This window comes from Tasmannia lanceolata, unplaced genomic scaffold (genome assembly GCF_043159265.1).
Source record: "Tasmannia lanceolata isolate RefF3 unplaced genomic scaffold, GAP_Taslan_0.1 ptg000019l, whole genome shotgun sequence".
Classification (NCBI taxonomy): Eukaryota; Viridiplantae; Streptophyta; class Magnoliopsida; order Canellales; family Winteraceae; genus Tasmannia; species Tasmannia lanceolata.
The window spans coordinates 18,818,282-18,934,552 of NW_027518696.1; the positions used below are offsets into that span (position 1 = coordinate 18,818,282).

The window sequence follows — 116,271 nt, forward strand, 5'->3', positions numbered from 1 at the left end:
GGAGAAAATGAAGCTCGGATCGGCCGGTGGGAATGATCTCGCCGGAGCAGATTCCGGTAAGCTTTCACCGGAGAAGATGATCGGAGAAATGAAAAATGGAAAAAATCTAAAGTTTCCTAGTTGAAAGAGATGAAGAACAAAAGTAGAGAAGGAAAGATAATCGGATTTCGACTGCAGATTGGCCGGAGAATGGCCGGAGACGATGAAAAGAGGGTTTGAAGAAACCAGATTTACTTTCTCTCTCCCTTTCTCTCTCTCTCTCTCTCTCTCTCTTTCTTCAAACGAAATTTTCTTCTTTTTTTTTTTTAAAAAAAAAACAAAGAGAAAATCAGCATTTATAGTTTTTTTTTTGGGAATTGATATCGGCAATCCAAATTTGATGGGTGCGCGGAAAATTGATTTGCGCGCGGAAATTTGATGATCGTGCGGTTTCGTTTGTCTTTTCCAGATTCAGATAGACACCGCTTAGGATAAATGCACCCCCCCCCCCTTTTCTGGTTTATACTATGGCCCTCTCTCGGCTTGTTTGCTAGGCAAACGCGCTCGGATTTTGACGAAATTTTGCAGGGACCTAGCTGGGACCCTAACCTTGCTCAGGGTGAATTTTGGGACCCTAGCTGATTGATTTGGTGGGGTTTTGCTCAAACTTGGAAGGTTTAGGGTTCGGTCAAAATGGGGTGTCTACAGAGAGTAAAAACTGTTTTAAGTAAAAAGTAAAAAAAAAAACAGAGAGAGAGAGAGAGAGTAAAAACTGTCTTTTACACTGAGGGCATTTTTGTCCCATTCCAATCCAAACCAGTCAACATCACTTTTTGTAATTTACAAAACACCCCTCTTCAAATGTCATAGTCAGTAGAAACCCCTTCTATTTGGTCATTTTCCCTATTTAAAAAGTAATGTATGGAGTATGGGCGGTATGGACACATTATAGGATGATCCAGACCGTCCATGTGATGCCACAAAGAAAATCGGCTAGCTGATTACACCTAAATTCTAGGTACATGTTTGGTCTAATTGGTTTTATGTGAATTTTTATTTTTAGGGAAAAATACACTTAGACCCCCCTGTGGTTTTTGACACAATCAACTTAACCCCTAATGTTTAAAAAGTTACAAGTAGACCCCCTGTGGCCCTGTGGTTTCAATTTGTATAAGGTAGGCCCCCTCTTTTGAAACAATATCAATGCTAATGATGACCCCCTCCAAACCCCATACCCGAATCCAAACACTACCAAAAACACAATGAGCCCACATTAGTTGGATGATCCAAAGCTTTCATTTGATGGGCCTTGACATAGATAGGGTGTGCCCAAAAAATCAGCTCCATAGGATCATCCTAATCCTTCAATCTGTGGGCGAACCGTTAACTGAGGGGGTCTATCTTACACAAATTGAAACCACAGGGGGTCTAAGTGTAACTTTTTAAACATTAGGGGTTAAGTTGAATGTGTCAGAAACCACAAGGGGTCTAAGTGTATTTTTCCCTTATTTTTATACATGTAAACATAACTACATTGTGTTACATGTATTACGTATACAAAAATATTTCTATAGGATGATCCTAGCCCGCCGATCTATAAGATCATCCTATGGAGATGATTTTTGGGGAACATCCTATTTACGTTGTGTCCCATCACACGGACGGTTTGGATCATCCTATGATGTGGTCCGTACAGTACTTACAGAAAAATATGGGACTATCTTACAGTCTTACACCATATAACACTAGCCGGAGGAACACGATCTTCCAATATTTTACGGGACTCTAAGGGCTCACTCTATTATGGAAACCTCCATAGATCAAAGGGCTAGCATCATCCTTTGGAAGAAATTTTTGGGGAACAACCTATCTATGTTGTGTTCCATCACATGTAAGGTTTGGATCATCCTGTGATGTGGTTCGTACAGTACTTTTTGAAAAATACGGGCTTACACCATATAAAATCTCATTTTATATTTTCTTTATACGCTTTTCCACAAAGTTACACTTACAAGTTTACAACAATCCAAATAGGGCCAAGCTAGTTAACTTTAAGATAGAAATGAATTAAATAATTAGCCCTCTAAGGCTCCAAGTAACCATATTGGCATATTCATTTAATTTCCCTCTAGAATGTGAAGAGAAAATAAATTTCACAAAAATTGTTTCTATTGTAGTTATTTTGGATTTATTTCTAGGAAAATTATTTCTATCAGAATTACTTTAAAGAAAATTGCTTCTATCTAAAGTTAACTTCGTGTTTGGATTGTTAAAAACTTGTAATTTTGTAGAAGAATTTGGAAAGGAAAAACATTTGTAACATTTTAAAAAAACTGGACTCTTGGTATTACGTGATTCTTAAGGACTATTTACCAATTATTTTGCAAATTAGGGATTTATATTACACAAATATTAAAATGTAAATATATATATATATATATATATATATATATATATATCGATGGCAGAAATGTAAATCTGATTATATTTGAGGTGTTCCTCCAGCAAAAATGTAAATTTTATATGATGATATTATTAATAATAAATATTAATAAAAATAAAATGATTCCGGATACGGATTCGGATATATGGATACGGATATACGGATTCGGATATACGGATATGGATACGGATTCGGATATCCGGATTTGGATTCGGATATACGGATACGGATATTCAGGATATTCGGATACGGATGCGGATACGGATTCGGATATCCAGATCCGGATATTCGGGCTAAACGGATGTACTTCTCGGATTCAGATGTTAAACAGATCGGATGTACCATTTACCAGATTCGTATCCGCTAAGAGCCGGATATCTTATAAACGGATTCGGATAATATCCGCTTGAAACAGATTCGGATAATATTCGCTTTAAACGGATTCGGATGCGGACGGTAATCGGATTTTCGAATGTCCATTTACAGGCCTAGTTGACATCGGGTATATGTCGCTAACAAATAATTCACTTCTGTCCACACCTTCTTTTACCAAAGAGTCTGCCTCCGAGTTTGTGGATCTCCATCTATGCAGGAATTGCACCTTGACAAGTCTAAGTTCTAAATGCTAAAATACAATAAAAAAATCTAACTATAAATGCTAAAACACAATAAGTTGAGAACTTAATAATATCTTTCATGTTATCTCTGGAGAGGCAAACAAATCCTTAAACCCAACATTTGAGCATAGGGGAAGCTCTTGGAGAGGCAAGCAACTCTTAATTCACTTCTAATAACAATTTATTTGTTACCTTTCTCGAAATCCCTTTCACGTCCGTTCTGATTACCATCTCCTTTAGGGTCGCTGCATATTTCAGCAGAAAATTTGTTGGGATATCATTATAAATTGAAGGTCTGAAATTAAATTGGAGTTGTGGTGGTTTAAATTAGTTTTTTCATCTCTAAGGTACCGCCCACACCATAGAATGATCCAAATCGTCCATTTGATGGGCCGAAACCTAATTAGGTTGTGGCCCAAAAATAATTTCCATAGGATGATCCCAACCCTTTGATCTATAGAGGTTTCCATAATGGGCAGTCCCTCTATAGATCTCTATAGATTAGAGGGTTAGGATAATCCTATGGAAATGATTTTTAAGGAACACCTACTTACACTTTGGTGATCCAAATGGATGGTTTGGATCATCCTATGGGATAACTATACAGTATATTTGGGGGAGATGCCATAGGTGAGCTCCCTATGCAAACTCTTAGATTCTCTTTTCCCATAATGGAAAGGGAAAAGGGAATCTAAGAGTTTGCATAGGGAGCTTACCTATGCAAACTCCCAAAAAATACGGTACGGCCAAGACCATAGGATGATCCAAACCGTTCATTTGGATCGCCACAACGTAATTATGTTGTGCTCCAAAAATCATTTCCATAGATGATCCTAACCCTCTGATCTATCTATTTTTTATGACTACTCGTTTTTAGATTTTATATGATGTGTGGCCGTGTAAATCCCTATTTTTCACAAGGAAAGGTACCGCCCACACCATAGGATGATCCAAACCGTCCATTTGATGGGTCACAATGTAATTAGGTTGTGCCCCAAAAATCATTTCCATAGGATGATCCCAACGCTTTGATCTAGAGAAGTTTCTATAATGTGTAGTCCATCTATAGAACTCTATAGACCAGAGGGTTAGGATCATCCTATGGAAATGATTTTTGGGGCACCACCTACTTACAATGTGGTGATCCAAATCTATGGTTTGGCTATACCGTATTTTTTGTGGAGTTTGCGTAGGTAAGCTCCCTATGCAAACTCTTACATTCTCTTTTCCCATAATGGAAATGGAAAAGGGAATCTAAGAGTCTGCATATGGAGCTTACCTATGCAAACTCCCAAAAAATACGGTATGGCCAACTCCATAGGATGATCCAAACCGTTCATTTGGATCTCCACAACGTAATTAGGTTGTGCTCCAAAAATCTTTCAATAGGATGATCCTAACCATCTGATCTATCAATTTTTTTTTATGACTACTAATTTTTAGATTTTATATGATGTGTGGCCGTGTAAATCCGTATTTTTCGCAATGGTACTGCCCACACCATAGGATGATCCAAACTGTCCATTTGATGGGCCACAACTTAATTTGGTTGTGCATAAAAAATCATTTCCATAGGATGATCCCAACCCTTTGATCTATAGAAGTTTCCATAATGAGCAGTCCCTCTATAGATCTCTATAGATCAAAGGCTTAGGATCATCCTATGGAAATGATTTTTGGGGAACCACCTACTTACACTGTGGCGATCCAAATGGATGATTTGTCCTATCGGCTGGCTATACCATATTTTTTTGGGAGTTTACATAGGTAAGCTCCCTATGCAAACTCTTAGATTCTCTATTCCCTAAGGCTCTGTTCACTTGCCTACTTAAGAAAGGAAAGGAGAAGAAAGTAAGCCAAATTTTCCCGTGATTAGACATGAGTTGACATTTTCCGCCGTTCACTTGTTTTCTCGGGAAAGCATAATTACACAAGTGGAAAATATAAATAATGACGTGGAAAACAAACTTTCTTGCACTTTCCCTCTAAATTTTTTCACCAAAAGGGTGAGAAAATCACTTTCCTGAGAAAACCACTTTGCCTGCATACTTTCTTTTCCTTTCTCGGCCAAGTGAACAACGGAATTTTCTCACAGTTTCTTTTCCTTTCTTTTCCAGTTTTCCACGTCAGATTCTTTTCCTTTCTATTCTTTTCTTGCTGCTAGAAAACAAGTGACCAGAGCATAATGGAAAAGCATGAAATCTAGTAAAAGTTTTTCTTTTCCAATCATTTTAGAAAAAAATTCTTGCAAGAGCATTTGGTTACCTCGCAAGCGAGGTTTCCAAGTGATGCAAAATTCGACCACCCTGAAAACATGCAAAATGATGAAACTGGTATTGACCGGATTCCCACTCTTTTCGAAGCTCTCTTTGTTATGAAGCAAAGAAAGAAAGCCCACCGACAAACGACGACTATCATTGTTACTGGTAACAGTCGCATCATTTCCTCCTTCTTGCTACATATTTTGGGCTTTGCCAAAGAGAGAGCGAGGAAGACATTGTTGTAAAGAGACAGAGAGCATTTGAAAGCATTACCCTTATTGCGTGATATGAACCTGCTGCTCTTGTTATTTTATAGAAGAATCAATCCCAAAGTGCCCTTCAATCTTACCTAAATTACGTGCGTGCCATTTTTTCTTTGTAAAAGGTTGGAATTGTTTGAATATTTAATTCTCCAAAATAGGCTCGTTAGACGTATCAATTCTCTTTTTTGGCTAACTAGGACCTAATAAATTATATACCTTAGTTCATATATATTTGCACTCCTTGTTTAATGGACTACATCCCATTATCAAAACATGGTCCTGTGAAAAGGGAGGAATGGACAATTTAGTGCATGCTCTTTAGGTCTCGATGGCCCGATGATTGTTTCAGAAAATTCATTCATGGCTCCGCATTTCCCACCATAGATGGGCTATCTATCGGATCTAGCATGTTCAAATCTTTTCCCTTCCTCCTACCATCCTCTTTAGATGAGAGTGAAATTTAATATTCCATAGCTATACGATTTACATTTTAGTAAAGAGCAAATTAAGGAAATTTGTCAACAAAATGATTATTTTTAAATCTTTCGGGGGATTTTAGCGTGGCAAGGGCATTTAGGTAGTTCATTTGAACTTGCTAAAAGCCGAGTGTGAGCTTCACCCACCGTATCCTATGCCACAATCTGTTTAAGATAAGCGCGAATCTTATCGCCCATGGTTACCTGGCACATTAAATAATTTGTGCAACGTGTTGTTTCATATCATAAATGTTGAAGATTACAATGCCACGTATGCTATTTCCGAGAAATTTCCAAAATTGCGTCTAATAGGTAGCCACTTGATTAACAACAGAAACAAGTTGTAAATTTCAAATTAAGTGTTTTTTACATTAATAAACTTATGTTCTCAACTTTACATAGTAGGCCATTTTTCATTGGATATGAATCATCTATCAAGGTTGTCAATAGGGTTGAATGGTCCAATGGATCCAAATGATTTGGGTCAACTGGAGACATAGGGTTTGTGTTTGTGTTTGTGTCTCTTAGAATATATATATATATATATATATATATATATATATATATATATATATATATATATATATATATAATGAGAAAAATGTTCCTACGTAGCTGTGTAGGGAGTTATCTGCGCATTAGTGGCTTAAAAAGCCACCGATCAGTCGCTTTTTGTGGACCCCGCAAAGGTGGACCCGCCATACGAACCAATCGGTGGCTTTTTAAGCCACTAATGCGCAGGTAAATGTTGCCTACGCAGCTGCGCAGGAACACCTCTCTCTCTCTCTCTCTCTCTCTCTCTCTCTCTCTATTGTAGACACCTCATTTTGCTTCACTTTAACTTACAATATTCCACAAATGATCCGCGAAATTTCGCTAATTTTCACACTCCCAAAGTCCAAAATGTTCGAAACAGGCGGCAGGATTTAACCAGCAAGATGCTATGACCCAAAAATTGAAAAAAAAATGCGTTGTTTGGTGGCTTGAGTGTACTAAATGTTTTGAGAGACCTACTCTCATAATTTATGTACTTAAAGTCGTCGAAACCCTAATCTAACCCTACAGATCATCAATCAGGGTAAAATTAGGTAGGATTACTACTGGAGTCCTAGTTCTATACTGAGATCCAATTTTTCTTAAATCATCAAATCACTGGTTGAGATTAGTTTACGTGCCTTTTCCAATAATTTAAGGTCATTTGGTCAAAATTGAATCAATCGAGTTTTGTCCCAATCCTAATTAAACGTTGGATCCTTTTATTGAGCGTAAAACCTGCAAAAAGCAGCGGATTAGTACAGATAAATGAGGGCCGTTGAAATTATTCATTGATTAACAACAAGTTTTAACTCATCAATTGGTTGTTTGACGGTTTGGATCATTGATCCAAAGTTGATCAAGTTGGTTGGTCCAATCAGATTACCAATTTGATCAACGGTTAGAAAAACGATCCGCCGTTAAAAATCGACGGCTCTCATTGGACGAAAATAATTAAATTCGGAATTTATATGAAAATATTGGGCTCAAATTAACAAGAAAAAATTAGGGGTTAGTAATTGGAATGAATTATTTAAAACAAGTTATGAAATCTAGCAAGAAACTCCTAAAATGGTGATTTTCCCGTTTCTCTTTCCACTCTTTCTCTCTCCTCCCATGGCACGTTTTTCCATGCTGTTAACTCTAATATTTTGTTGGAAGTGGAGATATTTTAAGGGATTTTCTGGCTAATTTAAATAATTAAAGTTGGAAATGGACAAACTAAGCTAGAAAATTGCCATTTTTGCATCAAGAGAAGATATTGCTAATTGAAAAACTATTCGTGCTTTCCAATTTCCAGCTTGCACGCCTATCTTGGGCGTGAATTCTTGTCCCTAAGGATTGCCTATTATAGAAAAAGATTATTCTCGTCTTTCTCATCTCTCTAAAGTGGAATTAGCTAGAATGTTGCCAAGGTGAGATTATTTCCGATGTTTGAACAAAGTAACTTTCTAACCTCATTCCCACGTGGATGGATTGCTATCCAAGGAGTTTCCCAACTTGTAAAAAAGAATATTTTAGTCTTTCTCATCCCAACTATTATATTTGTTTCCAATTTTCAATGCCTTGATCTCCACCCTTGCTTCCTTCACTCTTTAGTAACCCAAACATTCCCAACTCTTAGTTTCCCACTACCATGGCCGAAAAGCATCTCCATCCTACCTTATCCCTTGCTATCCGAAATTGTTTTTGGTCTGTCACTTTATTTTGGCCGAACTCTCTTGGCAAAAAATACTCTCTTGGTTAGTTGTGTCCCTATCCTTGGTTTGGGATCAATGAGCAGCTGGTTCGTCATCAAAGGCATGAGAAAGGGTCGCCTTCGCACTTCAAAAAGGTAGGCCATTCAAGTTCAGTTTATGTCTAGAGTTAAAAGAAACATGCAAACTTCTTAATTATTTCAGATTCTTTGAATTTTTGAGATTTCTGACTTTGATCTACAAATTCGGAAAGCCTCGTGAAATTCGAGCATCCTAAGATGAAGGGACTTTGATCAAATTTTGGAGAGATTCCAATAGAGTGAGATTATCCAAAGGACTCGTATGTGCTATTCCTAACAAATGCTTGGCCAGGTTTCCTAAGTCCCAAAATCTCCTCTGTTTGAATCCCATTGAGGGCAACCCAAATCCTTTTTAATACATGTTGTACGTGTATGAGAATGATCCAAGACCCACTTGGTCAAAACCTAACAGCCCACGCTCATGCCTTATAACCTGTACTCTCAACCCCTTTGCATCCAATGCCCATAAAATTCCGAACCATGTAATCCTAGCACATGTGCTGTACACATGTAATCTAAACCCATAATCCCATAACATTGTGTTGCAACCGGACCATACCCATATTCCGAACACCCCATACTCCATTAATCTCATATCCATTCCATCCTTCAAACTCCAGTAGATCAAATAATAGTACATATTCATTAGCCACCCATTCATGTTCATACACTACATGCCCATGGCCACATGTCCATATCCGTCATAGCTAATCTCATGTCATTCATATCTACCACATATGTATAACTAATTCAACTCCTAGCAGACCTTATCCCTCACCCCATGGACCACATGCCCATAGCTCCCCATAGAATTAATAGTATGCCCATATTTCATACCCAACAGAACCTCAACCTTGATCCCATTATCACTCTGAACCTTTGAAATAACTGTTCTGAACTCTGAACCTTTGAGATAACTGTTCTGAACTCTGAACATTTGAAATAACTGTTTTGAACTCTGAACCTTTGAAACTATTAGTTTGAATTTTGAATCTTTGGAACTATTTGAATATGAATCTCTGAACCTATTTCTGGACACTTCCGTGGAGGCTTGGGAATTTCTCAAAACCTTGCCATATGGGGGTAATACAATTGGCATTTCTGAAACCCACTGTGGGGGTAACACTGGAACTTCTAGTCCGTTAGTGGGATAAAGCACTGGCCTTGTCGACTTGTATCTGAACTCTGAGGAACTAGTTCCAACACCGTGGGTTGTCGGTGTATAAGCAATAATATGTTCTTTGGACCATGCCGATGACTCTGAAGTGTATTTGAATTCTGGAAACCTTTGACTTTGAACATAACTCAGACATTGAATTGCCTTAACGCACTTTTGATTTAGAACCTTATTTGACATGCACTATATCCACTTTGTGCTTACTGTTCAATTGAGACTTTAGTATTCAGTTTTGACTTTGCTATCTGATCCTATTGAGCCTTAGTATGCTTAGACTGTACTTAGAGTAGTGCTTTATTATGTATTGAGCTTTTCAGCTGACTGTGGTTATATAACATTTCCAGGTTTTGACCATCGTGAGGTTAACGAGGAACATGACACTTAGCTTTGGATTTGGACTTTGGCTCAGAGATTAGTTTAATTATTTTCAGTTCATTAGGAAGTGAGTACTTTGAATAAGATGTAAAGACCAAATTATTTATTTTTTCTTTGACTCTTGGGGAGAGATGAGATTTGATTTGACTCTAATGGGTTCGCATAAATTGAACTTTGATATTTTAGTTATGAAATGCCAGGTTATTTCTGTTATTGCTATGTAGCCTTGTACATTTGTGGGATTCATCTTGCAGGTGTACGACACTGTCATGTCCTACACCTAGGGTGGGGTTTGGGGTGTAACAGAAAAGTGGTATCAGAGCCTAGGGCTTTAGGTCCTAGGTAGAATCATGTAAACAAAAGACTTTGATTGTGAGAATTGGGGATTTAGATAAGAAGCAATTAGGAAGCGCTTGATGGGTTTGTGTGTGTTCGGGGACGCCTGATAACACATAAATCAGTCACGCGATCAGGGCCCAATTATAAATTCAAATGCACCTGGGGACGCTTGGGAGGCATGCAAGTTTGCAATTGGGTAAAAATCACAAGAAATATGAGGGATATATATTGGCTTCAAATGGGAATGTTTTGTATTACTATATGAATACAATAGATGTACGTAACTATGCTTTAGACAGATTTCTGATTAAGCGTTTTATTGAATTTAGGAATATGGCTAACAGAATTAGTGAGATGCGCCCTATTAGAATTAAAAATAGAGATATGTTAGCAAATCTTATCTTGCTGGAGTTGTCTGACTTTGATGTGATTTTGGGAATGGACTGGTTGTCAATCCATTATGCCTTAGTAGATTGTAATAATAAGGTAGTGAATTTTGAGATCCCTGGAGAGGAGAAATTTTGTTTTGAAGGGAGTGGAGCTCACTCGACTCCTATGGTTTTGTCTGCAATGCAAACTTGTCGACTAAGAAGATTGAGAATATCCCTGTAGTTAAGAAATTTACAGATGTATTTCTTGAAGACCTTCCAGGTCTACCTCAAAGCAGAGAAGTTGAGTTTACTGTGGATTTAGCTCCTGGAACGATGCCTATCTCTAAGGTCCCGTATCGTATGGCACCTTTGGAAATGAAAGAATTGAAAAGTCAGTTGAAGAAACTGTTAGATAAGGGTTTTGTGCGACCCAGTGTTTCACCTTGGAGAACACAAGTTTTTTTCGTTAAGAAGAAAGACGGAAGTATGGGGTTATGTATAGATTACAGAGAATTAAACAAAGTCACTATAAAGAACAAATATCCGCTTCCGCGAATAGATAACTTGTTTGATCAATTGCAGGGGGCATGTGTGTTTTCAAAGACCGACCTTCGATCGGGTTATCATCAATTAAGAATCAAATAAGAAGATGTTCCAAAGACGGCCTTCCGAACTCGATATGGCCATTGAGTTTCTTGTTATGCCATTTGGATTAACAAATGCACCAGCAGCTTTTATGGATCTGATTAACATGATATTTAGACCATTGTTAGATCAATTTGTGGTTGTATTCATTGATGATTTTCTGGTATATTCTAAAAGTCGGTCTGACCACGAACGTCATTTGAGAGTTGTCTTAGAAACTTTAAGAAAAGAGAAGCTATATGGGAAACTTAAGAAGTGTGAATTCTGGCTTGACTCAATCTCCTTTTTGGGTCATGTGGTCTCTAAAGACGGAGTATCCGTAAACCCAAAGAAGATGGAGGCAGTAATGTTGTGGGATAGACAGAATAATGTTCCTGAAATTCGTAGTTTCCTGGGTTTGGCGGGTTACCACCGTTGTTTTCTTCAGGACTTTTCGCGTATAGCTGCCCCTTTGACCCGTTTGACACAGAAGGGGACAAAATTTGTTTGGGCTGAGAATTACGAAAAGTGCTTTCAAGAATTGAAGCAATGGCTAGTTTCACCTCCCATCCTGACTTTGCCTATTAGCGGAATGAGATTTACAATTTACAGTGATGCCTCGAAGAAAGGCTTAGGCTGTGTTTTAATGCAGAATGGCAAAGTGATTGTGTATGCATCACGCCAGTTGAGACCTTATGAAGAAAACTATCCGACCCATGATTTGGAATTGGCGGCTGTCGTGTTTGCTTTGAAAATTTGGAGGCATTATCTGTATAGAGAACCATGTGAAATCTTTACTGATCATAAGAGTCTGAAGTATATATTTACTCAGAAAGAACTTAACATGAGACAGAGGCGTTGATTAGAACTATTGAAGGAATACGACTTAACCATAAGCTATCACCTCGGAAAGGCTAACGTGGTAGCTGATGCTCTAAGTCGGAAGTCGTCTGCAAATCTGACAACTTTGATTACTTCTCAAAAGTATATTTTGGAAGACCTCCGAAAATCAGAAATAGAAATTCGTGGTCCAAACTTTGAGGTACTAATGGCAGCACTCCAAGTTCGGCCCACATTGCAGGAAAGAATTAGAATAGCTCAAGAATAAGACCCAAAACATTGTAAAATTAGGAATAAGTTAGAAGAAGGATCTAAATCTGAATTCTGAATTCACAATGATGGTACCTTGATGTTTGGTAACCGTATTTGTATTCCGAATGACTGTTTTGAAAAAAATGAAATTTTGAAGGAAGCGCACAGTTCGCGCTATTCTGTACACCTTGGAGGTACAAAAATGTATATGGACTTGAAAGGAAATTTCTGGTGGAATAATATGAAGAAGGAGGTAGCTCAATATGTATCTCAATGCCTAGCTTATCAGGTGATTAAGGCAGAACATCAGAGACCACCCGGAACACTACAACCACTTCCTATTCCAGAATGAAAGTGGGAGGAGATTACGATGGACTTTATGTCGGCTTTACCTCGTACTCCCTCAGGCAATGATTCCGCGTGGGTAATTGTGGACAGATTGACAAAGACAACTCATTTCATACCTATTAGAACCAGTCTGACACTGGAAAGGTTGGCCAGATTGTATGTTGATCAAATAGTTAAGTACCATGGCGTGCCTAAAGTTATTGTATCTGATAGAGACACCATCTTTGTATCTCAGTTCTGAAATAGTTTGCATTCAGCAATGGGATCTTCCCTTAATTTCAGTACAATGTTTCATCCCCAAACAGATGGACAATCTGAAAGAACCATCCAGATTTTAGAAGATATGCTTAAAGCTTGTGTAATGGATTGAAAGGATCTTGGGATGATCGTCTTCCCTTGATTGAATTCTCTTACAATAACAGTTATCAAGCCAGTACTCAGATGGCACCTTTTGAGGCACTCTACGGGAGGAGATGTAGATCACCTATATGTTGGATGATGTAGGTGAAAGAAGACTCTTAGACCCGGATTTGGTTCAACAAGCCGTGGATAAAATTCGGTTGATTAGAGAGCATCTTCGCGCGGCACAAAGCCGACTAAAGAGCTATGCAGATGTCAGACGAAGAGAATTGTTTTTCAGACTGGAGATAAGGTACTTTTGAAAGTATCATCCACAAAGGGAGTGATGCGCTTTGGGGTTAGAGGAAAACTCAGCTCGAGAATTGTGGTACCTTATGAAATAATAGAAAAGATTGGAAAAGTAGCCTATCGACTGGCCTTACCTCCATCGTTATCTGAAGTGCACAATGTGTTTCATGTGTCTATGTTATGAAAGTACGTAGCAGATCTGAACCATTTGATTGAATTGGAACCTCTAATTCTGAGAGAAGATCTATCATTTGAAGAGCAACCTATCCGTATTGTGGATCGTGAGGAGCAGGTCCTCAGGCGAAGGACTATTCTATATGTGAAAGCTCAGTGGTAGAATCATTCTGAACGTGAAGCCACCTGGGAGCTGGAGGAGAAAATGAGATCAAAATATTTGTTTCTGTTTGAAAATTCAGGTGCGTGATAAGTAAATTTTGAGGACAAATTTTTTTTAAGGAGGGTAGAATGTAAATACCCAAAATACCCTTAAAATTTCGTTCCCCTCTATCAAAAGGGGGCATTTTTGTCCGTTTGAATTTGACTCTAATTAGGGCATCTTAAGAAAGCCTATAAATTCATCGCTTTGTGGCTAAAACAAACACTAAACGTTTTGTTCAGCCCTGGAGAGAGAGCCCTGGAGAGAGAAATAGAAGAAGAAAATCAAGGAGATCGCGATTTCAGAGTCGAAGCCGTGAATCAAGGTGAGATTTATGTCGGTTTTGCGTAAAAAATTGTATAAGAATTTAGGGATGAATTTAAAGATCCCTAATAAACTAAGAATTTAGTTCTGGAACTTTAAGAATCGAGGGTTGGTTTATGCCCTAAAATCTTAGATTAATTATGATAAATAAATCTGAGATTTTGGAGCGTGAAATTGGATTAGATGGATTCCTCTCGTAGATACGAGTCCAACGAATCCAACCACGCTCGAATCATAGCTAAAACGAAGAAGTTATGGCCTTTTGAAGTTTTCGGGACGAATCTGGAATTTTTCCGAAAAACCTAGTCCGAGGCCTTCGGAGTTCTGAAGGAAACTTTCGGACTTCCGAACCCTGAAAATTTGCAAAACTTTGAAAAATCATAACTTCTTCATCTCTTATCCCTTTTCGATGCTTTTGTACTCTATGGACTCGGGAGAAGACGTATTTTATGATAAAAACAGTTTCATAAATGCTTGAAGACTCCATGATGATTTCAATTCTAAAAAAACACTAAAAAGAACTCTGGAAATTTTGAAAATCTATGTGAACATTAAATATTAGATTTTTGGCTTTAGGGGTTACCTTCTGGAACCCTTATTTGTTACCTATGCCCTGTTCAGATCGGAACATTGAAACATAAATGGATTTAAGGAAAGAACGAACGACATTGAGGTACGTAATAACGTACTACCTTGGGTATCTATAAACCCTTTTCACTTTGAATCAATATTGATCTTGGAAACCTGTATTGATGCCTTTGAACTTCTGAATTAGCTTTGAGTCTAGCATGTCATTTTGTTTCACCTACCGTACTTTCGAATCTTTGAAATAACTGATATGAATAATTGTTCTGAACTCTGAACCTTTGAGATAACTGTTCTGAACTCTGAACCTTTGAAATAACTGTTGTGAACACTGAACCTTTGAAATAACTGTTCTGAACTCTGAATCTTTGAGATAACTTTTCTGAACTCTGAACCTTTGAGATAACTGTTCTGAACTCTGAACCTTTGAAATAACTGTTTTGAACTCTGAACCTTTGAAACTTTCAGTTTGAATTTTGAATCTTTGGAACTATTTGAATATGAATCTCTGAACCTATTTTTGGACACTTCTGTGGAGGCTTGGGTATTTCTGAAACCCTGCCATATGGGGGTAGTACAATTGGCATTTTTGAAACCCACCGTGGGGGTAGTACATTGAAACTTCTGGCCCGTCAGTGATATAAAACGCTGGCCTTGTCGACATGTATCTGAACTCTGAGGAACTAGTTCCAACATCGTGGGTTGTCAGTGTATAAGCAATAACATGTCTTCTGGACCATGCCGATGACTCTGAAGTGTATTTGAATTCTAAAAACCGTTGACTTTTTTAACATAACTCGGACATTGAATTGCCTTAACGCACTTTTGATTTAGAACCTTATTTGACATGCACTATATCCACTTTGTGCCTATTGTTCAGTTGAGACTTCAGTATTCAGTTTTGACTTTGTTATCTGACCCTATTGAGCCTTGGTATGCTTAGACTGTACTTAGAGTAGTGCTTTATTATGTACTGAGCTTTTCAGCTGACTGTGGTTATATAACATTTTCAGGTTTTGACCCTCGTGACGTTAACGAGGAACATGACACTTAGCTTTGGATTTGGACTTTGGCTCAGAGATTAGTTTAATTATTTTCAGTTCATTAGGAAGTGAGTACTTTGAATAAGATGTAAAGACCGTATTATTTATTTTTGCTTTGACTCTTGGGGAGAGATGAGATTTGATTTGACTCTGATGGGTCTGCATTATTTGAACTTTGATATTTTAGTTATGAAATGCCAAGTTATTTCTGTTATTGCTATGTAGCCTTGTACATTTGTGAGATTTGTCTTGCAGCTGTACGGCGCTGTCATGTCCTACGCCCATGGGGGGTTTGGGACGTGACAATAATCTATGCGACAATGCAAGACCTCATAAGTCAAGGGAATAAAACCGAATATGGCTGACCAAGCAAGTTGCCTCAAATGAGTTGGTCTCGCAACTGGAAAATCGGGTATGGATCAGAATTATTTAGTAAGAAATAAATCCATCAAAACTAGTTGGATCATTCAGGTAGATACGGCTACCAAAATTTCTCTTATAGGCTTTGTTTCCAGCTGTTTGTGGTTCAATGGAAAATGCATCAGAAATAAATCCATTAGAAAACAATAAAAATAAAATTAGTAAGAAATAAATGCAAATATCGGGATAAATTATTATTTTTTATTTTTCGGGTTTATATTAGGAAAACGATAAAAATAAAATTATTTAAATATATATAAATATCTAAAATTTAAGAAAATGAATAAAATAAAAGAGGAATGATAGATGCAAGGGCGCCCTTAAATAAACAAGAGGAAAAGGGCCCTTGATTGGATCCACATCATTTTCGGTAACTTTTACAATCGGTTGAGAAAGTAAAATCAGTTGCACTTAATGATGTGGGTCCAATCAAGGACCCGTTTCCAGCTGTTTGTGAAAGGGCGTTCTTGCATCCATCATTCCTCAAAATAAAAATATCATAAATATATAGGGATAAATATTGTGATATTATTGCAATATTTTATGATAAAAATGAAAATATCACTATACTTTTAAAATCTCGGGTTGATTTCAGGATTTTGTTGTTTTACCAAAATGTCGCGATAAAAATGCGATATTTTGAAAACATCAGAGATATTTGTGACATAGTTCATCAACTTAGCTAGCATCGTTTTTCTCTTCGCCATTTAGAGGGAAGAGTTTGAAAAGTCGGTTTCTCTCTGTTGTGATTTGGTTGTGATTTGTGACTATCTCTCTCTAGTATTAATGTTATTTGTAAAAATCTCGATAAAATCATTGTGTCTCCCTAGAATTTGAGAATATTTATTGGATTGTTTGTGTGACTGTTCAATTTTCTAGCAACTTTACTACTTTTGGTGGATTCTTAGTAGTTTGCTTGCATCGGAAGAGGCCCTAGCTTAAATCTAACAACTTGAATAGCCAGAAATGTCTTTTATGATAATTCTTTCACCAATAGTTCTTTTTTAATTTTACCAACAAGTTGATTTTTAGATTTTATTGAGACTAGTGATGTAGGACTGGGAAGGGAAAATAGACGAAAGGGAGAAGAAGAGAAGAAGAATAGGGAAAGAAGAGAATAGAAGGAGAAGAATAGAAGAAGAAGAATAGAAGAAGAGTAGGCGAAGAAGAGAATATAAGAGTAGAAGAAGAAATCAGGGGAGAAGAGAAGAGGAAAAGAGGAAGGTAGAAATTTGGGGGAGAAGCTCTCAATTCAATTAATCATCAAAAGTTGTAATTTCTAATACAATGAGGCCTATTTATAGGCAATTGAAATAAAATTCCATGGAAAATAAAATCCTAAAACTAAAACATGGAAATATAAATCCTAGAAACTAAATAACATGGAAATAAATCTTAATGGGCAAATATGCCACTTATTGGGCCTTCAAACTGCATCATTCTCCCACGCTTGAAAAGAACTCGACCTCCAGTTCTAGTCCACATGGATCAAATATGTAGATAAGCAACTCGAGCAAGAGCAGTAGGAACAAATCAAACTCTATCATGTATAATGCGTGTGATAACAATGAGAACAGCCTTAAATACTGGTAGAATGAGAGGGAAGAAATCACTCATGTAGAATCATAATAATGCAACCCATGCTGAAGAAGCAAACTAGCTGGAAAGATAGCAACGTACTCCTGGGTCGGTAGTACCGGCATGACAGCTATGGGCAGTACCAATCCATGACTAGCCTCAATAAAGCCATCATCTACTAGTATCAAATCTGGCGCAATGGAATCAGCAACAAAACCATCTTGCTATAACTGTATCAGGCTCAGTGATGTCAACTAGTGTGCTAAAATCCTTGGTCGGAATATCCATAGGAGACTCAACACGGCCAGGATGCTCCTCTATGTCAACACAAAGCTCGACAATCTGCTCAAAGATAGGGCAATGCTCCAGAATATTCTCTCGATCATCCGTCTCAGGTAGGGGTGGACATGGTTCAGTTTGGTTCGGTTCTGGGGTAACCAAGAACAGAACCACTTACTTTCGGTTCCCAAATTCTGGACCCAGAACCGAACCAAGTGAACCAAACTAGAACCGAATTTAATCGGTTCTATTCGGTTCTAGGTTTGCAAGCAGTAAAAAAGTGGGTTGTGCCCAAAAACCCATTTCCATCTAATGAACTTCATATTATGGGATCATCAGAACCTATTTACATTGTGTGGCTACTCTCACAATTGCAAATTCCTTCCAAAACCCAAAACCCTTTCAAAAACTTCTTTAAGAAGAAAGAAAAAGATAGAAATTGAAAGATTATCCCATACCTTCTTCTTCTTCTTCTTCTTCTTCTTCACAATGGAAATCGATGCCGGAGACCGGAGTTGTTGGATGGACGAACAATGGAGGTGGAGGCGGAAAGGGAGAAAGTAGTAAAGTAGAAAGGGTTTGCTTGCACTTTGCAAAGCATATCTAGGGTTTCTTTTTCTTACTTTATTAATTTCTTTTGAATGATATCAGCAACCCCTTGTTTTGTTAAAGAATTAACAAATTCTTAGCCTTAAGAATGATATCAACACCCCCACTTTTGTTAATACGTAATAAAATAATAAGTTAATAGAATTAAGTTACGGTTCGGTTCGGTTCTCGGTTCCAGGTCCCCAAACCCAGATCCGAACCGACATCCATCGGTTCCAAGATCTAGGACCCAAAACCGAACCATGAAATTACAAAACCGAACTGAACAGAAGCAGCTGGTTCGGTTCGGTTCGGTTCTTCTGTTTTACCCGGAACCATGTCCATCCTTAGTCTCAAGAAATGGCTCAAAAGTCAGGTCACTCGGCTCTGACTCAGGATGATGCTCGGTCGACTCAGTCAATGGAGTAGTCTCACATGGCTCGGTCACAATATCTGCCTCTACTGTACAAGTGTCAAGTTCTCTCTCTAGATGCTAGGCAATCGGCCCTGTGAAAATCTCTGAATCATCGTCGGCCTCAGTAATCACTAGACTCTCTGGCTCTATATCAAACATCTCTGACTCAATATCTGCCATCATGGACTTAGTATCTGACATAATCAAGGACTCAACTATAATGATCTCATCAACAATGTCAACTGGAGAAGCATGCGGCTCCTCAGTAGTGTTAGCAAATTTCTTCTAATGCATGTTACGCTCTTGATATCTGTTTTCTGCTTCAATTTCGGCTTCTCGTGCATGTCGGACTACGGTTTTTCGTTCACGACGAGCAGCTTCTTCACTTTCGTGGCGAGCTGCCTCTTCACGTATTTTTTTCTACCTGGACCGATAAAGAGGCATGGGGGGCATAAGCTCTCAGAAAATCATAACGAACATCCTCCCATCGATTGTATGAAGATTCGCCTGAGTTATGGCACTGTGTCACCATGTGCGTCCAAAATGACTGACCTTGTCCTCTTGCAGTTTTTCTGTGTCGGTAGATGGGTGCACGGTCATCATAGTCACAGTACACATCATATGCATCCAAAGCATAGATCCACTGCAGACATGCATCCTCATAATAGCTATAGTGAGTCTGACCCTTCAAATAACTATCGTCGTACCCATAAAAATCTGGAACATCTGGCGGAGCCATTGGGATCGGCGTCGAAAAATAAAATCAATCGCCTGATTTGTTTGTCATGTCGAATGGAAGACACTGCTTTTCGCGGATCTCAAATCGGACTCCTGGATTGATCGGATCAATGGTCGGACCAAAATCGACGGATGCCAAAGTTGGTCGTTGTAGTGCTTACACTCGCTAGTGATTTCTGAAAGTGGGCTAGATATATTCTAAAAGTTGTTACAAACAACTTTCGTATTGATGGAGAACCCAATTTTGAGCAGAAATTACCGAGTGAAGAGAGAGAAAATGAGATGGGAGAGGAGAGAGAAAGTGTAAAGATGAGAGAGAAGAATTTTCTATTTTTTTTTGTCTGATTTTTTTTTTGCGGGTGCCGAAAGGTAGAAAGGGGGATACTGTAGTGACAAGATGGGGGAGTCTAAAAGAAACAGGAGGGATTGTCCCTAGATTATTTATAAGCTAATAAATAATTTAAGAGGGTGGTGGTCCAAGGAAGAAGACAAAGGGGTTTGTCTTTGCCTTTTTTGTTCTGCAAAACAAAAAGAAGGGGGTGGCTAAAAGAAAATGGGGGGCTATAATGAAGAGACAAGAGAGAATGTGGGGGTGCCCAGGGAAGAATGGTGCTTTGATACCAAGTTTGATATAGGATAGGGAAGAGAACTAGAAGAAAGGGGAGAAAAAGAGAATACAAAGAGAAGAGAGGAGTAGAAGAAAAGAATTTAGGAAGAAGTAGAAGAAGAGAAGAGAAGAGAAGAGGAATAGAGGAATAGAGGAAGGAAGAAATCGCGCGCGGGAGGGGGGGGGGGGGGGGAAGCTCTCAATTTAGTTAATCATCAAAAAGTTGTAATTCCTAATACAATGAGGCCTATTTATAGGCAATTGAAATAAAATTCCATGGAAAATAAAATCCTAAAACTATGAAATGAAAATATAAACCCTAGAAACTAAATAACATGGAAATAAATCCTAATGTGCAAATATGCCACTTATTAGGCCTACAATCTGCATCAACTAGACTGGCCTTAAAGAAAACCGGCCATTTCTACAAAAAAAATAACATAACACATGCACACACATGCACACACTCAGTGCAAAAACCATAGATCGTAGTTTGTAGCAAGAAATATTATATGTTGAAATTCAATCTTTAGTTCCCACCCCATACTTTCCGCCATAATTTTTGTCCACAGAATCTCTTTTCCTTTGCCAAATCTCCATAACCACTTCTATAGGAGTGCCATATTCCTCAATCTTAATTTCCAAACCCATACCTCGTTTTCTTTTGGATTTTCATTAGTTATGGATCTGCAACTATCCCAGAACTCAGTAATAAATTGTAGATAATATTCCTCAATGTAAGATAAAGCCAATCATGTCAAAGAAATGAATCAAAGTCTTTGTTCGCCATCTTTAATTAAGTTTAAAATTCCCTACAATCCTTGCAGTATGATTATTTCCTTTGATAAAAAAGCCCATATGCATATGCTTTGTACAAAATGAGCAACCTTGCTCTAATACCATGTAAATTTAGGAGAATGATGTCTAATAATATCTCATTCAAGATGAATAATAAAACTATTCTAGTAAATTTCATTGATTATCTATTCAGAGAGGCAGTAGATGATCCAGCCCAGATCGATCATCCGCAATGGCAGATTGAGGTAAGTTCTTACTCTCTTTTGTATTCTAGATTACTTGAACGGTTAGATTAGATAAGATTAATTTCAATAGACCTGTAGAATAGTTTTGATTAGATCCATTGTATACGATCATGGCGTTCTAAATCAATAAGATAACAAATCTAGAAGTAGAGAGGATTTATTTCAACTGATTCCAGAAAAGAAGGCAAATGAGCTACAAGGCTGTGTTTTCTGAGCTTCTAAATAGAAGGGTTCCCTTGAATGGTCTTGCATCTTTTCCACGAAATGACAGAAACAAAACAAAAGATGCATTTTCAGTGACTTTGGTTTTTCTTCTTTCGGCATGCTAAGACCTTGCAAATCTGTAGTTTGGTAGGCAGATTTACTGTTAACAGTGTACTATAGGGGTGGACATGGTTCCGGTTCGAACCGAGGAACCGAACCGAACCGGCACATATGGTTCGGTTCGGCTCGGTTCGGTTCGGTTCTATATGTATATGGTTCGGTTCCGGTTCTGAAATCCGAGAACCGGTGCAGATTCGGTTCGGTTCTGGGTTTCGGATTCCGGAACCGAAAACCGAACTGAGAACCGACCCTCACCTTAAGTTCTTAAAATCACCCCCCGCCAATTTGATAAAATCACCCCACTATCTATATAAAGTTATAAACACTCTGGACTGCCAGAAAAATGGAAAATGGTACAATAAAAAAGTGCATGAGAGGCCTGATATGCGCCCACCCATGTCAGATAGTGTGATCCGAACCCTTTATTTGGTAGACCCTGTTGTGAACATGACATGATCAGAAAGTTAGTCTCACCGGATGATCCCAAACATCCAATCAATGCCTACAAACAGACAGCTGCAAAAACAGAGTAATATCCACAATCAGGTTGTATGAATGAATTGTTAGAAATTAGGGGTGGACATGGCCTAATAAACAGGGCCATTGGTGAAGGTTGGGTAAACCCAGAACCGAACCGATTATATATGGTTCTGGTTCGGTTCGGTTCCATACATATATGGTTCGGTTCTGGTTCCAATTTAAGGGAACCGATTATATATGGTTCGGTTCTGGGTTTAGCCCAAAACCGAACCGAACCGAACCATGTCCACCCCTAGTGTACTACATTGGTTTACGAGAATTTATATGGTACTGGAGGTGAGTATCTCCCCAGCGCCCATAATGCCACTTTGCCTTGGCAACCCAAGAGAGTTCTGCATTCCTTTTTGGAAAATGAAAAAGTGTATCTACTTAGGCTCTGTTTGGATTCCAAGAATTATTTGGAAAAGTTTGAAAAGGAAAAACTTTTCCAAAGTATCATGCCTTTCCATTGTTTCATTACGTATGAAAAAGTGACTTGAACCACTGCATTTCAAGTTTACTGTACAGGACCTTTAATTTATAAAGACGTCTCTAAAATTTATCATCTTCCTCTAAATTGTGGAAATAAAAAATTTCTCCAAGAAAATTTTTTCCTAAAAAAATGTTTCTTTTGCTATCCAAACAAAGTAAGTAGAGAATGGCCAAGTGCCCCAGGCAACTCTTTCTAAGAAACTCCGCAATATAGCCTGTGGGTCTGGGAGAAGGAGGGTGCCTCCTCACAGGGCGATGGCACTTGAAAGGGAAGGGGGACAATTTCCCCCCTTAATTTGTTTGGAAAAAAAATATACCTTTATTTTTTAATATTTTTTTTATACTTACCCCCTTTTTTAAAAAAAATATGCCCCCCTTTCTGATCATCCCTAAGATAGAAAATGAGTTTAAAATTTTAATTTTACCATTTTTATATCCCTTCTAAAAAATATCTTTTTCCCTTCTCAAGTAAAGCCTCCTCCATTCCAAAACCAATTAAATCCTCCTACCGAGACTCGGGTAACTGCTTACCAAAAACACAGGTCTTCCCAAAGTCAAGATATCTGCATAAAAGGCAATTTTAAGGTTCTTCAAGGGGGTATAGTTGTATGTATTTTAAATCAAGACCATTGACCTCGTAGAACATCATGAGGCTACCGACAGCCCGCATTGTCTTTGTCCCATCCTGAACCAGCATCCCATGCACATAATGGACTACAAAAACCAACGGTTTAGCTTTTCTTGTGGCCAAGGATCATCCGATCAAGGTGATCTCAACACCATTTGGCCGGCCTAACAACTACCCGTTTGGACCAATGAATCTGATCACATAAAAGATGCAGAAGGGAACCCAATAAGTGTCTTTCTTTAGTGACTTTCTTTTTAGCATTTTCCTACTTAATAATGGCACTCTTCATTTCGCAATTCTGTAATTAGGTGTTAAAGGCTGTTATAATTTCAAAAAAAGCCATTAACAATAAATAAATAAATAATGTCTAATAAAGTGAGGAGCATCAGTAAGGTTGCTCCATTGTGACCTGGTGGTCATGGGTTCAAGTCACAGAAACATCCACTCTGTAAAGCAGGGGTAACGCTGCGTACATCTAGCCCTCCCCAGACCCAGCAATGGCAGGAGCCTCGTGCACTGGGCCGCCCCTTTAGAGTGAGGAGCATCATTATCAAACATGGTGGTGAGGATATCATTTCCCCATCTAAAACATACTTGAATTCTCCATGATCATGGGCACATCTAAGAACAGCTTGAATTCTACATGAATCATGGGAGTATCTGAGAAGTTGCTAAAATGTACTATTACCTACACATTTTAACCACAACAAAGAGAATTGAATCACACAAATGGCTTCTTGTACATGGTATACATTTCTGAATTCCTCTCTTCCCTTCCTAGGGAAGCAAAAATGACATTGTTAGATGATGGCTTACAATAATGGATCGATCGAATAGCGACAAAGAAATGATCCGTAGCTTGGCACATTTTAACCACAACTAAGAGAATTGAATCACACAGACGGCTTCTTGTACATGGTATACATTTCTGAATTCCTCTCTTCCCTTTCTAGGGAAGCAAAAATGACATTGTTAGATGATGGCTTACAATAATGGATCGATCGAACAGCGACAAAGAAATGATCCGTGGCTTGGGTATAGCAGAATAATGCTAAAGCAATTCCTAATTAGAATTACTGGTTGAAAAGAGATACCTCATTTCCACCCCAGAAAAACAGACGAGCAGAGTTGAAGTTATCTTGCCAGAAAGGATTAGATCAGCAATGAGAATGGGTTGAAATAACCTAGACAATGCCCGTTGCAATGCTGGAAGTTGCATGGATCTTCAGGGAGTGTTCCGGAATGTACGTCAAACCTGTAATGATGTCAAAGCACTTCTTAATTAGAATTGCTGATTGATATTCAGATAGAAAAGCAGTGGAAAGAACTGTAGTTGTTTGTGGAATATATCAGGCTTCATGTGTACTGTAACATGTATTCAGGGAGTTCTCAAGTCTATGCCAAATAGAAAACAACAGTCCAAAAAAATGCTATTGCTTCAGCATTTTACAAGGGTTAGATCTATCTTCCTGGTGGTCACGGGTTCCGAGTCACAGAAACAGCCTCTCTGCAAAGCAGGGGTAAGGCTGCGTACATCTAGCCCTCCCCAGACCCTACAATGGCGGGAGCCTCGTGCACTGGGTCGCCCTAGATCTATCTTCCCAATTTGCCAGTTTTTTAGGTAAAGAATAGTCTAGTCAGCCTGTCAGCAAGTTGAAAATGGAATAGGAGATATAATGACAGGAATTAACAGATTAATACCTTTCTCTTTAACAGAAACCTGCAGTGTATCAAGTGTAATAATACCATCAGTCAATGGGAGCAACTCAAGCTTGACAGTGGCCGTCGATCGAGGGGGTACACATCTAAAATATATTGAAAGAAAAATCCTCACGTAAATTATTTTAGATATATGAAATAATGTCTCACTTTAAAATAGAAACAAAAGAAATAGCAGAATACTACCCTAAAGGAACTGCACTCTGCAACCATAAATGTGTACAGCCCAAACCAGTACTTGGAATGACATCAGATGTTGAAACTGCCTGCTCGTTGAGAGAAACAGATCTTCCTCCACCATTATCTTTTTTATTATCCGACACAAGGGGCACCAAATTTAACCTCTGCAAGCTGCTTCCGTGTCTCTCCCCACCAACTGTTCCCGTAAACTCAGTAAAACCGACAAAGGGGCTCATTGGGGTAGATGGTGCAGAATTCAAAGACACTACTGAAGGGGGTGAAGTAAATGATGCAGGAGCCAAGACTGTTAAGGTAAGTTCTTCTTCAGTTAAATTTGAAGCCTGTAGGGTCAGCACCTGAAAATTTTACAAGCTTCGCGCATGTTAGAGAAGGTTGTTCAAACTTAAAAATCTAAGAACATTTCTTGAGACCAACATTGAGGCAGAAAATTTTGATAGGTATGAAAACCTGAACAGGAAGTTGAGATATTCCTTTACTAGGCCTAAAAGTTTGTTCTGACATTTCTGAAGCAACAGACACCATGAGATCTCTCGACATGCGTGGATACCAACTTGTCAGCTGCTTGAAAAATAGCCTTTCTGAGATAAACAGAAAAAACATAATATGAGCAAGGTTTGAAATTTCGGTTCCGATATCGGTTTCGGCCTTGGCCAAAATAGAAAATTCGGTCGAAATTCCGCCAAAATTCAGTAAAAAAATGAAAAATTCGAAATTTTGGCAGAAATTTCCGAAATTTTGGCCAAAATTATGAAAATCCATAAGAAAAAAAATAAGTATATGTGGCTGAAATTTCAGCCGAAATCCAGGACCGACACCGAAACAGGGTACTTTCGGTGTTTCAATGTCGGACCTGGCTGAGATCCGAAATTTCGAATTTCGGCCGAAATTTCAAACTACGAATATGAGACTGAATATCCACTTTTTGAGCAATGCCCTAATTTATAGTAATCAAATACATAATTACCACTATAGTTGCATCGACATGACACAAGAACTGAATACTGATCAGCACTTGCAGAAGTGGAAATCCCTTTTCCGTCACGAATTCTAGAGATCGGATGCATATTTGATGCTGCACTTCCCACCATCGAATGTGATGACGGAGAACTTCTTTCACTATGAGCCATGGGTTCCCTCCACATTGAGTTTGCAGGTTTCAAAATGAAAGAATGTTCCTCTCCTCTCCTGCCATGAATGAAGATATGCCATTGGTAATTACAAAAAAGACAAGTGAATCCCAAGAACGAAAATACACTTTTGGAAATTGCATTCCTCCCATTTATACTCAAAACAAAAATGGCATACAGCTTTTGATAATTGTGCTTTGTAACAAGTGGTTTTTGTATTTTTAACAAGGCAGTGTTACGTGGATAGTTCAAGTGGACCCCCTTACTGGATGTATCACATAGCAATATAGGCATTACACTTTCAGATACTCCTAAATATACTGAGGTTGTATAATATCCAAACGTGTCTATAAATGCACTGATCTCGAGGTCAACCTTTGGAACTTGTTCAAAATAAGCACATCAAGTTTCTTCCCAACCTGTCAAAGAAAATGCATGTGCGGATTCATCGCAGCAAAAACTACACCAATCAGGTAATCCTAATCAGGTCAAGGGACTTGTGAGTTCTGAGGACTGCAGAGGCAATTAAAAATGAAGTTGTCAGCATTCCACATTCAATGGATGAAATACTCCATTCAAATAATTAAGATCGACAGAGTAGTCTTTTTTTGGGGCTATGGCCATCCACAATGAGGCTCATCAGATGAACGGTCAGGATCACATACAAATATGCCATGCAGACTGGATTAAGAACATTAAGACCAAAAACAATAAAAAGAGTGCTACAACTTGTCCTTGTAAATCGTCGCCAATTTTCCTGCCAAACAGATATGGACCGTTGAGTGTTTATATTATCTGTTATTTTTTATAGATCTTGATTAGATAGTTAGGACCACTGTATGGCAACAATTTTTGGGTATTGAACCACCTAAGGCGAGGTCTATCATATGAATGGATTGGATCAATCATGGTTAGACCAAAATGTATGATTGAAGATAGGAAACATGGTAATACAATGCATCCAGGGTGCATGTGATCATTGTTCATTCTTTCTTGCTTATGTGATCGTTTCTAAGTATGTATTTGTGCTTATTCTAGCATTTCCCCGAAGTTTTATCTTAAATTTCATCATTTGCATATGTTTCCATATGCATTGTTTTGAAACTCTTATGATTTACGATTCGATTTTACACTTCAAATCAAATTTTATGCATAACAATTTGAATATCAAATTTTATGCATAACAATTTGAATCCCATGTTTGAATCTTAATTTGTATGAATCTTACGATTTTCGATTGAATCATACAATTCGATCGCAAATCGTACATTCATGCGATTTATCCAAATTAAGTTTTGTATAAAAGAAAATAGGATCTTGTTTCAAAAGGCTTCATTTCCTTTCTACATTACAAGAAGCCTTCGAAACCCTTCTCATTAGAAGGAAGAAGACAGAGGAAGAGTAGGTGTTCGAAAGAATTGAACCAGTCAAGCACAATGCATGCGCTTGAGGGCATTACTTACATCAAAATGGGAGATGACTGTAATAAGGACAACACCGATGATCCGGTCTTTTATGATTTATATTTTTCATTTGATGTTTGAGACTTTCAGAATTGAGGTGATCTTGTGTCTTTTTTTAGTTTTAAGATTACTATCCAATATGCATGGGTTTGGAAGAGAAATAGATGATTAGTATGCGTCAAATTTGTTAGCAAACAATTTGTATTATGATATTGAATGGCTAATCATGATAGTTTCAATTTTCATAAATGAATTTAGATGAAAATGAATAATTGGCTGAAAAATGAATAATTGGCTATTTTTTATTCTTTAATTTGTTTATAAAAAATTAAAAAATTAAAAAAATTGTTTATAATTATATATATATATAAGAGAATTTTTCAAAGAATGTGGTCTAGAATTGTATAACTGTATGAGGCTTAACTTATAGCTAAAATGAAGGAGTGCATGGGATTCTTGGCGAGAAGGTTTCTGGCTACATAAAATCTATATTCGTGAAAATGACCATTATGGATATTTTTAGAGGTCGGAGGAACATCCCTACGAGAGTGTCGGGCTTACAATAACTTTCTAGCTTCCTATGTGAATGTGGAACCAACCTTGAACGACTTTCAGAGATCTACTTGTTTTGCCTGGATGGAGGCTTCTTCGCTTTGTAAGTGTTCGAGTCACTTGGGATATTTAATCCATGCTGCAGAAGATCTCTGTTTTCATTCGGACAGGAGGTTAATCTGGAAAGACCGTATCGGGCCCAATGGCATGCATCGAGGTCACATGTGGGTTCGTTGGGGAGCATGGAGGATTGAGATACTAGGGAGAGGAAGCTGGACTTTGGGGCTAGGGAGGTTCCTGGTCGGCGAGTTGTGGAAACATCTCGTAGGCCTTTTTCGAATGGGAGCGACTGGTTATGCCCAAAATGCAATTACAGAAATTTTGGTACACGAACCCTGTGCAGAAAATGCTTGCACCCTCGTAATAGAGAAAACCCAAACCTAGTGTGGAGACCGAAGCAGGTCCAAGTCGTCCCTTATGAAAAGGATAGAAGTTTGGAGGTTCCAATGTCGGTAGTGGAAGAAAGAAAAAGACATCTTAAGAATTGCCTTATTGGAAATTTTAAATCTGGATCATGGCTTTTGGAGGATATTTGGGACTGGGCCAAAAAATTCTGAGGACTCCCTGATCTGGAAAAACAAAGGAAGCAGGATTCTTCCCTGGGAGCCTTCGATTCCCGTTTCGATTCCCACTCTGGCAACCTTGAGCAGGATTCTTTCCTGGGAGCCTTCAATTCTCGCTCTGGCAACTTTGGGAAAAACCTTTTGCTATCAGCACAATGGAGATCCTTTTTGATTTTGATTCGGAAGCCCAGGCTACGACTATTTTCAGGCGTGAGGGAGAGGCCTTCGGGGGATTCCTTTCCTCCCTCGAGCCTTAGTTCCCGACGTGTTAGTTCAATAGATCCTGTTTAATAGAAAGGCGGATCACAAACCTCGTGTGGGGCTAATAGTTCTCCTTTCCCATCTCATGGAAAACCCTTTTCTCTCCGCTTAGACCTATCCCCTTTAGGGGTATCTTAGTGATAGGTTCTATAGGAACTAGACGATCATATTTAAACTTAAGTAACTTTGTTGTACTACTCCTGAATGGTTCAATATATCCTAACGATTCCTATGTTTGATCTAGGTTGCTCGCTTCACTCACTTGAGAAAAGCATTGCTAACAAGAGTTAGGGAGAGGTTTTCCCCAAAGAGACGCATCCATCCATACAAAGAATCAATTGAAAGAGGCAAGTACACAGAGGTTGAAGCTAAGACTAAATAGTCTCAACTAAGACCGGCAGATTAGGAAAAGAGGAATTGAACTCTTGTGGTGTGGATTGATGTAGATACAATTATTGGACTAATCCCGCTTCTGTATCCGAAAGAGTAGTTCGGAATTTGATATTCCGAAATCATCACGAATATATGAATCTATTCTAAATCCAAATCAAGCCGTGATTCTCACAAATCAATACGTCATACCTCTCCAATTGATATTCTATTTATATTAGTCAATTACGAATACGGTATTACGATTCATAATTTGAATAAGAAAAAATTGTTATGTTATTTGTTTCTGACGTGTGCCTAAACAAAAAAACTATGTTCTATCAATTCAACGGTTGACAAAAATTGTCTGCAATTGGATCAATCAAATCTTGATATGGATATGGAATGGTTCGGGCTGATGAATCCGTCCGTTTATATCAATGCGCAATAATGATAAAGAAAAGGAAGAGAAAAGTTTACAAACAAATAAGATTCAGAAAAAAAAAGTAGGTTAGGGAGGTTGAGCTGGGTATATGTAATGGCTATAATTCAATCCCCGTGTATGTTTCGAAGAATGATTCTATAATCCAATTCAAAGACACAAATGGTTTACGTTATGGAAAGAACATACGTATATGTGATATTAGATATTAGATATTCACGAGTTATATATGGACTATCCATATATATTATTTCCCATCCCACTGAAGTTAGATGGATTCCAACAAAAGTCCTTCCGTTTCATCTTTGGCTGTGGATTGAATGAATAAACAGATGAAGTTAAGGATATAGAAGAGAAAGAGCGAAGAATTGAAAGAACGGTTCGGAACAAAGAAATGGAACACAGGTTTGATTCTGGCACATAAGATCTTTGATATAACCTTGTAAATCACATTGCAACAGTTTTAATACTGGAGCCAGAACTGTTCGCCTTCAGTTTTATAATATCCCCCTTCATGCTTGGTCATCTGCCACGGTAGAGATTCTTGGATCGCACCTGGGTCAGGTCCTTGAGACCCAACTTTTTGGCAATCACTCTCACTGCTTGACTTTTGCCTCTGCCTTGGTTATATCATCTCATTGGAAATCCATCCCACCTTCAATTAATTTAAGAGTAAATTCCATTATTTACTCGGTTGGATGTAAGGTTGTTTCAGAAGACAATATAAATTCTTTGGCCTTGTCGGTTGTGGTAGAGTCTAGCAGTAAAGACAATTTTCCCCTTTTTGGGAATCCTGACAAGTCTCTCACCGATAAAGGGTCGCCGCGGTGGTCCCCCAATCGAAATCGGTGGCAATGGTCACTGGGCGCGAACTGGAGCCGGTGGCCCCCCATTCAAAATTTGAAAATCTCACCTACTCCTCTGGTTTGCCAGATTTGGCCACTGTCTCGTCAGGAAGCAGGGAGGCTCAGTTGAGGGGACATCTGACTATACCATCGTCTACCAGGACAGATAGGCCTATGCCACATGGCACTAAAGGCAAGATAGGTAGAAAAGACATTGTGGACCCTCTTAGCCTAAAATCGGATGCAAATCGGAAGGCCCTAAAACTAAAAAATAGATTTTTCAAATCGAAATTAAGCCCTGATGTGAAGTCCTCACGTGCGCGTAAACGCAATATTAAAAGAGGCCCCGGATTGAATGCTCACCTCCTCGCCACTTGTGGGGGCCTTTCAACAGTGGGGAGGAGGCTTAAATGGGCTTATCTTAAAAACGGAACTTCGAAGAAAAAACCCCAGTCAGAAAGTCCCCATGAATTGAGACTCCTGCAGGCCCCACCTAATTCGAGTTTGTCGGGAGAGGCACGCTTTAACGACTTGGATTTACTTGCGCAGGGTGAAAGCACGATGATGGTCGAAGACCTGGATCTCCTTAAATCTCTAAAGTATAATGAGAAATTGGCAAGGAAAGAATATCCCACGCCTAGTGAGGTGCTAATCTCTCCTCTTAAGAAACAATGGCTAAACGAGAGGGCAGCAAGTCAAAATGTGGGGGGTATCCCCTCTCAGGGCACCATGAATAGTGAAGAGGAGCTTCATACGCCCCTTCGCAACTTGCCCATCTTTTACAAGCTTATAGGAAAAGAAAGATGGACAAGGCGGCATTTATGTGAGGAGGAGAAACAGTTGGCAATTGCCAATTTGGAATTTATGCGTGGACCTACGGATTCAGATGGCCAGGGTGCAGGGTTAGGTAACCCTTAGGCGGGACAAGCTCAATTAGTGCAGCTGAGTGAATCTGGTGGGCAGGATAAAGGGAAAGGAATTTTGGTATTAAATGACATGCAAGATCCTGAGCACCCAGAAGAGGAAGGTTTTAATGAGTTCCTAGCAATGGGCGTTGTACTTGGGATGTCCTATCAGGAAAATCTAGGAAAAACAAGAGAAATGTTCTGATCCATGCAATCAAGAGATGTTAATGAGACAAAAGAGATAGGTAAAGAGGCCGAGTCAACAGCTGGATTACAAAATTAAAGGAAGCATCTTCAGAAGGGTCGAGATAGTGTTTAGGGTGTTTGGATTGTATTCAACGACCTCAGTTAAAGATAATTGGAAATTGAAAGGAAAGCCGAAAGCTGGATTCAAGAATTTGAATGATATGTGGATGGTTCAACCTCAGAGGCTGATGTTTTGGCAATTTGGGGAACCCCTGAAAGGGTCAGTTTTTAAGTTGGTGATGCTCCTGGTGAATTTCCAAACTACTTTTATGTCTCAATAGCAAAAGGAAAAATTGTCTACATCCAGAAGTATATAATCTCCATTAGGCTTGGCTTGAGAAACTGTTTTTCGCCTACGCTTTCTCTCTGGACATTCTCGCTTTTGCTATTTTATTTTATTTTTTGAAAATTGACAAGTTTCATTAATATTTGAAACGTAATCGGGACCAGGCTGGGTCCCCCCAGCCTGCTAGTACAAATATTAGTACACCGGACATATCCAGTGTTTCACAAAAGATAGATAGCATCCTTCCAAAGGAAAGGATAGTGCTATCCTTACGTAATGAAGTTCGCTCGTTACAAATATGAAACTATTTCAAATTCCCCTGGTTCTGCTCCCGCTTTGGCCAGAGTATCAGCCATCTCATTTGCCGATCACCTTCGATGTTCAAACCTCGGATTAAGTACTCGCATGAGATCCAATATTTCTGCTACAATATCCTGCAATCTTCAAAGACCCTTTGATGATTCCAAAGCCCAGGCCAGTACATTTGAGGAGTCCCCTTGCACTATAAGAGGACGTTGGTCATGTTCTGACACCCAACAGAGACCAACGAGTAATGCTCTAACCTCAGCGTCGTTAGAGTCGAATATTCCACAAGGTCCCGAATATGACATAACCATTGATCCAGAAGAGTTCCTAATGACTCCTCCGACTCCTGCTAGTCCTGGGTTACCCTTAGAGCTGCCATCGAAGTTCAATTTCTACCACCCCGTTGGCGGGGGTGACTATTTTAGTTTAGGCTTGGAATGAATAGTTATGTCCCATATTATTGACCACCAATTCCTGATGAGGTCTCCCATACCATAATGAATTTTTTTTTTTTTTGCCCTTGTCCAGGAAAGCATTTAAATTTTGATATTCATGGCAACGCGAGTCACGGTTCTACTTTTTCCCTGGAAGATGTGCCTATTGCGTTCTTTCCAGACATTCCATACTATGACATATGGAACTGTTTTCCAGAGATATCTACGCATTTCTCCAAAAGGTCCTGTGCGCCACCCAGAGAGAAGGGAGCTGATAGACTGAGGGCACACCCAGGAGATCCCAAAAGCTCTGATTGCTTTAGTCCATATGTGATAAGCAAAAGAGCAATGCAGCATTAGATGATCCAGAGTTTCTTCATTTTGATGACAAAGAATACACATACTTGCCATACTGAAATGTTCTTTTCTTTAGTCGATCACATATGTTAATCCTCCTGTGTACCAGTGTCCATCCAAAAGCTACTACGCTTGGTGGAGCCAAGGATTTCCAAATGCGTCTCATCGGAGAAACGTGACCTCGCTTTTGCTATTTTGTACCAATTCTCGACTGTGGTAGGTTTTCAGAATCTCATTTTGGTCCCGGTTAGAAAGGCACAGTTAAAGATATACATGAAATTCCGTTGAATTTGGTAAGAAGAATTGCTGGTGCAAGGTAGAAAGGAGAAAGTGATGGATGGCCGTATTTTGACTTTATATGTTGTACCTTTTAACTGGCTTCGGGTATGCCCATGCCAGTCCTCTTTAATATTTTGTATTGCAGGATGGGACTCCTGGTCCCGAATGCGACCTTAATATTAATGAAACATGTCATATTTCAAAAAAAAAAAAATATATATATATATATATATATATATATATGAGGAAAGTGTTGGCAAGCGCACCAAGCTTAGGTGCGCTCGAGTGCCCCAAACTCATGTGGGCCCACTTTGATAGGATGGTCCAAAGCATTCATTTGAAAGGCCCTAACATAGATTGGGTATGTACCAAAAATTAGCTCCATAGGATCATCCTAACCCATCCATTTGTGGAGGTCAAAATGGACACTCTGTTTGTCCACAAATCTGCCCATTTTTTGCCCTCCACTTTCGGAGGGGCTAGGATGATTCAATATGATGGGGCCTTGCAAATGAATGGTTTGGATCAACACAAAAAATGTGGGACCCATGTGATTTGGCACTCGAGCGCACCTAAGCTTAGGTGCCTCGAACGCACCAACACTTTCTTCTCTCTCTCTCTCTCTCTCTCTCTCTCTCTCTCTCTCTATATATATATATATATATATATATATATATATATATATACTCTCTCTCTATATATATATATATACTCTCTCTCTCTCTATATATATATATATATATAGAGAGAGAGAGAGAGAGAGAAAACGGTTCCTACACATGTGTAGAGAGTTCTCTACACACTAGCTTAAAATACAGTGGGGGCCCACATTGTTTGGGTGATCCAAGCCATCCATTTTAAAGGCCCTCACATAGATAGGGTGTCTACAAAAAATCAGATCCATAAGATCATCCCAACCCTACGATTTGTGGAGGTAAAATGGATGTCTTTAAACCTCTACAAATTAGTCCATTTTTTGCCTCCACAGTTCGAATGGTTAGGATGATCCTATGGATCTGATTTTTTGTGGACACCCTATCTATGTGAGGGCCTTAAAAATGAATGGTTTGGATCACCCAAATAATGTGGCCCCCACTGTATTTTAAGCTAGTGTGTAGATAACTTATCTACACATATGTGTAGGAACCGTTTTCTCATACATATATATAGATATATATATATATATATATATATATATATATGAATGAATCTTACGATTTACGATCTGATACGATTCGACCCCTATTACGATTTACGACTCGATTCTGATTGTCAAAACTTCCGTGATTTTACAAGATTTCCAATTTCCAACCGAGGGACCAAAACTGAAATTTGTCAACTTCTAGAATTCAAAAAATTCCTCTTCTAGGAGGAAACTTCTATAGAAAGAGGTTGTTGAAGACAACAAAATTTTTAAAAAAAAAATCCAAGAATATCCCTCCTAGTAGGATTCGTGAGAAAAGTATATACAATCCCACTCAATGGACTATCAAAAGAAACATTGGAACAAATATTTAAATTTTGTTTATGGGCAGCAAGCTTTGAGATGCGGAGGCGAGGTTCTCGCCCAGCTACCTCCCGAGCCTCCGATTCTTTTGTTGATTTACCAATCCCTTCAAAACTCAACAGTCAAGCAAACAAAGAAAATCCCTTGAATATCGAAGGGAAATCGAACTCTAGCATCGGGACTTACTCGGATACACTTTTAAATACAACTTCAGGGATTTACTCAAAGATTCTTACAAGCAAAGATACCAATTTGTAGTAAAGACAAGGCCAGAGGACTTCCTCACTGAACTCATCTTGGTGTGTTCTCTCCACTCACTGGCGTTATCACGTTGTGCTCCTTTAATTGATCCACTAAAGACTTTGCCCTTCCCGCTCTTCTTGAGCCTCTTCTTTTTTTGTTTTTTTTTTTTATAAAGGTGACTTTATTGATAATAAAGGTGACTTTATTGATAGAAATCAAACACACATGTAGATGGAGGGGACAAGGTGTCCACGACCATAGAAGAGGTACAAGTATAAACTCTAAAGAGAAAAACAAAAACCCTCTTCTCGAAGCCTTAAAGGCCTCAGATACAAGAAAACTGCTCTCTATCACACGCCTGTTGTCCACTCCCTCCTTTGCAAGTTTGTCAGCTTTTTCGTTACCAGATCTGTATATATGTGAGAAAGTTGGGTGAGTGACCTTAAAGCAGTCCCGAATTTCCAAAATGATACTAGAGAGTTTCCAAGGACCTAAGGCGTCACCTTTCGCCATGAGATGACGTTAGATGAATCCCCCTTCCACTATTAAGGGGTCAACGCAATGTGTAGCATACCACTTAAGACCATGCAATAAAGCTCTTGCTTCAGCCTCATTTGACTCACATTCTTGAGCCTCTTTCCTATGGAAAAGAAAGATTCTCAAAAGCAAAGACACAAAGAGGCCATATAGGCAAGGTCGAACACAACCTAAAACGATAGATCATTGTTCTACTTTTAAAGCCTCTTAAATTGACTTCGTAAAATGGTTGGCTTGCTCCATAGATTGCGCTCATTGAATCAGCTCTACTTCTGACTCTTCTAAAGCACCACTTGCAAGCTCTATGCGATTATTGAACAATTTATCACAGTTTGCGAGCTTCGTTCTTTCTTTTCTTGTTGTATTCTTTTTTTATTTAGATGTGGAATGAATTTACTAAACACGGAATTTCTTCTTTGATAAAAATATCGTGGCCTACTATTTAATGGCCCTATTAGTAAGGCAAAACCCAGCTCACTTCTTTTTAATACAACAAATCAAAGAATGACGGCTTGCCTGTTGCGGTGAACATGAACACACAAAGGAAACGGAAAAGACGAAGGCGACATACAGAGTGCAAGAGCAGTTGGAATGAAAAGTGTTTCCATCCCAGGAGAAGAAAAGAACAGTTGCAATACCGATAGCAAATTGCCCAAGAGCCAAAAGCCGAGGAAGTCACTTGAAAGATGGAGATAGGCGATCATTTTAAATTCTTCAATGGAATCTCTTGATGAATAATCAGAGCTATTTTCTTTCTTTAAGAGTTAAGACTTTTATTAAACGATCATTAGAGTAGGAAGTGTACGTCCCCGCTATTTTAATAAAACCACTTCTCAGAAAAGGAAATTTTGAGCTTAATGTGTTCGCCCAAGGGTTCAACCTTGGTCACTTTCTCAAGTCATGTTTTGATGGCTCCAAACAAAAATGACATTTTATATTAGTTGTTTTACTAATATATAATTGTTGTTTAAGAATTTCTCTTGAAGGTCAAAATGGAACATATAGAAGCATGGATCAAAGCACAAAGATTGGAAGATGTGGTCAAAGGAAGAAGAAGATCCATGGAGCATGAAGAAGAGTGGAGACTTGAAGACTTGAAGTATTTCTTGAAGAAATGAAGTGTCAAGTCAAGTCTTAGAATGTATAATTATTCCCCCATTGTACTTGTGAATAATGAGGGAAGGCTATAGGGCCTGACGGTATTCCTAATAAGACTTGGAGATGCTTGGGTGATGTGGGTTTGGTTTGATTTGGTTAACTAGATTATTTAACAATATTTTGAAGACTACGAAGATGCCTGATGAGTGGAGGAAGAGTACATTAGTACCTATTTATAAGAATAAAGGGGATATTCAGAGTTTCACCAATTACCCGGGGAATTAAGGTAATGAGTCACACCATGAAACTTTGGGAGAGGGTAATTGAGCATAGACTAAGAAAAGAGACTAAGGTGTCAGAGAATCAGTTTGGCTTAATGCCTGGACGATCAACTATGGAAGCTATCTTCTTGATTAGGCGGTTAATGGAGAGATTTAGAGAAAATAAAAATGACCCTCATATGGTTTTCATTGACCTGGAGAAAGCGTATGCTATGTCACAAATATCTCCGATATTTTCAAAATATAGTGTTTTTATTGCTAGATTTTGATAAAACGACAAAATCCCGAACAAATCACGAGATTTTAAAAATATAGCGATATTTTAGTTTTTATCATAAAATATCCCGATAATATTGCGATATTATTCTGATATTTTTACGCTATTTTTATTTATATTTTTTCTTAAATTTAATATTTTTATATATTTTTAAATAATTTTAATTTTACCATTTATTTCCCGATATAAACCCGAAAAAAATAATATATCCCGAGATTTTCCCTTGCCGAGAAATTACCGAGAACGACATTTGTGACATAGAGCGTATGATAGGGTTCTCAGGAGTGTTATATGGTGGGTCCTTGAAAGGAAAAAAGTGCCTACTAAACATGTTGATGTGATTAAGGGTGTTGAGGAAGAGAATGAGAGAAATTGTGAGTTGGGAAAATCTCCCCCTCACTTATGTATTTATATAGAGAGAAATATACAATAGACATTCCCATAGGCATATACATTCGCTAACACTCCCCCTCAAGCTGGAATGTATATGTCAAACATTCCTAGCTTGCTACAATAATCACTCAATTTAGCTTTGTTCAATGGCTTGGTAAACATATCTGCTAATTGGCCCACCGATCTAGTGAACACTGTGCATATTTCTCCTTTTTGAATCCGATGCCGGATGAAGTGGCAATCAACCTCGATATGTTTAGTTCTCTCATGAAAGACTGGATTTGTGGCAATGTGAATCGCTGTCTTGTTGTCACAATATAACTGAGAAGGAGATGAAGGGGAAAAACCGATCTCTGACAAGAGAGAGCGTAACCAAATGAGCTCTCCACTTGTGTGTGTCCATAGCTCTATATTCTACCTCTGCACTAGATTTGGAGATAACATCATGTTTCTTACTCCGCCATGACACAAGGTTACCTCCCACAAATGTGCAGTATCCTGTGGTCGATCTCCTATCAGCTGGAGATCCGGCCCAATCTGCATCTGTGTACCCTTCTATCTTCTGATGTCCATGTTTCTTGAATAACAACCCTCTACTTGGAGCACTTTTCAAATACAGAAGAATCTGAAGAACTGCTGCCCAGTGTGAAGTACGACTCATATGTTGGCTGACAGCACCAACAGCAAAGGAGATATCTGGGCGTGTAACTGTAAGGTAGATAAGTTTACTAACCAGCCTCCTGTATCTGCCTGGGTCATCTAACAAGTCTCCCTCTTCAGGTAGTAACTTCACATTTGAGTCCATGGGAACTGAGGCAGGTTTCACTCCAAGATAACCCGTCTCCTCAAGTAAGTCTAAGAAATATTTCCTCTGTGAGAGAGAAATCCCCTTTGTCGAATATGCAACTTCAATACCCAAGAAGTATCTAAGACGACCCAAATCTTTGGTAGAGAACTCATTTTGCAAGGTCTTTAATTTCTGAATCCCAGATGTATCACTGCCAGTGATGATGATGTCATCGACATAGACTATCAAAAGTACACACCCAATTGCAGACTGACAGTTGAAGACAGAATGATCAACTACACTGCTTCATACCAAAGCGCATAATGACATTACTGGACCTTCCAAACCATGCTCTAGGAGACTACTTGAGACCATAAATGGATTTCTTCAATCGACACACAGAGGATGACATCTCCCCCCCCCCCCCCCCCCGAGCAACATACCCAGGAGGTTGCTCCATGTAAACTTCCTCTATGAGAAAGAGAAAGTAGAACACGCACTGGTGGAATCTTCATCACAGCAAAAAAGGTCTCACCATAGTACACCCCCAAACGTCTGCGTGTTCCCTTTTGCAACAAGCACGTCTTAAGGCACTCAACAGATCCATCTAGGGCTGTGCATTATTCGGTTCGGTTTTGTGGTCCAACGGTTCGGTTTCGGTTTTTGCACCATCAAGATTTCGGTTTTCGATTTCGGTTTCCAACAAAAATTAAAACGGTTAACCGAAAAACCGAAGTAGTATTTTAGTGTAAAGAAATATACACCCGTTTGTATAACTTTAGAAGGGAAATGATATATTCTTTTTGGGTTTTGCTAACGAGTGTAAGGAGCATTAAAAGCTTTCTTTTTTCCTCGTTTTTAGATGCAGCCCCTCTTTCGTCCGGTTCATTAAATGCCTATCACGTTTGTCAACATCCTATTATTAGGCGGGTGGTAAAAAAGATTGAAACTTTAGAGGGGTGTCCATATCAAAAACAACTTTCTATTATTAGCATAGCTATATAGTAAGAATAGTTGTTTTGATATCGACACTCCTCAAAAGCGTCTCTTTTCTTACCTCCTACCTATTAAAGAGAGGAGTGCCCATATCAAAAAGGAGGAAAAAGGAGAGCTTTTAATGCTTCTTAATGAGGGCACTCAATAGTAAAACCCCTTTTTTTAAGATAAAAAGGGGTGTATTTATCAATAGATAAGGAGAACCATTATTGTACACACTTCTTTATAATTTTTTATTAGCTTTTTCTGTAACTTCGGTTTTGAAAAAGGGAAATCATATATACACCCCTTTTTTTTACCGGGCGGACAGCTCCCACTAGAGTCCTTTCTTCTCTCTTCTAGTCTTCTCTTGTCTTTAATCTTTAGGGTTTTGGGTTTCTTCCGCCGCGCCCCCGCTTCCTCAACTACCGGCAACCACCACAAACCTACATCCATCCTCCACTTCAGCCCCTTCTCCACCAAATCGAAAGCCACATAAAGAAGGGTTTGATCTATGAAGCCGATTACTGTGAATCTGTGATTTTCTCCACCAAATCGAAACGCACATAATAGCTTGTTTAGCTTTGCTCTCAGGTTTTTCTCTCCCCCTCTATATTTGTATGTTATACCCTTTTTCTGGTGGATTTAGAGAATGGCTCAGGTGGATTTATCCCTTTTTCCCTTCATTTTTGCAGTAATGGAAAATCTGATTCACTTTCCTTTTCTCCTTTCATCTACTTTTTTCATTGTGGGGGCCTGGGGGCATGTTTGGCAACCATGACTAAATATTTCATGGAATATTAGTGCAGCTCTTTTTTCACTGTTTGTTATTCGGTTCTAACCGAACTAACCAAACAACCGAAATCATTTTTCGGTTTCGGTTCAGTTCGGTTATCATAAAATTCGGTTGCGGTTTCAGTTTTATTAATTAGGTAACCGAAATTTTTCGGTTCGGTTAATTTTGCTTAAATCGGTTCGGTTAAAACCGAATAAACACCCCTAGATCCATCAGGCAAATATTTAACCGTATAGACCCAACGACACCCAACAGAGCGTGCACCAGGAGGCTGAGGAACTAAATCCTAAGTCTAATTGGCCTGAAGGGCATCCATCTCAAGGTCCATAGCAATGCGCCACCCCGGGTGATCAAGTGCGGCAGCCAAGGACTCTAGCAAAGAAACAAAAGATAGAGAGGACACAAAACTGTGGAGCCGTGAGAGCATCATATGAAAGAATAGACGAAATAGGATGAGCAGTTTTATGAGAACGAGTGCAGGAGGTAGGAGAGTCGATAGATATCTCAGATGTGGAAAGAAGGAGCTTCTGATGGGCTGGCGATGGCGCTGCAGATATGGGTGAGCTGTAGAGGTATGGCAGCGCTGATAGGTCTTGTTAACGACTGAAGCTGGAGGCAGAGCAGGTACCTGTAAGGGAAGAGAGGACTCTGGAACAGGAACCACAGAAGGGGAAGGTAAGAGAAAGGATGGAGATGGACGGACGACCGGGTCAGGAAGAACGGGAATCGGTAGAGGAAGATCAGAAGAATGAGAGAGAGGGGTCGTATCCGGAGAGCTCAGAAAGAAGGGCTCAATCTCGAGAAGGTAACATCTGCCGAGAATTAGGATCGACGCAACCGAGGGCTATAACAGCGACAACCTTTCTGGGTCCGTGAGTAGCCGAGAAAAAGGCATCGTTCAGATTCAGGATCTAATTTATCCAATCCAGGCCCAAGGTTGTGGATAAAGCAAACACACCCGAATACCCGAGTAGTAAAAGGAAATGGCTTATGATGAGGACGTAAAATTGAGGGCAAGAGACACCTAGAACTGAAGGAGGAAGTCTATTGGTAGGATAGTTCGTAACCAGAACTGCATCACCCCAATAAGACTTTGGAACTCGCATCTGCAAGAGAAGAGTGCGAGCTCCATCCAATAATGATATCATCTTCCGTTCAGCAACGCCATTCTACTGAGAGGTGTGAGCACAGGAAGATTGATGAAGGATACCATGAGTGGAAAGGAACTCCTCAAAACCAATGGATTTTGAGAAATATTCCCTGGCATTATCAGTGCGAAGGCATTTAAGAGTGTAATTAAATTGGTTAGTAACTTTTGAATGAAAAGTACAAAAAATAGAGAACACTTATGAGCGATCTTTCAATAAATAAAGCCAACACATACGTGACTAATCATCAATAAAAATGACAAAATAACGATGTCCAAAAAGAGAGATAGTCCGCGAGTGACCCCATACATTGGAATGCACTAAATCAAAAGGGTGTGAGGCTCGACTAACAGGCCTAGACGGGAAGGACACCCTATGATATTTCCCAAGTTCACAGGCCTCGCACGAAAAGGGGTAACAGAAGAAGAAACGATAGATGTCCGCCGCAGACGATCAAGGCTGGGATGTCCAAGACGGCAGTGCCACTGATATGCGTTGCAGGAGCTGCGTAAAAATGGTAAGAGGGCTACAATCGCACGGCCCATGCCAATCGTCCTCCTAGTCAAGAGATCCTGGAACAAGCAGTAAGAGGGATAAAATGAGACAGAACAGTTGAGATTTGTAGTAATCTGACTAACTCAGAGTAAACTAAATGGTGACTTTGACACACATAGAATAGAGGATAATGTTGACCAACACGAGGAGAAATATCACCAACACCAAAGATATGAGTGGAGCTCCCATCGGCAAGTTTGATGGATTGATCAGGAGTGGAGCTACCTGGCTGAGCAAAAGTCGCAGTCAGGGGATGGCTGGTAGACCTGAGATGCTGTAACTCATCATAATCTGCAGGAGACGTATAGACCCCATTAGCCTGAGGTCCAAAAGATTTTGGTAATGCGAGATGTGCGGAGCGGCCAAAACGAGCCTTAGTGAAAGGACGAAGCTCTGGGTGCAGTACATAATAAGTTTCCATATAGTGTCCCTCACGACGACAGTGTGAGCAATATGGACGTGGACGGCCACCACGCCCTGCAGGAAAATCTCGTGGACAACCACAACGACCAGAGTCACAGCCACGACCACGGCCAAATGTGCCCCCATCTCGTGTAGCACGATCACCTACGCCATAGGCCACAGTGGCAGTAATATCGACCGAATGAGAGGACACAGAGTCAGTAAGAGCACATTGTTGGGCACAGTAAACCTCCTGAAGAGAGGGCATCATGCCAGACCCAAATATCTACTGACGAAGGTATACGAACTCAGGACCCAAAATCTCGAGAAACTGAACACGTATCTGATCACGCTGATGAGCCGCTGTAGTCAAATCAGTGGTAAGAGGCATAAGGACATCTAACTGCTGGCAATCAGATAGAGATCTCCGCAGTGAAGGTGGGAAACAAACTGACTGTAGTAGGTCGAGAGAGGTCTCCGCGGCGAAGGTTCATCCACTGAGAATAGGTGTGACATATTCGAGATAGGTTGCCTTTCCCGGAGAAGGTAGTAGCAGTATAATCCCAAACCTGGGGAGGAGTGGGAAGGTGTATCATGGTCCCGGCTATCTCAGGGAACATACTCTGCCTGAGGAGAGTACGATAAGGGCATCATCCTGTTCCCACTTCTCATAAGTGGGATCACTGGAAGGAGGGGGGTCATGACGAAGAATAGAGATCTTCCCCCTAGCAATCAGATAGGTCTCCACAGCCACTTTCCAATTTAGGTAATTGGAACCATCAAGCCTGACTATGGTCATGGGAGGAAAAGAACCATCCATTGAAGAGGGCGAGGGAATGTAAGAGGAAGAGGATGGGCGAGTAAGAGGAGCAGTCGCCACAGAGGGCTGCACGCGAGACGGATACTCAATCATTGGGCTATCCATGAGGAAATAAACGAAAGAGAAAATCAACTGACGAAAAGGAATAATGTCGTGGCAGAGATTAGAGAAATCAATAATGGAGATCGCGGCTCCGGAGAGAGACAAATGAGAAATAGGGCATGAGAGAAACCCTAGATGACATGAAGAAGACACCAGATATAAAGATATGTGATCGGAGCCGCGGAGGGAAAAAAGAGGAGAATAATGTTTGAGATTTAAGCCATTTGGGAAGGGAAAAGGGTTAGGGTTGTCAAAAGATAGGGCAAAATTGCCATCCCACAGTGGCGAGTTACACCTTCTGTTATCTTAGTTCGGGTCCGGGATCAAGACTTCTCAATTCGTACCGAAATCCAAAACCCCATTCTCTGGCCCAGATCTAGGATGCTGTTTGGGTCTTCCCCTCTCCCCGGAAAAGGATTCCTCGATCCCGGAAGGGCAATCCCCGGCGGCAGGTCTGGTTATTACATCTCAGAACCTTCAAGGACGGAGATTCGTTGAGCCATCGAGATTTGCCCCTTTGGATTCAAATTTGGGAGTGAGTTAGCGGGTCCATCTCGTTCCCTTGTGAGACCTACGCTAAATGGTCCCTCTCAGTTAGCTAGGCCTTCTAGGACTGCTTCTTTGGCTAGTCGGTTGAGCCGGAAGGTCAGGTTGATGCTTCTGAGGAAAGCGCTAAAAGCTGTTAATGGCCCAGACCTCGAATATTGACATCCAATCTATCACAGAAGCTAAGCACTAAAGGGATACCTGGCTTTCACAAAATCATGTCTGTAGGTTTGGAAAATAAGAAGGAATTCATTGCGACCTCCTTGGTCAATCTTGGACGAATTCCCCAACCCTCTAGGGTGTGTGCGGCCCTCGAATGAAGGTCTCCCCGGTGTTTTGGAACCGGTTGGGGGTCTTTTAGGGCTGGGCTAGGACATTTTCCCTTTCCTTCGTAGTCTTGTTTTGAGAATTACTGACAAAATGAATAGGGAGATTTGAAGAATGAGTAAGTACCATTAAAATCGCTGGCTCACGCAGCTGCTCTGAAATTTTTGGGAAGTCGCAAAGGCCTTTTAGGATGGGATGGAAAGTCAAAAGTAATATGTAATCGAAATTATGAAACAGTATGGGTGGGGACACATGGATACTGGTTAGCGGTACCTTGATGGCGGTGAGATAAGTTGCTTAGGAACCGACGGAATTCTCTGGACATCCAAGGGTCACCTTCAAAGCCTTCTGGACGAGCTTCGAAAATGTTCTATTTAGTTGAGCACTGCCGCAGGGTGCTGGTAATGTGCTTTGTAGGCAAGACTGGCAATGGTTTGGTGAAGGAAAAGGTTAATGTTTTGGTAGTGAATTTGTTATGTTACATTTAGTTTATCTGGTTCTGGGTACGCCCGGTCCAGTCTTATTAATATTTTGTAAACGCAGGACGAGAATCCTGGTCCCCAATGCTTTTCTAATATCAATCAAATTTGTCATCTTTCAAAAAAACAAAAAAAAAGGGCAAAATTAAGTAAAAAAAATAGGGTTTTGGAGGGCCACGGGCATGGAGGGAGGGAACGGGGGTGGGAGTAACGAAGATGGGGAGGGAGCGTGGAGGGGTGGGTGATATGGGAGATGGGGGGACGGAAACAAAAGGGAGGGGGGTGCGGGAGGGGGGAAAGGGGACAAATGAGGGACGGGGGTGTGGAGAAGGGGGCAGGGGACTAGGTGAGGGGCGGGGTGCTGGAGAGGGAGGCGGGGAGATTTGGGGCGGGGGGGGGGGGGGAGGAGGACAGGAGAGAGGGGCGAGGGGGCTGGAGAAGAAGAAGAAGAAGGGATGGGGTTTGGGTTTCTATGGGGGGGTCCCTAGGGGTGTAAATGGATATTCGAATATTTGATTACCGTCTGCATCCGAATCTGTTTAAAGCGAATAAGCGGATATTATCCGAATCCGTTTAGGAGATATCCGGTTCTTAACGGATGCGAATCTGGTAAATGGTACATCCGATCCGTTTAACATCTGAATCCGACAAGTACATCCGTTTATTCCGAATATCCGCATCCGTATATCCGAATTCGCATTCAAATTCGGAAATCCGGATTCGCATTCAAACTCGGATATCCAGATTCGCATTCGAATTCATATATCCGGATTCATTTTATTATTTTAAAAATAAATTTTAAAGGCTATTACATTTCCCAAAATACTCTAAAAAACTGAGTAAAGAAGAAAACACAATTGGGTGGCTACCACCACTTTATTTCATCATAAGGCCAAAAGAGTCTTCTCTTCTAAAGCTTGATTAAATGTCTCATTGCTAGGGCATAGTGTCTTAGGGTTTGGTCATTCATTTACTTCAAATTTAGATATCTAAGTTTGGGATTTGCTAGTGTCGATTGATCGCAAAAGGCCTTTCGTGAATGCCTGCTGGCTGTTGCAGTGAGAGCAGCCACCTCATGAATAAAGACAAAATATGTTGAATAGTGAGCTTGTGTGGCTGCTTCAATCTGCGACTGGCCATCCGCGAAATGCCTTCTGCAATGGACACTAGCAAATTCCTCTAAGTTTTGGGGAATGAAATGGAAAATTGCTAAAAGAAAGTCACTTTTCTGCTGCTTCCTAAAAGACACTTATTGGGCCATGAAAAGTCTCGCCAAATGCTGTTGAGAATACATTAATTAAATGATCCTAGCCCTTAATTATCAACCTTCATTTTGGGTTGAATATTTGAATCTAATGATACTATACGCCTATCAAAATAACAATCACATTAGATGAACCATTATTTTTCAAAAAGTACTGTACGGCCCTTTTCATTGGATGATCCAAACCATTCATTTATGGGGTCACAACATAAATAGGTTGTGCCCCAAAAATCATTTCCATAGGGTATGCCTAGAAAATCTTATCCATTGGATTATCCTAACCCTCCATTTTTGAAGCTTGAAATGGACTGGCAAAACGTTGAGAGCGGTGAATTTATCTTCGAGTAGTGGCATTTAGAAAAAAGCCATGGCGCCATCAATTTTCAAAAGGGAGATGATATTTTCACTCCCCCTGCATTATGCATGCGCCTCCTTTTGAACTAATTAACGCTTTTTGACGTCAAGTCAGAATATAAGGGTGGCGAATGCGTAATACAGGGGGTGAAAATATCATCGCCCTTTTCAAAATGGCAGCAAGTCTCCATCAGTTTGACAGCAAGTCTCAATTAGTCCCTCTTTTCTCTCTTTTTTAATCATTTTCAACTTTGACAGCAAGTCTCCATCAATACCTCTGTTCTCACTTTTTTATTTTTTTGGGATAATTACATTTACGCCCCCTCTAGTTTCTGACACATCCACTTCCACCCCTATAGTTTAAAACGTGACAAATACAACCCTGTAGTTTCAATTTGTTTAAGGTTTGCCCCCTCAGCTGAAGGTTCGTCCATAGATTGAAGGGTTAGGATGATCCGATGGAGCTGATTTTCTGGGCACACCCTATCTATGTCAGGACCCATCAAATGAATGCTTTGGATCATCCAAATAATGTGGGCCCATACCCGAATCCAAACACTACCAAAAAATCATCCAAATAATGTGGGCCCACATTGTTTGGATGATCCAAAGCGTTCATTTGATGGGTCCTGACATAGATAGGGTGTGCCCAAAAAATCAGCTCCATCGGATCATCCTAACCCTTCAATCTATGGACGAACCTTCAGCTGAGGGGGCCTACCTTAAACAAATTGAAACTACAGGGGTGTATTTGCCACGTTTTAAACTATAGGGGTGGAAGTGGATGTGTCAGAAACTAGAGGGGGTGTAAATGTAATTATCCCTTTTTTAAAAAAAATTCTCCCAATGCCTGCTACAAAGTAGACCCCTCCCCTACTCCGCCAAAGACCAACTTAAATAACATTTTGGCATTTTGCAAAGTCCCACCTCTCACCCATTTTCTTTCTCTGAATCTCTTCCACGCACCAAAGGTCCAAAGCCCACAGGGCCCTAACTTCTACTCCTCACCCTACCTCTTCTGGCCGACTCTTCCTCTTTCTTTCTCTTCCCTTACCTCTGAAAATCCAGTGATCCCCCCACAAGAAGAAGAAGAAGAAGAAGAAGAAGAACCGGCCATCGCAAGAAGAAGAAGAAGATGGCCGGTAATTGTTGCCACTAATTGCGACCACCATCACGGGTATTTCTCTCATCTCCCTCAGTATTTCTCTCTCTGTATCTCTCTATCTTTGTAGGTATCTTTCTTGTGGTCGAGAGGGTTTGAGAAAGGCTTGTGTTACAAGCTTTGTTTTGCCCTTTACAAGCTTTGTTTTATCTCCCATCGTCCTCAGTAGAGTGTAGAATCATCTTCCTTTTATCCGACGATATCCGAATTCAAATCATATCCGTCGGATTCGAATTCGGCCAGAAACAATAAATATCCGTCGAATTCGAATTCGGAGACGGATACTGATTATGGTAAACGAATTCGAATTCGGATATAGCAATATCTGATTCGAATTTGATCCGTTTACACCCCTAGGGGTCCCTAGGGATTCAAAACCCTAGGGCTCTGATACCATGTTGAGAAAGAGAATGAGAGAAATTGTGAGTTGGGAAAATCTCCCCCTCACTTATGTATTTATATAAAGAGAAATATGCAAAAGACAAATATGCTCATAGACATATACATTCACTAACAAAGGATATGTACAATGGAGCAGTACTAGTGTCAGAACTATGGATGGCTCGTCTAGAGAGTTTCCAATTACAATAGGACTGTACCAAGGATCAGCTCTAAGCCCTTACCTTTTTACGCTAGTTATGGATGAACTTACGGAGGGTATCCAGGATGAGGTATCGTGGTGTATGTTATTTGCAGATGACATAGTATTAATTGAAAAAACCAGCGGAGTTAATGCTAAGTTAGAGTTATGGAGAACTACTTTGGAATCCAAAAGTTTTAGACCAAGTAGGAATAAGACAGAGCATATGGAATGCAACTTTGGTAATGTAAGGAAGGAGAGATTGAAGAGGAAGCATGCTTCAGGAGGTACCTAAGAGGGATATCTTTTGCTATCTTAGTTCAATCCTACATAAGGAAGGAGAGATTGAAGAGAGTGTTAACCACAGAATAAGAGCAGGATGAGGTGTCGTGGTGTATGTTATTTGCAGATAACATAGTATCAATTGGCGACACCAAAGCAGAAGTTAATGCTAAGTTAGAGTTACGGAGAACTACTTTGGAATCAAAAGGTTTTAGACTGAGCAGGATTAAGACAAAGTATATGGAGTGCAACTTTACTAATGTAAGGAGGCGGGGCAGTGATGTAGTAAATAAGACTGTACAGGAGGTACCTAAGAGGGATATCTTTTGCTATCTTGGTTCAATCCTACATAAGGAAGGAGAGATTGAAGAGGATGTTAACCACGGAATAAGAGCAAGATGGTTGAAGTGGAAGCATGCTTCAGGAGTTTTGTGCAACCGTAAAAGACCTACCAAGTTGAAGGGAAAGTTTTATAAGACAGTTGTGAGGCCAGCCATCCTGTACGGCTCAGAATGTTGGGCCACCAAGAAGCAACAAGTGTATAAGATGAGTGTAGCGGAGATGCAAATGCTTAGATGGATGTACGGCCACACAAGGTAAGATAGAATTAAAAATGAAGACATCCGTAAAAAGGTGGGGGTGGCACCAATTGAGAAGAATATGAGAGAGAACCGCTTAAGAAGGTTTGAGCATATCCAACGTAGGCCTTTAGATGCTCCAATGAGAAGAAGTGACACGTGCCATGTTGGTGGAGTAAAAAGAAGGGGCAGACAGAAAACAACTTAGGTAGAACCAGTGAGCAAAGACTTGATGGCTAGGAACATAACAGAGAATATGACCTTGCATAGGAAAGAATGGAAGAAAATGATCCATGTAGACGAACCCAACTAGTGTCAGGACTTAGTCAATTTGAGCCAGGTAGATTCTTTCACCTTCTTCATGGAATTTGTTTAAAGGATTCATTAGCCGACCCCAACTATTTGGGACAAAGGCTTTAGTTGAGTTGAGTTGAGTTGTACTTGTGGATAATGGCACCAGGGAAGACTTAAAACAAGCGTAAATAATCTTAAAATGAACATATAATAGTTTGCACACTAGTCGGTAAAGTGGAATTAAGATTGATAAAACACATTACATTCCAGAGGGACGACCATGGCCATAAATGCGCAATACAAACAATACCCTTGAACAGACAACCATTGTAATGAACAGTTGATCGTAGCATGTCTACAGCTGAACGTGCATAAGGACGGTCAACCATCTGCGAAACTCAACCAACAGCTAGTTCCTAATGGCTAGATCCACAATCAACGGTGGATCGTCCGTCACGCCCGTTAGAAGTCCCATAACGGCTAGTTTTGGTTCCAAACCTCTATAAAAGGGGTTCTTTGGTCCCTGAACTTAGAATCAACACTCATGGGCTTATCTTAGACTCATATACTTAGTGTTAAATCCCAGTGTCATTATTTGTGAGATCAATTGAGGGATTAGTCTAGGAATTCATTTGTAAATCCTTTTGAGAGAGTTTGTAGTGAGCTTAATTGTGTATTCACCCTTGTGAGAAGGGTTTTATTGTTTTCTTTTATTGTAATTGGTGGAGGGCACAAACTTTGGTGACGAGCTTGGGGATAAAACTCAGGTTTGTGAGGAGGCACCAAATCATCCTTTAGTCAGCAAGCTTGGGAATAAAGCTTGGAGTTAGTGGGAAGGCATTGGATCAACCTTCGGTTTGTGAACAGTTTGATCTTCACCCGGAAGAAGATCGGTTTAGTGAAGGCACAAGGAGGGGTTATCCATGAGAGAGTGGACATTGTCCGGGTTTGGCCGAAACTCTATAAATCTCCTGGTGCCTTCTTTCTTACGCTCTCTTTATCGCTGTGCAGGGTTGATTCCCTTTGTTCTTAATTTTATGTGTTCTTGCTTTAACTTGCGAGATTACTTTAAAAGAACAAAAGCTTTTAAAAGGCCAATGCACACACAGCCCCTTCTCTTGGGTTGCCTCACATGAACCAACAATTGGCATTATCGGGTTGCCACCTGGGCCTACACAATGTCTTAATGTTTGTGTTGTTTCTGAGGCATTAAAAATTTGTTGTGAACAATGTGTTATTTTATGAGCGCTGATAAATCGGGTGCATCTGCATTGACCTGGAACGATATGGACAAGCATTGGAAAATAAGACCGATACGATACGAAACCCTGATATTTCAAACCCATGGGTCTATGTAAGTGATGCGACTAGTTTTCAGTGTTTAAAAGGACAATCTTGAGACGATTCTTCATATCTTAAGAGGATTCCTTAGATAAAAAGACAATGAGTTTTTGCAATTCAAACAACCCTGAAATAGCTGAACTGCATTATCATGGGTAAATTTTGAATGATAGAGAGCATAAACAATACATGTAGAACAACGGAGAGCTTAAACAACAACATTCCAACTTTGATAAAGGTTTCGCTAGTCGTATGGTTTTCAAAGACACAATACATTATGTTCTTAAAAAATATACGCATTGGCAAACAGTGGTGGAAGTAAAGATAGTGCTAGCATAATGCCCAGTATTTACTTAAAACAAAGACTACATAGGAGTAGAACACACACGGACCTGAGGGCAAGATTTGGCAAACTGTGGTCACTTCCAGCCTCAATGCATGCAATTGGTAAAGATATAGGTGGTCCACCTTTAGGTGCTTCCTCAAAGATGATAGTTATAGCATCTAAAAATATCACAATATCTGGTATGTGTGCTGGAGAAACGTTCTGCAAAACAAGGTGCTAAAGTGGTTGGCATCTGTGGAAGATTTCCGATAAAGAACCAGATAGTTTAAAAAAATCTATGTTTAGCAGTATGTCATGCTATGAAAAGTATTCACTGCTCCTATTAAACTTTATTCTGCAGATATAAAAACACACACCTTTATCCGAACACACAGGAGGTCCTCCGTATTGCAGTCGGCAGAAAAAGAATGGATTTCTACAGGTTGGATTATTTCAAGTTTCCTTGTCCACCTCCTACCAGGAATGTAGATGCCTTCCAACCCACAGTGAACAGAAAATCTTTCTGGCTCAAGTGATACACCACGGAAAGCTAGCAGCCCCTCATTCCCCACTTCTGGACTCTTAGCAAGCTTTCGTGATGAAAAGCGATCCCAATCTTCTAGGTCAAAGCTAGGTTTAGAATAAGAAGAAACAGCTGGAGGCGGTGAGACAGTAGCTTGAGGGAGTGAAGACATGGAGTAACTTCTAAGATGACCAAAAGAGAAAATCTGGGATCCAGAAGAGGCAGATAAAGTAGATCTGTGTGATACACCTCCTATACTTGAACTCAATGAAGGAGGGGATAACGGACGAGCAGGAGGGGCGAGAGTGTGATCCAAAGGAAGCAACCACTTAAGCAGATCCCCACACGGGTCCTCATGATTTGAATCAACTAAGCCGGTGCGATTCTCAGAAGCTAAATTACTAGCCTGGTACTTCTCAAATTGAAGAACCTCAAGGACGGGATCTTTAGCAAAAATATCTCCAACATTCACTTGTAAAAGCACCTGCATCCTTCCGACACAAGAAATAAGTCATCACTGTTGCTCATTTACCAGGTTTTTGTGAACCATTGTTTTATTCAGAAAAATAACAGCAACATAGAGTATGTGGGATTGTCATGAGAATAAAAAAGCATCATTGTAACACAACATAGCAGATTGCACAAAAACCCTTTCAGTAATTGCTATGAACATTTATGTTGTAAAAAATAATTTGGCTACGGCTAGATCCAAAAGATTAGTACTTACCTATATGTACATAGGAATCTAGGTCAGTATGTACATGTGTACATAAAGATGGCATACATATAGACAAGCATAATAAGAGTATGCATAAATGTACGTGTGCATGTGTGTACATGCATGATGATCGTGGGGGTTCGAGTGTGAGAGAGGAAGTATCCGCTGTTCGACACTTTTTTTTCTTTCCAGTGTTAGTACCTCGAACACATTATAAGTGGCTCCCAATGTGCTCCAAAACTCATAGCCTGCCACTCCCCAACCTTCCTTTCATCTTCAAGGTTTGATGATCCAAAAGGTGACAGAAAGCAAACACATCCAAGACATGAAAAACGAAAACCATATGTGTAATTCAACAGCTATGCTGCCTGGATATGGGTATCAGTATGGCACGGGGATTGGCACTGAGACATACTAAAAAAAACATGGTGTACAACTAAATTTCATTTGAGCACAAGACTAGAAAATTCAATCTGAGCATTTTTACAAGACTAAAATGGCAAGAAAAATGATATATGAATATTTTGGTACTAATTATTGAAGACTATACAGAACTATTTTAAGTTATAAAGTCCGATTGTAATTGAACGTGAACACAAGTTGATAAGGGATATACTAGAAATGAATAGGCTCTTAGTTTTAGCCCATGAACATGATTCATAAAATCCAAATATAAGTTCAACATGATGCAACTATGTAAACATTGAACATTCAACAAAATCAGGATTGCATCTCTCAATGGGGATAGGATCTTTTCGCAGGCTGCATACAACAACTAATTCAAACCAAATCAAAGTTATTTGAAGGTGTATGTTGGAAGTTGTGAATGTTTGCAATAAATGTATACATGCCCCAGGGATACTGTCTTGACACGGGCATGGCATCAACATGGTGTGCTAGTACCAATACCCAATTAGATGATGTCGCTGGTGCTCCATCAAAAGAGAAAATCCAGTCATCGTATAAATGGGAGGGTGTATACTTTGCACTCTACAAATATGTAAAAACATTTTTGGTACAGGTACATTCAAACAATTCAATAAAAACGGTGAGCTTCAAATGCATTCCTTTATATAAATCAGAAGTAAAAGATGCATTGCACTATCCTTTATTTTTGTTACTAGAAATACCACCAAGATTATGTGCTTGTCATATCAAATGCTACTGCCTATAACAGGTTCTGTATCATCTTGGGAAAAGAATAATAAAGATAATCCCATGAGTCATATTAAAAAAATGCAATAAACCTCAGAAGCTGCTTGCTGCATTCTCTAGGTTACTTCTACTAAACTGAAACTAGAATGACAAAAAAATTGCAACAAACAACTCAACACATTTTAGCACCATCTTCTAAAAGAAAAAGGAAATAAAAAGCCTAACCTGTGGGGGGTGATAGAAGTTATTCGAAACATACCACTATGTCTCCATTCGACAGAGAGCAGCATCTAACGGTATTTCTAGCCATTCCACCAGATGCTTTGGCGTCAAAACTTCCTCTATCAATAACTGCATTAACCTGAGACACCCTTCTTGAAGTATTTCTAGGTCCTGCGTCATGTTTTCCTCTCTTCATATCAGAAATAAGTGAAGATGGTTCTGCCACATTTCTTTTGGACCAAAGTGGTTCGTCAGATTCAGCAATCCTAACAAAGAAATGGGAGTTCTTGAATCTTTCCAAAAGTGCTTCAGTCCGCTGTTTGTGGCCTTCCATTCGAAGAAGAGATTCACTCACTGAAATATCATCTTTTGTATCTATCTTTTCTGTGGTTGACACTGTTTCACCATTTCCTTTTATATTTTGACCAGCAGGATCATCATGCGTGCTATCTAAATTCCCTCTTTCAGTAATAGGGTCGGACTCAATTCCCATAATTTTCTGCGGTTGCTTAGGGTTTTGTTCATTAATGCCATTTTTACTCATCATTGCAGCAACCCTAAATGGAGTTATGATTTCTGTATCCTGCTTGGATGCCGATAAACATGCCAGTATATGAAGCTGCTCACCTGTGAATAAAAACAAGTCAAGTTAACTAATAACAAAAACATCACCTCCAATCATGGTTTTAAATTTCGGCAGAAATCCAAAATTTCAGATTACGTCCGGGACCGAAATTTGCCGAAATTACCAAAATTTCTACGGAAATTTCAATTTCGGCTGAGGCCGAAACTGAAACCGAAATTTCAAACCTTGCCTCCAATGTAGGATGCCATCGATTCATATCAGGGTGGAAAACTACGAATAGAAATTCCAAATGATTCAAGAAATACATGTACCAGGAAAAATAAAGGAACGGTCCAAAGAACGAAATGAAAGAATATCTTCTGCATCACTCCAATTTTCAGGAAGTTTCTCTGCCAGTGCATTATCAACAGACATACGTTAGAAATACTACAGCAGTCTGATAGTTTACTTATAAGAGTTCCTTTCAGCACAGTGAACAAAAGAGATTTGAAGAAAATAAGATTTAACTAGACTATCAAAATGATTTACAAACAAAATCTGTATCATGAAGTTTGAAACTTGAATATCAAACATTTGGAAAATTAGATGGACAAACAAGTATCTGAGGATTGATAATTTTTTTAGCAGAATATAAACTGGCAACTTCAGAATTCTAATTATGTGACCTGAAAGAAACTATGATGTACCCGATACTAATTTCCTGCTGATGTCGACACGAATCAACATGGACACGTGTATCAACACATGTAAACATAGTGCTAGAAGTGTCAAGTTAATGTGGGACTGTCAAGGCCGCCTAGGGTTAAGGCCTTGCACCCTACTGCTTTCCGCATTGGGGTGGGGGGGGGGGGGGGGGGATCAGGGCGGTCCGTAGAGGATGGTTGCTTAAAGGGTTGAGAGGTATCAGAATGAGAATTCCCTTGCCATCTGCCCTGATAGTTACCTGGACCCCTCCCCAACCTACGTCCACAAACTAGCTTGCAGAACTACCAGCACGAGGAACGCCTATCACAGGCGGCAATCAGACAACCCAAGCCTTTTTGGCACAGAGCTTTGATGCGTAGGGGTCGGCACCTTGATACAAGTAAGCTGTTCATTAGTTGATGCGGTGGAAGGTAGCGCTCGCTTTAAGCGTACTTGCAAAGTGTTCCGTGGAATAGGAACTGCAGATCCATTAATAGACAAAGGGCGCGGTTACTCTGGTTGCGACAGCTACTGGCCAATAGGTCAGGTGCGGAATGAAAGGGGTAACATAGCTAGGAACGGTCAGGTAGGTGAGGCATACCCTGGCCGGTCAGGGTGCTTCTAACACCTTATCGCGTCAATTGGAGTACACCTTGATACGAGTAAGCTGTTCATTAGTTGATGCGGTGGAAGGTAGCGCTCGCATTAAGAGTACTCGCAAAGTGTTCCGTGGAATAGGAACTGCAGATCCATTAATAGACATAGGGCGCGGTTAATCTGGTTCCGACAGATACTGGCTAATAGATCAGGTGCGGAATGAAAGGGGTAACATAGCTAGTAACAGGCAGGTAGGTCAGGCATACCCTGGCCGGTCAGGGTGCTTCTAACACCTTATCGCGTCAATTGGAGTACACCTTATTTAAGATGAGGCCATTCGATTGGTCGGCTCAACGGGATCAGGGTCTTACCTCTCGATCTTCAGGGAATTGGGGGGGATCCCCCTCATATAGGGCAACCTAATGCCCTTCATCGCCATGATCGTGATAACTCTTCGATCCGCTCAGAGGCTAGCTCTACTCACTTACCACCAACTCAAAGACATTGAATTCTCAAAACTTAAGGGTTAGGGTAGAGACTAAAACACATTTTTGTATTGTGACACGTGAAATATTTATGGCCGATCCTATTAATTAAATATTATTTTAACTCCTCTTTTATTATTAAATATTCTGTTAACTATTCCTTGATTAATATTCGTTAGTACCCACCCATGAACCTAAAACTTAAACAAACTCTTCTTCTAACATTATATTCATTGTGTGCACATTGGTCTCCCTTACCCGCTGCAGGTTGAAGATTGAAGAAAACTACTGAAGCTGTGATATCAAGGGTGTCAAAGAGGAGTCCGTAAATATAGCTTAGATTGATGAATGCGTTGTTATCTAATAATCTCATGTTGGATTTAGACTTGAAGTTTCTTTTTTTTTCTTTTTTTCTTTTTTTTTGATGACATAGGGTATTTCCTCCCCATTTTAAGGCAGGATTAATCCCTATGGACTTGTAGTTTCTTAATCCACTTGTAGTTGCTTAATCATAATATTCCATTGTTTGTTATATGAATACCATATTTATCTTGTTGCAAATTATGATTAGTAATCAGTAATTATATATGCATGTGTATGTATGGGTGTGTCCCTATTTGTGGATTTTAGGGAATGTCGTATCAGCACACTGTAATCTTGCCGACACTTGAAAAGTGAATCCGTGTCCACAGATCATAGGATAGAAACATAATAATCCAAATATGTGTATGTTAAGAATTAAAAGTAGGACAAAATGACCACCACCATTGAGCTAGGGAAGTCCTGAACAGCATATAATGCATTTATACCTGCAAACAGCAATAGGTAGAAAACTCACAACTGATGCAATTGAATGTTTGACAAGTATTTTAACAGCAATTAGAAAAATCCTATTTTAAAAACCTAAAATTGTTTGAAATTTCCCCGGTATGTTTTTTTTTTTCTGAATGGTAATATATCATTAATAAAAGAAAACAAGCAACATACACAGAATCAAACAACGCGAAGCCAACCGAGGAGGTCGAGCAGAAGAAAATGAGAAAACATCACAAAACAAAACACCAAAATGGCCATCACAGGGGAAGGAAATCGAACAGTTCAAGCCCCTGCTTGCTCACTCCATCTCTAGCAAGACTATCTGCCTCGGCGTTAGCAGACCTCTTTACGTGCTGAAAAACTACTTCCGACCCTCCAATCTGGTCCCTAATCTCATCCATCCAACAGGCAAATCTCCAGGGGCAAGACTTCCCCGGTATGTTAATAAACAGCAATAGGTAGAAAACCCACAACATGGTTAAACAGACACAAATGTGGTGATTCACAAACTAAAATTGTTATGCTCTGATTCAGGAATAATTCGACAAGGCAAATGATTGATATGTATGGGAAACGTTTGCAAAGAGTAGAAAAAACTTTGCAAGAAACACATCTGTTTATATATTAACAAGTACAATTCAGAAAATTTGAATTTAATTCGGTAATTTGACAAATAAGTCAACAAATTTACATTTAACTAGGAAAAATTTGGGATTCAACTCATCTCAAGTAAGCTTTTGTCCCAAACTAGTTGGGGTCGGCAAAAATTTGGGATTGATTTGAAGAAATCGCATTTAATTAAAAAATGGCAGATTTTTTACTTTACTTGGAATTTTTTAAAGTGTAAAAGGGGGAATTAAAATCAGGATTTATTCAAAAAACAAATTATTTAGAGAATTTTGTAATGCAAACCATGACAGAAAGAAGTTCAAAGGAAATCAACAACATTGCCTTTATCAAGAAGTAATTGAGACGAAGAATAGTTAAGTGATTTAAACGATACATCAGGATGATACGCAAATAGAGGAGGGAGACATGCACAATGATGATGATGATGATGTCGTAAGTGACTGGAGAAAAGCAGATAGTATTTTAAGGTCTGTTGCATAATAGATTATACAAGTAATTGACCAGTCATTGACTGGTTGTTTCACTTGTGAATGATGATTTGGTTTTTGCATTTAGCTAGCTAGTTGATATAATTTGGTTTCTTTAAAATTTTATTAAATTTGAGTCACATTGGTGGCTGATTGGATTTGCAAAAAAAAAAAAAAATTATTGCGATATTTTGCATCATATTTGTGCAAAATAAAATATTTGAAAAGGAGGAAATTTCTTTTATGAGATTTTTTTCCTTGTAACAAGCATGCACAATGAATTCCCTAACATGATATTTTTCATGCAGCATATCATATTTTAGATGGATGCAATAAAAAACTCACAATAAAAGTAGTAAATTGAGCATCAAATCACGAGTAGTTGCCATGTCCAATGTAGAGGATGAGTACAGGGCAATGTCCCATACCACTTGTGAAGTAACATGGTTGAAAGTTGAAACATCCTCTTCAGGAGTTAGGGTTTGACGCTGATCTTTCAATGAAACTTTACTGTGATAACCAAGCTGCAATTCATATTGCTTCGAATCAAGTATTTCATGAAAGGACCGAACATATTGAAGATGACTCACATTTTGTTAGAGACAAGGTAGTGGTTGCATTCTATCCACTCCTTTTGTACGATTTGAAATCAATTGGCTGACTTGTTTAATAAGGATCTAAGTCATAATCAGGTTGATCATATATGTTCTAAGCTGGGGCGATAAGATATACAAGCTCCAGCTTGCGGGACAAGTAAATCTTTTCACATTTTTTTTATAATTTTATTCTTTCAATTGATTGAAAAAAAAATAACAGTAATCAATAAGCTCTATAATGTAGTACTCTGAGACATAATCTAATTAATATTGGAGCAAAAGAGCATCTTTCATATAGTATTCACCCAACAGACAAGTAGAAATCTAATTTAGAAAAAGTGAAAAAGTAAAGACATACTGAATGGAATGGTTATCCATCCTTCATCTCCAGAAACATCTGTGTGGGTCCCAATTCCAATAGAGACATCATTTTCTGAACTTGCAGCATCAATACTCCCATTGACAACTCCATTGTTGTCTCTATCACCACCTTCATCTGCAAAGGAATTTGGAAACGGATCATCGGCAATAAGACCTTCTAATGTAGTTTGATGTTTGAGAGAAGAATGGGCGTCTTTGGGGAGTTCTTCAACAGTTGGCAGATCTGGAACTACAGGATGTGTACTCTTCAACCCAAAATTCATTGTTCTCTGATATTATCTGCAAGATTACATAGGAAGTTCCATAATCTAAACAAGAAAAACTCCAGGATCATTTGCTTTTAGTTCTCATATGAAGAAAACATAGTTCAGGAAATCAAACTTGAAATATCAAAATACGTATTTTTTTTTCAAAAAAAAAAAAAAGGGTCAAACAAAGGCCAAAAAGCCCTCACCTTTTCAAGGAATTACAACCCATATCCTTCTCCCTAGAACTTTAGAAAAGCCCATCCTTTTATGTCTATTTACTACCCATACCATTCACCTTTTAAGTGCAAAACCAACCCAAAATCACTCAAATTTACAAAAGGTTGCCACTCAGCCCTAGATACGAAAAATCAACCCTTCCATTGCCCATTTCTTTTAAGATCTTCCCCAAATGAAATGGAATCTTGTCCAAGATCATGTTCTTGCAATCAAACGGCCACAACCTTCCCAATCTTACCGATTTTGCCAACTTACTATCTATCCCAAGCAAGAAATCCGTTTAAATGAAAAAAAACCCATTTTTCTTCCCTTAAATGCCAAATCCAGCCCAACCCTTCAATCACCAACGAACATCTTTCAATCAAACACATTTTCTCACCCACTATTTCCAAAAACTATCCAAATCAGATTTTTTTTTAAAAATCCCTAATTGATTCTCTAAAAACAGTATTTTTCTCCTTCTTCACCTATAAGTACCTACCTTTGCCACCCTATTGAAACCACGAAAAATACAAGGCATAAAGCCCACACAAAGCTCTCTCTCTCTCTCTCTCTCTCTCTCTCTCTCTCTCTCTCTCTCTCTCTACATTTTCTATAATTTTCTCTTTATTTTCACTGTTTTTCGCCATATATTACACCGGGGCAGTGCCTTGGACGCCGTCTCAAAAGGTCTTCGACATCCCCACACAAATCACATCTCTACATCACCAAAGGACAGCGAAATTTCACCCTCCTCTCGCAATCTCGCCAGTCTGCCTGCAATCCGAGATTCCACGAAAGGGAAGGCTAAACCCTTCTTCATTTAGAGTTCTCTATGCTTATTAATTTACATTTCTCTGTGCTGTGATTAATTCTCATTGAAGTCACTGTAAGCAACTATTATAGGCTCCTTGAGTTTCTGATTGAAATCTGTCATAATATCTTGAATATACTCTATATTTTTTTTACACCATTTTGTTTCACATAAATATACCCTAATTTTCTGAGTTTTGTTCACATACTAACTCACCACAAGAATCAGTTCTTGTCTACACTAGAGTCCGCATTTTCGGAGTAATTAATGAATCAGTTCTCTCTATTGCTTGCACCCTTAGATCCTACTTATTACTTGGTGTCTCATTTTTACGTCAAGCCTTATTACTCTGTATTTCATTTAAGCCCCAAACTGTGTGTGTGTGTGTGTGTGTGTGTGATGTGTGGGGAACCCTAACACATACTTTTTCTCCATATGTTCTCTTCTATCTTTCGTATCTTCAACTCCATGTAGAATAACATGGTATCAGAGCAAAGAAGGAGAAGATCGTAGATCAAAAAGTTGAAGGTACATTGCCATAACCTGAACCTTCAGCCCTAAGACCATTTCTCTCTTTTCTTCTCTCTTCTCAAAACCAGTCATCTCTCAAACCCAATCTTCTCCATCCCAAACCTAATCTGATTGCCGCCCCTAACCCTAGCCCCCATCCACTGCCGTCCCAAACCCTAGTGTCCTAATCTACTGCGGCCACTAACCCTAGTGCCTTCCACCACAGCTGCACCTAACCCTAATCACAGCCGCCCCTAACCCTAGCCCTAATCTTATTGTATCACACCCCTTCCCTCTAATTTCATCATCATATTCCCATCTTACGCCATTTATTTATAAAAATTAGTCCATAAATCTCTCTTTATTCTACCTTATTCATGTTCTAAACAATTTTAGTGGCTCTTTTTCAACTTGTGGATGGTTCCGGATATTGGTACTTCCTTATTTTACCATTTTATTAGTGCTGGCTCGTTGTGGTGGTGATTTGATCTATCCCGGAACCATATGGTCGAGTGTGTTGTCACATATGTAGATGTTTGCCGGTGGTTTGCTAGTCGTTGTGATCCGTTGTTGATGCTCCCTTTGTAGTTTGTGCCTTATTTTGGGATTTTCTGCATTGTGAAAACTGTTGGTGATCCTGACGGTATTTTTGGTTGAGATATTGTTGCTTGCTGGTGGCTTTGGTGATGACTTTGTGCGTTGTGCTAGTCGTTGGTGATATACGTGCATTGGTTCTTCTTAGTTGCGCTGGTGTTTATGATCGGTCGATGTGTATGCTGTGAGTTTTTATGTGATGCCCGACCGTGAAGTACCGTAAAAAAGTACCGCCCTTGATATTTGATCCAACAGCAGCCTACTTTTTAAGAGGCTGCTGTTGGATCAAATATCAAGGGTGGTACTTTTGAAGTACCACCTTCACGCTACTTGACGGTCAGGCACCATATAATTTCTAGTATGTTGTTGGATTTCTGTGCAATTCTTCTAGTTAGTGTGGTGGATTGAGTGGCTTGTTGGTGGACTGTATTGTTTGTCAGTGCTATTGCCACAGATTCATAAATCCTTGACACGACGATTCCTTGTGGGTTTTTGAGATGTCTACGACTCCCACCTCATCAACCATATCTGGTTCATTTCCCGTGACTTCTATGACGTCGATCTAACTACCCCGCATGGAGTCAATCTGTCCATCTATATCTCCGTGGGCAAGGGAAATTGAGTTTCATTACATCAGATCCACCAAGTCCTAAGGATTCCTCCTATGACAAGTGGAGTCGGGAGGATGCACTTCCTCAGTCACTCTTGTGTCAGAGTATGGAGCCTAAGATTGCTACTCACATGTTGTTTCTGCCTACTTCTCGTGCAGTCTGGTTACGTGCAAAGACTCTCTACTAGGGGACTAACAATCTAACTCGGATCTGTGATGTCTATACTAATTTCTTCAGTGTAAGGCGGGGAGAGAGATCGGTTTCCGAGTACTATTCTGATTTTGTTAGTATATGTGAGCAGCTTGATGTCTATCATCCTCCATCCACTGATATTGTTGTGTTGGCAAAGCAGAAGAATGATCTACGGGTTGTTCGTTTTTTGGATGGACTTGGTCGTGACTTTCTGCCTCGTCAGCAGATATTAGGTTCCGGTACTTTACCAGACTTGGATGAGGTCTTCTCTCGGGTGCAACGAGCGTTGCGTGTTGATACACCTGGTGACACTATTGGTGAGCAGTCTGCTCTTGCTCAGTCTGGTTACAGTCGTGGTACTCGTGGTCGTGGCCGTGGTCGGGGTCGCAGAGGTCATGGTCCCGGCTTTGGCCGTGATTCATAACACAGAAGAAAGAGATAACTGAGAACTAACAGATGTATCCCCTGTACCAGAAATAGGGCACTTTGCCCCATTAGCCAAAGTAACCAATTTAGAGAGAGGGTGAGGCTTAAAGGGACTAAGAAGGCTACGGTTACCAGTCATGTGATGTGAGGCTTCAGAGTCAATGAGCCATGAATTGGAATGTCAATGAGCCATGAACTGGAATGTCAATGAGCCATGAACTGGAATGACTGAGAGAGCAGGATGGCGTGCTACCTTCCATTGCAAGAGTGGCAGCTGATTGTTTCAGTGCGAGAGACCACTAAGGTGTCGGAAGAGATGGCAGTAGGAGCCTCAAAAACATGACGTGCTGCTCGAGATGGTCTCAACTCTGGATGTAGATCATAACAAAAATCAACAGTATGGCCCTCCATATCACAATGGGAACAATAACGGGTTCCACGACCACCAGTATTACGGCCTCCCCGTTAGTCAAATTACATGTCGTCTTAATTGTTCGGTGACCTTCTTTCCCTCTTCTTGTTCTTTTCAGGATCTGGCGACTGAGAGGATTGGTTCAGGTCATGAGGTGGATGGACTCTACTACCTTGACAGAGATATTACCCCTACTTCACTGAGTACTTCAGTTGATTCTTTCATGTGGCATTGCAGTCTTTGTCACCCTCCAGCAGATCGTATGCAGTATTCTTCGGTTGTGTCCGGTCCAGTTAGTCAGTTTCAGTGTGACTCTTGTCAGTATGGACTTGATAAATTGGAACTTAGAGTAATCAAGTGTGTTTTTCTAGGCTACTCTCAGACACAAAAGGGCTATAAATGTTATAATCCTCATCTTCGTCGTACATATGTGTCTGCTGATGTCTCATTCTTTGAGGATAAGCCCTATTTTGCTGGACCTATTCCTACCCAGGTTCCTGACACTGAGATTCCGCTACCATTACCCGCCCAGGTTCCTGCCTCAGTCCCAATTGCGTCACTTGTTGAACAACCCAAGCCGTTGAGGGTTTATTCTCGTAATCGTCCCTGCTTGTCGAGATGCCACTTCATGTCCTCCAACCCCCTCACAGCTCGCTGGTCCATCCACGCCTTCTGAGGTAAGTGATTCTCCTGTTGACGCTCCAATCATGACTCCCACACGATCTCGTACGACGCATCACCATATTTCTGATGTAGTCCCCTATTCTCTTTTATCTCCCTCTTACAGTACCTTTTTGTCATCTTTATCTTCAGTTTCTATTCCTCATTCTGTTGTCGAGGCTTTGGCCGATTCAGGTTGGCGAGCCGCTATGGAAGCAGAGATGGGGGCTATGAAGGAGAATCACACGTGGCAGTTGATCCATCTTCCATCAAGGGCTCAGGTGGCTGGTTGTAAGTGGGGTATTCACAGTGAAATAATATTTACCAGATGGGACAGTAGAAAGGTTGAAGGCTCGACTGGTTGCGAAATGATATACACAAACATATGGCATAGATTACACAGCCACATTCTCTCATGTGGCCAAGATTCCCTCCATCCGTGTTTTGATATCTCTAGCGGTTAACAAGTCGTGGCCTCTCTACCAATTAGATGTCAAGAATGCCTTCTTGCATGGTGATTTGTAGGAAGAGGTATACAAGGAGCAACCTCCTGGGTTTGTTGCTCATGAAGAGATGAAGAATGCTATCTGCAAGTTGCGGAAGGCAATATATGGTCTTAAGCAATCTCCTCGGGCTTGGTTTGGAAAATTTAGTGAGGCAGTGATACGATTTGGAATGAAACAGCGTGTTGTATTCAGTCTTCAGCTCTGAGGGCAAAGATGGTAGGATCTTTCTGATAGTCTATGTTGATGATATCATAATTACTGGGAGTGATAGCATAGGTATACAAAGGTTGAAAGTCTTCCTTCAAAATGAATTATGCACTGGATATAGGTAGCATATTCACGAGGACGGCTATCTCTATCACAAAGAAAATATGCTCTGGATATAATGGGAGAGACTGGTCTTCTAGGAGCAAAGTCTGCTGAGACTCCTATGGACCCAAATGTCAAGCTTTCACCTGATCAGGGGAGTTACTAGAGGATCCAGGCAAATACAAACGGTTAGTTAGGAGATTGATTTATCTCACTGTCACTCGTCCGGATATCGCTTATGCAGTTGGTGTGGTTAGTCAGTACATGAGTGCTCCACGGACTTCTCATTGGTCAGCAGTTATTCAAATAGTGAAATATATAAAGAAAGCTCCAAGCAAATGACTTCTCTTCAGAAAACATAATCGCATGAGGATTGAGGGATATTCCGATGCAGACTGAGCAGGATCTCCTGCAGACAGGAGGTCTGCGAATGGCTACTGTACTTTTGTTGGAGGTAATTTAGTGTCTTGGAAGAGCAAGAAACAAGAAGTTGCATCAAGGTTGAGTGCAGAAGCTGAGTACAAAGCTATGGCTTATACAAGTTGCGAGTTGATCTCCTCTGAGATTGGTCTACCCTACTCGTCTTCCGTGTCGCTCCACTGTGACAACAAGTCCGCCATTCATATAGCCATGAATCCAATCTTTCATGAGCGGACGAAACATAAAGAGGTGGATTGTCATTTTATCCGTCATCAGATCCAAGGAGAGATTTGCACTCTGTTTACAAGTTCAAATGATCAAATAGCAGATATGTTTACAAAACCATTGAGCAAGGCCAGAATGAGTGATTTATGTAACAAGCTGGGAATGTATGATATACATACTCCAGCTTGAGAGGGAGTGTTGACATATATGTGTGTTCCTTCTATGGGGGCCATTTTTGTCATTCCATATGGATCGGATGTGTGGGGAACCCTAACACATACGTTTTCTCCATCTGTTCTCTTCTATCTTTCGTATCTTCAACTCCATGTAGAATAACAATTACTATCGGATTATGAGTGTGAAATTATGTTTCCACATTCTTCCAAAACAAGGATTAAAATATCGATTTCAACCACAACCGAAACCGAAATTCTGTAAAAATAAATAAATCTTTGGTTTTGATAAAATTACCACCGAGATTTCCTTGTAATGGCAAATATATCAATTCCTAAGTCCTAATGTCACCGTGATAGTTCTTTTACAAGCCAAATGAAAATCCGTTGTATTATTTATGATGGCTACGTATTTGAAAATTTAACATGCAAAAACGAAAAAAAGAGTATTTACGTCATTACACACCATCGTTTTTATTTTGCTAACGGAGCCCCGTTCTGACCCGTTTTGGGAGTGTTATAGGTGAGAGCTCTATTTTAGAGAGGATGCGAGAGACAGATCGGTTGAGAAATGGAATGCCCATGGCACGCAAAATCTAATTGGAAAACACTCTCAAAACGGATCAAAACGGGACTCCGTTATCAAAATAAAAACGATGGTGTGCAGTGACGTAAATACTCTTTTTTTCGTTTTTGCATGTTAAATTTTCAAATATGTAGCCATCATAAACAACATGACGGATTTTCATTTGGCTTGTAAAAGAACTATCACGGTGACGTTATGACATAGGAATTGATAGCTTTGCCTTTCGACAGCCCCCTTAAATCCTAAGTTTTTCCTAACCCAAAGTGTTTAAGAAAATTAATCTTAATTAATGAGATTTAATTTTAATTTTTTCAAATTTTAAATGAAGAGGGCATTTTGGTAAATTGGCAAGAAGGGATGCAAATAGAATTAAACCGAAAGTGCCAAGGGCATTTTAGGAATTTTATAAAGAAAGGGATGAGTAAGAGAGAGAGGGCTGGAGAAGTTGACACTTACGATCATAGGTGTCAAGCTTCTCAAGCTTAGAAGATTAAAAAAACAAGGAAATATATATTTTCTATATTTCTAGCTTTAAGAAGGAAAAAATCAAGCAAAATTAAAGAAAATTCGTGCAAAAATTTAAGAAAAATATGGATCATTGATTCTTGAAGATTCTTGCAAGAATCCAAGAGTGAATCAAGTGGAGAAGAAGAATTAAAGAAGAAACTACTTTTGGTAAGCTTAGTTATGTGCTGAAATTCTGATAAATTCGATTTTTTAATAATTTCACATAAGAATTAGCTAAAAATGTTAAACACAAAAGATGTAGATCAGGTGTTTTCCAATCAGTTTGATATGAGATACTTGTATTTTGGTTAAGATTTGAGTTGGTTATGATGATTTCAAGATTTCAGACAAAAGAGGTTTAAAAATAATCATTCTCATGTTTTCCGGCCACCTCCGTCAAGATTTGGCCGGAGGTTCCAACATAAAAGTTGTTAATAATGATGTTTTTAACGACTTTTAAGTTGGGAGGTTTTGATGATTTTCAATATACAAAGAGTTGTGCGAAAAATAAGAATTCAGATTTTACATGAAACCCTATTTCATAATCTGGCCACAAATTTGTGAATTTCCGGCCACTTCCAGCGAGATTTGGCCGGAGGTACGAACATGGAAGTTTCTGATAATATCTTTTGGAACAACTTTTATGTTTATGGCTTTTTCTAATTCTATGTATATAAAAAGATATAGGGATTTTAGTTTTCAGCAGATTATAAAACCCTCTTTAATAGGACAATTAGAAATTTTGATTTTTCCGGCCATCTCCGGTGAGAATTGTTAGGAATTCCCAACTAGGAAATTGTTTTTTTGTTTATGACAAGAAAGTTTTGGGTTTACAAGTTACTAAAATTTTGATGTATTGAGGTTGAAAGTCGGATTGGAAATTTCTAGTTTTGAGAAATTTCCTACAAAGACACTAGGGTCAGTCGACCGCGGTTCCCCTGGAAAGTAAAACATAAAGTTGCACCCGGTCGACTAGGGGTCAAAGAAATTAGAAATCCATATTTAAAACCGGGGAAAATGAGAGGAGGCTGTCGAAAGGCAAAGCTATCAATTCCTAAGTCCTAACGTCACAGTGATAGTTCTTTTACAAGCCAAATGAAAACCCATCGTGTTTTTTATGATGGCTACGTATTTGAAAATTTAACGTGCAAAAATGAAAAAAGAGTATTTACGTCATTCCACACCATCGTTTTTATTTTGCTAACGGAGTCCCGTTCTGACCCGTTTTGAGAGTGTTTTTCAATTAGATTTTGCGTGCCATGGGCGTTCCATTTCTCAACCGATCTGTCTCTCGCATCCTCTCTAAAACAGAGCTCTCACCTATTCTCTGACTTGCACCCGCTGTGACCACGTTCCTCCATCACCGTTTACATTCTTTAAAGAGGGATCCCACTCCCCAACTCTTTCTACATCTGATCTGCACCGGAGCAGCCCTGGATCCTTTCCCAGTGCTGCTGCTGGAGAAGGAACACCGCTCAAGGTCAGCTCTATCTGCATCGAATTAAACCTATTATTCGTCTTGTTCTTATATTTGACTCGCTTTTGCCCTAATTTATATCTGAAGAAATCCAAGATCTGAATGTAGGTATTTATGATCTTGATTTCAAAAATCAAATTGAAAAACCTAAGATATATATTGATGTATGATAGTTTCAATTGTAAAAGCTTTCTGTAGGAAAATAAATAAATAGTTTCTATATGTTGAAGTTTCTTTATCAATTCATTATTTATGCTATTATTTTTTCTTTTAAGGTACTTGATGCATTCCATGCTAGTCTCAAGAGGAGGTCTTATTCACACTCTAATACAGTACTTAATTGAATTGAAAAACCTAAGAGATATATGGCTGTATGATAGTTTCAATTGTAAAAGCTTTCTGCAGGAAAAAATGAAGAGCTTCTATATGTTGAAGTTTCTTTATCAATTCATGTATTTATGCTATTATTTTTTCTTTTAAGTATGTGATGCATTCCATGCTAGTCTCAAGAGGAGGTCTTAATCACACTCTAATGCAGTACTTAATTGAATTCTTGGAGTCTAAGATTGATTATTCTCTCACCCTCTGGGAGCAAATATCCATAACAAATGATACTATGTTGAATTGCATATCCAAAACCAATGAGCCTGAAATTCTCTAGTTCAGTGATAAAGTGCATAAGAAAAAATATGATTTTTTTAACAGGGTATAATAATTCACTAGGTTTCAAGAATAAATTCTTAAGATAGCAAAATTTGACAAGCTCGCCAGCAATTTATCCCAACACAAACACTACTGACAATAAAAAAAATAAACATAATCAAATGATCATATTTTGACTGAATATTCATCTTAACTACACCAAGTCATAATTATTTCCATCAAATATTTGTACTCTCACCCCCCTAGTATATTGTCGAAGGAAAATGATTTTGAACAAGTTTTTACTTTGTAACCTTAACTATGAGACTTAAAAGAGGAAAAACCAAGTAAATTTTTATACCATAGCTGATAAGGCTATTTAATGAATAAAGGTCATAAATTAATATCATTCTGTCTGAAGAATTAAGTCTAGACATGAGTATTGCTCAAAATGCATAAAATTTTTCCACCTACACATGCTAACTGCTTTCTAATACACTAATGCATTGTGTATACCTGTCATTGACAAAGAACAAATTACAGAGAAAAGAAAGACTTTATCTGCTAAAATTCATAAAGTCTTAGGTTCATGTGAAACCAAATGATATCACCATGCTGGCCAAATTCTAGAAGATATCAATGATAAAATATGTTAAAGAAAAGCAAGGTTTCTTAGTTGGACAAATTACTCATATAAATATAAACTCTACAAGCAAGTTACTGCAGTAGTAATTTTACATGTACCCAAATTAAAATCAAAACAACAAATTACTAATTCCTAAGCTTGAATAATGATGTGCAAACATATAAGTGAGGATATGTCCTAATCCTTTGTCTAACAGAATGCTATACTAAAGTATTATTTTATCTTCAGCACACCAATATGATTGACTCAATTAACATGCACACAAATCCAGAAGCATAATAAACTCCTAAAGCAAGAACAAAATAACTCCAATGGTTTCAACTGAATGTTTGAATTCTATTCAAAGCACCATATGCATGTTGTAATGTGAAATAAACGATGCAAATACCTAAAGGTTTGAATAACACAGTGTGGATCCCGTCCCGGAGGGTGACCCACGAGGGTGTGTGTTATGATAACGCCTTTGTTCATTGGATTTGAATATGGTTGCTTTTTTCAAAAATTTAGGATAAAAGTCCTAACTTCACAAAAGAAGCGACTGAACAGAGTCGCCACCTAAATTAGGGATCTAGGACCCATGATTAACTCTGTATATTTAGTCTACGATTCCGAGTTGGGTAAGTTACCTAGTTACAAGAGGGGAGGGTGTTCGGCACCCTTCTTGCCCGACGAAAGTCGGTCTTTACCTTTAAAATGCTCTAGTTGTTTAAGTTTTAACTAAAGGGGGTAATGTGAGTTTCATTTGAAAAACATAAATATTACTAATGATTTGGCCGTTCACAGTTTAGACTCATGCGGGCCAGGAGTGCATCCTACATTCAACTACATGCCTATGTGCCTATGTGAGTGTTTTTGATATTTTATGAGATTGATGATACTTGATTTGAGTTGAATTAGATTGATTGAATTGACTTGAAGAGACCTATGCTATATGAACCTAGATCTAATGCAATGGACCTAAGTTGCATTTTTAGTTTTTTTTTTGTCAGAATTTGGATCTAAAAGTTCTATTGGGGAACTTAGAGTGCCACTTCTAAGTTTTACAATCCTAAGAACCTAGAGCTTAAGATCTTGGAGGTAAAGATTTTGAATTGTAGTTTTGAATAGCTTGAGTTCTTTAGATTCTTAGGATTTTCAGATTCCCTTAAGTTCCAAATTTAACAAAGCAACTAAGCATGCAAAAAAAGTGAACAATTACTTCTAAACATGCAAAAGAACAAGACAAACAATCTACGCATGCAAATTCTAAACATACGAATGAAGTAACTAAACATATGATAAAATAACTAAACATACGAGATCATGCAAGAAGAATTAACTACATATGCAACTACATATAAAACGAAAAATGCAAAAGATGAGCTTTGGAAAGGGATTAGAATGGAAAAGGGGATGGCGAAAGATGAAGAAAAGGTATGGGGAAGGAAAGAGATAGAAGAATGGTGCGACTGAACTTGAGGGTGCCAAGTTGCCTACGTACCCCGTGGTGGGGATCAAGCCACACGTAGTTCCGTTGGGGTGGTTGAGATTAAGAATTCGAATTGAGATTTGGATTAGCTTTAGAAGCTAGAATTGAGAATTGAAGACTTGGATGGGGAACTTGGATTGGAAGCATGGATTGAGTCACAAGGACATCATTTTAGGAATTTGAAAGAGGTGGACTTGCGAGATTCGACCAAATAGATTCCGACATAGGGATGCAACTCGGTTGGGGGTTTGGGTGAATGACTCAGGTTGGGTTCGAGTTCAACTCGGGTTAGATTCCGGTTGGACTCGGGTTGCGGTTTGGGTCCAAGTCGCGGTTCGGGGTCCAACTCGAGTTGGGGGTTTGGATTAGACTTGAACTCGGGTGAGTCGCATAAGCCGATGGGCAATAGGTTCTTGGATTTGGTTGGGTAAGGTTCATTGGCCGAGTGGGCCATGGTTAGAGTGCAAGTACTGTTTCATTAATATATTGTTTATGATAGGTCAGAGGGGTTATGGGTACATAGGATGGCGTAGGATAAGTAGGCTAATGGCATGGGTTAGATGCACGCGCTAATGGATGTAGGTGGCATGTTATGGGTGACAAGAATGGGGTCCATAAGGAGGTTGGATGTGCCTAATGATTAGATATGGTTGCTATTATCGTAGAATAATGGGAGTAGGCATGATACATGGGGCATGGGTACTTTGGGTAAGATAGATAATGGGCTATGGGAAATGGGTTGTAGTGGATGTAAGATGAATGAGGCTGATGGCTATAGGAAAGGCATGTTGATCAGATGGAGCATGGGATGGGTATATGAATTAGGTGGGGATTGAATAAGGATAAGGGCTGCTCGGTTGGGATTTGAGATCGGGTGGCGGGTCTGGGCTGCTGGTTAAGGTGCAACTTTAGGGTGTGTCTTTAGGGTGCGGGTTAGGGTGCAACTTTAGGGTGTAGGTTGGGGCTGAACCGAATTGGGTTGAATTAGGTTCGGGTTGAACCGGGGTTGACTCGGATTGGGTTGGATTGAACCGGGTGGGTTGGGGCAGAACCGGATTAGGCCGGGTTGGGTCTGGGTTGGACAGGGCTCACTCGGATTGGGGTCGGGTTGTGCTGATCTGCTTGGATCGGGTTGGGTTATATTCGGTTGGGTACAGGTTGACTCAAGTCGGGTTCATTTGCAAGGCTGGTTTTGGGTTGCAGATTCGGGCTAGGTCTAGGATGGGACTCGGGTTAGACTCACATTGGACTCGGGTTAGAAACGGGTTGGGGTTGCGGCTCAGATTGGGTTAAGTCGGATTGATTCGGGTTGGACCCAAGTTGGGGTCCGGGTTGCACCGGGTTAGGCCCAGGTTGCGGGTTTTGGTGTGAGCCCTGATTGCAGGTTTGGGGAAGGAATGGTTCGGCCAAGATAGTATCAGGTAGTGGGTTTGCTTTAAGAGAGAGGGTTCTAGGTAGGGGTTTTGATATGACATGATGGGCCATGGGAGGTGTTCATGGAGATGGGGTATGTAGCTATGGAAATGGAGCATGTGACCATGGCTATGAAATGGGCATGTGGCTATGGAAGTGAGTGTTGTATGCTGATGGGCATAGAATTGTTGTCATGGCATACATGCTGTTAGGTTATGGGGGGTATGCTATTGTGATGCAAGAACATGAAGTATGGGTATGTTGTGGATGATGATGAGGGATATGTAAACATGCTATAAATTTAATGGGAGGGGACAAGGTTCGGTTGGGATGGGGTGTGGAAGTGGATGTGTGTTTGACATGGCATAGGCAGGGTATATAGCCTGATGTTAGTGGGAGGTGGTATATAGCCTAATGTTAGTGGGAGGTGGAATATAGCCTAATGTTAGTGGGAGGTTGGATAAGCCGAATGCTACTGGGGATTGGGTTAGCCGAATGCTAATGGGGATTGGGTTAGCCGAATGCTAGTAGGGGTTGGGGGTTGCCGAGTGAGGCATGAGTGGCGTAAGGGTTTGTGAGGCCGAGGGTTAGGGTCAAGGCCGTGGCTCGAGCTTGGGGGTTGGTTTGGGTTAGACCTGGTCTGACTCGGGTTAGGTCCAGATTGGACCGGGATTGGTTGGGGCTGAACCAAGTTGAATGAGGCTCGGGTTAGGTCAGGTTAGGTCGGGTTAGGTCCGGGTTGGACCAGGTTGTGTCGGTTTTGGTCCGAGTCGGACCATTGTTGGGGTTCGGGATGGGGGTCCGGATTGGACCGGGTTGAGCTGAGTTAGATCAGGTTGTGGGTGCAGGTTGGGGTCGGGTGGCGGGTTCGTTGCGGGGCTGATGTGGGGTCAGGTTACGACCTGCGGGTTCGGGCTTGGCTTGGGTTTAACTCGAATTGAACCCGGGTTGGCTTGGGCTGATTTAGGTTGGACCAAGATGAGTCAAGTTGACTCGGTTTAGGTTCGGGTTGACTCGGGTCGAGTCCAGGTTGTCTCGGATTGAATCCGGATTGACTCGGGTTTGGTGTGCGGCTAGGTGGGTGAGGCTGGGCTGAAGCGGATGGGATGGGATGCGGGTTTAATCCAGTTGGAAACGATTCGGGTTGGTTTGGATCTAATCCGTTGAATTGATCTGGGTGAGGTGAATGTACCCAACACACAAAATTGTTTTTGCCACATGAGTTTGGTCATAGTAGGTTGGATTATCCAGCACGTGTGGGTTAAGCCATCCATTTATATGCATAGCACATTTAAACACTCATTTGCATGAACGACGCATGTAGTTTTTTTGTTTTTTTTTTTTTTTTGATCGGTAAGCTGGGGTTAGGCGGACCCCTACCAGTATGAGCAAAGGGCCTGGGCACATGTAGTTTAGTCAAAGGGCCTGGGCACTCATGGTTTAGTGGTCATTCAAAGTAGATATGAGCATAATGGGGTTAGGCTCAATAGGGTTTGGGTTGCATTGCTTGGATGGAATTGGGGTTCGGTTCAGCTAGGTAGGATTAAATGCTATTTGGGGGGCAAGTGGGTCCCTGTTGGGAGGACGAAGTAGGATCGGATGTGATGTTAAGGGGTTGGGTCATAGATATTAGAGGGAGTGGATGATGGTTGTCTGATAGGTATGGGTTTAAGTGGATAGGGCAGAGTGGTTATGGGGACGAGAGTGCACTCATGGGCATGATGATGGGGTTAGATAACCATGGAGATAAGAGGCTACTGTTGGGATGAATATGATAGATGGTTTATAGGCGTGCTAAGTTATGAATGAAGATGGGATAGGATTCATGGGGTTTATAGTTTTTGGGGTCTTAAGAGGGTTGGGAATCAATAAAAAAAAAGTAATGAAGAGCGAACCCAGATTTCATAATTTTCATGCAAATTCTTCTAACCAAATTTAACAAAATTAATTAAGGATTTCTCCATCTTTGAGAATTTGAAATTAAGGAGTTTTCGAATTCGAAGAATAAACCCCCATAATTTCAAAAACTCAAAGAACTTTGCATGTTTTGTTGTTTTAATTACAAAAATCTCGAGACTTAATGGCCTACCTCTTTGAAGATGGTCCACTGCTTATTCTTGAATGATGGTCTTTTGATTCCTTGCAGTTCACGATCCAAAAAAACCAAATTGAATAATTCGGTTGCCAAAATTTACGAGGTAAAGAAGGATGGTTTGGCTAGGTCAAGGGATGGGACAGGACCGGGTTTGGTCTAGAAGTGAAGACGGTGGTTAAGGGTTTTTAAGGAGAAAGAAAAAGTTGGGAAAATTTAACCCAAAGTTGGGGCCAAATTAGGAGAGAGAGAGAGAGAGAGAGGGCTGAAAATCGTGTCTCTAAAGGGGAGGGATAGGAGGGTATTTATAGGTGAGGAACGGACAAAACTGCTATCTTGGTTGGCCTGTGAGATGTACGGTGGAGATCGAGCAGACAATCAAAGGCGGCAATTGAATGGAGGAGATTAAAGATGAGGGAATATCCAAAGTTTTTATTTGGAAACACTTTTAAGCTAAAAGGGAAAACGTCCAAAATTGTGTCCCTTTATTTGAAATAGTAAGACTTTGGACGATTGGGATCGCTTGCAGCATTTTGGGAAACAAAAGGATGGACAAGATGAAGCCATGTATCCCAAGATCTTAACAATCAAGAAACGAATTTGGGCATGAAGGAAAGCCCAAGATTCGTTGTCGTTATGAAGAATAGCAACAATTTGGATGGCCAAGATTGTCTGCAATCTTCAGGAAATCGAAAGAACGACCGAAATAGCATTCCAAATCCCATGCAATCTTTTGTAATAGATTTGAACCAAATTTAGATTGTAAAAATCGCCCATCCCAGGTATCCTTACTGATTTCACACGTTTTCCCCAGTTTTCCCATGTGGGGAAAAGGTGGGGAAGAGGAGAGAGAGGAGAGAGGAGAGAGGAGAGAGACAGCATGGGAAAACACGGAAAAGTCGTTTTCCGGATATTTTAGCGTCCGTTTTTTATAATTTTTTCAAATTTGGAATCCCTGATTTTTCCTCGTTCTTTTAAGCCTAATATTGCCATAGAAATATTGATTTCAAATTTTTTTAACCAATGAGAGACATCGATCTCCATCGACAAATCGCTTTTCCAAAGATTGGGCAAATCGGTGATCCAAACAAACCAACCGACTCAATCAATTTTGGATCAACGGTTAAAACTATTAAACCAAGATATCAACACCAATTAAGACATTAAAAAGTTCTGTTATCGATGATTTAATGGGATAATTTCGACGGATCTCATTCATCGTGCCATGATCCGTGACTTTTCACTAGGTTTTTGCTCAATTAAGTAACCCAATGTTTAATCCGAATTTGAGATTAACCATGATTGATATTATTTTGACTAAATGATCACAAATTCTTGGTAAAGAAAGACACCCAGGTCAAGATCTGCCATCGATCTGACGATTTACGGAATCGGGTCTCGGAATGGAATCAGGGCCCGGGCTGTGAAGCGACCCTAACTTATTTTGTCCCGATTGATGATCCATAAAGTCAGATCGAGGTTTTAAAGACCTAAAGGATATAAATCCATGATGGAAGGACTCTCACATAGATTTAACACACTAAAGTCACCAATCAGGGTATTTTTCTAATTTTTCGGATTAAATCATCTTCCAGATACATCTCTTTATCATTTTGGTTTTCAGGAAATGTGAGGATGCATATTTTACCAGTGAAATTCCACGGATCAATATATTAGGTTATTGTTGGTTAAAGTGTAGCAAAATTAGAGTATCTACACACAGACTAAAGAAAGACATCCTAAGAAAAACAGTATATAAACTCATATAAAAGAGAATATGTATAACCCATATTGCATTAAAACCAAAATCTTGAAATAAAAAAACTCTGAAATATAATTAATAAACAGATCAAATCCACTGAAATTCTTGAAATGATTCAAGCTAAGAAATGCGCAAAAAAATTTGGACCATCAAAACCTCCAAAGCAAACTTGTGCCTAATGTTACACTCACTATTCTCATTAAAGTATTGGAGAAACTAAAGAGGCTTTAATTTTTGTTTCGAAATGTAAGATTTTGGGTACATCTGGAAGAAAATCATTAGCCTCCTTTATCAGTATTTACTAGGCCATCAATTAAAAACTGAAAAGACAACATAAGGTTGTAAAATGAAGCTACAGTAATCTACAAGAATATACACTGAAAACCTAAGAATGTTTTAAACAAAAAATAAATTCATGCACTTATCAAGACAATATAATGCTAACTTCAATATCCGATAATCAATAATTATACCAATATCTTTAACAGCAAGGTTATCAAAATCGTACGATTTACGATTCAAATCGTACGATTTGAATCAGATCGTATGGCAAACGATTTAAATCGCAACAATGAATCGTTTTCTGAAAGAATCGTACGATTCATACTTGAATCGTACGATTCATTTACAAAGTGTATTTTACCTTATTTTATATGCCTTTTTTAATGTTATGATTCCAGTGGGCCCCACAACTTATGTTAAAGGTTTTAATACGCCTTTTTTAATCCATACGAAGTCTTATTCCATCGAGTTAGGGTTCTGTGAGACGAAAGAAAAACCTCTGTATTCCATACGCCTCCCCCACTCGTTTCTCCTCCACTGGTCCAAGAAGAAGAAGAAGAAGATATCAGGTATGCCTCAACCCCCTGTTTTATTTTCTTTTTTTGTATTTTTGTATTTCTTTGCCTCAACCCCCTGTTTTTTCGGATTTTGAGAACTGATTGGACTGAGAACCGATTGGAGTTGGTTCTCAAAATCCAAAACAAACAGTACCTTCTCAAAACAAATCAATTTGGATTTTGAAAGCCTGATTTTTTCTAATGTTCAGGACATGTTTATTTTCGATTTTGAGTTTTGATTTGGAGTTAGGCTCTGTTTGTTTTGGATTTTGAGAACCGATTGGACTCCAATCAGTTCTTAAAATCCAAAATAAATAGGCCGTGTGATTGTTCAAAAATCATTTCTTGTGAATTTTTTTTTCCAATCTAGTGGCAAATGATAAATTTTAGGGATATGATTCTAAATTAAAAGTCCCCTTGTAATTCTGTAAATAATACTTGAACTGTGAGTGATTCAATTCTCTTTTTTTCCCCATATGTAATCAGCAATGTAGAAGCTTCAAATTATGAAAGAAAAAATTCTTTTCCAACCGTTTCTAAAAAGCTTCAAATTGATAATTACTCTTTTTATTCTTATTTCTAATTTTTCCTATTTTTTATTATTTTTTTCTAATTTTTATATATAAATTTGAAAAATCTTACGATTTACGATTCGACCCCTCTTACGATTTACGATACGATTCTGATTTTCAGAACATTGTTTAACAGAACCATTTATTGCTAACGTTATCTGTTCACAACAAATTTTACATGCATGAAAATGAGAATCACACACATAAAATAAATTTTCCCTCTTGTGAAGAGGTTTTATTAATTTTGGTTGGGATCGTACACTTCCGGCTCTATTGGCCGCTAATTACATTTCTTGAAGAAGAAATCACCTCTGATTATCCATCAAGAGGTTTCTTAGCTAAATACATTTTTTGTTAATCATCCGCTAGAAAGATCTGTTTTATTTTTTGTTAACAAATCTTTTCTGGTGGAGTTTCTTTGTCCTGGTAACTTTCTTCAATTCCCCAAACTTTCTTCATGTTTCTTTTGGAGAGCCGTCATCTTCATCGTCCTTCTCCTGGAGGAGAAAGGTCTTCTCCCTTTAAGGAGTCTCTGGGAGGAGATCCTAAAGGGACCTTTAGAGAGTCTCTGGAGAGAGATTCTAACGGGATTTTCTTCTTTCTCCCGAATGAGAAAAGTCTTCTTTCTTCTGGGAAAACCGTCGTCTTTATCTTTTGGGGGAAACCGCCGTCTTTATCCACTTTCTCTCGGAAGAGAAAGGTCTTCTCCCTTTAGGGGGTCTCTGGAAAGAGATCCTAGAGGAACCTTTAGAGAGAGATTCTCTAAAGGGATTTTCTTCTTTCTCCTTAAGGAGAAAGGTCTTCTTTCTTGTTGGGGAACCACCGTCTTTATCTCTTGGGGGAAACCGCCATTTTTATCATCTTTCTCTCGGAAGAGAAAGGTCTTCTCCCTTTAGGGAGTCTCTGGAAAGAAATCCTAAAAGGACCTTTAGAGAGAGATTCTCTAAAGGAATTTTCTTCTTTCTCCCAAAGGAGAAAGGTCTTCTTCTTAGTCTCCTTTCTGGAACCTTTTGGGAGAAACCTGCTAAGAGGAAAAAAAGAAAATACTGTTAGCCAGTAATCTTCTCACCTTCTTTTCTTCTCCTTCTTCTTTTCTTCACGTCGCTTTTCTTTCGCAAAGATCCGATCCCTTTTCTCAAAGATCTTGAGTCTATTTATAGAACTCTCACGAAGTAGTTAGCAACTACCACCTCATCCCTTTTTTTCTCAACTTCATGATCTCCACTTCCTCTTTTTGAAGCCGTTGTAGGTGCCACCTCATCCCTTATCTAGGATTCCATGATCACCTCTCTTTTTGCGGGGAGCTACGTAACTCCCTATTTTGAAAAGTGGGCGACTCACTTCTTATGCGAGTCATTTTTATTTCCTAAATTTTAGGGATTTAAACTTTTTTTTATATTTATCCCTCTTTACTTTAGGGATAAAGTGATATGTAACCACCCCTTTTTCTCTCTTCTTATTTTAATAAGGGATTTACTATTTTACCCTTGTTATAAATTTTTGAGTCCAACATTATCTCATCCCCATGTAACAATTTCCAAAGATAAACTAATTCTCCTACATTCTGACTACCATAATACAGATGCATAAAGTACTAAAAGAATTATCTAAATATCCATATTACTATGTTTTAAACATAACTGCTCCTCCAGTATTCTACCCGAACCTGATATAATTATTCAGAAAATAAGCCTGGCCGCCAATACATGTAATTCCATTGAACCATGAAGTATTTCCCATTTATACAAAATAACCTTTATAATAGCCTTTGAGAAATGAATCCTATGCTACCTTCAGATCCTTAAAAATATTCATTCCAATGCTATACCAGCAAGAGGTAAAATAGACAAGCTATGTATTTAGAAGAATAACAATCATACTGTCATTGATTTTTTTTTGTCAGAAACGATAAAAGAACTCTCAGAATTAATTTCAAAACATACTACTTTTCTTGTGTTATTATAACACTCTTCAAGGAAAATAAACCTGAATAAAACAATACTCGTGATTTTTGACATACACATAATTTTATTGAATCAGCTTATAAAGATAAATGATTTTTTTTTATTAATTTGACAGAACAAGACATTAAAAAATAAAAATGCCTCTATATTTCAGGATCTCATAGTACAAAAGAAATAAGAGTTTCAAACCTATAATCAGAGAACCATTATAAGGAATAGTAAATGTAAAAGAGGCCTCAAATTAATAGATAAATCTTTTGAACTCAAAGATATGAAACTTTTGCAAAAGAAATCAAAATACTGCAATTTTAAAAAAAAAATCCAAGATCAGCGTCCCATCTTCCTTTCTAATGCAAACATAAAAGGGAAAAATTCCATAGAAAATGCATTTAAAACACCTGACACAATCCCTCATAGCAAGCATCAATCACAGAGTACTGGATTGCAAGCATCCATGAAAATAAACGAGAATATAAACAAATATTCGAGAGACTTACCTTAATAACAGAATTATCTGAAGAAAGAAAAAATAAAACAAAGCAATTTACATATAATACAAGGAAACTTTTGTTCTTCAGGAGAACAGATCCAATCAACAAAGGCAATAAACTTTCAAGCATAATTACTCATCTATGATCAAGAAAATATCTTAAAATTAGCAGAAATAAATAAAATTACCTTCCTCTTCTTTACTTTTCTCCTTTTATTTGCCAAAGCTAACTCACTTACAATCAAATCCGAGCAATAATGTTGTAGATCCAGATGAAATAAGGCACAATAAGACAGATCGAAGTCTTGAATCCGAGCTAGAGAAAATGAGGCTCGACTTACAGTTTTAAAACAAAAAAATGACCGGAAACTAGCCGGATTCCGGCCAGATATGCCGAAGAAGATGATTAAGATTTCCTCATTCTCTCTCTTTCTCTCTAGCTTGGTTAGGGTTTCACATCTGATGAAGATAGAAGACTTGCTAGGGTTTGATGAAGTATGGAGAAGGTGAGGGAATGTGAAGCCGGCCGGAGTAGGACGATATTCGGGAGAGTCAGGTCGGAGAATAAGAAATGGGGTTAGGGTTTCAACTTGGGCTCTCTCTCTCTCTCTCTCTCTCTCTCTTCTCTCTCTGTATAACGAAAATAAGAGCCCAAATTCCTTTGCTTATAAAAAAAAACGATGAATTTGTACCCCCATTTTCATGCCCTGGACAGCCCTCATCTAGGTGTATTTATGACTGCCCTTTTAAAGCAGATGAAGGTGGTCCGGCAAACAACAGGGATGAATGAAAAGACTGATATATTTGTTCCCCTTTTCTTTCTATGGACAGCCCTCCCTAGTATATTTACAACTACTCTCTTCACTCTACAGGGGTGTGGTCTGAGGTAAAAATCGGCCCTAAATAAACAAAGTGATATATTCAACCTCTTCTCTTCCTTGGACCAAAGGGAATAGATAACACAAGAAAGAGATAATCAGCACCACCTGTGGACCTCGATCCGAGAGAGAGGTGGGGACGAGCCCCCGGCGGCCTCTAGATCATCCACGTGTGAAGGAGAGCTCTACTAAGGAACTCTCGAAACAGATGTCACCCTCATAGCATAGCACGAGTGGCGATAAATGAGATACCTCTTGATCCAAGGATAAATCATCAAACCAAGACGTACTTAAAACAAACTCAGAGTCGTCATCCATGGATAGGCCATGGAACCCCAAAAACAAATATGCTATGTATACCATGGATAACCAGAAATATATATGAGCTCGTACCTGATTACGAATGGAGAAGGTCCGAAGAGCACCCATAATTCGTCCGAGTGCAAGCACTTGGTCTCTTATGCCATTTATTATTAACCTTAAAGAGTCTTGGGTGAAAATCATGTAAAATAAGAACAAATATCCCCAAGTAGACGTCTACCTAAACATGCATGACCCGGGGATAAAATAATTAGCATGTACAAAATAAATGGAATAAGTGTCGCCTAATCACAGCTAGGTTATGAGTGACATGCCTAACTGGTATCTAAGTTCTGATGGGCAAACACATGCATGCTGCAGCTAAAGGTATAAGATCTGTACATGAAAGTAAGAAAACACAACAAAACATACAACATGACTCGATACCACACACGACGCAACACAACAAATCCTAAACTCTAAACGATCTCACTCGATTCTTTGGATGGTCTGGTATTCATCCAAAGCTGCCTACGTATCTTCGCCTCCACCAGAATCAAAGCAACGTAGTTCTTCGCACCTATTCTAAGCTATGATGCCTAAGACATCTAGACCTCTATCCTAGACTCGACCTAAAAGACCGGACTAGTTATTAAAGCTTCTTGTGGGATTATTTAAATTTCAGTGGATTGTGGATTTTTAAGACACCCTATATGCCCTAACTAAATGCAGGTTAGCCCTAAGCTAATGCAGGTGGTTCATACAACCTATGTGTAACTAAGTTATGTGTCATATGGAAAATAATAGGATCACTAACGCATCTTAGACCTAGTCATTAGTCGGCGATGTAAATCGTCAACTGACCGGACGGAGGCGTAACAAACTCCTAACTCTAACACAAACACACAACAACCACAACAATCAAACAACATATCAAGAAGAAATTCCTAACTCCAAAACTCTCTATCTAGGACAAACTCCTAACTCTATAGGAAGATCTTTTTTAAAACAAAGTTTTAAAAGTTGTTTGAATGATTTTTGAAAGATTTACAAAGTCTATTTACAAAGTTTGATTGGACTTGGGATAAAGATCTCAAGCTGCACTACGTACCTCGTGAAAGAGGATCAAGCCAACGTAGTTCGAAAACAAACTTCCTAACTACACTCCTAAAATCTTAAAGCTTCCAAATGTCTCAACATTTTTGAAGTTTTTAAATATTCTAATATTTTTGTAATTTTAAATGATTTCAATGTTTTTTTACCTTAAGATGATTTCAATGCTTTTGGGTCTTAAAATATTTTCAATTTTAAAGGGAACATGCAAGCACAACAAAAAACTAGGGCAAAGCCCTAAATTTAAAGGGAAAACCTCAAACAGGCAACTAGTGTCTCAAAGAGACGATCCACAACAAGTAAACTAGTATCCCAAGAACAATGAAAACGATCTAAAATCACAAGCAAGCAAAGCTCTAATAATACTGAGTTAGTCTCTAACTAAGATGAAGTAACAACTCTTAAAGGAGAAACTCCTAACTAACAATACTAAAGAGGTGATGCAAATGAGTCAGAGACTCTCTAATAACACTACCAAAAGAAGGGCAAATAAAGTTAAAGACTCGCTCTAGAAGAAAGGGTTACTCTAACATGAGGCTGGGTAAGCCTCCTAAAGGGGAAACTCTCTAAATGAGACAAGGCTTATCTCCAAATACGGGCTCTATAAATGAGGCAAGGCATGTCTCCTAGTCACAAAAGTGGGCTCTAAGTATCCCTATCATCGCTTTTGCAATGAATAAGTAGAGAGTAGGGTAACTAACAGACCAAGTTGGCCTCCAACTAGCAGGGGGTACAAGTTGGGGCACAACTTAGAAATGATTCTATAAATGAGGCAAGGTACGCCTCCTATGGGCTAACTTTATACCAAGATAAGGCAATCTTCCTAAGGGATGGGTTCTAAACAACAAGGCTTGTCTCCGAAGAAGGATTGCCTTAATGAGACAAAGCATGTCTCCTAGTGTAACTTACTAATGAGACCACAATGGTCTCTTAAATGAGGGTTCTAGATGACTCTTTCATTGTCCTGGTAATGAAGAAGGGTTCTAATATCTATAAGTATCTGAAAGACTAAGTAAGCCTATTAAAATAAAGAGGGGAACGCCACTAGAACTGAGCTAGTCCCCTAAGGATGGGGTTGAGCTAACGCCTTCATCGCCCCTGCAATGAGGAAGGGATTATATTGTCTAAATATATCTAAAAGGCTCAACAAGTCTTCTAAAGAAGGTAAATGCTATGTGGACTAAGCTAGTCCCCTATAAGATGGGCTTGGGATGACTCATTCATCACCCTTTACAATGAAGGAATGATTCTATGGTTTAAACAAGTCTAAAAGACTTAGCAAGTCTTCTAAATGAGAGATGAGATAGTTACTCGGACTAAACAAGTACCCTAAGGATGGGCTTGGGCTAACGCCTTCATCGCCCACTAGGCTAAGCATGAATCAAGCATCAAAAGCACACATTTGCATTTTATATGGAAGCTAAAAATTTGTATTTAAAATTATACTATCCAAATGGCACAACTAGCAAAAGTGATACACATCAAACGTGTAGGGGACACATCAGGAAAAAATTGATTAGTTATACACTTTGGCCAGTTCTAGCCGGAAGGGGCCGAAAAATGACCATCTCCGAGCAAATTTCAGATTTCAATTCTGCAGTTTTGCTTTTCGAAAGTTCTGATTTGATTTTGCAAAAAACCGAATCAAAAATATATTTTCAAGAAAAGTGTTCAACTACAAAGTTTTATAAAATTGATCAAATAAACTTTTCTCCGTTGGCAATTTGGGCTGGCTCTTGCCGGAAGTGGCCGGCAAACGGCCATCTATGGGCTGATTTCAGATTTTATTTATGCAGTTTTACTTTTCAAAAGTTCTAATTTGGTTTTGCAAAACAGAGGATCAAAAATATATTTTGAAGAAAAGTGTTCAACTACAACTGTTTAAAAAATTGATCAAATAAACTTTTCTATGTTGACAATTTTGGTTGGCTCTTGCCGGAAGTGGCCGAACAACGGCCATTTCCATCAAGTCCAAATCTGGAAATGTAGTATTTTTGGCTGATATCTTAAAATCATCATAACTTTTTCATTGTTCATCATTACGAGGCTCGGAAGATGTCAAATCAAAGATCACAGAAAAATCTACAACTTCTGTGTGTATCACTTTCGTTAGATCTAACCAAATTTTAGTGATAAATTAAAAATAAAATCTGGACAACATGTAATTCAACACAATTTCATAACATTTCACATCAAAACTTCATTCAAACACAAGATCTATGGGAATTTGACACAAATATATGATAATACATGCTGATTAGGCTTAGATCTAACAATGTTGGTTTCAGTTTTGAAGATCTTTAAGGAATTTTCACAAAAACACACATAGATTCACCATTTTGCACCGAATTTTGAGCTGAAATCTTAAAACGGCCATAACTTCTTTGTTTCTTAGCCAATTTTGGGCATTTATACGCAAATCAAAGATCTCAACGAGTACTACACCTTCGCACGAAAATTTTTCACAAATTCCAACCGAAAATTGATGAAAAATGGCAAAAAATGAGGTTGGACAACACTTAGTTTTGCCATTTTTACATCAAAATTTGAAGTGAATTGCTTTAAATCTTCAAATGAGACATGTTTTTAAACATATTTTGGTAGATTTTAACCCTAGGTTGCTAGATCTAATCATTTTAAGCATTTTTCACTTAGATTTCCCATTTTAGGCTAGATTTTCAAAGAAAACTCAAAATCTACTAACCTTGTGCTCTTCTCTTGTATCTATCCTTGAAAGCTTCTTTATCTCTCTAGATCTCTTTCTTTCTCTCTCTAGATCTCCTTTCTTTCTCTAGATCTTCTTCTTTCTCTCTCTAGATCTCCTTCTAGATCTCATTCTTTCTCTCTCTAGATCTCCTTCTTTCTCTAGAATTCTCTCTCTCTCTAGAAAGTTCTCTCTCTCCCTCTCTAAAATTAGATTAAAAGCCCTCATTTTTTTTCAAATGAGAGTCCAAATGCTATATTTATAGAGTTTTCCCTTAATTTTTGTCCCCCATTAGTTTATAGAACAACCATTTTTTCAAAAATTTTGCTTTGGTTTTGGTTGCAAAATGGTGGCTATTTGGAAAAAAATTTAATGAAAAATTAACTAAAAGAAAATTTTCACCCCTTTAGTTACCTTGGACAACCACATATTCATGTATATGTTGTATTTTAATTAAATAAGGGCTATTTTCAAATAAAGCTCTTCATGGACGACATTACAAGGATAATGCACCCCCCTTTCTGCTCTAGTGAAAAAACTGGCTGTCTTACATGATATTTCACTCCCATTTCGCACTACAATTCTAATTCGGCTTGTCTTATTAGGCAAATCTCATCCGATTTCGGCAAAAGTTTATAGGGACCTAGCTGGGACCCTAACCTATCCGAGGGTGAAATTTGGGGCCCTAAATCTCTGATTTGATGGGGTTCTGATTAAACAAGATATAAAAGAGGTTCGGTCAAAATGAGGTGTCTACAAATGCCCCTCTTTGGCAGAGCGTGCTTGACACGCGAATGCCAAAGTCGAACAGACAACACATTTTGATCGACCCGAAAACAAAGAAAAGCAAAATAATTTTCACGAAGAAAAATACTTGCAAAATCACTTTTCCACAAGAGTAAAAAAACTCTACCAACAATAGGGAGATAGCCTCTCACGGACTCTTAACTTGGCGATCATAACATTTCAATGAAATAGCCTCTCTCTAATACCCATTACTCAACTATCTAAACCAGTCCACAAGGACTTATGAACAATTACAAAACACAAACACACTTTTTTCTTAGAATCCTTTTTAAGTATAACTTGTCTAAGAGAAGTACAAATTCAAACACTCAAAGAGTTTTCATCATTTCATTTTTTTTAGAAACCACATTGTGACCTGTCTAAAACAAGCACAAATCCAAACACTCAAAGAGTTTTTTTTATCTGTCAAATGGGCCAAAGACCACTGTATTGAAACCCGTTCAAAACAAGTTCAAAACCAAACACTCAAAGAGTTTTTTTTTTAAGAAAAAAAACTGTCAAATAGGCCAAAGACCAATGTATTGAAACTCGTCCAAAACAAGTTCAAAACTAACACTTAAAGAGTTTTTTCCTTTTTAGAAACTTCATTGTAACTCTTCTAAGACAAGCACACATCTAAACACTCAAAAGATTTTTTTTATCTTGTCGATCAGTCCAAAACTTACTCGACCACTTATTGGGGTACTCGGATATTTGAGCCAAACTCAAACATCTAATACCGAGGCGAAACTAAGTCTCACCGGGCGATAGCTATACAGATCATTGCTGAAAATACATCTATTTAACTATCAGAGTAACTCTGACTCTTCTCTTTCAAGGTAGCGAATCACTCCAGATTATGCGGTTCTGTTAAACAGTTCCACATAAACCCAGATTTGTATGTCCTGCTAAACATTTCCCCACAAACCTCTTCACAGATACGCATGACTCCTAACTCGTTAGGAAGCTGCACATTGCAGAACGATGATTAGGCAAGTCACTATTTTACATTACATTACTAATCATCTGGGTATTAAATACCCGGGTGAAGGAAGAAAAGACCAATCCGTGTAACACAAGATTGGTGATTTTCCCCTATTCAAACCTTTCAAAATGATCGAAGAAAAGACCAAACCATGTAACACAGGTTCGGTGATTCCCCCTATTAAAATCTTTCAAAATGATCTAAGAAAAGACCAAACCGTGTAACACAGGTTCAGTAATTTTTTCCTATTAAAACCTTTCAAAAATACCAAACCGTGTAACACAGGTTCAGTAATTTTCCCCTATTAAAATCTTTCAAAAAGACCAAATCGTGTAACATAGGTTCAGTAATTTTTCCTTATTAAAACCTTTCAAAAAGACAAACCGTGTAACACATGTTTGATAATTTCTTACTCTGTTAAAACTTTTCTAAATTTTTTTTTTTTGAAGAAACAAACAGACAGTGCAACACTAAATCCGGTAATTTCTTACTCTATTAAAACACTCTTCAAAACACTTGAAGAAAAGACCAGACCGTGTAACACAGATTCTGGTTATTTTCTCACTCCATTAAACCATTTTCTAAACATTGAAGAAAATACCAGGCCATGCAACACAAATTCTAGTAATTTCTTACTTAATTGAAATCTTTTCAAAATGATTAAAGAAAAGTTCAGATCGTGCAATACTTAATCTGGCAATTTCTTACTCTATTAAAACCTTTTCAAAATGATTGAAGAAAAGACCAGACTGTACAATACTGAATCCGGTAATTTCCTACGCTATTAAAACCTTCTTTTTCAAAATGATTGAGGAAATACCAGATCGGGCAACACTAAATCCGGTAATTTCCTTCTTAAAAACACTCAAAGAATTTTTTTTCTTTTGTCATTGTATTAAAACTTTGCCAAATCAAACAAAAACCAAACACTCAAAGAGTACAAATCAAATAAGTACACACTAATCACTCAAAGAGTTTTTTTTTTATAGCTGTATTAAAATTTTTGTCAAAACAAGTGTAAACCAAATGTTTTTTTTTAAATGATGGAAGAAATGATCAAACCGTGTAACACATAATATAATAATTTCTTCCTTTATTGAAAACTTTCTAAAACCATGGAAGAACAACTAAACTGTGAAACATAGAACCATCAATTTCTATCCTTATTAAAAGCTCAAAATGATGGATGAAAAGCTCAGACTCTGAAGAACAGAGCTGTCAATTTCTATCCTTATTAAAAATAAAAAATGATGGATGAAAAGACCAGACTCTGAAGCACAGAGCTATCAATTTCTATCCTTATTAAAAGCTCTTTAAAATGAATGAAGAATTTACCATCTTTGATTGATTTTACTAATGGATTAGTTATCTCTTACCAAGAGTAACTAGCAGTGCATGATATTTGCTGAAAGCAAAAACTCAAGTAGATTAATGAGATTTTTAGGTATTGTAGACACCCCATTTTGACCGAACCCCTACATATATTGTTATAGTAAAACCCTGTCAAATCAAAGATTTAAGGTCCCAAATTGTTCCCTAGGGTAGGTTAAGGTCTTAGCTAGGTCCCTCTAAAATTTCGTCGAAACCCGTCGAGGTTTGCCTAGCAAACGAGTGTGGTTCGTGAGATAGTGTATATAAAGTGTAGCGGAAGGGGAGTGATTTATCCTGTTCGGGGGTTGTGCAGTTAGTTTTTTTTAGTAAGGGGGTTGTCTCAGACAACTAAGGAGCACGAATTTCATAATTTTCATTAAGCTCTTTTCTCTTGGACCACCCAGCTCTTCCAAAATAAAGTACAAACATACACAAGGGGGGATGTCCTGCAAACTAAAGGGGGCGAAACATTATTGAAAACATCTATAAAAGACATCAAGGGCTCATTTGTGAGGGATCTAAATTTTTTCCCAAATTTTTAGAGAGAGAGAGAGAGAGTGAGAGAAAATGAGAGTTTAAGAGAGAGAAAGTGGATCTCAAACCCCAACCCATCTTCTCCGACGAGATCTCGTCGGAATCCGGTCTTTTCGCTGAAGATCCAACCGTCGAAATTCTTCTACGTCATCTCCTTCACATCCTTTTCCCTTCTACAGTCACTAAAAACCTACATTTACACTCTAGACCCTTGAATTTCCATTTTTAAACCTTAAGTCCAAACCCTAGCTTTGTCTTCTCCGGCGAGATCCCGTCGGAATCCGGCGGATCTCCATGAGATCCGACCATTTCCTTCCGCTTATCATTTCCTTTTTCTAATTTTCAGATTTTATGCATTAAATACTCCTTTATTTTTACTCTCCAACAGATCTATGAAATTTCACCGGAATCTGGCAATCCTCCATGAAATTCGGTCATCTCTCATCTTGCTAGGTAGCTGTTTCCTTGCGAATCTGACATTGCTCTTCATTTTCACAAGATATATGATTTAAATCTCTTTTAGATCTTCATCTTTATCTGTCACAACTGAAAGGAGATTTCATTGAGGAGGTTTTTCATTTGCTAAAATAATCAAAATCAAAGAACGAGTTAAAGTACAGGAGAATCGAAGCAGAGAAGGAGATTCTTTAGGAGATCATTGAAAGGAGAGAGAGGAGCTTTCGGCCATTTTGTTCTCCGACTACCATCATCACCAGAATTCCTCATCAAGACATCTCAAGGGATGGAAGAGCTGCTGTCCAGCACACCAACTCACTATTCGTTGAGAAGAAAAAGAAGAATTCTAGTGGAGGCTTCAGGTTAGAGGAATAATAGTACAAGGAAAGGCTCTGCAAATCATCTTCATTAGTTTTGAAATTAAGGTACATCTTTAGTCCATTATTTGATAATTCATTTAATCTCTTTTATCGATCTTTAATTAGTGGTTAAGGTAGAATTTCTTTTATAATTGTGTTCTGTTTATGATAGTGCAAGCTCGATTGCTCATAACCTGTTTCTTTTTTTTTTTTGTGAATTCTGAAATTCTTTTTCTTGTGTGCATCCTTATTTTGATACAACCATATAAATCTTAGGTTTCTTTTTCATTGTTGTTGCGTTTGGGCTTGTTTGTGAATGACAAATTCATAGTTAATATGAATGACACGGAGTGGAGTGGGACAGATGCAGCTATCAAAACTGGATGGTGTTTATGTTAGTGTTTTTTAGGCCTTTGATGTCATTGCTTTCAGGTTCTAATAATTGTCTTAAACAAGTTTATCCTTGCTATTCAATTAGCTTTCAGATTGTACTTTTAAAAGGAAGGTAATAATTCTTACTAGTTGCATTGACAGAGAGATAAATTGCATTTTGTAAGAATTTTACCATACAGGTGCAATTCCCGTCACTGGTTTCTGGACAGTTTTTAAACCATGTTCTCGGGCTAGTAAATAATAGAATTAGGGAAAATGGTAAACTACAAAGTTTTAGGTTTGTTTTAGATCTTTCCAACAAGTACTCATGGTCGAAATTTGGAGCAGTGATTAAAAAGTTATGGTTGTTTTGGTAGGCTGTGTCTGTTAGTCCTAGGCTAGTTAATGCATTTGTGAGTCACCAAGTTATTTATGAGTTTGCAAGTCCCTAAACTAGTTTGTGGACTAGCTTGAACGTTTTTTTCTCTCTTGGATCAATCTATTTAAGGTATAGCTAAGAGATGTTTGTATTGTTTATCAAGTTGTCTACTATGATTTTCATCCCAAAGCCTGAATAGTTTATCGTATGTCTCGCATCAGATTAGTTATTAATTGATGTTTATTTTGATTTGAGTTGATGAATATGTCTAGAGTAGTTTTATAATGTGGTCTCTGATTTTCTAAGGATAAAAATGTTGGCCCCAGCTTTAGCAAAAATTGAATTCAGAAAATTTGTTTTGTAATCCGAATTTTAAACAGCATTCTCTGAATCTCAATATTTGAAGAATAGAGAAGGTTCAGTTTAAATGTTGGCTTTGAAGTTATGGTAAGTTGAGGATTCAGGGTTGATAATGCCTGTTTTAACATGTTTTATGACAACAAGGCCTCTTATGACTTAGATGTTTTATCTTTATAATAAAATTTTGCACAGATAAGAGTTGTAGTTGTTTGGATTTTTTTTTCTTTGGATAAGAAATGAGGGATCCAGCGAGGGTCTTGGTTATGAATTAGACTCGGTGGCACCTCTTGAGATTGTGAATTGGATTCCCAATACACAGTTTTGCAGATTAGTTCTCTTAATATTTTTGAGCAATGATGTCCTTGTGATTTGGGATAATATGTTTAGTATATATATTTTCTCTTAATGTTTTGCTCTAGCTTTGAAGTCAGGTTTTAGTTTTCATTATTTTATTTTTTTGGGAAATACCAAAAGTGGTTATAAGCATAAGGAGTGTTACTTGATAATTGACATGACATGATACCAAACACTTGATTAGTTAATCATGCATTCAATTACCTTTAGTTTTGAAGATATAATCCAAATAGAACTATTATATAGACTCATACATTGTTTCGTTTTGGATGATGAGTTCATTTGAAAGGTAGTATTGAAAGTTTCAGTTGATAACCTATGGGTCAGATGAAAATTGTAGTTAGTCGCATATTTCATCATTTCCTTATGTTTATCATAATCAGCCATTCTTTTGTCATACAATATATATTGGGTCATTTTTTTTTTTTATGAAAAAATTGGATTTTGGGAGAAATTTGTAGGGAGTTGCTATCTATAGGAAAATGTTCTCATAACTGTGAAGTTCCTATTTTACAGATTAATTATCTTTGGAAGAATAATTTTAGATATATTGATTATTGCCTTCACTTTAGGTCTTTAATTGGATGTAGGCTGATTTTGTTTTTAGGAAAGAGTCATATGTAGTCTGTTTGTCATAATCCTTCAAATAATTACTTTGATTTTTCATAGTTTACCTTGTATTCCTTTAGATTTGACATGTCATTAATTTTCGAGGGTCCATCATTGCAAGGGCGATGAAGGCGCTAGCCCAAGCCCATCTTTAGGGGACTTGCTCAGTCCAAGTAGCACTCCCCTCTTCTTTTCAAAAGACTTGACGAGTCTTTTATATGTGTATCCCCTAGACATTAGAAACTCATTCATTGCAAGGGCAATGAAAGGGGTCTTTAGAGCCTCATTTAGGAGACATGCCATGTCTCATAAACATCAGTTGTCATCTCTCTTTTAGGAGACTAGCCTAGTCTCATTAGCCTCTTTCTCTCATTTTATAGAACTTTTAATTTTGAGTCTACTCCATTAGCTAGAGAGTCTATCTTTCAGAAAGTCTTTTCCATTAGCATAGGAGTCTGTCCTTAGCTAGAGAGTCAGTCTTTCTTTCAGGAGTCAGTCCTATCATCTTAGGGGTTAGGATTCTATCCAACCTCTCATCAAATCATATGTTTTTATCCGCTCTTGCAAGGTATATGATGCTGTCCAACCCTTGCAGAGTTGTTATTCTGTCATTTTCCCCCGCAAAGCATAGGATGCTGTCCAATCTTTGCGAGATATTCAGGAGTCGGTCCTCCTCTTATGATGATAGGATTCTGTCCTCTTGTGTTAAAAACCATCAAAAACATCTGAAAAACCAAAAATCTCAAAAATCTTGAGTCCCTAGGAGTAGTTAGGAGATCTTTTTTTTTCCAAACTACGTTGGCTTGATCCCTTTCCAATGGGTACGTAGTGCAGCTTGGGATCCACATCCCAAGTCCAGCCAAACCTTTAAAAATAAACATTTCAAACTTTCAAAAAATACAAAAACTCTTCAAAACCTTTTCAAAAAGATCTTCCCTTAGAGTTAGGATTCTGTCCTAGACACTTAGGGTGTTTTAGAGTTAGGAGTCTGTCCTGATTTGTTTGATATGGTGTGTCCTGTCGTGTGAGTGTCCCTAGAGTTAGGAGGCCTCAAGTCGATCGATTAGACATCTAGTCGAACCGATGACTAGACTAGGAAGCATATAGTCAGCCCATGGTTTTCATTAGGTTGCATAGCCTAGATACACATAGGATATATGGCCCACCTGCATTAGCTTAAGGCTAACCAACTTGCATTAGTTAGGGCATATAGAATCCTAAAAATTACAACTCACATGAACTTAAGCAATTGTACAAAAAAGCTTTAAAAATCAGTCGAGTCTAGTGGATCGAGTCTAGGATAGCGGTTCTAAATGGTTAGGCATAGTAGTTTAGAATAGGGCATCGAATTACGTTGACTCCGATTCTTCCCGAAGCCGGGATACGTAGAGCAGCTGGGATGGACGGCCATCTTGGTCCGAGTCAGGTCACATTAGAGTTAGGACTCATTTTGTCCAGTCATGTATAGAATTGAATTGTGTTGTGTGTTTTGCTGTGTTTTCTTACTTTCATGTACAGATCCTATACCTTTAGCTGTAGCATGCATGTGTTTGCACACCAGAACTCAGACACCAATTAGGTATGACACTCATAACCTAGTTATTCTTAGGCGACACTTCTTTCATATCTTTTTTATGTGTGCTTAGTTTTCATCTCCGAGACATGCATGATCAGATAGACGTCTTCTCAGAGATATTCGTTCCTATTTCATATGTCTTTCGCCCAAAACTCTTCAAATCAATAATAAATGGCATAAGAGACCAGGTGCTTGCACTTGGGCGGACGAGGTGCTCTTTAGACCTTCCAAATTCGTAACTAGGCACGAACCTTTCTTTTATAATCTCTGGTTATCCGTTGCAACAGAACATAGTATGGGATCCTTGGCCCACTTCCTTGGATGGCGACTCTTCTTTGTTTAAGGTACACCTCGAATCTGGGCTAGTCCCCGAATCGAGAGGTATCTCACATTTTATCGCCACTCATGCTGTGAGGGGCACATTCTTTCGAGAGTTCCTTGGTAGAGCTCTCCATTCACGTGGATGATCCAAAGACTTCGCGTGGGGGCACGTCCCCCTACCTCTCTCGGATCGGGGTCCACAGGTATTGACTTTCTTTAACATGTGAAAAGCATTCTGTTGAGGTTTGAAAGATGCATGAGTAGATTCTAGACTCCGCTTGGAATTGAAGTTTTTGAAACTAACTCTAAAAGAGACAATTTGATCAAGGAATTCAACTCAAAGAGTATGTTAAAGCTTCTCTGGTTTCTATTTGCTAAGAATAAGTATCCTAGTTATCATTGTGTAATATCTTTTAGGACGCAAGTCGTAAAAGATGCCCCTCGTATTATGTGCTTCCATAATAAGGTCTTAAGAAAGCAGAACCAAGGTAAATAGGAAAAAGTTGAGCTTGCATGTGTTCTTTCTTTGGTATAGTGGTAAAACCAACTCCACTACTAAGAATTCTTTCATTCATTGTTGAACATTACTTGTGATATCTCTGACAGGCCTGAATAAGAAGTTTCTTACCTTTGTTTGATTCCTAAACCAGGATCTACTCTGAATTTTTCTTCACATTTCAGAAGGTGTACACCCGTTCTTTCCAATGCCAAACATTTTGGATTCTAAAAGAAAATAAGGATGAAAAAGGAATAGACTCCTAAGGACTCTTTCAAAGAAGACTTACAATATTTAAGAGACTTAACTAAATTTTGATTCACCCTTAGATCGAATGTATCAATTTTAAATAGTAAGGTCAGCCACTCTGTGTAGTGATTATTTCTTCATCTCTTCGAGTCTCTTTGCAGAAAGTTACAACTAATGGCTTCCAGATTTGTAGTCTTGTGAAACACTTGTCTTAACTCTTTGCCTGGATTGCTTGCAACTCTTACATTTGAGTTCTTATTCTACTCAAACTTTAAAATTCGTCATGACTGAGGAACTCCTTCTGAATCTCATAAGCTCACTTTTTATAAGAAGTCTTTGCCCCATGACTGGATTGCCTCTTCAAGTTTTCAATCCAGCAGACCACTATCCTGACTGTTGCATAAGCCAACTCATTTGGCTGTTAACTTAGCAAATGCATAACTCTAGGCCGCCCTTTCGGGTTTTCAACCTAGTGGATCTTCAGACTCTCGTTCATTTCTTTTCTTTCTATTTTTGCTTTCATTTGTCTTGAACCTTTGCTTGTTTCAACCAAAGGACTTTCTAAGTGGGCTTGGATTCAAAAGGGCTAGATATAAAAAGTTCAAACGATCTGGACCGAATCTGGTCTTGCCAGATTGCATACGTACCCCAAAAATGGAGGATTAGATTCGCGTAGTTCGCTTCTTGGGGTTTAACAAAGAATGGTTTAGCTTTTAGCTCCAAAATATTGAAAGGGGAATGATTTAACTTTTATTCCCAAGGTTGACCGTACCTGCCAAGCTAGGTTGCCTACGTACCCCTGAAGAGGTAGGGATCAGGTCATAACATAGTTCAAAATGAACTTTTTTTCTTAAAAAAAATGCCCCTGGTTTATAATGTGGTTAGAAGGAAATTGTTTGATTTGACTTTTTGGCCCAAAGGGTTCACAAAAGGATTTTAAAATATTAGGATCTTGGCTATAAAGATTCAAACGTCCAAGGATGGCCTCCTGATGTATTTGATGTACAAGCTCTTTTGCTTAAGGTTCAAAGACTTTGAGTGTTTTTTTTTTTGAAGAGTCTGGCGATTTTATGGCAAGACTTCAACCACGGTGTTCAACTTGAATGTATACTCATCTCAAAGATCTTAAATTTGTGCTCAAGATTCTACAACTCTCATTTGTCTCCAAATGGTGAAGACAATTCTCATATTCAACCTATCTCATTGACTTCATCATCTGAGTCTTTAATTTTCTTAAGGAGTTGTCTTAATGACACATTCCCTTCTCCTTTTTGTCTTTCTCTTGCTTTTCTTCTCTTTTAGATATTCTTTCTTTTAGTCATAGGAAATATCCCTATTCCTCGAATGCTTTGGCTTGAAATTCTATTAATGTACCCAGCCCAGGTGTTCTTTGGGCTCATGCTCCATGAATATGACTTTGTCATCCAAAACTCTTCGCTCAATGTTCTCATAAGCTTCACTCGATGCTTGATGTTTACTTTTCTAGCATTTTAGTCTTTGACCTGATGTCTAAAGCAGATGGAGTCTTACTTTGCACAACGACAGGGCATTCACCCGGTTTATCCTTATAGGATCAAGCAGGACTACCCTGAACCCCTGTAAACAGGCTTATCAATTCCTCGTGCTCCTTGGGAGATAAAGTCTTGCCAATCCATCTTTTCCGAGTTTCAAATTTCGATACCACTATCAATAGCTTCGATTTCTCTTCAAATGGCTATGCTAGACTCTTTTCCTCTCGTTTAACCATTTTTCGAATTTCGAGGGGGATTTCGTCTGCATTCTCATCCGGGAATGGTGTCGTTAGTTATTTAAACATTAGATCTAAGAGTGAATCATAGAGTATCAAAGATACGAAATCAACCATTTTATTGAATTGAAGACTGTAAGTACATTGATGATTTTTGACACGCCTCAATGGGCTCTACATTGAATTTTAACAAAAAGCTAAACACTGACTGAACTAGAAATACTGATTGACACGATATTTTTTTTTACATCGATACAATAAGACTTACTAACTATGAGAGAAGAAAGTTGGTGTACATTTGTAGACACCCCATTTTGACCGAACCCCTAACAACTTTAGTTGAGTCAAAACCTTATCAAAGTAGTGTTTTAGAGCCTCAAATTTCATCCCAAGGTAGGTCGAGGTCTCAACTAGGCCTTCATGGAATTTCGTCAAAATTTGAGCCGATTTGCCCAGCGAATGAACCTTTGAAAGCTTCGCAGTGTAAATATATAAGGAGGGTGAATTATCTGCAGAGAGGGCTATCCAGGTGAGAAGGGGGGTGAATTTATCCTGCGAGGGACACGCTTGGGCCGAGTAGGACAAAGGTGGCGGGCGCTCCTTATCAATTTCCGCGCGCCCATCAAGAGAGGAAGTTTTTCATTTTCTAAGAGAGAGAGGGAGATAGATGGATCTCCGATCTTCTCCGATGAGATTGACCGGAGCTCCGGCCTGTGAATCTTCCTCTTTATCTGGTATTTCTGAAGACCTTTACTCTCTTCCCTTTTACTATTTTTCTCACCCCTCGAGCCTCCATTTTTCAACACAAATCCTAATTTCGACCAAGATCCATGGATTCCGGCCATACTCCGACCAGTTGTTCGACTAGATTTTGATCTCCATCGTCAAATGTGAACCCCTAATTTGAACTTTGAAAGCTTAGATCCTTATTGTCTATTGCTGGATCCAAGCCCTAAAGCTGTGGATCTGAAACTTCAGTGGATTTTAATTATCATTGGTCTTCAATTCATCCGATCCAAGTATTTCTGAGGTTAAAGTAGAGAGGCAGAAGGGACATCATATCGAGAGGTAAGTTTGTTTGTATTTTATTTCTTTTATGTTTTGTGTTATGATCTCATCATCAGTTGGAGTTCATTGCTGGATCTGTTAATTAATTTGAGTGAGAAGACGATAATTTGAATATTTATCATTAGTTATAAAATCGAGGTTTGTTTTTCTGATTTCTTCTGATTGAAAATTCAAGTTCTAAATATGTTATTATGCTATGATTTTATCATACCCGAGCATTTAATAATTGGTGAATAAACTTATTATTTTCTTTTGTCAAAACAGGGCATTGGCATGTTGATTGTATGTGAATGTTTCGTGTATGTGAATATGTGCATGTGTCTGTGAATGGGTACATGAACATGTATATATGCTCTAAATGTGTGTACTGTGTATGAACATGCGTGAGCATGCTATATGCTCTATTATGTATGGATTTCGAAATCACTTTGGATTTTAGATGATTTAAGCGAAAATTGAAATTGATACAAGTATCCTTTTGCTGATTTCTCACTGTTTGTATGAAATTTAATATGATTTGGTTTTCATCTGATCATCAAGATGAAATTGCTTCAATTTTTTAGTGTTATGGGGATAGATTTTCCTTATATTTCTTCCAGGATGTATGCTTAAATACGTTGTAATCATAATTAAGCCTGTTAATGATACGCATTGTATTTCTGTTTTATGCTTTGAAATCCTCTAATTAATCTCCATTTTGTTTATAATTATTATCATCATCAATAAATCTCACAGGCATAATATTTGGTCAGAGCTAATGAAATTGATTCATAATAACTTCGCTATAGGATGATTTTTGTTTGAGTAGTATATTTTTTATTATTTATAATTCATGGGTGTGTGAATAGATTTTTTTTTAAATTTTTTTTATGCATCCACTGTTAGCTTTGTTTGGCTCAGTGATGATTGCCAAATAATATGGAACTAGGTTGAAACCTTAGGAGTCTAGACAAGATTTTGCTGCCATTTTATTCTCTGAGATATTGTCTGCTCGGTTGTGGTGTTTTGGTATGTATATGGTATGCATGTGTAGCAATTTTTACACTGAAGTATTATATTCTAACGATGAGAACTCACTTGATAGGAGGATCCCTAACAGTTTACAGATTTTGTGCCTTGGAATTTGAAACCATTTTGTATTCTTATGGACATTTGGAAGGGTCATTCAGAAATGCAGTTTGAGATGAATTATAGGTACTAATCAAGACTAAATAACCATTATTAATGCTATGATCTATTATTCTTGCTACTACTTTATTATCCAAGGTAATGGTAGTCATGTCCCTTTTTAATCTTTTTGAAAGTAATTTTGTGACAAGGGATTCTTTTTTTTTAGATACGATTGTTGACTCATGATTATGTGGATTCTTGGTTAAGTAGGAAGTTCCCTTTTGCAATCATCTTAAAAAAATAAAAAATGCACTCTTGGTTGAGACTTGATGAAGTTACCTATTAGAGGCATTGAGTGATGAAGGTATATTATGATTGGATTATCCAATAAGGTGATGGCATTGGTTTAGTCAGAGGAGCTGACATTATTGTGAGGTATGTGTTTATTGTGTTCTGATTGTTCAACAATATGAAGTCATAAGTCAGCCCCTGTTTCATCCCATTTCAGCCCAGTTATTACCCCATAAGTCAGCCCCTATTTCATCCCATTTCAGCATTGTTATTACCCCTGTTTAGCCCCTGTTTTACCCCAGTTCAGCCCATGATTCTTACTCCCTTTCAGCCCATAATTCAGCCCTGTTTTGGCAGGTTTAGCTAATATAGAGCCGGACTAGTTTTCATTATAAGGTATACTTTATTCATTTAGAATCTGTATTGTGTTGCTTTACTTGCATAAAACTGAACCTAATTTCCTTTATGCCGAACTAAAAAAAATCAATGTATTTCATTGTCATTACGCTGAACAACAAAAAGGTAGTGTAATATATTCCCATTGTGTTGGAATAATCTGAAAATCAGTGGAGTTCATTGTTATTATGTTGAACTCAACATTTGTGCTATTTTCTGTTTGTTTGGAATTGTATTTGTAATGTTCACAATAGGGGAAGAGCGGTTATCAAGCATGCTAAAGAATGGGGATATGAATTATCTCAGCAGGTATGTAATTTTAGTTAAGGTAACATGGTTCAGGGATCAGTTCATAAGGGTCTGTAATTTCATTCCCTAAAATGGAAGGTGGAATGCTTGCTTAGAAGAAAATCACCATTCTTTTCTATGACTCTGGGTGAAAAAAAGGGTAATATAAGGTTTAGAAGTAAATTATCTTTATGATATATGGAAGAAAATTGCAAAGAAGTGCTTATATTCTATAAGAAGCTGCATACAGTCAGTGGTTATTTTATTCAAAGAAAGATGGTTCAATGATACCAAACTGATTTCATTGGGGATAGATTTTTTTAAAATGTGTATTTATACTCGTATATAAGCTGAACGTTTGTACTTTATGTGATTTAAGAAAATAGAGTGTAATTTTAGTTAGGGGTATACGGTTGCATCTGATGGAAGTCAGGAATTACCTCATGGCCTGGCCTTGGTATTTGACAAAGGCTCTAATTTGATGTGTCTCATTGAATCTTAATAGTAGCACACACAGTTCACATAATATTGCATAAAAATGATGACATGTTTTAGGTCCATTCTCTTGTTGAACTAATTCACTTAAGCTTTGGTCATCTCATTTGATTAATTCTATTTTTTTATTTGATTTATTTATTTTTTTTTGGATTTTTAGTTCAAAATTTCTTAGGTCTTTCAAAAGAATTATTTTGACAAAAATATGCTTCAGAATCATTTAATCATTTGATCTCGCTTTGCTTGTATTTTATTCTCATATCAGTTCAACAAGATCATGCATGTATAATTCAGATTGTTGTATAAAATGAGGCACTTGTTCTCTGATTGTAATGTTACATTTGCGGACTTTATAGCCAGTGTTTCAAGTATTGGACAATAAAGTATTTTGAATTGGCCTGGTTCAACAGTAACAATTGGTGAAAAATGAAAGTGTTTGAATCATTAATCAATATGAGTTTACCTTGCTGATCATTCATTCAGGAAAAATTGTCCTGCTTGACCATCGAACATTATTGCATATTGATGTGAAAAGTAACGGTTTAGACAGCCATTATAGAATTATTGTTAGAGTATGAAGATGTATGTGGCTGTCCATTAGATTTTAGAGACGGGCATGATCATGTCTAAGGTGTTGCACAAGCTTAGCTTGTTTTAATTGACACTTTATCACTTGTTAAAATTTTATGAAAAGGGATTCAGTTGTTGTCTCGGGTAACCACTTTAGTTTCAAGTCTTTAAGTTTCAAATGGTCTAAGCTACATGTTCGTTTATGCTTGTTAGAAATGGGTGGGTAGCAGAGTTGGTGGTAATATTTGATGCGGTTTAATGTAATGCCAATATTGGGTTATCCTCAGAGTATTGTACATGTTTTGGAGTTCTTATGGATTAATATCATTTGGTTTTGATAAGTTCATAGAATTGTTTCATTGGAATACATCTGGATAGGAGACTTTCATGCAGTTATACTGTTAATTCTACACAATAATTTTGGATTTTCTTGTTCCTCTCAGTTCATACTGTCCATATGAAGAGGTTTAAGTTTTTGTGTAAGAATTCTTAGAAGAACATTTTTGTGCATGTTTAGATCCTAGTTCATTACTGCTATGTGCTTAGTAACTGTGGGTTTCTTGCACTCATTTCCAATTATGGATATTGTATTATAGGGAATTTTTTGAGTATTTTTTTTTTTTTAAGGACTAACCAAGTCCTTTAGATTAGTCATCCATCGTGGTAAGGGCGATGAAGGAGTTAGCCCAAGCCCATCCTTAGGGGACTTGCTCACTCCAACTAGCGCTCCCCTCCTTTGTATATTAGACTTTCTTAGTCTTTTGAAGACCCTAAAACCTTAGGTTCCCCTCCTCATTGCAAGGGCAATGAAGGAGTCATCTAGAGCGTTTATTTAGGAGACTATTGTGGTCTCATTAGTGATCTTCATTAGGAGGCAAACTCTGTCTCCTTGAGGCAATTTCCCATTGGAAACAAGCCTCATCTCGTTTAGAGAGTTTACCCTTTTGGAGGCTTACTTAGCCTCATATTATAACCCCCTTTCTTCTAGCGAGTCTTTAGGTGGCATGCCCTGCCTCATTGGTAGTGTTATTAGTGATTCTTTGTTTCGTTTGCCCGTTATTTTGGTTGCGTTATTAGAGAGTCTTTGACTCATTCGTCCATCAGGTGGTATTATTAGAGAGTCTTTGACTCATTGGTCCTTATTAGAGAGTCTTTGACTCACTCTTCCTTTGATAGCGATATTAGAGAGTCTTTGACACATTTCTCCATTTCTTTAGTTGTTTTTAGGAGCTTCTCCTTAGTGTTGTCGTCGCTTTTCTTCTTTAATGACTAGCAGTCTCATTAGAGCTTTGCCTTTTGGGATCTTAAATCGTTTCATTATCTTTGACTTTAGCTTACCTGGTTTAAGGGTTTCCCCTATTGACCCTAGGGTTTGGCCCTAGGGTGTTGCTTTGTGCATTCCCTTAGGTCTTTGACCAAAAAGGTGAAAACATTTAAAAATTCAAAAAATATCTAAAGCATTTTAAAAATTCAAAAAATATTGGAAAAGCTTTAAAATCCAAAAAAACATTGGAATATTTGAAAACTCAAGAATATCAAAAATATTTGAAAACATCAAAAACCTTAAAAAATTTAAAGTGTTGAGTTTTAGGAGCGTATTAAGAAAGTTCGTTTCGAACTATGTTGGCTTGATCCTCTTTCGTGGGGTATGTAGTGCAGCTTGGGATCATTATCCCAAGTCCAGCCAAACTTTTGTAAACAATATTGAAAATTTTTTTTGAATAAAACTTCTAAACTTTATTTTTGAAAAGATCTTCTTCTAGATTTAGGACTTTGTCGTAGGTAGAGAGTTTTTTAGAGTTAGGGGTTTGTCCTTGATTGTATTGTTTGTTTGTTGTGTGCTTGTTTTAGAGTTAGGGGTTTGTCCTAGAGTTATATGAGCGCCTCCATCCGGTCAACTGGCGATCCACATCGCCGACTGATGACTAAAATATGATGCACTAGTCCGCCCTTTGTTTTTTCTTAGGAAACACAGTCTGGTTACACATAGGTTGTAGGAACCACCTGCATTAGGTTAGGGCTAACCTGCATTTAGCTAGGGCATATAGGGTGTCCTAAAAATTCACAATTCACTGAAATTTAAATAATTGCACAAGAAGCTTTAATAACTAGTCTGGTCTTTTAGATCGAGTCTAGGATAGAGGTCTATGTGTCTTAGGCATCATAGTTTAGAGTAGGTGCGAAGAACTACGTGACTCTGATTCTTGTGGAGGCGGGGATACGTAAGCTTCTTTGGATGAACATCAGACCATCCAAGGACTCGGGTTAAATCGTTTAGAGTCTTAGGATTTGTTGTGTTGTCATATTGTATGTTTTCTTACTTTCATGCACAGACCTTATACCTTTAGCTGTAGCATGCATACGTTTGTCCACCAGAACTTAGACACCCATTAGGCATGTCACTCATAACCTAGCTGTGCTTAGGTGACACATCTTTCATTTATTTTGTGAGTGCTTATTATTTCATCCCTGAGTCATGTATGATTATGTAGACGTCCACTCAGGAATATTTCGTTCTCACTTCACATGATTTTGCCCAAATTTCTTTGGAGTTAATGAAAATGGCATAAGAGACCAAGTGTTCGCACTCGGACGAATTGGGGGTGCTCTTCGGACCTTCTCCATTCGTAATCAGGCACGAGCCCATATAATTTTCTGGTTATCCATTGCACAGAGGATTTGATTTTGGGGTTTCATGGCCTATCCATGGATGGCGACTCTGAGTTATTTTAGGTATGTTCTGGTTTGGGGATTTATCCTTGGATCAAGAGGTATCTCATTTTACATCGCCACTTGTGCTATACTGTGAGGGTGGCAACCGTTTCGAGAATTCCTTGGTAGAGCTCTCCTTCACATGTGGAGGTCCACAGACTGTTGGGGACTTGTTCTTCATTATTTCTCGGATCGGGGTCCACAGGCTGGCGACTTTGCTGGGGAGTTCTTGAAACATTGCCTAACTCTGTTAAAATGCCATTTTTACTAACTTTGGAGAAATTTGGGATAAAATTATTTTAAATGGAAACTCTATCGTTAGAATCCTGGGGCACCAGATATGTGCATGAATAAAACGAGGGATTCACACACTGCACATCATGCATTATCATATTTTTTATTTCTTTCATTGTTTTTCATTATTGGCTCCACGGGATAGATACAATGCGCGCCCGACTGGGATGTCATTATCTTGATGACGTTGTTGAATCTATTTCCAAGCTATGCACCAGCGTTGTACCCGTAAACACTCGGTGCATTTGTGTTTACAGCAGCCGATGAGTAATGAAGCATACTATGTATGACACTCGGTGCACTTGAGTTATACATCTAAAGTATGGATCATACGCATAGTACCCGATAGATTGAGTCCGGAGCCCTACTTTGTTTTATATATTATGTATTTACTTATTGCCTTAGTGAAATCCAACTAGGAAGTACCCGTATTTATATATGTATACATTGCATTCATATAGGGACGAACATGTGTTGCTTACACATGTGGAGGCTAGAGTTAGGAGCTTTGTCTCACTTGTAGACTATGGTAGCTTATTTTACATGGCTACAACATGGTCTTAGTACACTCACCGGTCTGTCTTGAGTTGAGACTTCGTTGACTCCGCTAGATTAGAATTAGGGCTGGTGCCCCTGGTTAGTATATGTGCATATGTATATATATACCTATATATATTAGGGTCCTCCTCTTAGTTAGAATTCCTTATTCAATTCAATCAGTTATATCCAATCATTATTCAGATCTAGATCTAGTCAGTGGCTTTTGCTTGCCATTATCTTGGCCATGAATTTTCCTTTGATCTGTTGACCAAAGGATTTGACCCGTTGTCATATGTTCTCACCTTTGGTCAGTCCTTCATTTGATCACCTTTCTCCGGTAACCATATTTCGAGCTTATCTTACCACCATTATTCATATACCTTTGGTTGAGCTGTGGGGATCCCTTGTATAGCCGTTATGCTGCCGAATTTTATCCAGAGCATTTTGAGCATGACCGTTATTTCTTAGAGTTAGGAAAATCATGAGTTTATCTTGTTACTACGCTCTTGTAGCACTAGCGTCGTTATGCTGCCGGATTTTATCCAAAATATTGTGAGCATGACCGCTATTCCTTAGAGTTGGTTAAACCATGAGTTTGCCTTACCTCGACTTTTTTGTCTAGCTGTTATGCTGCTGAATTTTTCACAGAATATTTTTGAGCATGACTGCTATTCTTTAAAGTCAGTTTACCTTGTCTCGATTCCCACGTATAGCTTCGATTAGCTTAGAATCCATTTTTAGTGAAAACTTCTGGTTTGATCAGTTGTATTCGCACCCTTTCAGTTTCACTAGGTTAGAGGTCTGTACAGGTCGTTCTCGTGGTCACAATTTATTGGCTACCATTTGGTTATGTATCAATTCTTTTGTTGTGTCATAAATTCATCTTATGTATACATTACTCAGTAGGATTAGATCCTTACTTGTCTATTCGTTGTGTCTTAGATCTTGTTGATGGCTTGTCTGTTGTCTTTATGACCATGGTCTATCATTTTTATCATATTGATCGCATAGTTGTTAGTATCCATCATCAGATTTAGATCTGGTCTATGACCTACTTCTGTCATTTTGTGGCCATGGTCTACCTTTCTGATTTGTTGATCATTTCTAATCAGTGATGAAAAATTCCGTGTCATCAATTGTATCATTCCCATGTGATTAATCGTAAAATTTATCCTTGTCATTCATTTATACCAAGTTGTCTTCATTTTCTAATAATCTTATCCTATCTTTATGTTAGGTTTAACCATGTCAAATAACGTATTGAATGATTGGATTAGTGAGGCTACCAATGCTCTCCGCGTGAGTATGAGAGGAGCATGATTGATCGATTTATAAGCACATTTAATCATTTGAGCGTATCCGGTGAATTGGAAATTTCTCTAAGCAGCTGCAAAATTTTGGGATCCCACCCTTCATGTTTTTTGATTTGGTCCCTTTGAATTCTGTCCAATCTTTGAAGATTGGTGCGTCTTGTTAAAGATCCCACCTGAAGGACTCTGGATTCGACCTTCAAGCATGGACTCCCCTAATTCCCTTTTCTATGAGCTATTAAAAAATGATATTGTTGATGCTCTACCTTGTTTCAAGGGCACATACGTGGAAGTTTACGATCTCATTAAACTATTTTCCAAAAGTATTGACCCTGTGTGGGACCCGATCCCGCGAGAGGGGTGGGGCGCGCGAGCCGCCACGCTCTCTCTTGGTCTCTCGTACCCACGCGATTGGCATGTGCATTTTTATTATTGATTTTAATTCGTCTTTTACGTGAACTTGGGATCACTGAGGTAATCCGAATTCCACATAAAAGAGGCTGACAGAGTCGCCACCTAGATGTGAGATCTAGGACCCATAATTAACCAGAAATCTAGACTCGCTACCTGGTTACAAGAATGGAAGGTATGAGAAATTATCCACCACATGTACCATTCCTGCCCGATAATCGGTCTTCGATTCCAAAAGCTAACTCTTTTAAATTTATTTTAAATGGCTCATTCAACTCTCTGTTAATGTGTGAACTACGTGACATGCATCCTATGATCTAATTTCAGTGTGAATCCTAAACGTGTATCTTGATTTATTTATTTGTATCTAAGTGAAAGTTCTCCTAAAATTCTAATTTCATGAAAAATCCTAAGTGATTTAATTAAGCATTTACAAGAAAATTAATATACAAAACACCACGATTTGTTATGGTACCGACTCGCGGTTGGTATGCCATCAGACATCCAAGCTGCCTACGTACCCAAGCCTCACTGGGATCAGAGTCGACGTAGTTCGGTGCACCTAAGCTAAGCTACTTATGCCTAACTCAACTAAGACATCGATCTAGACTGATTTGACTGTTTCAACAGTTTTAAGATGAGTTATTTAATTCAAGTTGAGGATTTTATTATCCTAGGATTTCGTCTAAGATGCTATATGATTCTTATCTAAATGCAAGTTGTTCCTTAGACTAATGCAGGTTAGCCTACATCCTAGTTTACTAGGCTTGTCCTAGGAAAAGATTGGGTGACTAGTGTAACTAGACCTATGGCAAGGTTGCTATCCATAGCAAACGTACGTGATGAGGCTGGACTCCTAACTCTAGGACTCCCTAAAACCTAAGACTCCCTAAACCTAGGACACGACCTGACACCAGTGTTCCTAAATTGGGCTCTAATGGTTCTTACGACGGAAACCATAATCCAATGATTCCGAGAGACACGAGATGAATCGATTTCAGTTCTTGAAGGTTAATGAATTTCAGATTTCAAGGATTTTCAGTTTCTGGACATTCAAGGATTACCAATGGTTCTAGGGTTCACCAATTTCGACCCAGAATAGCATCCAAGGAAGGGAATCGTGCGCTCTTTCCTTGTGCAATTTAATACTTAGGTTATAGCACCTTATTGCCTGGCATATCTCAGGATTTTCGTGGACAGTAACCTCGGAGCCAACAACGTGCTATAGCTTAAATATTCAAATTGTCAAAGATAGGTTGCAATTGGGATACGATTATAGATGCGTTGGCCATTTTTCCAAGGAAATCTAAAAATCCTAAAATTTCTGTTTCGATGGATTAAGGAATTAATATGTGACAGAATTTTAAGGTTCTTTAGAAGCTTTGTGATGATTTTTAATTAATTTCGGATTTTCAATGAATTTTATCAGTTTTATACCATAAGAGTGATTTTACAAGTGAAATTGTTGCAAATGAATTCAAAATGAGTTGAAATTTCTACAGCAGTAAGATGAGAATATATGTAGCTTACTGGATGAGTTTTACAGATTTTTACATTAAGCTCATATTTAATTTTGATTTAACAATTAAGTGACCAGATTGAAAAAATAACACAGAAACTACTAGAAATAGAAATCTAAATTCATTGAAATTTCTACAGAAATAAGATATGAGTAAACATAGCATGTTGTGAAAATGTAATGAATTTTAGAGGCTATTTACTACTAATTTCGGATTTTCCAATTTTAGACCAGATTATGAATTAACACTACATCACATATGAAACAAGATCCAAAGCACTTGAAACTTTTACAACAACTAGAAATATGGAATATAAGACTAGTGTAAAAATTTTGAGAATTTTATCCGTGATCTGATGTCAGTAAAAATTCCCCCAAAATCTGATAATTTTCAAAGAAAGCATAAAATAATATACCAAACAAATTCTAGAAATTCTCAAAAATTCATGGTAGAATGTATCAGTATCATATTATTTTTCCACTAAACTTCATTAACTTTGGAATTTGTTTAGTATATATTTTATTTTCCTTCGTCAAAAAGATATTTTTGAAGAGTTTTCTATTTTTAAAACACGATTTTCGAGAAAATTATGACTCCGGAAAACGTCCCTTAACCTTGTTATGATATGATGAACACAAGAAAAATTTAAAATTCCAAAAAATAGATCATCCTGAGATGGCTATTTTTTCGAATTTCGTAATTACTCATCCATTATTTTAAATAAAATACCACTCTTCACTCAAATTCTAAAAAACGGCTGATCCAATGTCCGATCCGATCCGATAGTTATTTTACTCTATTTAAGCAGAACATCATATTAAATTTTGGGACGAAACGGATTTGAAACACTCATGTAGATCATGATTTTTAGCTCACACATTTAATATTGAATTAAATTTAATTAAATGCTAAAAACCATGCAAAATTCATAAAAAATGCCAAATCATCCGGGAAAAATCTGAGAATAGTGTACTAACCTGTGATGGAGATCCTCGCCGAATCCGAGAGCCGAAAAGTCCGAAAATTCCGCCGACACTGCGATCCGATGCTCCTTATTCTCTTTCTTTCCCCTTTTTTTTTATTTTTTAAAACCACTATTGAGAGAGAGAGAGAGAGAGAGAGAGAGAGAGAGAGTGAGAGAGGGTGAGAATAAGAGGGAATGGGAGTGAGAGTAATAGAGAATGGGAGAGATGGAGAGGTGATGGAGTTTCTTGAGTAAACAAAAAGATGAGTACCCACAAAAAAACGTTAGCTGTGGGAGACCAAAATTTTTTTTTTCTTTCCTTTGGTCTCTTTTTCCTTTTATTGAATCCATCCCTTGTCAAAAATACTAGAGAGCAAAATAAGAAACAATCTTTTCTTTTTTCATCAGGGAAAGCAAGTTACCTATTCGGTTCATCTTGTCATCATTAAGTTTGGAAGCTTCCTCTTATCATAATGACACAACCGTAAAGCAACTCCCAATGACTATTTTCATAGAATCCTAAATAAAGAAATCACATAGAATTAATATGGGTCCCACATAGGGTTGCCGAAGCTACTGCACGATTATGGACGTGTGTGATCCCTACCATTTAATGTTGTTGTAAGACTTGTATCATATCTTTCATATAATTAAGCCCCCCCCTTTTTTTTTACAGAAATATCGCAACTGCCAAACATGGTCAGCATGTTGCAATTTCAGCAACCTTCAAATAAGTAACAACAATCCTTTTCAATACCCTTGAGTTGCTATTTATTTCCACATTGTATTTTTAGTAGCATCACACCTCTTCCATATTTAGATTGATTCAAAAATCTTTGTAACACCCAATTCTAACATTCTCCTCTTACGTGACATGATGTCCTTATGAGTAAACATATGTACCAACGAAATAGCCACCTTATTACACGTCCAAACCATCCAATTTATTGGGTTTGGCTGCAAAATAATCCGTGCTCCCATTCCTTCAAACTAATCATAGCCATCCATTTAGGGATCCAAAAAGATTACATGCCAAAATATTATTTCCATGAGATGATCCGAACCATTCATTTGGTTAACCATGCCCTCCAGATCTTCTTCATTAGATGATCCAACCATCCATTTAATTTGGCCGCAACATAAACGAGTTGCACCCTTGAAATTAATCTGAACTTCCTAATTGATGATCTAATCCGCCCACTTAGTGGGCCGCAATACAAATGGGTTGGGCCCACAAATCATTTTTCATGGGATAATCCGAGCCGCTATTGGATTGGGCTAAAACCAAAAATGGGTTATCCCCCAAATCATTTCCTTGGTTTGCTCTGAATTGCTCAACTTTATGGTCGCAACAAAATTGATTGTTAAAAACGACGCCTCTGAGATCTTGACCGCTCCCCTGATGGACATCTTTATGCATTAGATCGAAGTAGGCTCAACACTCATTTTTCATTAAAACAATACGCGGGCCCCCTGTTGATCCAAATTTAAACAAATGTTCAATGCGGGCCCACCACCCGGTCCAAATTCTCTCTGGTTTGGATTCTTCTGAATAACCCCTCTCAATACTTAGCGAAAAGGAAAACGCGGAACATTGCGGAAATGATCGGAAAGATTGAGAAAGCATAAGGGACGGACACGGGAATGGAAAACACTGAAAAAGACTGATAACCAGAACACTAACTTCTTTGTTGATTAAAGCAGAGCAAAATGGGGGTGTCTACACTCTGCTAGCTCCCATTTTCAGAATTGTCGGCGTAACGCCTTAATCTTTAGAGTTCTTACGCGTCATGTCATTCGTGGAGACTCTCATGCTGCCCCGTTAGCTTTGCTTGGTGTGGTAGACCAAATTAACGAAGGAAGGAATTCTGTTCCTATTATGCTGGCAGAAACCTTTTCTGGACTAGACCGTATTGACTATCAAAAGGTTCAAAATAGTTTATATGGGTGTATCAAATTATTATACATATGGCTTTGTGAAAAACTCACTATCCTCCAGCCAAAAAGCTATGACAAGTACACCCTAAAAGATTTCCCGTCCCGGCAACCAATGACCAACCAACCACAATCCATTGATGAGTGGTGTAATTGGTTGCAGCAAGTGGAGAAAGGTCAGTTTTGTTGTGTGAGTCATCCTTGCTTACAAGTTATCACTAGCACTTACCCATCTCCATTTGTATATCTCATGGGTTTAGAAAAGTCAACCTTTTATGTACCAATCCGTTTGCTTCATCAGATCACGGGATATCCATGTTCTCCCGGAACTGTAACACCTCCTCCTTGTGAAAAATTGTCTCCTGATCTCATCAGAACCATTATAGCTGCTTGGAGAAATAATGTCGTGGAGAAGAGATTCGCCTTAACATCTAAGGTCCGACGTGGGGAGTTACCAAGAAAGCTCACAGACAAAAGAGCTCGGATCGCAGAACCTTGAGGATCTTTGGCATGAGATTATCATTTCTTTATTGTCTTCATTTGTTTTACTTGAATATAATCAGAGTCAAAGATTGTAAATCTAGTTTCATTATAGATGAAAATTTAAAGAAAGAAATTTTACTAGATACATGTTATAGACAGTCAGTGATACAGGATTTCATCATTTTTCATGTAGCCAATTGTTGATGTTGTAACCTGTGGATATAATTGTTAGAGATTTATTAAATAACCGCAAGTGCACGAATCGTGTAAGTATGGGTCGAACTCAGGGAAGAGAAATCTAGTTGTCAATAGTATTTTTGTACCGATTATAATACTAGCTATGATATAATATTGCCTGGCAAAATCTCAGGATTTTCGTGGACTTGACCTCGGAGCCAACACTATATATAAGCATATATTCTATTCAATCTAAGAATCGAATTCAACTAAGATCTTTTTTATTTAAAATCCTAATTTAGGCAAAGTGTACCAAATTTTAAGAGAATTGATTAATTATCTAAAATCTAAAGTCTAATTAGAAAAGCTAAACTAAACTAATTTGCAAAAGAAAATTAATTAGAAAAGGATTTGATTCAAATTGGAAAACTACTTGGGGCAAAAGTAATTTGGAATAGTGTAAAAATCTTAATTCAATATAAAAGAGTATTTAGGATTAGAATCCACCATGGGTTTGTGAAATTCCAAGGGTGGTCCCGAGTACGGCAACTTATGAGGAGTGAGAAATTAGGTTGCTAACAAGTTTTAACTCTTTTGAAAACTCAAACCCAATTTTGAAAATTAAGAGATCAACAATAAAATTCAAGCGCACAAGTTAAATCTAAAGTGCAAATGCAAATAAAGAGCAAGAGTAAGAGAGATTGCACCCGAGATTTAAAGTGGTTCGGTCCTCCAAACGCGAGGTTTACTCCACTCTACCAACCAAACCCGTTGATGGCTTCACTATGTGATCTTCTTAACTTCGGCGAAGATCGGTGCCGATTACAAATTCCGATTACCTTTAACCTTGGTGGCAATCTTCACCACGGAGAGTGGGCTACGCTTCTCTGAACACTCGCCCGATACAAGTTCTTGACTAAGAAAGAAAGAACAAAAAATCCCTCACAAGGGTTTACAAATTGTAGAAGATGTACAAATTGAGCCTATAGATCCGAATCCTAATCTTTAGAGGATGAGAGGCATAATCAAGTTTGGTTCACTCTTTGGATGTTCAAATGAAGTTTTAGAGTGTTAGGATTGATGATTTGAATGTTTGGAATACCCATATATATAGGAAAAACCAAATATGACCGTTCAATGGCATTGTGGTAATTCCAGCAAAATTTCCAAGGCTATTTTTCCGACTGTTGTAGTGTTCTCGGAGTTCCGAGAATATTTCTCGGAGTTCCGAGAATTCAAACAGAAGATGAAAAAAGTCTACTGGACCGAATCTCGGAGTTCCGAGAATAATTCTCGGAGTTCCGAGAATTCTCGGAGTTTCGAGAAAAACTCTCGAAGTTCCGAGAAGCCTATGTTGAACAGATTTTCATTTCTGTTTTTGGGCTTCCAATTCTCAACCAAGATGGGATTGCTATGAGGGTTCCAAGGTGTTGGAACTCCACAAATACAATCACTTATTTATTTAGGGTGTGTGAGATTAACTTAATTATGCCTTTCAAAATCCTAAACTAGGATTGGATCTTAATACAATCTAATATAACTTGATCTTCAATGGATTCTTCAAGTCTTCATTTGTCTTGGACTTCGTTGTCTTTGGCCTTCATGATATGGTCCAATGAGATCTTCTTGGCCTCAATCCAAGCAATGTTGTCTTAACACCAATGTGATCTACAACTTAGACAATCAAACACATTAATGATCATAAATCACTTGTGTATTGGAATCATCAAAATAAGATGGGAATGCCAGGATGGAAACCATTGGGCTTACAATCTCCCCTTTTTTGATGATGACAAGCACAAGAGATTTTCCAATAAAAAGCGCATATTTTCCTTACATTAGAATTCTCTCCCCCTTTGGCATCAATAAAAAAGATTGGGTAAAAGAGAAACAAAGGGATGAAATATTCAATTTAAAGCTCCCCCTTTTTCAAGAAAAAAGACAAACCTAGAACTCCCCCTGTTTAGAATTTTTATTCAACATAAGAGGGGATATTTTAATTATCCATAGAAAGATATTCAATTTTAGAGCAAGCCTTTAATCTAAGCACATATGATGAAAATAATATGGGGCCTTTGGGAACCCAAGATTTCTTGGTTCCAACACTATCCCTAATCTTAGATGCACATTGGAATTGGTAATGACCATTTATTCCACAATAATGACATCTAACATGAGGGTTAGATACGCTAGTCCTATCATATGCATGTTTAGGTCTTTGACTAGTCTTCTTTAAGATTATGTCAATAATTTTGTCACCATTTAGGAATCCATGGAGACATAATCTTAACCTTTCATTTTCATTATGAAGATGGGTTATTTGATTTAGAAAATCATTAAATTCATCTTCATAAGATTTGGAAGAGCTTGCCACATCTTGGAGTTTTGCAATTTGGCAAGTTTTCTCATCCAAACAACCCTTAAGGGTTTCAATCTCAAGTTTAAAATTTTCAAGTTGTGCTTGAGATTTGGAAGAAGATTCATTTTTCAAAAAATTAAGTTCATTTTCTAATTTTGAAATGGATTTCTTTTGAACTTTATTTTTAGAAATTTGAGAGTGCAAGGTTGAGCACAATTCATCATATGATATTTTTTCACTATCACTACTAGATGAATAACATGAGGGGTTAGAGTCTACCTCATCTTCATGGGTGAGTGCCATGAAGCAAAGATCGTCTTTTTTTTCTTCCCCTTCGCTTGAACTCTTTCCCGAGGTGCTAGTAGCATCCCATCCGGCGGCAAGAGCTTTATGTTTCTTCCATTCCTTCTTTCCCTTGTATTTTGAGGAAGATGACTTGAGAAGTGGATAATCCGGTCTTTTGTGTCCGGTCTTCTTGCAATTATAGCACCTTATTCCTCCTTCTACTTCACTTTCTTCTTTCTTCTTCGGTTTATCCTTTTTATGTTTCTTTCTCCATAAGCTTTTAAATTTTCTTAAAGCTTCTTCTTCATCGCTATCCGCTTCGCTAGAGGATGATGAGTTCGCTTTGGAGGCTTTAAGAGCTAGAGATCGACTCTCTTTTTCTTTTTCTTTCGGCTTCGTCTCCTCTTGTCGGCTAGTGAGGAGCATCTCATGTGTAATGAGAGATCCTACAAGTTCCTCCATGGTTAGCGTCTTGAGATTCTTTGATTCTTGTATGGCGGTTACCTTTGGATCCCAATATGGAGGAAGAGACCTAAGCAACTTACTCACAAGCTCATCAGTAGGATAAGATTTACCAAGATTTGCTAGTTCATTAGAAATTTTAGAAAAACGGGTATACATTTCGAAAATGCTTTCGTTTTGATCCATTCTAAACATTTCATATTTGCTCTTTAACAAGTTTATTTTGGAATCCTTAACTTGAGATGTTCCCTCATGGGTAATGGCAAGTGTATCCCAAATAACCTTGGCGGAATCAAAAAGAGCAACTCGATTAAAGTCCTCCGTAGATAAGGCGCAAAACAAAGAATTTATAGCTTTGTAATTTAAATTTTCATGCCTTCTTTCTACGATATTCCATTCTTCAAATGGTTTGGAAGGCAACATGTATCCATTTTCAACAATGTGCCAAACTTCCACATATATCGAAAGAAGATAGATGCGCATCCTTGTCTTCCAATGTCCATAGTTGGACCCATTAAAGAAGGGAGGTCTAGTTGTGGAATGGCCCTCCGGAAGTCCGGTTCCATTTCTATCCGCCATTTCACAATTAGAAAGTTGCCAAAGATCTTATGATCTTTCCCTTGTTGAAATTTTTAAAGAAAAATTTACCAAAGATTTATAGAAAAGAAAATCTTTTAAGAGCCTTTGCTTTGATACCAAGTGAAATTCCAAGGGTGGTCCCGAGTACGGCAACTTATGAGGAGTGAGAAATTAGGTTGCTAACAAGTTTTAACTCTTTTGAAAACTCAAACCCAATTTTGGAAATTAAGAGATCAACAATAAAATTCAAGCGCACAAGTTAAATCTAAAGTGCAAATGCAAATAAAGAGCAAGAGTAAGAGAGATTGCACCCGAAAGTGGTTCGGTCCTCCAAACGCGAGGCCTACTCCACTCCATCAACCAAACCCGTTGATGGCTTCACTAAGTGATCTTCTTAACTTCGGCGAAGATCGGTGCCGATTACAAATTCCGATTACCTTTAACCTTGGTGGCAATCTTCACCACGGAGAGTGGGCTACGCTTCTCCGAACATTCGCCCGATACAAGTTCTTGACTAAGAAAGAAAGAACAAAAAATCCCTCACAAGGGTTTACAAATTGTAGAAGATGTACAAATTGAGCCTATAGATCCGAATCCTAATCTTTAGAGGATGAGAGGCATAATCAAGTTTGGTTCACTCTTTGGATGTTCAAATGAAGTTTTAGAGTGTTAGGATTGATGATTTGAATGTTTGGAATACCCATATATATAGAAAAAACCAAATATGACCGTTCAATGGCATTGTGGTAATTCCAGCAAAATTTCCAACGGCTATTTGTCCGACCGTTGTAGTGTTCTCGGAGTTCCGAGAAAAAATCTCGGAGTTCCGAGAAAAAATCTCGGAGTTCCGAGAAAAAATCTCGGAGTTCCGAGAAAAAATCTCGGAGTTCCGAGAAAAAATCTCGGAGTTCCAGGAATTCAAACAGAAGATGAAAAAAGTCTACTGGACCGAATCTCGGAGTTCCGAGAATTCTCGGAGTTCCGAGAAAAACTCTCGGAGTTCCGAGAAAAACTCTCGGAGTTCCGAGAAGCCTATGTTGAGCAGATTTTCAATTCTGTTTTTGGGCTTCCAATTCTCAACCAAGATGTGATTGCTATGAGGGTTCCAAGGTGTTGGAACTCCACAAATACAATCACTTATTTATTTAGGGTGTGTGAGATTAACTTAATTATGCATTTCAAAATCCCAAACTAGGATTGGATCTTAATACAATCTAATATAACTTGATCTTCAATGGATTCTTCAAGTCTTCATTTGTCTTGGACTTCGTTGTCTTTGGCCTTCATGATATGGTCCAATGAGATCTTCTTGGCCTCAATCCAAGCAATGTTGTCTTAGCACCAATGTGATCTACAACTTAGACAATCAAACACATTAGTGATCATAAATCACTTGTGTATTGGAATCATCAAAATAAGATGGGAATGCCAGGGTGGAAACCATTGGGCTTACAGTTTGAATAAAATTGATTAATTAAAACAATCATTTGAATTAGGTTGAAAATCCAACTAAACAGTCAATAAATAATAAGATCTAAAAGATGTCATTATTTATGAGTATTTAATCGAATTAACCCTCTAATTTAATATTAATTATATAGAATTTAGTATTTGTTAATCAACAATCATCCATACGAAAGGGGAAAGCCAATGGCATGGATGATTGGGATTTGTCAAAAACAAAACCCTACATAATTTGTTATATAAGCCACTTGTTTTAATTACTTCTTTTTCTCCTTCCCCATGGCTTCATCTAAACCCTAAGTATAGTGGGTTTAGCTATTCATGGAGAAGGGGAAAGAAACACAGAAAATAGAGAGAAAGAGAAGAGAATTGTCATTAAGAACTTGAAAAGTAAAATAAAACACAAAGTACTTTCTCTTTTAATTGAAATTAAACAAAAATACATTGAACTAGGTTTGAAAGAAATAAATAAAATTAAAGAACACTTAGTCTTTTTCTCCTCTTCGTAATAGTTGAATCCTTGGTGTCACCTTCCTTCAAGCCTTGGTGTCCCCTTGGATTGAACTTTTGATAGTTGGATCGAATGAATGAACACACCACACGTCTTTATGCAATTTGAAGAGAAAGATAGAACAAGACCAAGTGATGGGCGAAATTTCTTTGAAGAGAACAAGAGAAAAGTGGGTGAAAAATTGGAGCAAGAAAAAAGAAAGAGAGAGAGAGCAAGAGAGAGAGAAAGCAGTGGTAGAGAGAAAGAGAGAGTGTGATGGGAGAGACTAGAACAACAGAGTATGAAAGCATATATATGAGAAAACGGTTCCTAC

At 38.5% G+C, this 116,271-nt stretch overlaps 1 protein-coding gene across 3 annotated transcripts; it reads right to left on the reverse strand.

Moving 5' to 3' along the window:
* Window positions 1–23,978: 23,978 nt before the first annotated feature.
* On the reverse strand, window positions 23,979–80,417 carry LOC143853513 (heat-inducible transcription repressor). Of its 3 annotated transcripts, none has more exons than XM_077363308.1 (11): window positions 79,974–80,417; window positions 58,989–59,290; window positions 54,667–54,744; window positions 53,807–54,396; window positions 51,529–52,158; window positions 51,219–51,373; window positions 26,168–26,388; window positions 25,651–25,781; window positions 25,189–25,538; window positions 24,985–25,088; window positions 23,979–24,538 (listed from the first exon to the last, which is right to left on the reverse strand). In XM_077363308.1, the coding sequence occupies exons 2-11, from the start codon at window positions 59,272–59,274 to the stop codon at window positions 24,468–24,470; spliced, it is 2,616 nt and encodes an 871-aa protein (XP_077219423.1). In that variant the 5' UTR covers window positions 59,275–59,290; window positions 79,974–80,417; the 3' UTR covers window positions 23,979–24,467. The 3 variants fall into 3 exon arrangements, with proteins under 3 accessions (XP_077219423.1, XP_077219424.1, XP_077219425.1); XM_077363309.1 differs by lacking the exon at window positions 79,974–80,417 and adding an exon at window positions 69,014–69,036; XM_077363310.1 differs by lacking the exon at window positions 79,974–80,417 and adding an exon at window positions 59,466–60,040.
* Window positions 80,418–116,271: the final 35,854 nt, after the last annotated feature.

What these genes read in the sequence shown, in the direction of transcription:
- LOC143853513 (XM_077363308.1), bottom strand. Translation starts at nt 59,274, where the DNA reads ATGAATTTTGGGTTGAAGAGTACACATCCTGTAGTTCCAGATCTGCCA. An exon ending in TATCTCAACTTCCTGTTCAG is followed by an intron (nt 25,539 to 25,650) that starts GTTTTCATACCT and finishes TAAAATTTTCAG; the next exon opens with GTGCTGACCCTACAGGCTTC. An exon ending in CAGAGTGCAGTTCCTTTAGG is followed by an intron (nt 25,089 to 25,188) that starts GTAGTATTCTGC and finishes AATATATTTTAG; the next exon opens with ATGTGTACCCCCTCGATCGA.